The sequence below is a fragment of the Bombina bombina genome, chromosome 3, assembly GCF_027579735.1.
Source record: "Bombina bombina isolate aBomBom1 chromosome 3, aBomBom1.pri, whole genome shotgun sequence".
NCBI lineage: Eukaryota > Metazoa > Chordata > Amphibia > Anura > Bombinatoridae > Bombina > Bombina bombina.
The window spans coordinates 870,856,961-871,001,139 of NC_069501.1; positions in this window are offsets into that span (position 1 = coordinate 870,856,961).

Sequence of the window (144,179 nt, forward strand, 5' to 3'; positions counted from 1 at the left end):
GGTGGGTTGTAATGTTGGGGGGGTGGGTATTGTATGTTTTTTTTTACAGGCAAAAGAGCTAAACTTCTTGGGGCATGCCCCGCAAAGGGCCCTGTTCAGGGCTGGTAAGGTAAAAGAGCTTTGAACTTTAGTAATTTAGTTTAGGGTAGGGCATTTTTTTATTTTGGGGGGCTTTGTTATTTTATTAGGGGGCTTAGAGTAGGTGTAATTAGTTTAAAATTGTTGTAATATTTTTCTAATGTTTGTAAATATTTTTTTTATTTTTTGTAACTTAGTTCTTTTTTATTTTTTGTACTTTAGTTAGTTTATTTCATTGTATTTATTTGTAGGAATTGTATTTAATTTGTTTACTGATAGTGTAGTGTTAGGTTTAATGGTAGATAATTATAGGTATTTTATTTAATTTAGTTATTGATAGTGTAGTGTTAGGTTTAATTGTAACTTAGGTTAGGATTTATTTTACAGGTAAATTTGTAATTATTTTTACTATTTTAGCTATTAAATAGTTCTTAACTATGTAATAGCTATTGTACCTGGTTAAAATAAATACAAAGTTACCTGTAAAATAAATATTAATCCTAAAATAGCTATAATATAATTATAATTTATATTGTAGCTATATTAGGATTTATTTTACAGGTAAGTACTTAGCTTTAAATAGGAATAATTTATTTAAGAAGAGTTAATTAATTTCGTTAGATTAAAATTATATTTAATTTAGGGGGGTGTTAGTGTTAGGGTTAGACTTAGCTTTAGGGGTTAATACATTTATTAGAATAGCGGTGAGCTCCAGTCGGCAGATTAGGGGTTAATAATTGAAGTTAGGTGTCGGTGATGTTAGGGAGGGCAGATTAGGGGTTAATACTATTTATTATAGGGTTAGTGAGGCGGATTAGGGGTTAATAACTTTATAATAATAGCGGTGCGGTCCGCTCGGCAGATTAGGGGTTAATAAGTGTAGGCAGGTGGAGGCGACGTTGTGGGGGGCAGATTAGGGGTTAATAAATATAATATAGGGGTCGGCGGTGTTAGGGGCAGCAGATTAGGGGTACATAGGGATAATGTAAGTAGCGGCGGTTTACGGAGCGGCAGATTAGGGGTTAAAAATAATATACAGGGGTCAGCGATAGCGGGGGCGGCAGATTAGGGGTTAATAAGTGTAAGGTTAGGGGTGTTTAGACTCGGGGTACATGTTAGAGTGTTAGGTGCAGACGTAGGAAGTGTTTCCCCATAGCAAACAATGGGGCTGTGTTAGGAGCTGAACGCGGCTTTTTTGCAGGTGTTAAGCTTTTTTTTCAGCTCAAACAGCCCCATTGTTTCCTATGGGGGAATCATGCACGAGCACGTTTTTGAAGCTGGCCGCTTCCGTAAGCAACTCTGGTATCGAGAGTTGCAGTGGCGTTAAATATGCTGTACGCTCCTTTTTTGGAGCCTAACGCAACCATTCTGTGGACTCTCAATACCAGAGTTATTTTAAAGGTGCGGCCAGAAAAAAGCCAGCGTTAGCTACGCGGGTCATTACCGACAAAACTCTAAATCTAGCCGTTAAATAGCTACAATATAAATAATAATTATATTGTAGCTATTTTAGGATTTAGATTTATTTTACAGGTAAATTTCTCTTTATTTTAGCTATGTAGCTATTAAATAGTTAATAACTATGTAATAGCTATTGTACCTAGTTAAAATAAATTGAAAGATGCCTGTAAAATAAAAATAAATCCTAAAATAGCTACAATATAATTATTATTTATATTGTAGCTATATTAGGGTTTATTTTAAAGGTAAGTTTTTAGTTTTAAATAGGATTAATTTATTTAATAAGAGAAATATTATTTAGATTTATTTAATTAATATATAAGTTAGGGGGGTGTTAGGGTTCATGTTAGACTTAGGTTAAGGGGTTAATAATTTTATTACAGTGGCGGCGTGGAAGGGGGGGCAGGATAGGGGTTAATAAATTTATATGTTGCGGCAGTGTAGGTGGGGCAGATTAGGGGTTAATAACTTTATTGTAGGTGGCGACGGTATAGGGGGGCAGGATAGGGGTTACTAGGTGTAATGTAGGTGGCGGCGGTGTCCGGGAGCGGCGGATTAGGGGTTAATATATTTATAAGAGTTGCGGCGTGGTCTAGGAGCGGCGGTTTAGGGGTTAATAACTTTATTGAGTTGTGGGGGGCTCCGGGGGCGCCGGTATAGGGGGTAGAACAGTGTAGTTAGTGTGGGTGCTTAGTGACAGGCTAGCAATAAAGCTGTCAAAAAGCCGAAGAGCAGCGAGATCGGATGAGTGATAACTATAACAGTCCGCTGCTCATCGCCCCGTACTTGGTGCGCGGCTTTTTGACAGCTTTATTGATAACTTACGCAAAATTTTGAAGGTCCACGGCGGCGATGGTAGGCGAGCTTAGGCGGGCGTATTGGGCCGGCGAAGGCAGGTAAAGTAGACGCGTTGATAACTACCCCCCACTGAGTCAAATCTACAGTATCAGCGATGTTACAAAACGACAAAGAAACCTTTCTTTATAAGGACATAGGTTAATTAGCTATTAGTGAGTATACAGGCTGCAGTGGACCTGCTACAGATTGATGCTTTAGGGGTGACAACAGGTTGCACTGGACATGCTACTAAGATTCAAGATGACAGCTTTCACTTACGTCAAAAAGAGAAACACCTGTGTGTAACAGTTTGCCCTAGGTATGCTATATGTATGAGAGTGTGTATAGTGTGTGTGTTGTATGAAAGTGTGTGTGTTGTATGAGAGAGTGTGTGTGGTGTTTGTGTGTGTGTTGTATGACAGTGTATGTGATGTGTGTGTTGTATGAGATTGATGTGTGCACGTGTTTTATGAGTGTGTGTTTGGTGTGGTTTTTTTTTCAGTGTGTGTGTTGTTTGAGAGTGTGGTGTGTGTGTGTTATTACCTTTTACAACACTTTCAATTTTGACTACAATTAGGAATTTATTTATGCACACATTTTAGTCAATTTTCCCAAAATTGCAGAGATCTTCAGTACCAACCATAAAAATAGGGTCGCCAAGGTATGTAGTATCAATGCACTGGGTCTTGGGAAAAAAGTTTGAAGAACCCTGCTCTATATCATTCAGCCATAAAAAATAGTATATGACTCTTTCGTAGAGTACTTTTCAAAGCCACATGGTGTTATTCCACCACTTGGTTGGGTTTTTTATCCATTGGTGTGTCAGTAGACTGTTACTAAACATGCCCCAATTACCTTAGCATCATTAAAGAATCAGTAATACACACATGTTAAGGCAGACTAACACAGAGTCATAAAGAACAGGGGCCAGAATGTCAATTTCATCCTGCCGTATGGATATAGAAGATTTTTAGAAGAAAGGTATTGACTAGAGGAAAAGGAGAGTATCTGGAAGCAAATCTGGAAAAGGGATTTAAATGCGGTAAAGAAGATCTTAGAGATTTGGATTTCCTATCCTGTCCCTTCTGTTTTTTTCTTATTACAATTTGCTTTTTTACTATTTAATAACAACCAGTTTTTAAAAAATACAGCAATAGAAGAATGTTACAAATGTTAATGGGATACTCAATCAAAATTAAACTTTCATTTTTCATATAGAGCATGCAATTTTAAACAACTTTCCAATTTACTTCCATTAACAAAATGTGCACAGTCTTTTTATATTTAAACTTTTTGAGTCACCAGCTCCTTCTGAGCATGTGCAAGAATAAGTGTGTATGCATTTGTAAATGGCTGATTGCTGTCACATTTTACGTGTATGCATTTCTGATTGGCTGATGGCTGTCACATGGTACAGGGGGAGTGGAAAAAGACATAACTTTTAAAATTGTCAGAAAAAAAATCTACTGCTCATTTGAAGTTCAGACTAAGTGCTATTGCATTGTCTTGTTATCTTGCATTTGTTGATTATGCAAATCTACAGTGTTGATTGGTCCTTTAAATGTTTTTTATAAACATTATTTGCCTTATTTCCAGGCTTTACTCTGTAGACAACAAGACTAGATATGGTCATTATTTTAGTATAAAGAACATTGTTTTGCAGTTTTTATATATTAAAGACAATTATATAAAAACATAATTTATGTAAGAACTTACCTGATAAATTAATTTCTTTCATGGTGGCGAGAGTCCATGAGCTAGTTACTGATGGGATATATATTCCTACAAGGAGGGGGCAAGGTTTCCCAAACCTCAAATGCCTATAAATACACCTGCCACCTCACTCATACCTCAGTTTAACATATAGCTAAGTTAGTGAGGTGCATAATAAGTAAAAGCATGAACAAGAGGAACAGGATGAATAATGTGCTTTAAACAAAAAAATCATAACCCCCCAAAAATGGGTGGGTCTCGTGGACTCTCACCACCATGAAAGAAATAAATGTATCAGGTAAGTTCTTACATGAATTATGTTTTCTTTCATATAGGTGGCGAGAGTCCAAAAGCTTTGGAAGTCCACGAGAAACTATAGAGGGAGGGATAAAATAATAACAGCTATTTCCGCTGAGAAATTAAATCCAAAAAAATATTATTTTTTAAAAAATTAAAAAAAGTTAAATCATAGGCACTAGAATCAAATTGAGACAGCTGCCTGAAGAACCTTTATACCAAAAGCTTAAAATTTAGTAAAGGTATGCAAAGAAGAACAAGATTTGATCAACTGAAGCTTTATTCTTGAAAGCCCAAGAAGTGGCAGCTGATCTTGTAGAATGAGTTGTTATTCTCTGAGGTGGAGACTGCCCTGCCTTCAAATAAGCTTTGTTAATCAAAAGTTTCAACCAAGACACCAAAGAAATGGCATAGGCTTTCTGACCTTTTCTGGAACCAGACAAAATAACGAATAGACGAGAAGTCTTTCTGAAATCTTTAGTAGCGTCAACATAATATTTCAAGGCTCTTATCACATCAAAAGAATGTAAAGATCTTTCAAGAGTATTCTTAGGATTTGGACACAAGGAAGAAACAATAATTTCCCTATTAATGCTGTTAGAATTCACAACCTTAGGCAAAAATGTAAACAAAGCCGGCAAAACAGCTTTATGTTGATGGAAAATCAGATAAGGAGACTCGCAAGAGAGAGCAGGCAATTCAGAGATAGTCAAGAGAAATAATACTTTGCAAGAAAGTAGTTTAATGTCCAAAGAATGCATAGGCTCAAAAGAAGGAGCCTGCAAAGTCTTTAATACCATATTAAGACTTCAAGGAGGAGAGATAGAATTAATAACAGATTTGATACAAGTCAAAGCCTGGACAAAACAGTGAATATCAGGAAGATTAGCAATCTTTCTGTGAAATAAAACAGAAAGAGCAGAGATCTGTCCTTTCAAATTATTGGCAGACAAACCTTTAGCCAAACCATCCTGAAGAAACTAAAGAATCCTAGGAATTCTAAAAAGAATGCCAAGAATAATCATGAGTGGAACACCATGAAATATAGTTTTTCCAAACCTTGTGATAATTTTTTCTTGAAACAGACTTACGAGCCTGTATCATAGTGTTAATCACAGAGTCAGAGAAACCTATATGACTAATGACTTAGCATTCAATTTCCATTCCTTCAAATTTTGAGATCCGGATGGAAAAACGGGCCTTGAGACAGAAGCTCTGGTCTTAGAGGAAGTGAACAAGGTTGGCAACTGGACATTCGGACAAGGTCCGCATACCAGAACCTGTGAGGACATGCTGGTGCTATCAGAAACACATAAGTTTGTTTCATTATGATCTTTGAGATCACTCTTGGAAGAAAAACCAGAGGTGGAAAAATTTAATCAGGTTGGTAAAACCATGGAACTACTAGAGCATTCATCATTTCCACCTGAGGATCCCTGGACCTGGAGAGTTATCTGGGTGTAAGAATGGCTATGAATTTAATTGGTTAGAAAGTAGTTTGTGACAGTTAGACTAACCCAGAAACATAATGTTGAAAAGGGTAGTCAGATTGTCTTAATATTACCAGAGATCTTGTCTGTGATACCATGCATTGGAGCACAAAAGTTTTTTTCTGGGAGGACTTATTGTAATACACAGCAGATTGTAATGACTGGATTACAAACAGGTATTGGCGACTGAGGGTATTAGTAAAAAGGATCAGGATAGAGAGCACTGAATATATCAGAATAACATTACAACGATAAAGTCAGGAATTTGATTTAAGTTCTCAGGTAAGTAAATAACAGAGACCGTTACCTTAGTAGGATGAGAGCAGGGCTTGAAGCATGTCCATGTCCTGAACTGAAGCAGGGAGCTCAGCAGCAGAGTTCTAAGAACAGGGTGAAGGCAGAGGTGTCTGGCTGTAGCTGATGATGTCACGGAGGTTCCGTGAATGGAGAGAATCAGAGTAGCTGCTATGCTGCAAGTTCTCTAACAGAGAGAAAAGACGAGAATGATAGTAAGCAGGTAACAATAAGTAAATCGCAAGAAGATAGCTAGGTTATGCATGCATGTCTGTAGATCAGCTTCAATAATCCAGCGAAGGTAGATGAAGGAAGGAGCCTTAAATTGGATTAAGTGAAGAAAATTTAAAGAGACAGGTGAGTTCCTGACATAGTCCCCCCTCAAACAAACCACTCCAAGGTTTCATGGACGAGGTCTGTCTGGGTGACGACTATGAAATTGTGAAACCAACTTGGGTGCTGATACATTTGTAGCAGGTTCCCATGAATAGTCCTCATGAGCATAACCTCGCCAGTTTACCAGATAATGCAAGGCTTTATTAAAGATGTATTGAATGTTGGATGAATTTTGTACGCTGCTGGCAAACTCAATGTAACGGTAGTTGGATTGGAAATAGATAGTATGGGGAATGGTCCAATGAATAGTTTACCAAGTTTTTTACTTGGTACATGTAATTTCAGATTTTTGGTGGATAACCAAACTAGTTGACCTATTTTGTATACTGGTTGAGTTCTGTGACATAAGTCATAGGCCTAAATTTGGAGTTTGGCAGTAGCCGTGAAAATCAGCGTTAGAGGCTCCTAACGCTGGTTTTAGGCTACCGCCGGTATTTGGAGTCATTCAAGAAAGGGTCTAACGCTCACTTTTCAGCCGCGACTTTTCCATACCGCAGATCCCCTTACGTCAATTGCGTATCCTATCTTTTCAATGGGATCTTTCTAACTCTGGTATTTAGAGTCGTGTCTGAAGTGAGCATTAGAAATCTAACGACAAAACTCCAGCCGCAGAAAAAAGTCAGTAGTTAAGAGCTTTCTGGGCTAACGCCGGTTCATAAAGCTATTAACTACTGTACTCTAAAGTACACTAACACCCATAAACTACCTATGTACCCCTAAACCGAGGCCCCCCCACATCGCCGACACTCGATTAAATTTTTTTAACCCCTAATCTGCCGACCGCTACCTACGTTATACTTATGTACCCCTAATCTGCTGCCCCTAACACCGCCGACCCCTATATTATATTTATTAACCTCTAACCTGCCACCCACAACGTCGCAGCCAGCTACCTACAATAATTAACCCCTAATCTGCCGACCGCAAAGAGCCGCCACCTACATTATAGCTATGTACCCCTAATCTGCTGCCCCTAACACCGCCGACCCCTATATTATATTTATTAACCCCTAATCTGCCCCCCTCAACGTCGCCTCCACCTGCCTACACTTATTAACCCCTAATCTGCCGCGCGGACCGCACCGCTACTATAATAAAGTTATTAACCCCTAATCCGCCTCACTAACCCTGTAATAAATAGTATTAACCCCTAATCTGCCTTCCCTAACATCGCCGACACCTAACTTCAATTATTAACCCCTAATCTGCCGACTGGAGCTCACCGCTATTCTAATAAATGTATTAACCCCTAAAGCTAAGTCTAACCCTAACACTAACACCCCCCTAAGTTAAATATAATTTTAATCTAACGAAATTAATTAACTCTTATTAAATTAATTATTCCTATTTAAAGCTAAATACTTACCTGTAAAATAAACCCTAATATAGCTACAATATAAATTATATTTATATTATAGCTATTTTAGGATTAATATTTATTTTACAGGTAACTTTGTATTTATTTTAACCAGGTACAATAGCTATTAAATAGTTAAGAACTATTTAATAGCTAAAATAGTTAAAATAATTACCAATTTACCTGTAAAATAAATCCTAACCTAAGTTACAATTAAACCTAACACTACACTATCAATAAATAAATTAAATAAAATACCTATAATTATCTACAATTAAACCTAACACTACACTATCAATAAATAAATTAAATACAATTCCTACAAATAAATACAATGAAATAAACTAACTAAAGTACAAAAAATAAAAAAGAACTAAGTTACAAAAAATAAAAAAATATTTACAAACAGTAGAAATATATTACAACAATTTTAAACTAATTACACCTACTCTAAGCCCCCTAATAAAATAACAAAGCCCCCCAAAATAAAAAATGCCCTACCCTATTCTAAATTACTAAAGTTCAAAGCTCTTTTACCTTACCAGCCCTGAACAGGGCCCTTTGCGGGGCATGCCCCAAGAAGTTCAGCTCTTTTGCCTGTAAAAAAAAACATACAATACCCCCCCCAACATTACAACCCACCACCCACATACCCCTAATCTAACCCAAACCCCCCTTATATAAATCTAACACTAAGCCCCTGAAGATCTCCCTACCTTGAGTCGTCTTCACCCAGCCGAACCAAATTCTTCATCCAAGCGGAGCAAGAAGAGGTCCTCCATCCGGTAGAAGTCTTCATCCAAGCGGGGCAGAAGAGGTCTTCCATCCGATTGAAGTCTTCATCCAAGAGGCATCTTCTATAGTCATCCATCCAGAGCGGAGCGGCAGCATCCTGAAGACCTCCAACACGGAACATCCATCCTGGCCGACGACTGAACGATGAATGACGGTTCCTTTAAATGACGTCATCAAAGATGGCGTCCCTCGAATTCCGATTGGCTGATAGGATTCTATCAGCCAATCGGAATTAAGGTAGGAATATTCTGATTGGCTGATGGAATCAGCCAATCAGAATCAATTTCAATCCGATTGGCTGATCCAATCAGCCAATCAGATTTAGCTCGCATTCTATTGGCTGTTCTGATCAGCCAATAGAATGCGAGCTCAATCTGATTGGCTGATTGGATCAGCCAATCGGATTGAACTTGATTCTGATTGGCTGATTCCATCAGCCAATCAGAATATTCCTACCTTAATTCCGATTGGCTGATAGAATCCTATCAACCAATCGGAATTCAAGGGACGCCATCTTGGATGACGTCATTTACAGGAACCGTCATTCGTCGTTCAGTCGTCGGCCAGGATGGATGTTCCGCATCGGAGGTCTTCAGGATGCTGCCGCTCCGCTCCGGATGGATGACGATAGAAGATGCCTCTTGGATGAAGACTTCAATCGGATGGAAGACCTCTTCTGCCCCGCTTGGATGAAGACTTCTACCGGATGGAGGACCTCTTCTTGCTCCGCTTGGATGAAGAATTTGGCTCGGCTGGGTGAAGACGACTCAAGGTAGGGAGATCTTCAGGGGCTTAGTGTTAGGTTTATTTAAGGGGGGTTTGGGTTAGATTAGGGGTATGTGGGTGGTGGGTTGTAATGTTGGGGTGGTATTGTATGTTTTTTTTTACAGGCAAAAGAGCTGAACTTCTTGGGGCATGCCCCGCAAAGGGCCCTGTTCAGGGCTGGTAAGGTAAAAGAGCTTTGAACTTTAGTAATTTAGAATAGGGTAGGGCATTTTTTTATTTTGGGGGGCTTTGTTATTTTATTAGGGGGCTTAGAGTAGGTGTAATTAGTTTAAAATTGCTGTAATATATTTCTAATGTTTGTAAATATTTTTTTATTTTTTGTAACTTAGTTCTTTTTTAGTTTATTTCATTGTATTTATTTGTAGGAATTGTATTTAATTTATTTATTGATAGTGTAGTGTTAGGTTTAATTGTAGATAATTATAGGTATTTTATTTAATTTATTTATTGATAGTGTAGTGTTAGGTTTAATTGTAACTTAGGTTAGGATTTATTTTACAGGTAAATTTGTATAGCTATTGTACCTGGTTAAAATAAATACAAAGTTACCTGTAAAATAAATATTAATCCAAAAATAGCTATAATATCATTATAATTTATATTGTAGCTATTTTAGGATTTATTTTACAGGTAAGTATTTAGCTTTAAATAGGAATAATTTATGTAATAAGAGTTAATTAATTTCGTTAGATTAAAATTATATTTAATTTAGGGGGGTGTTAGTGTTAGGGTTAGACTTAGCTTTAGGGGTTAATATATTTATTAGAATAGCGGTGAGCTCCAGTCGGCAGATTAGGGGTTAATAATTGAAGTTAGGTGTCGGCGATGTTAGGGAGGGCAGATTAGGGGTTAATACTATTTATTATAGGGTTAGTGAGGCGGATTAGGGGTTAATAACTTTATAATAATAGCGGTGCGGTCCGCTCGGCAGATTAGGGGTTAATAAGTGTAGGCAGGTGGAGGCGACATTGTGGGGGGCAGATTAGGGGTTAATAAATATAATATAGGGGTCGGCGGTGTTAGGGGCAGCAGATTAGTGGTACATAGGGATAATGTAAGTAGCGGCGGTTTACGGAGCGGCAGATTAGGGGTTAAAAATTATATACAGGGGTCAGCGATAGCGGGGGCGGCAGATTAGGGGTTAATAAGTGTAAGGTTAGGGGTGTTTAGACTCGGGGTACATGTTAGAGTGTTAGGTGCAGACGTAGGAAGTGTTTCCCCAAAGCAAACAATGGGGCTGCGTTAGGAGCTGAACGCAGCTTTTTTGCAGGTGTTAGTTTTTTTTCAGCTCAAACAGCCCCATTGTTTCCTATGGGGATATCATGCACAAGCACGTTTTTGAGGCTGGCCGCGTCCGTAAGCAACTCTGGTATCGAGAGTTGAAGTTGCGTTAAATATGCTCTACGCTCCTTTTTTGGAGCCTAACGCAGCCATTCTGTGGACTCTCAATACCAGAGTTATTTTAAAGGTGCGGCCAGAAAAAAGCCAGCGTTAGATTCGCGGGTCGTTACCGACAAAACTCTAAATCTAGCCAATAGTATCTCTATTGAAATGCTTGAGCTTGCATGATGTTTTCTACTATGATGGTGAAGGCTTTGTTGATGTTGTCAACTTGTTCCAGGACCTGTTGACATGGTAGATCTTTTTTATGTAAAAAGTGAAAATTTGGATGATGACCAATATTGATGAAGAAGGGACTACATCCAGTACTAGAGTTTTTTGTATTATTATATGTAAATTTTGCTAAAGGTAGATAGGAAGCCCATGGCCTCAAGTTATCAAGATGTCAACTTCCCTGCATTCGCCGGCCCAATACGCTCGCCTAAGCTTGCCTTACATCGCCGCCGCGGATCGGAATACGTTCGCCAAAGTTATCAAGAAAACTGTCAAGAAGCCGCACACTAAGTACGGTGCGAAGAGCAGCGTACTGTTGTTAACTGACTGTCATCGATCTCGCTGCTCATCGGCTTCTTCGCAGCTTTCTTGCTAGCCTGTCACTAAGCACCCACACTATACTATACTGTTTTACCTCCTAAACCGCCGCTCACGGAGCCCCCCGCAACTGAATAAATTTATTAACCCTAAACCGCCGCTCCCGGACCCCGCCGCAACTATAATAAATATATGAACCCCTAAACCGCCGCACCCAGACCCCTCTGCAACAATAATAAATATATGAACCGCTAAAGCGCCGCTCCCAGACCCCGCCGCCACCTACATTACATTGATTAACCCCTAATCTACCCCCCCCTACACTGCCGCCACTATATTAAATGAGTTAACCCCTAAACCTAAGTCTAACCCTAACACCCCCCTAACTTAAATATTATTTAAATTAATCTAAATAAATATTCCTATACTTAAATAAAATAGCTGGAGGACCACTTGTGCCAGCATCGGATGAAGAGTTCGGCCCGGTTGGGTGAAGACGGCTCAAGGTAGGGTGATCTTCAATGGGGTAGTGTTAGCTTAATTTAAGGGGGGATCGGGTGGGTTTTAGAGTAGGGGTGTGTGGATGGTGTGTTGTAATGTTGGGGGGGGGTATTGTATTGCTTTTTTTACAGGTAAAAGAGCTGATTACTTTGGGGCAATGCCCTGCAAAAGCCCTTTTAAGGGCTGGTAAAAGAGCTGATTACTTTTGTAATTTAGTTTAGGGTAGGGAATTTTATTATTTTGGGGGGCTTTTTTATTTTATTAGGGGGCTTAGATTAGGTGTAATTAGTTTAAACTTCTTGTAATTTATTTTTTTTGTAATTTAGTGTTTGTTTGTTTTTGTAATATAGTTTATTTTATTTTATTTTATTTTATTTTAGATCATTGTAGTTAATTTATTTAATTAATTTATTGCTAGTGTAGTGTTAGGTGTATTTGTAACTTAGGTTAGGATTTATTTTACAGGTAATTTTGTAATTATTTTATCTAGGTAGTTATTAAATAGTTAATAACTATTTAATAGCTATTGTACCTAGTTAAAATAAATACAAAGTTGCCTGTAAAATAAAAATAAACCCTAAAATAGCTACAATGTAATTATTAATTATATTGTAGCAATCTAACGGCTAGATTTAGAGTTCTGCGGCCAAAGAGGTGCGTTAGCTACACATGCTTTTTTTCCCCCCACCTTTTAAAAACCTCTGGTATTTAGAGTTCACAGAATGGCTGCGTTAGGCTCCAAAAAAAGGGAGCGTAGAGCATATTTAGCACCACTGCAACTCTAAATACCAGCGTTGCTTACGGACGCGACCAGCTTAAAAAATGTGCTTGTGCACGATTCCCCCATAGAAAACAATGGGGCAGTTTGAGATGAAAAAAAAACTAACACCTGCAAAAAAGCAGCGTTCAGCTCCTAACGCAGCCCCATTGTTTACTATGGGGAAACACTTCCTAAGTCTGCACCTAACACTCTAACATGTACCCCGAGTCTAAACACCCCTAACCTTACACTTATTAACCCCTAATCTGCCGCCCCCGCTATCGCTGACACCTGCATATTTTTTTAACCCCTAATCTGCCGCTCCGTATACCGCCGCAACCTACATTATACCTATGTACCCCTAATCTGCTGCCCCTAACACCGCCGACCCCTATATTATATTTATTAAACCCTAATCTGCCCCCCACAACGTCGCAGCCAGCTACCTACAATAATTAACCCCTAATCTGCCGATTGGATCTCGCCGCTAGTCTAATAAATGGATTAACCCCTAAAGCTAAGTTTAACCCTAACACTAACAACCCCCTAAATTAAATATAATTTAAATCTAACGAAATAAATTAACTCTTATTATATAAATTATTCCTATTTAAAGCTAAATACTTACCTGTAAAATAAACCCTAATATAGCTACAATATAAATTATAATTATATTGTAGCTATTTTAGGATTAATATTTATTTTACAGGCAACTTTGTAATTATTTTAAATAGGTACAATAGCTATTAAATAGTTAATAACTATTTAATAGCTAAAATAGTTAAAATAATTAAAAAAAATACCTGTAAAATAAATCCTAACCTAAGTTACAATTAAACCTAACACTACACTATCAATAAATTAATTAAATAAACTACCTACAATTACCTACAATTAAACCTAACACTACACTATCAATAAATTAATTAAATAAAATACCTACAAATAACTACAATTACACCTACTCTAAAGCCCTCTAATAAAATAACAAAGACCCCCAAAATAAAAAAATGCCCTACCCTATTCTAAATTAAAAAAGTTCAAAGCTCTTTTACCTTACCAGCCCTGAAAAGGGCCCTTTGCGGGGCATGCCTCAAAGAATTCAGCTCTTTTGCCTGTAAAAAAAAAACATACAATACCCCCCCTCCAACATTACAACCCACCACCCACATATCCCTAATCTAACCCAAACCCCCCTTAAATAAACCTAACACTAAGCCCCTGAAGATCTCCCTACCTTGTCTTCACCTCACCGGGTTCAGCGATTGGTCCAGAAGAGGGTCCGAAGTCTTGATCCAAGCGGCGGCTGAAGAACTCCATCATCGGGCTGAAGTCGGAAGTCCATCATCGGGATGAAGTCTTCTATCAAGCCGCATCTTCAATCTTCTTTCTTCCGGAGCGGAGCGGAGCCATCTTCTTCCCAGCCGACGCGGATCCAACCTCTTCAAGCGATGCCTACTCGCCGAATGACGGTTCCTTTAAATGACGTCATCCAAGATGGCATCTGTCGAATTCCGATTGGCTGATAGGATTCTATCAGCCAATCGAAATTAAGGTAGGAAAATTCTGATTGGCTGATGGAATCAGCCAATCAGATTCAAGTTCAATCCGATTGGCTGATCCGATCAGCCAATCAGATTGAGCTCGCATTCTATTGGCTGTTCCGATCAGCGGCGATGTGGGGGGACCTTGGTTTAGGGGTACATAGTTAGTTTATGGGTGTTAGTGTACTTTAGAGCACAGTAGTTAAGAGCTTTATAAACCGGCGTTAGCCCAGAAAGCTCTTAACTACTGACTTTTTTCTGCGGCTGGAGTTTTGTCGTTAGATTTCTAACGCTCACTTCAGCCACAACTCTAAATACCGGTGTTAGGAAGATCCCATTGAAAAGATAGGATACGCAAATGGCGTAGGGGGATCTGCGGTATGGAAAAGTCGCGGCTGCAAAGTGAGCATTAGACCTTTTCCTGACTGACTCCAAATACCAGAGGGCGGTAAAACCAGCGTTAGGAGCCTCTAACGCTGGTTTTGACGGCTACCGCCCAACTCTAAATCTAGCCGTTAGGGTTTATTTTATAGGTAAGTATTTAGTTTTAAATAGTAATAATTTAGTTAATGATAGGAATATTTATTTAGATTAATTTAAATAATATTTAAGTTAGGGGGGTGTTAGGGTTAGACTTAGACTTAAGTTTTGGGGTTAATTCATTTAATATAGTGGCGGCGGTGTAGGGGGGTGGATTAGGGGTTAATCAATGTACTGTATGTGGCGACGGTGTAGGGGGGCAGGATAGGGGTTAATAAATGTAATGTAGGTCGTGGAGGGCTCAGGGTGCAGCGGTTTAGGAGTTAAACAATTAATTTATTTGCGGCGGGGTCCAGGATCGGCAGGATAGGGGTTAATAACTTTATGTAGGTGGCGACGGTATAGGGGGCGGCGGATTAGAGGTTAATAGGTATAATGTAGGTGGTAAATAGCATAAAACAATGCACAAACAGCACCTTTAGTTCCCTAATTCCCTTTTCAACTCAGGGTTTATGGTGACCGGTGGGATAGAGGAGACTGCCTTCCTCTCAGTATTCCAACAAACAGAGTATCCACAGCACCAAATAAATGAAAGATGTTTATTCAGGTACAAACATTAAAACATGCAACGTTTCGGGATCCATTCCCTTAATCATGCATAAATTCAACAGGTGTGTGCACATGCTTTATAGGGAAGCACATTAACCCTTTATTGGCATTTAAGCATTACTTGTATTATAGCATCACCTAGTGGAGAATAGGAATCAATACATTTTATTAATCATTTATTTTGATGCTTTTAACTTTTGTAAGGACAAAACTAAGTGCACTTAACCCATTGATTATATTAAAAACAATACTTACATAGAACAGATGCCATAATTTACAGAAACACAGAAAAATCTAGTTCCCTATTCAGACCTAAAGGGACCATTGAATTTAATTTATGAATCCAAAAGGATTCCTTTTGTTTTAGCACCTGCTCCCTATTACCTCCTCTGCGGAGTCTTCCTACACCATCAATCACTTGCCATCTGAGCTGGCTGATACTATGGCCTGCTTCTATGAAGTGACAAGAAACAGGGGCATTTAAATGCTTGCAGCGTATAATGGATCTGTGCTGACTCATCCTATCTCTCACTTTTCTGGTTGTCTCCCCTAAATAGATTTTTGAACATGGACACTTAATGAGAGAGATAACGAAGGATGAGTCACATGTATAATGTTCCATAATTTTAAACTTTTTCCCTGTTGATGGGTGAAGGAATTCTTTACCCTTAATGACAGCATTACAACTGGCACATCCTAAACATGGGAATGTGCCTGTATTCTTAGAAGTGATGTATGTTTGCTTCTGGGCTTTACTGGATCCTACATCACTCCTCACTAACCTATCCTTCAGGTTAGACACTCTTTTGTAAGCCTTCATAGGGAGTTCTTTAAAAGCTGCAATTTCAGGATTACAATTTTTAAGAACATTCCAGTGCTTGTTAACAATTTTAGAAATCTCTTTACTGTAAGGGTTAAATTGTGTAACACATACCATACGCTGGTTTTTATCCTTTCTATTCTTATTAAAGGTTACTTCTTCTTTTAAGATTCTCTCTTTTTCTATGTTGACTAGAGGGGCTGGGTAACCCCTTTCCTTGAATCTTGTAGCCATTTCATTTAACCTTTGCTCTGCCAGTGTTTTGTCAGTTACTATCCTTTTAACCCTTAACATCTGGCTACGAGGTAGCAAATTTTTTAATCTGTCTGGATGATAACTATCAAATGACAATAAGGTGTTTCTGTCGGTGGGTTTCTTGTGTAAATCTACATTTAATAGACCATCGATGTTCCTATATACAACAGTATCAAGAAAAACAATTTTTTTCCTCACTGTGAGATAGGGTATATTTAACCCCATTAACTGAGTTATTGAGTTGTTCAACAAAGGATATGAGGGATCCAATGTCACCCCACCACACGCCAAACACGTCATCTATGAAGCGCCACCAGGCTGCTCCATAGAGTTTGAACAAGGTATTCTCATATACAAACTTTTCTTCTATTTGTCCCATAAATAGGTTGGCGTATGATGGGGCGACATTGGACCTCATTGCAGTTCCCCTGACCTGCTCATACCAATCATCAGCAAAGAGAAAATAATTGTGATACAAGACTAATCTCAAAAGCTCTTCCACAAAGTGTAATTGCGGGGTAGTATAGGTACCAGCATTTTTTAAAGTACACATACTGGATTCAATACCACTCTCATGGTTAATGACCGTGTATAAACTGCATACATCAAGGGTAAATAGTATGTACTTAGTGTTCTGTACAGATAGATTCTTTAATTTATCTAAAAAATCACTAGTATCCCTGATGTATGAAGTTAATTTTAACACTTCTGGTTGAAGTAGTTTGTCCAGATATGTGGCAATGTTGATAAAAACTGAGTTTACTCCTGCCACAATGGGATGACCCGGGGGTTTCTCAAGACTCTTATGTACCTTAGGTACCGTATAAAAAATAGGGGTTTTTGGTCACTCTAAAAAAAAGATAAGTGAACAGGTTTTTATCAATAATGTTTCTACATAAGGCTCTATCTAAAATAGACCTAACCTCCTTTTGAATATTGAATACCGGGTTACCACTTAACCTTTTGTATGTAGTGTTGTCTTGTAACTGTTCCCTTATTTCCTGTACATAATACTCATTTTGCAATAACACAGTAGCACCTCCCTTGTCAGCTCTGCGTAAAGTAACCCCTTTTGTTTTCAAATCCTTAATGGCAGAAAATTGATCCTTAGTCAAATTAGGTTTACATAACTTAGGCTGGTATTTAACCTTCTCCTTTAGTTTTTCAAGATCAAAATTCACTAACTTGATAAAAGCATCAACACTGCCATTAATATCAGGGGGAATAAATGTACTCTTTTTATACAGACCAGTACCTTTAAGTTGTAGCCTGTCACTGATTAAACTTGTGGAGGAGTCACTAGTAATGCATACTTTATCTTTATTAGCAAAAAATGCCTTTAAGCTAACAGACCTGAAAAACTTAAACATGTCTTTATCCAATTCAAAAAGATCAATATTTTTTACTGGGCAAAAAGTCAATCCCTTATTGAGCACTAACAGTTCGTTTTCAGTCAGTGGGACATCAGACACATTTATTACATTTGTTACTTGCTGTGTGTGGTTTTCTTCCGGTTGCTCTCTCTCACCGGCTGTCTGCGGCGTGTTGTGTCCCTTGCGGTGCCTACGACCCCCTCTGTGGCCTCGCCTGACGACCTCACCGCTTCGTCGCCTGAAGATAAAAAACTTGAGCCACTTGAGGAATCAGACCCCTGCGTGCCTTCTCTGGTCGCTTGTGCATGACGTCCGCATCTGCGACCGCCTCTCCGGCCTCTGTAGCCAGCTGATCTCTGTGGCCAATCGGAACCCTCTGACCGCCATCTATACACTCTCCCTTGTAGGTAGTCTGACTCATCTCTAAGGAACTTTGATCTTTTTCAATCCTGAATCTCCTTCTTTTGGGCTGCAATTTTTTCATCGATGGCTTTGATTTTCTTATCAAACTCCTCTTGCGGTAAGGCTTGCTTGAGCTCCTCTTTACCCAGGTTGATGAGAGTCAGCTGTTTCTCTATTTCTTGCTGCAAAGTATCCACTGTGAGTACCATAAGGTCATAAGAACATTTGTTTAATATGGCCTCAAATTTGTTGCAGTAATCTTCATGGTCTCTTAGTAATGTTGGTCTTGTGTTCATTCGAAGACCCCTTGGAATTCGTTTAACACGAAAATACTCCGCTAATGTTATTGCATGTAATTCCCATGCCATATTTCTTCTACTTAGCTTTTCATATTCATTCGTGCTTTTTTTCCACAGGAGCCTCTTTAAGAAAATCCCTTGATCCTCTTACCAGAGTGGTAATTCTTGTAGCATCCATGTCTGTTTAAGTAAAAGTTCTTGTACCATCTGTTTTAGTATGTTTATCCATATTGAACAACCTTTACTAGGGATAGATGCAAGTGTGAGCTGCAGTCCAAAAAGTGCAAATAGCATAAAACAATGCACAAACAGCACCTTTAGTTCCCTAATTCCCTTTTCAACTCAGGGTTTATGGTGACCGTGGGATAGAGGAGACTGCCTTCCTCTCAGTATTCCAACAAACAGAGTATCCACAGCACCAAATAAATGAAAGATGTTTATTCAGGTACAAACATTAAAACATGCAACGTTTCGGGATCCATTCCCTTAATCATGCATAAATTCAACAGGTGTGTGCACATGCTTTATAGGGAAGCACATTAACCCTTTATTGGCATTTAAGCATTACTTGTATTATAGCATCACCTAGTGGAGAATAGGAATCAATACATTTTATTAATTATTTATTTTGATGCTTTTAACTTTTGTAAGGACAAAACTAAGTGCACTTAACCCATTGATTATATTAAAAACAATACTTACATAGAACAGATGCCATAATTTACAGAAACACAGAAAAATCTAGTTCCCTATTCAGACCTAAAGGGACCATTGAATTTAATTTATGAATCCAAAAGGATTCCTTTTGTTTTAGCACCTGCTCCCTATTACCTCCTCTGCGGAGTCTTCCTACACCATCAATCACTTGCCATCTGAGCTGGCTGATACTATGGCCTGCTTCTATGAAGTGACAAGAAACAGGGGCATTTAAATGCTTGCAGCGTATAATGGATCTGTGCTGACTCATCCTATCTCTCACTTTTCTGGTCGTCTCCCCTAAATAGATTTTTGAACATGGGCACTTAATGCGATAGATAACGAAGGAGGAGTCACATGTATAATGTTCCATAATTTTAAACTTTTTCCCTGTTGATGGGTGAAGGAATTCTTTACCCTTAATGACAGCATTACAACTGGCACATCCTAAACATGGGAATGTGCCTGTATTCTTAGAAGTGATGTATGTTTGCTTCTGGGCTTTACTGGATCCTACATCACTCCTCACTAACCTATCCTTCAGGTTAGAAACTCTTTTGTAAGCCATCATAGGGAGTTCTTTAAAAGCTGCAATTTCAGGATTACAATTTTTAAGAACATTCCAGTGCTTGTTAACAATTTTAGAAATCTCTTTGCTGTAAGGGTTAAATTGTGTAACACATACCATACGCTGGTTTTTATCCTTTCTATTCTTATTAAAGGTTACTTCTTCTTTTAAGATTCTCTCTTTTTCTATGTTGACTAGAGGGGCTGGGTAACCCCTTTCCTTGAATCTTGTAGCCATTTCATTTAACCTTTGCTCTGCCAGTGTTTTGTCAGTTACTATCCTTTTAACCCTTAACATCAGGCTACGAGGTATTGAATTTTGGTGTTATAATGTAGGTGGCGGCGGGGTCCGGGAGCAGTGGTTTAGGGGTTCATATATTTATTATAGTTGCGGAGGGGTCCGGGAGTTGGAGTACATTCAGTTTGACCATTTGTTTGCGGATGATATGAAGTGCTGAGTTTTTGTTGAATATCCAATGATGTACACATTTGTCTCCAGAATGTGGAGGTGAATTGCGTGTCTCTATCACTGACAATAGTTTTTGGCAATCCATGAAGCAGAAATATTTCTTTTATGAATATCTCTGAAGTCTGTTTAGCTGTTGGAAGTTTGAACAAAGGAATAAAATGGGCCATCTTTGAGAACATGTCCAATACAACAAATATAGTAGTGTAATTGGGGAGACTGGAAGATCCACTATAAAGTCCATTGATACTTGACTCCATGGTTTGTTAGGAACTGGCATAGGTTGTAGCAATCCTACTGGTCTTTGATGAGAGTGCTTAGAGGTTGCACAAATGGAACACTCGTTAACCTACTTTTTTACAGTAAGATACATATTGGGCCACCAAAATGATTGTGTAAGAAGTTCAAATGTCTTGTTAGTGCCTAAGTGACCTGCTAAGGTGCTAAGGGGGAATCATGAGTGGTGTAAAGTATTGATGATCTGAGATCAGGAGGAATATACAGAAGATCGTTGTATTAGAAAATCCTATCCTTATCTTTGTTTAGTAAAAGTTTCGTCTGATCTGTGCTTTGTGAATGCTTGGTGTCACGTAGTATATTTGGGATCATTCCTAAGAAATTTTCTTGTGGTATGATAGTTGATTGTGTGTTTTCATGATGAGGTTTTTCTTGTATTCTGGATAGTGCATCAGCTTTTCCATTTTTTGAGCCTGGACGGTAGGTAATGACATAATTGAATTGAGAGAAGTACAAACTCCACCTTAACTGTCTGGAGGATAAAGTTCTATTCATCTGTAGGTATTAAAGATTTTTGTGGTCTGAAAATATGACTATGAGATGAGTAGCCCCCTCTAGCAGATGATGTCAATGATCAAATGAAGTTTTGATAGTCAATATTTTATTCTTTCCAACTGGGTAGTTGATCTCAGCTGAGGTTATGATACGTGAGTAATAAGCAATTGGGTGCAATGGATCTTTGAAGGATTTCCTTTGCGAGAGAATGGAACCTATTGCGTAGTCCGAGGCATCTATTTCAAGAGTGAATTGCAGAGTAGTATCTGGGAATTGTAAAATTGGTGATGATGTAAACATTCTTTTTAGTTGGTCAAAAGCTATTTGGTTATGGGTGGTCCATTTAAAGGTAGTTTGAATTTTAGTTAATTCTGTTAGAGGTTTGGTTAGGGCAGCAAAATTATGGATGCATTTTCGGAAAACATTTGAGAAGCCCAGGAAATGTTGAATTTGTTTGTTTGAGTTTGGTGTTGGCCAATTTTTAATAGCTAGTATTTTTGTGTCCTCCATATTAATACCATAACAAGTTATATGGTAATCTAAAAATGAGATTTGGGTGGAGTCAAATATGCATTTTTCTATTTTGGCATATGAATTATGTGTTCTTAATTTAGAAAGCACTGTCCTCACATGGGTTATGTGATCTGTCACATTGGATGAATTAATCAGAATATCACCTAAATAGACTACCAGAAAGTATATCCCTAAAGATGTCATTAATGAAATTCTGAAATGTTGCAGGAGCGTTACACAGACCGAAAGGCATGACTGTATACTCAAACAGACCATGGGGCCTAGTTATCAAAATGTCTACTTGAAATCCGCCGGAAATCCGCGTCGTACACATCGCGAACTCGCTTCGCCTCCGTTATCAAAGTGTCTAAATTGGACGAAGTTGATTTTTGTGACGTAACATACGATTCGGCGCTCTCAATTTGACACAGATCGTTTCGAGTCGAAAACCTCTGGAAAACTTGCGGATTCCAATGCTTTCGCCCTACTCTTCGACACAATTAGAAGCTTTCTGATAGTTATCAAAAAATGACCACTTACGCTCGCGTCTTATCCGACGCAGCGTACCTCATTTTCAATCCGCCGCCTCAGAGGTCGCAGATCTTATAGTAGTCAATGGAAGTCTGGTAGCTGCTCAAGTCGATCATGTCACCTAATGAAACTCTGGAAAACAAATATGTATTTTTTTTTTCACTTGTTACAGTTTAGGGAACTGAAAAACACATGCACACAAAGGATAGTAAAAGAATGAAAAACAATGCACAGCAAATGTTATAATTTTGAAAATGAAAAACACATGCACACAAAGGATAGGAAAAGAATGAAAACATTTTTTTTTTATTTTTGTTTATTTTCAGATTTATAACATTTCCTGTGCATTGTTTTCATTCTTTTCCTATCCTTTGTGTGCATGTGTTTTTCATTTTCAAAATTATAACATTTGTTGTGCATTGTTTTTCATTCTTTTCCTATCCTTTGTGTGCATGTGTTTTTCATTTTCAAAATTATAACATTTCCTGTGCATTGTTTTCATTCTTTTCCTATCCTTTGTGTGCATGTGTTTTTCATTTTCAAAATTATAACATTTGTTGTGCATTGTTTTTCATTCTTTTCCTATCCTTTGTGTGCATGTGTTTTTCATTTTCAAAATTATAACAATTGCTGTGCAGTGTTTTCATTCTTTTCCTATCCTTTGCACAGCAAATATTATGTTGAAAATGAAAAACACATGCACACAAAGGATAGGAAAAGAATGAAAACACTGCACAACAATTGTTACAGTTTAGGGAACTGAAAAAAACATGAACACAAAGGATAGGAAAAGAATGAAAACACTGCACAGCCATTGTTACAGTTTGGACAATGAAAAACACATGCACACAAAGGATAGGAAAAGAATGAAAAACAATGCACAGCAAATGTTATAATTTTGAAAATGAAAAACACATGCACACAAAGGATAGGAAAAGAATGAAAACACTGCACCGCAATTGTTACAGTTTAGGGAACTGAAAAAAACATGAACACAAAGGAAAGGAAAAAAATAAAAACACTGCACAGCAATTGTTACAGTTTGGAAAATGAAAAACACATGCACACAAAGGATAGCAAAATATTCAAAACAATGCACAACAATATTGCTATCAATTAATTATACACAATACAAAATAGGCTATTATTTAATTACACACAATACAAATTAGGCTATCAATCAATTATCCAAAACACATGCAAATTTACATCAGCATTATATGAATTCTGATTTGGTTTGGATGGCAGCATCGTTGAGGCTTATAAGGTAAATCACTAGGATAATGTTTGATAGTCATGTTTTTAAGTCAGTTGCTAGTATCCCTTTTTGGAGATAAAATGCCCTTATAAATTTCATGGCTTTATGTCACTGTGTAACTTTGTACTTTCAAAATACATTGAAATGATTTCAGTCATTTGCTAGGATCCCTTTTTGCAGCTACAATGCAATTATAAATGTCACAGCTTTATGTCAATGTTTAACCCTTTAAGGACACAGCTTTCAGTTTGCTCAATTGTTTTATGACGGAAAAATCCCATCATATGTCCTTCAGAGGTTAACTTTGCACTTTCAAAATACATTTGATTTGTAAATGTTATTAGGAATCACATCAAGAATAACCAAATATTTCACATAATGTTCAACACTGCATTCTTTTTGTTACTTAGGATTGCAAATTCTTAATTCACTAATATTTAATAGTAAAAACACAGTAATCACTGACCTTTTTCCCCTTCATAATGCTACCATCCAAACAGAAAAATATGAAATAACATTGAAACTAGAGCAACATACTCATGTGTTTTGAATAAATAATTTTGATAATTAAACAGACACCTGCATTTCTTACAGGTGGTACACACCTTAATGGCTTAATAAGATATGTTTATGAACATCGTATTGTGCTCGTCAAATGACGCGATAAAAAAGACATATACGTCACTAGTATTTAGTAGTTGATCAATTAGTCACTTTAATTGAGCGTTATAGGACGCAATACTTAACGAAATGTGCAAGCCATGTCTTAGGTAATGATTTGCTGCACCAATTTAGTCAATTACTGAAAACGTTCACATCTGTGAAACTAGGCATTATAAAAGGGGCTGTTCAATCACTGCTTTTCATTATTATTGTTTGGTTCTTTGTTTGAGGATGGACATCCTCAATGTTGTCAATTTTGTTCTTTTATTAAGGAGACGCAGGGCAAGACGGGTGTTGATGGCTGCAATACAACATGGAAGACGCCGGCGAGTGCCAAGGGTTTTCTACACAAGGATTGGGCTCCATGCCCTCAGTGACCGAGAGGTGATCCGTCGATTTCGACTGGATAGGGCCTCTATTGAGAGGCTCTATGTCGAGATCGCGGACTCTCTCGAGCCACTCAATAGAAGAATGAGGGCAATCCCTGGGATGGTAAAGCTTCTTGCGGTCCTCTATTTCTTGGCAACTGGGTCATTCCAGGCTGTGACAGGTCTAGGCGTTGGTATGAGCCAGACAACCTTCTCACGTCATCTGAAGGTTGTCCTGGATGCTTTGCACCGACGCCTAGTCCATCATGTCCACTTCCCAAACACACCGGAGGAGTGGCATGCTGTCAAGCTCCAGTTCTACCATCAAGCTGGATTGCCAAGGGTATTGGGGGCCATCGACTGCACTCACATCTTAGTGCAGCCTACCAGGGATGAAGAAGAGCCCTACCGGGATAGGAAATTCAATCACTCGCTGAATATCCAGGTCATCTGTGACGCCAGGTTGAGGGTGATGAGTGTTCGATCTGGACTCCCTGGCTGCAATCACGATTCCTTCGTCCTCCGGAATTCTACCATCTACCATCGGTTCCAGGAGGGCCAAATGCCAGAGGGAATCCTGATAGGTAAATATCTATTACATACTCTAACCCAGTGATTTGAAACCTTTTATTGGCCGTGGCACACTTTATTACATTTAAAAATGTTACAAAATCATACATTGTAGCCTTATACAGGATATATATATATATGTGGTATTTATATTTATGTGTATATATATATATATATATGTGTTTATATATATATATATATATATATATATATATATATATATATATATATATATATATATATATATATATATTCACATACACACACACACACACTGTAGTGTGCTGTCATGCCATGCCTCCTACAAAATATACATGACATATTGACACTCATTCACAAGAAATCATAATGATTGTCTGTGAATAAATGTCAATGTCATGGTTGTAAATGATGCCGGATGATCCCGTCAAATACCTCCCAATATTTAGAGTTTTGAAAGCGGTACACCACCGCACCATTGTCAGCCACGGCACACCTGAGGATCTCTGACATGGCACACTAGTGTGCCACGGCCCATTGGTTGAAAAACAATGCTTTAACCATATGTATATGAAATATTTTAATCATTCTTATTGCTAATGTCAATTCTCTATTTTGTTTTTGCAGGTGATTCTGGGTATCCGTGTCTTCCGTGGCTGTTCACACCCGTCCAAAACCCCAACGGAGTGGAAGAGGTGCGCTACAACCGTGCACACAAGGCAACAAGATCTGTCATTGAGCGCAGCTTTGGCGTGCTGAAGAGCCGTTTCCGCTGCTTGGACATCTCTGGTGGTGTCCTTCAGTACGCCCCCTCCAAAGTCTCCTTAATTTTTTATGGTTTGCTGTATGTTGCACAATATTGCCCTAAAAATCCCGGATATAGATATGGAGAGCTTGGACAATGAATATGGTGAATTCATCGACCCAGACCTGGAGCACGATGCTCTGGGTGTCCAAGCTCGATCAGTCTATATCCAGGGTTTTTTTGGGCAAGAAGGTTGATTGTGCAACATACAGTTTTTATTTGTGTTTTTCTTTACTTTACATTATTATTTGTAATCCAAAAGCTGCTATATTTTGGATTACCTTTGAGCAAATATTGTCGTTTCTACGAATGAAATTGTATATCATTGTAAAGCGATTGATTGAAAATGGTTTATTTTTGCAAATGTTGCTATTGTTTAATGTAAAGTTGATGAGACACATGTTTAATAAAATCTCATTAAAAATTTTTTTAAAGATCTACACTTGACTCTTTTGTTATTTGTAAGGCTATAACAAGAAATATTTATTAATATGTGTTAATATTCTGTATTGCATTTTTTAAAAATGACAATTTTATTTCATTTATTTAGGCATACTTGTATTTTAGAATAAACAGGTTTATCACCATAAATGTTCCAGAATCAATAATTACATTCTTGCATTTACAATTAATCTAACAAGATAATGAAGAACATCAGTGAATAGTAGTAAATTAAAAGGTTGCTTAAAATGTCATGCTCTATCTGCATAAAAAATACAACAAATTAATTGGTTCATTGTCCCTTTAATGTGCATGAGCTCAATGTTATGTATATTAATTTTAACGGTCACATTATAATAATATAAAATCTAAGATACAATTATTTTTTTCATTAATGGACCTAGCAGCAATGCACTACAGTTCTATACATGTATACATGTTTTTTTTGTACTGTCTGTCTTTATCTACATCACAGTTTTTCTATCTATCTCTCTCTTTCTCTCTCTCTCTTTCTCACAATCCCCCCCTCACAATCCCTCTCTCTTACTCACATTCCCCCCTCACAATCCCTCTTTCTCTCTCTCTCTCTCTCTCTCTCTCTCTCTCATAACCCTCTTTCTCTCTCTCACAATCCCCCCTCTTTCTCTCTCTCACACAATATCCCCCCTCTTTCTCTCTCTCACACAATATCCCCCCTCTTTCTCTCTCTCACACAATATCCCCCCTCTTTCTCTCTCTCTCACACAATATCCCCCCTCTTTCTCTCTCTCACACAATCGCCCCTCTCTATCTCTCTCCCTCTCCCTCACACAATCCCTCTCTCTTTATCACAATCCATCTCTCTCTCTCTCACAATCCATCTCTCTCACAATCCCTCCCTCTTTCTCTAACACAAACCCTCTCTCTTTCAATATCTCTATTTATTAAGATTTTTCTCTCTCTAAATATATTTATTTTAATGTTTTAACTAATAAAGAGACACTGAACTTAATGATTTTTTATGTGTTATTTATATAGAGCATACAAATGTAATCAAATTATTAATTATTCCATAATTTTGTAAAACTAATCTTTATATATTTATAAAAATAATCATTTTTGTAACTTTAGATGCCAACCCATTTTGTTGAACTACCTTGGTTGTTCTTGTTGATTGGTGTATACATTCATCCACCAATAAATAAGTTCTGTCCAAGGGTATGGACTTTAATTTTAAAATAAAGATATCAAAACAATTAGCAAAAGTGTTTTAAAATGTGAATATCACATGTTAACAATTAATATTTAAAATATAAATATTGATTCAAGTTAACTTTATTATAATAACTTTTTTTATCCAAAAGCTCAATATTATAAATCTTCAAAGAAAAGAAAATGTAATATGTTTATTAAATGTAACATTTAATAATAAGAGTAGTTAAAGGGCTATGATACCCACATTTTTTATTTCATGATTTAGAAAGATAATGCATTTTTAAACATCTTTCTAATTTTCTTCTATTATCTAATTTGTTTTATTCTCTTGATATTCTTTGATGAAAAGCATATCTAGATATGCTCAGTAGCTGCTGATTGGTTGCAGCACATAGAAGCCTCATGTGATTGGCTCACCCATGCGCATTGCTTTTTCTTCAAATAAGGATATCTAAAATATTAAGCAAAATAAATAATAGAAGTAAATTGTAATGTTGTTTAAATTTGTATGTTCTATATGAATCATGAAAGATTTTGAGTTTAGTGTCCCTTTAATATATTACTTATGCATTCAATTAGAACATCAGTCATTTGTAACGTGTGAATCAAGTAATAACAAACACATTTGTTAATGTTTAAAAATATATTTTTATTTTCAAACAAAAAAAAAAAAATAATATTTTATTCATATTTTTAAATTAATACTCATAAAAAGAGAAAAAACATAATTTATGTAAGAACTTACCTGATAAATTCATTTTTTTCATATTAGCAAGAGTCCATGAGCTAGTGACGTATTGGATATACATTCCTACCAGGAGGGGCAAAGTTTCCCAAACCTCAAAATGCCTATAAATACACCCCTCACCACACCCACAAATCAGTTTAACGCATAGCCAAGAAGTGGGGTGACAAGACAAAAGTGCGAAAGCATAAAAAATAAGGAATTAGAATAATTGTGCTTTATACAAAAAAATCATAACCACCACAAAAAAGGGTGGGCCTCATGGACTCTTGCTAATATGAAAGAAATTAATTTATCAGGTAAGTTCTTACATAAATTATGTTTTCTTTCATGTAATTAGCAAGAGTCCATGAGCTAGTGACGTATGGGATAATGAATACCCAAGATGTGGATCTTCCACGCAAGAGTCACTAGAGAGGGAGGGATAAAATAAAGACAGCCAATTCCGCTGAAAATAATCCACACCCAAAATAAAGTTTAAATCTTATAATGAAAAAAACTGAAATTATAAGCAGAAGAATCAAACTGAAACAGCTGCCTGAAGTACTATTCTACCAAAAACTGCTTCAGAAGAAGAAAATACATAAAAATGGTAGAATTTAGTAAAAGTATGCAAAGAAGACCAAGTTGCTGCTTTGCAAATCTGATCAACCGAAGCTTCATTCCTAAACGCCCAGGAAGTAGAAACTGACCTAGTAGAATGAGCTGTAATCCTTTGAGGCGGAGTTGTACCCGACTCAACATAAGCATGATGAATTAAAGATTTCAACCAAGATGCCAAAGAAATGGCAGAGGCCTTCTGACCTTTCCTAGAACCGGAAAAGATAACAAATAGACTAGAAGTCTTTCGGAAATTCTTAGTAGCTTCAACATAATATTTCAAAGCTCTAACTACATCCAAAGAATGCAAAGATCTCTCCTTAGAATTTTTAGGATTAGGACACAATGAAGGAACCACAATTTCTCTACTAATGTTGTTAGAATTCACAACCTTAGGTAAAAATTTAAAAGAAGTTCACAACACTGCCTTATACTGATGAAAAATCAGAAAAGGAGACTCACAAGAAAGAGCAGATAATTCAGAAACTCTTCTAGCAGAAGAGATGGCCAAAAGAAACAAAACTTTCCAAGAAAGTAGTTTAATGTCCAGTGAATGCATAGGTTCAAAAGGAGGAGCTTGAAGAGCCCCCAGAACCAAATTCAAACTCCAAGGAGGAGAAATTGACTTAATAAAAGGCTTTATATGAACCAAAGCTTGTACAAAACAATGAATATCAGGAAGATTAGCAATCTTTCTGTGAAAAAGAACAGAAAGAGCAGAGATTTGTCCTTTCAAGGAACTTGCAGACAAACCTTTATCCAAACCATCCTGAAGAAACTGTAAAATTCTCGGAATTCTAAAAGAATGCCAGGAAAAATGATGAGAAAGACACCAAGAAATGTAAGTCTTCCAGACTCGATAATATATCTTCTTAGATACAGATTTACGAGCCTGTAACATAGTATTAATCACAGAGTCAGAGAAACCTCTTTGACTAAGAATCAAGCGTTCAATATCCATACCTTCAAATTTAAGGATTTGAGATCCTGATGGAAAAAAGGACCTTGCGACAGAAGGTCTGGTCTTAACAGAAGAGTCCACAGTTGGCAAGAGGCCATCCGGACAAGATCCGCATACCAAAACCTGTGAGGCCATGCTGGAGCCACCAGCATAACAAACAAGCATTCCTTCAGAATCTGGGAAATTACTCTCGGAAGAAGAACTAGAGGCGGAAAGATATAGGCAGGATGATACTTCCAAGGAAGTGACAATGCATCCACTGCTTCCGCCTGAGGATCCCTGGATCTGGACAGATACCTGGGAAGTTTCTTGTTTAGATGAGAAGCCATCAGATCTATTTCTGGAAGTCCCCACATTTGAACAATCTAAAGAAAAACCTCTGGCTGAAGAGACCATTCGCCCGGATGTAACGTTTGGCGACTGAGATAATCCGCTTCCCAATTGTCTATACCTGGGATATGAACCGCAGAAATTAGACAGGAGCTGGATTCCGCCCATACCAGTATTCGAGATACTTCTTTCATAGCCAGAGGACTGTGAGTCCCTCCTTGATGATTGATATATGCCACAGTTGTGACATTGTCTGTCTGAAAACAAATGAACAATTCTCTCTTTAGAAGAGGCCATGACTGAAGAGCTCTGAAAATTGCACGGAGTTCCAAAATATTGATTGGTAATCTCACCTCCTGAGATTCCCAAACCCCTTGTGCTGTCAGAGACCCCCAAACAGCTCCCCAACCTGTCAGATTTGCATCTGTTGAAATCACAGTCCAGGTCGGAAGAACAAAAGAAGCCCCCTGAACTAAACGATGGTGATCTGTCCACCACGTCAGAGAGTGTCGTATAATCGGTTTTAAAGATATCAATTGAGATATCTTTGTGTAATCCCTGCACCACTGGTTCAGCATACAAAGCTGAAGAGGTCGCATGTGAAAACGAGCAAAGTGGATCGCGTCCGATGCAGCAGTCATAAGACCTAGAATTTCCATGCATAAGGCTACCGAAGGGAATGATTGAGACTGAAGGTTTCGACAAGCTGAAACCAATTTCAGACGTCTTTTTTCTGTCAGCAACAGAGTCATGGACACTGAATCTATCTGGAAACCTAAAAATGTTACCCTTGTCTGAGGAATCAACAAACTCTTTGGTAAATTGATCCTCCAACCATGTTCTCGAAGAAACGATACAAGTTGATTTGTATGAGATTCTGCTAAAAGTGAAGACTGAGCAAGTACCAAGATATCGTCCAAATAAGGAAATACCACAATACCCTGTTCTCTGATTACAGACAGAAGGGCACCGAGAACCTTTGTAAAAATCCTTGGAGCTGTTGCTAGGCCAAACGGCAGAGCCACAAACTGGTAATGCTTGTCTAGGAAACAGAATCTCAGAAACTGATAGTGATCTGGATGAATCGGAATATGCAGATATGCATCCTGTAAATCTATTGTGGACATATAATGCCCTTGCTGAACAAAAGGCAGGATAGTCCTTATAGTTACCATTTTGAATGTTGGTATCCTTACATAACGATTCAATATTTTTAAATCCAGAACTGGTCTGAAGGAATTCTCCTTCTTTGGTACAATGAAGAGATTTGAGTAAAACCCCAGCCCCTGTTCCAGAACTGGAACTGGTAAAATTACTCCAGCCAACTCTAGATCTGAAACACATTTCAGAAATGCTTGAGCCTTCGCTGGATTTACTGGGACACGGGAAAGAAAAAATCTTCTTGCAGGAGGCCTTATCTTGAAGCCAATTCTGTACCCTTCTGAAACAATGTTCTGAATCCAAAGATTGTGAATTGAATTGATGCAAATTTCTTTGAAAAATCGTAATCTGCCCCCTACTAGCTGGGCTGGAACAAGGGCCACACCTTCATGTGGACTTGGGAACTGGCTTTGGTTTTCTAAAAGGCTTGGATTTATTCCAGACTGGAGATGGTTTCCAAACTGATACCGCTCCTGAGGATGAAGGATCAGGCTTTTGTTCCTTATTGTGACGAAAGGAACGAAAACGATTATTAGACCTAAATTTACCTTTAGATTTTTTATCCTGTGGTAAAAAAGTTCCTTTTCATCCAGTAACAGTTGAGATAATAGAATCCAACTGTGAACCAAATAATTTATTACCCTGGAAAGAAAGGGAAAGCAAAGTTGACTTAGAAGCCATATCAGCATTCCAAGTTTTAAGCCATAAAGCTCTTCTAGCTAAAATAGCTAGAGACATATACCTGACATCAACCCTAATGATATCAAAGATGGCATCACAAATAAAATTATTAGCATGTTGAAGAAGATTAACAATGCTATGAGAATTATGATCTGTTACTTGTTGCGCTAAAGCTTCTAACCAAAAAGTTGAAGCTGCAGCAACATCCGCTAAAGATATAGCAGGTCTAAGAAGGTTACCTGAACATAAGTAAGCTTTTCTTAGAAAGGATTCAATTTTCCTATCTAAAGGATCTTTAAAGGAAGTACTATCTGCCGTAGGAATAGTAGTACGTTTAGCAAGAATAGAGATAGCCCCATCAACTTTAGGGATTTTGTCCCAAAACTCTAATCTGTCAGATGGCACAGGATATAGTTGCTTAAAACGTTTAGAAGGAGTAAATTAATTACCCAAATTATTCCATTCCCTGGAGATTACTTCAGAAATAGCATCAGGGACAGAAAAAACTTCTGGAATAACTACCGGAGATTTAAAAACCTTATATAAACGTTTAGATTTAGTATCAAGAGGACCAGAATCCTCTATTTCCAATGCAATTAAGACCTCTTTAAGTAAAGAATGAATAAATTCCATTTTGAACAAATATGAAGATTTATCAGCATCAACCTCTGAAACAGAATCCTCTGAACCAGAGGAATCATTATCAGAATCAGAATGATGATGTTCATTTAAAAATTCATCTGAAAAATGAGAAGTTTTAAAGGACCTTTTACGTTTACTAGAAGGAGGAATAACAGACATAGCCTTCTTAATGGATTTAGAAACAAAATCTCTTATGTTAACAGGAACACTCTGAGCATTAGATGTTGATGGAACAACAACAAGTAATGTAACATTACTAAAGGAAATATTATCTGCACTAACAAGTTTGTCATGACATTCATTACAAACAACAGCTGGAGGAACAGATACCACAAGTTTACAGCAAATACACTTAACTTTGGTAGATCCAGAACCAGGCAGCGATTTTCCAGAAGTATCTTCTGACTCAGGGTCAATCTGGGACATCTTGCAATATGTAATAGAAAAAACAACATATAAAGCAAAATTGATCAAATTCCTTAAATGACAGTTTCAGGAATGGGAAAAAATGCCAGTGAACAAGCTTCTAGCAACCAGAAGCAATAAACAATGAGACTTAAATAATGTGGAGACAATAGTGACACCCATAATTTTTAGCGCCAAAAAAGACGCCCACATTATTTGGCGCCTAAATGCTTTTGGCGCCAAAAATGACGCCACATCCGGTAACGCCGACACTTTTGGCGCAAAAAAACGTCAAAAAATGACGCAACTTCCGGTGACACGTATGACGCCGGAAACAAAGAAAAAAAATTTTTGCGCCAAAAAAGTCAGCGCCAAGAATGACACAATAAAATGAAGCATTTTCAGCCCCCGCGAGCCTAACAGCCCACAGGGAAAAAAGTCAAATTTTAAGGTAAGAAAAAAATTGATTTATTCATATGCATTATCCCAAATATGAAACTGACTGTCTGAAATAAGGAACGTTGAACATCCTGAATCAAGGCAAATAAATGTTTAAACACATATATTTAGAACTTTATATAAAAGTGCCCAACCATAGCTTAGAGTGTCACAAAAATAAGACTTATTTACCCCAGGACACTCATCTACATGAAGTAGAAAGCCAAACCAGTACTGAAACGAGAATCAGCAGAGGTAATGGTATATATAAGAGTATATCGTCGATCTGAAAAGGGAGGTAAGAGATGAATCTCTACGACCGATAACAGAGAACCCATGAAATAGACCCAGTAGAAGGAGATCATTGAATTCAAATAGGCAATACTCTCTTCACATCCCTCTGACATTCACTGCACGCTGAGAGGAAAACCAGGCTCCAACCTGCTGCGGAGCGCATATCAACGTAGAATCTAGCACAAACTTACTTCACCACCTCCATAGGAGGCAAAGTTTGTAAAACTGATTTGTGGGTGTGGTGAGGGGTGTATTTATAGGCATTTTGAGGTTTTGGAAACTTTGCCCCTCCTGGTAGGAATGTATATCCCATACGTCACTAGCTCATGGACTCTTGCTAATTACATGAAAGAAACATATAATAATTTAAAAATATTGTAGACATATTTTTAAATTAAAAATAATAAAAACATAAAAAGATTTAATAATTTAAAAATATTTTATTCATATTATTAAATTTGTAGTGGGGAAACAGGAAGGCGCCAATAGGGTGATAACGTATAGACCCAGACAGGTGAGTATAAGGAGAGAAAAGGTACTCACAAGCAGGGCGGCACTTGAACGTGCCTAACCAAGCGGGCCGGGACCACAGCGTCGCCCGGGAGACTCACAACGGCAACAACACCAATCCTCGAGCCGGACCAAGTTCCGTGTGGCCAATCAGGAACGCTGGATGATGACACACCTCCCTCTTCGTATGCCGATACTGAACACAGGCATAGAGGGTAGGAGACAGGAACAAACTGTGTAAGGCTCTCCCGAATACCGAGAGCTTGATTCACACAAGCCAACAAGCTTAGCGTGAATCAAGCTCTCGGTATTCGGGAGAGCCTTACACAGTTTGTTCCTGTCTCCTACCCTCTATGCCTGTGTTCAGTATCGGCATACGAAGAGGGAGGTGTGTCATCATCCAGCGTTCCTGATTGGCCACACGGAACTTGGTCCGGCTCGAGGATTGGTGTTGTTGCCGTTGTGAGTCTCCCGGGCGACGCTGTGGTCCCGGCCCGCTTGGTTAGGCACGTTCAAGTGCCGCCCTGCTTGTGAGTACCTTTTCTCTCCTTATACTCACCTGTCTGGGTCTATACGTTATCACCCTATTGGCGCCTTCCTGTTTCCCCACTACAGATTTCCTAACCGTCTACGCACGCTACAGAAGAGCAGCCTTATATCGGATTGTTTGCTACATTCGTCACCATAGGCGCACCTCCATCAAGGACTTATTTTGTTTTTGATATCTGTTTCACGAAATATTATTAAATTAAAAATCATAAAAACTGCAAAAGATTTAATAATTTAAAAATATTTTATTCATATTTTTAAATTAAAAATCATAAAAACATTGACATTTATTTAATTTTAAAATATTCATTACATATTAAAAAATTAAAAATAGTAAAAACATCGACATTTTTGAAATAATTTAAAATTATTATAGACATATTTTTAAATTAAAAATCATAAAAACATCAAGACATTTATTTAAAAACTTAAAAATATTTTATTCATATTTTAAAAATTTTAAAAAATTGAAACCTAAAATTATATTAAAAATAATAAAATGAGCACATTAAAACACCCTAATCTTTTTTTTCTTTTGGGTGAGGGAGAGAGGGGGGGGTGATCTCTCCCTTGTTCCCCTTCTCCCAAAGTTTAAAATCATCTGACGATTTAAAACCCTGTTGTCTTGGTCCACCCTCTCCCGACGCTGCCGTTCTAGCTGGTCTTCAGCTGCTCTGGCCCTATCAAAAGCTAATCTTTCCCTATCAAAATTTAATCTATCACTATCCCTCTGCATTTCATAATTTAACCTATCCCTCTCTAATTCAAATCTACAACTATCCCTACGTTGATTGGATTCTAATTTTTCCCTCTCTAACTCTATTCTGATACTGTCCCTGCATCGCTCATATTCAAATCTTTCCCTCTCTAAATCTAATCTAGCTGTTTCTACTCTAAACCTTTCCCTTTCTATATCTAATCTTTCCCTATCTACTGAGATGACCCGATCTAATATCTGCCCCTGTTGGTCAATAGATAAGCTTAATGCCCCACGCAACTCACGGTGTTCTGCCCGGTACTGCCTGGCCAGATCTAACATTTCCCAGACTGCCTCCTCATCAGTGATGCGAGGCAGTCGGTGGCCAGGATCAGCATGGTCATGAGCTGATGGGGCATGACCAACAGGGGCATGAGGGTCACCAGGGTCCAAAGCAGCTGGTTGTTCGGGGTCAGGAGGGGCAGAACGGCTGAGAGAACCTATTTCTGATGTTCCCTGGGAGAGTCCCTGATCCTGTGATTCTGGAAATAGGTTCTCTCCCAGGGACGACTCCTCTGTGAAATCTCTCAGCTCACGAAGACAACAGTCGATCTCCTCCGAAGTCAGTAATGCGCGCTCTGCATCTAAAGAAATCAAAAAGGAAATATATATTGTTAGTTAACTTAATGTATTTGGAAGTATTAAATGCATATGATATTAAACATATATCTTAAATCAATCATAACACAATCAAATTGGTAAGACACAGTATTTTAACATTACTGATTTGTATATTGTATGTTATCTGAAATGTATAAAATAAATAAGAATGTGTACATTAATTTATACTTTTAAAGTGGCTTAGTATCAAAAATATAGCATATTCAACATTTTTTAGAATTAATGACCGTACCACATCATTTTTAACACATCAATTTTATAAATTCAACAATATCAAAATCGGTTCAAGGGTATGGAGCAGCTTTCTTTATACGTCTGATTATAAATGCATGTAGTGTAAAACCTGGATGCTCACAATAAACTTTGTACCTACAACTCCATTTGTCGGTTAAAACATGAGAGAGAGAGAGAGAGAGAGAGAGAGAGAGAGAGACAGAGAGAGAGAGAGAGAGAGCTCCATTTATCAAGCTCCGTATGTAGCTTTAAGGGCCGTGTTTATTGGGAGTATACTGACTCTTTGAAAACAACTCTTATGAAGCAACAGTCTAAAGACTCCTGCTCCATAACCCTGTCCACCTGCTCTGATTTCTGAGAACGTATTGCTCTACACATTCAGCTATGTCTGTCATACCTGATCCGCACTGTTGGATCATGTTTGACATACATTTTGTAAATAGGCCTCAAAGAATGGTCATGCAATACACAGGTGATTATCCAAACCTTAAATTCATTTTAATTTGTAAAGAGTTGTAAATTAAAATATATGTAATGATCATCAAAGTTATAGTCTAGAAAGAACTAAACTTACATGATTCAGATAGATCATGACATATTAAGAAACATTTTTAGTTAATCCTATTATCAATAATGATTATTTTTCTTTTTATCTTTCCTTGAAAATCTATACAAAGTAATAATACAAGCAGGCACACTATTTTTCAATAAAATGTAGACCGTTTTTTGATTGGATGGTTACATATAGACAACAATGAAAAAGCGGTACCCAGGTGCTAAATCCAAAATGGCCTTTCTTTTAAGCTTACATTCAGGATTTTCAAAGAAAGATAATAAGATAACATTCTATTTTTATTTTTTATTTTACCTGAGGAGGAGATCGTAGATCTTGGAGGTGGTCCTAAAGCCCTTCGGACATCAACTAGATAAATAAAAATGAATATACATATTTAGAAATTAGAACAATCAGACAAGTGAAAACAATTAAATTCAAAGCAAGCTAATAATAGTAAACATACCTGTAGATCGGCCAATGCTTGCTACATCAGGGGTGCTGCACATAATGTCCGGGTGCGTGGCGGCCGAGGAGAAACTGTGGCTGGATTCAGTGTGGATACTGACGGGCAATAGTAGTGTTTCATCGGCATTGGCAGCATCTTCACTATCAGCTGCAGCAGCAGCAGCAACAGCAGCTGCTGCACTGGTAGATGCTTCAACAAAATACATGAAATAAAATATGAGTAATATTGCACATAATGATCTTAAAATGGGCACTAAACCGAAAATCTTTCTTTCATGATTCCGATTGAGAATATAAATGTAAAACACATTTCTATTGACTTTCATATCTTCTTTTTCTCTATTTGTAAAATGTCCTTATTTGAAGATAAAGCAATGCACAATGTTTTTCCAATCACATGATGCTTCTATGTGCAGCATCCATTCAGCAGCTATTGAGCATATATAGATATGCTTTTCATCAAATAATCTGAATAGAATCAAACAAATTAGATAATATAAGTAACTTAAAATTATGTTTTACATTAAATTATATTTCTAAATCATAAAATACAAAATGTTGGTGCTATGTCCCTTTAATAAACAATCACAAAAATGTGCAACATGAAGATTTCAAGTAATATCATCTTACCTGCCAACTCGTCAGTATCATGCCCCACTAAATCCAGACCGAGCGTTAGGTTTGCTCCCAGCTTCTCCCGCAGCTGAACCTCATATTCACTAAGTTCAGCCACATATGGCTCGCCACCACCAGTCCGACGTGCAGACTGTAACTCCCTGGACAGCTTGGCCTTTAAGTTTCTTTTGATGTCCGAAAATCTTTTCTTACAGTGGTCCACCAATTTGGGATGATTCCCTTCGGCGGACACACTGTCAGCGATTGCACTCCAGATTTCTGATTTCCTGGAGAGCGAGGTCTTCTGGGCTTTAGAACCAATAATAAAATCATAATGTTCTAAAACAAGGGTCACTTAAACTTTGTTTTGCTCATAATTAAATTGTATGCTGCGCCCTGACTTTGTTTTACCAGGCGCAGACATGACAAGATAAAAATAGCAGCAAGAGAATAAATAAATAAGCAATGTCAATAAATATATCAACTGTCTTGTACCTACAGCTCTTGTAAAGCATAGGTCATTAGACTCCATTTTACATTCCCTTTTATAGACTGGAAAAGATTTCTTAATTAGCAGTTAACAATTGTCATTTTTTATTGTAATTATAAAACAATTAATATTAATATAATGTCGTCATTTATGACGCCCGTTTAATGTAACGATCGATCTCGATGTGTTAGAGAATTATATCTATGTTGCAGTATAAATTATTTCATGACGGATAATCCGTCATACTTGTCTACAGTGTGTCATCTGTGTCTACAGTGTGTCATCCGTGTCTAGAGTGTGTCATACGTGTCCACAGTGTGTCATAGTTGTCTATAAAAGGGGTCAGCTTATTTTTTACTTTGAGGTCTATTGTCCGACAGGAGGGATCTCTTTAAATTTTTGCATATACTTTGCATATACTTTGTAGCCGCATGAATACAAGGCAATCACAATTTATTTCAATAAACCGTAAGTAAATTAATTTGTTTTACGTTGCTTTAATACTATCGCATGATTTGTTTATGTTAAGGAATTAAACAGCAAGTTATGAACCCGTGAAACATATAAACTGCCAAACGAATAATTTTTGTTATAGTGAACACGTGAGACATGCAATCAGCCAACCGAATATCATATGTATTTACACCCAATAACCAATCAAATTTGGCTTTATTTTGTATATCGCCGTTGCAATAATAAATAAGATTTATTTTTGTATGTAATAATGCTGTCTACATCCACTCAGGCAGAATTATAAATGTTTGTGTTTGGGATGAATACTAGTAGACATGTATGACATTCTATAGACTGGCATGATGGATTATTAGCACTTATTTATATGGTGCCATTGATGTTTTTTCACTATTTTTGGAAATATATATTCTTTGCAAACATAATTAACAGTTAGGCCTGAGTGAATGTTGATGAAATTTTTAAATACACCTTTTTATTTTTTAAGGCGACAGCATTATACCTGACAGTAAATAAAGGAACATATTTTAATATTTGAAATTTAAAGGACGTATGATTCAAGACAATCATTTATATTTTAAATTGTTTGTTATTGACATGCAAGTAATTAGTGGCGCATGTGTTAGATAATGTGAAAATGGAACATGTGCTACATATAATCCGCCAACCAAATATTGATATTTTTATGTACACTTGCAACAACCAATGATATTTCTCTATGATTGCTATATGTATGTCGCACTTTTAAAAAAAATTCAGAATTTTTTTTGGATTTAGAGTGCAAATATGTCTACCCCATTCACCCAGGGAGAGTTATTAATACTAGTTTACGGAATGAACAGGTACTTTCCCCGTCACATAGGCGGTGTACGGGGGATCCAGCACGAGGATAGAGACCGCATCATCTCATAGATAGAGGATGAGGAGGGTGTCCGGGATCACCCGGACACGTCGAAGCTGCTTAAGAAGGTTTTCGGACCTTAGGCGGCGGGAGACAGAGCGCTATGCAGCGTTAAGAGCGCAGGTCCGAATTTGTAAGTGATTGTCTTGGAAGTTAATAGATAGATGAATACTTAAATGATGCAATTCAATGAACAATTACATTAATGGATCATTACTTTTAAAAAAAAAATATTTTACTGTGTTACATGAATAAATTTGATTTCTTCAAGAATCTAATTGCCTTTTTATCAGGCCTTTTATTTTTGATATTTCTTTGTATTTTATTTACTTCAATACCAAAAATTAGCATAACACAAAAAATTATTTATTACTGTAGAGCAGTGATTTTTAACCTTTTTTTTTGCCGTGGCAAACTTTTTTACATTTAAAAATCCTGTGGCACACCACCATCCCAAAATTAAAAAACAATCACACATTGAAGCCTATTACAGCATATATATATATATACACATACACACAAACACACACATACTGTATGTATTGTGCTGTTATGCCATGCCTCCTACAAACTACCCCTGCACTGGGTGTAAAAAACAAGCAAAGTTTAAAAAATATGTCACACTGTTGTAAGTCTGCCGTGGCACACCTGAGGATCTCTCACGGCACATTAGTGTGCCACGGCACACTGGTTGAAAAACACTGCTGTAGAGGATCAATGCAATACAATTTAGTTCAACATTAGATTATCAACATAATTGAATCTATAGAGAAAAAAATCATGCTCCATCATGTTTATTAACAATGAAACAAAGTTTAATAATATATTTAAGATATATTTTTATATATCTATATATATATATATATCTATATAAAAAATATATATATATATATATATATATATATATATATAAATATATATATATATATAGCGAGAGAGAGAGAGAGATATTCATATGGATATGTATGTATATAGACCTATATATCTATATAAAGCTATCTCTCTCTCTCTCTCTCTATATATATATATATATATATATATATATATATAGATAGATAGATAGATAGATAGATAGATAGATAGATAGATAGATAGATAGATAGATAGATAGATAGATATATATATCTATATCTATAGAGACAGTGAGGGAGACAGAGACAGCCGGAGAAAGAGAGAATGCGAAAGAGAAAGAGATAGAGACAGAGAAAGAGAAAGAGACAGATATTGCTCGCTCTCTCTCTCTCAATTTTTCTTATTTTTTTGGAGGATTACATGCATTGATGCTGAAGATACATAACTCAACAATAATATTTAAGCTGTATCTAATGTGTACATACAAATTTATATTTTAACAGATCGCAGGCGTGCCCAGGTCCCGCGCTATATGAGGCCAGTCTCCATGGCTACGCCACGGAGCAACCGCTCCTCACCACCCTTGCCTTTGAGGTTCCTAACAGCTCCTCATGGTAATTTGAAAATTATCATACTGTGTTTGAATTATTTAACTTTACAATTTGTGATATTTTACATGTTATTAAAGGCAGCATGTTGAAAGGACAATAAAACCAAAGATTTACTTTCACAATCTAGATAAAGATTTGATTATTTTTTAAAGTTGACAGTATAGTGGTAATCCATTTACTTCATTATATATATATCATTTGATGAAGTAATCAGATTGCATATGGATGTGTCATGTAATCAAGGCATCTCTGATGATTAACAAATCTTCAACTACAGAGAAAATCTAGATATGCTTTTCTTAGAAATATAATAGAACAATTCATTAAATTATCATGATTGAAAACATTTAAAATCTCTTTATAAAAGATGAAAGGATTGTTTTTTAATTTCTCATTTACACTTGATGTATTTATTTATAACCAAAAAAAGGCATTTTGCAGACATAGAAAATTGTTTTTAATGGAAGAATTTTTAAATTTTGAAGATGACATTGATCTTACTAATACTTATTCATTATTATGCTTCATCTATTACAGACGACCAAATACCGGCAATAGAAGAGGCACAAGCTATTTCGCCAGCAGTAGAGGTGGCTAGGGCGGAAGAGGAGGAGGTGGATTTCGGTGAAGAGGTGCCTAGGGAGGAAGAGGAGGAGGTGCCTATGGTGGAATGTAAGTTGAAAGAATATAATGTTTGACAAATTCAATATTGATAAATAATTTATCTAACATACATTATTTTGTTCTTTTTCTAGATCGAGATCAGGGGACCCAAACTGGTCCATTTTTACAGCCAGTTTTTGATGAACTGGCTGAGGCCCTAAGATCTGTTGCCAGGGCAGTTCGCAACATGCAGCAGGCCCTCAATGATATTTAACCATTTATATTTTTTGGGATTTACAAAAAAAATATATATATATAATAAAATTGTTTATTTTATAGTTATTAATGTCTCACTGTATTCATTTAATGATTAATTTATAGTGACATGATAAAAAACAAGAAAAAACAGTATAAATATGCTACAATATTTATAAATCAATAGCTGCTGATTAATGAAAGCACATAGATGCATTGACACACATTTATTAAGGAGATGTGATTCTGGCAATTAGGAATCAACAGAAACCCAAGTTAGGGAGCAGCAGTATAAAGACTGATGATCAATAACCCTGTCCAACTGATCTTATGAGGAGGACAGTAATCTCAAACGTTAGAAATTAAACAGTACCATCGGGTTGATTGACACTCCCTGCTGGTAGTCAATTATCCTCAAGTCTGCAGGGTGCAGCGTTGCAGCAGGAGCACAGAAGAGCTACTGGTGCAATGCTGAATAGAGAAAGGATAATCAGCAAGGTCTTGCGGACCTTATCCGCACTGTCGTATAAGGTCCGCCAGATATTTGTAAAATTAGAAGCGTTATATGATTGACTTTCACATATGCATTGCTATTTCAAGTAAAATAGGTTATCTGAGGAGTAAAGTGAAAATACACATCAAATGTTATTGTTCATGCTTCGAATAGTAACTTTTGAGTATGGAGCTACACCCTTATTGACCGTTTCCAAATACTTACATACATTTACTTAACTACCACGGGTCAAAGATATTTTTTAATTAAATTTTAGATATGGTGGGCAAACTTGTGAGGATAAGGCAAGCACTATCAATTTAATTGAACAGCTTTATAAGGCTTAGTAAATGTATTACTCTCATCATCCTAGAGACATAAAAGATAACGGTTAAATTACTGTATGGGAAATATTTCCATTATTAGCCATTGGCAATCATTCATGAGTTGACCCTGCTGATTGAACATCAACAATGAAATAGTGTTTTTTAAAGGGTGGTTCAAATGAATTTCTCTTGATCCTCAGCCTAGAATCATTATTTTAAAAATAAAGATAAACAAAGCACTAATTACAATGGTTTATATTAATTTTATAAAAAAAGGGAACTGGAATGTAAAATGTTAATGAAAGTACATAAATGTGCTTTGTCTTCCATTAGTAAGAGTTTAATGTTGGTATTGTCGCTTGTAATTATATTCTATGATATTGGTCTGCCATTTTAGTTACAAATATATTTTATTTTTTAATTATTAAAATATCTATATTTATATTTATAATTAATATTTATATCTATTTTTATCTATTACATAATATCTCTCACTATGTATGTATGTACATATATAGATATAGATATATACATATATATATATATATATATATATATATATATATCCTCCAAAAAGAGATAAGCACAGTCTTACATTACCACAACTGCCAGGGTGCACTTCACATAAATTGTATCCATTCCTCGTTTGCAAGAAGGCACTCACTGGTCTTAGTAAAAAACAACTTTTAATTCATATATTTAAAAAGCAAATACATCCATAACATTTCGATGTCATTATGACATCTTTGTCAAATGTTCTGCTAACATCACCAATATAGGACAATCATGTTCCCAAAGTAGAAAATCGCTAACAACATACATCTATATACAAACTTATATACCCATTCATATTCACATCTTCCCGCTCCTGCAGTTCCTCCATCTCCCCCCTGACGTCATCACGCTCAGACGTGGGCGTGAGCGTGAGACGTCATTCGCTTCCAATTGGCTGCGTGTCTCCATGGCAACCGCTTGTAAACACACTACGGTATGTCTTTCTTAGCCGCTCCTACTGTTGTCATCACGCAACAGCGTGACTATAGCCCTATCATATAGGCTAATCAGCAGGCGGTTGTCATGGAAACCTACAGCCAGGAAAAAACATAAACACCAACAGACTGTGTTAATCCCAGTATAAGGCGTATGAGTTCAGATGGGCATCGAACGATATGACAGCTTGAGGATGAAGATAAACTTCATATGAAGCACAACAGTGCCTTTCAATTAAAAATCCACAAGTGGTTTAACCGTGATCGATACCATCCCCACACATAACAGCCTAGAAATAAAGGGACACATTGAATGTAGACAAAATTAAAAACAGTGTAACAGTTTAGCAAATATCCCCTATGCTAACAGTTTGCAATCCCTGCCTGACATAGTTAACATTATATTTCTTAATGAATCATTATCTTTAATGTGTATATTTGACTCTATTCTTGTACATATTTTTGATACATAAAAAACCATCTCCTTCATGCCTGATTGGAATTGATAGAAACCAGTGTGTACCCACTAGAATGAAGATTCATGTGGATTCCTGGAATATATTCCTACACATTGGGGTGGTAGATCAAAGTATATGTCCATGTTCAGTTTATGGGTTATTTAGTGTAGAATGGTCCAAAGTCCAGATTAGTGTTCAATCCCTTTGGTATGACCGTGTCCAGCATGTGGATCCATTTGGTTTCTCTCTGGAGCAATCGATTTGCTCTGTTGCCACCTCTTGGTAATGGTGGAATGTGGTCTATGACCATCGTTTTCATACTCGAGACACTATGTCTGTGTTGTGCGAAATGGCGAGCTACAGGTTGATCTGAATCACCCGATTTTAATGCTTCGCGGATGGCACATCGATGGTTTGCCATCCTATCTCTGAAGCTCGTGACAGTTTTCCCAATGTACACCAGGGAACATGGGCAAATCAGCATGTAAATGACATGTGTGCTGGTGCAGGTCAGTCGATGACGAATAGTGTAACGTTTGTTCGTATGTGGATGTTGAAAAGTCTTCCCTCTTATCATGCCATTGCACGTAGTACAGCCACCACAAGTGTAACAGCCTTTACTTGAGGGCTTCAGCCATGTGTCTTTCTGGTAACAGCTGACTGGATCAGTCTTCACTAACAGATCACGTAACTTATCAGCCCGTCTATGCACCATACGTGGTGGCCTGGTGCCATAGAAAGGGAGCGTCGTATCCGTTTCCAGGATTGACCAGTGTTGACGTACAGATCTGGTCAATTTCATACTCATAGGAGTATAAGTGCTGATAAAGTTCTGTTGGGTTGTGGTAATGTGTTTTGGTTTATTCGCATTGATGGCCGTGCCTTCCAATAGCTCCACTCTTATGTTATGGACCATAACCCCTCTTTATTAGCTTATCTTCCATCTCATCCAGTTGTTTTAGCATCGTGGGTACATCACTGTTGTTGCGGATGACCCTAGTGAGTTGTGATTTAATAAGCCCTGTTTTTTGGTGCCTAGGGTGAAAGCTGTTAGCTTCCAACAAAGAGTTACGGTCAGTTTCCTTAGTATATAAAGATGTGCCAAATACACACTGTTCATCATCTAATACCTTAATTATATTAAGGTCCAAAAAATGTACCTCCGTATCACTGTACTCAAGTTTAAATCTGATGGGACAGTCCATGGAGTTCAAACCTGACACCCATTGCTCCAACTCAATCGCATCCCCTCTACACACCAGGAACACGTCATCAATGTAACGTACATAGTATCTGATGTGGGGATGGGCATGGGGTTTCATGGCTTGCTGTTCGTACCATGCCATGTACAGATTTGCATATGAGGGTGCCATGTTTGAACCCATGGCTGTCCCAGAGATTTGTAAGTAGTAGTCACGTTCGAACCTGAAATAATTCTTTTCTAAACATAACTTGACTAGTTCACACAAAAATTCCACAGGTGGCCCTTCATACAGAGGATTGCCAGTCACCATGGATCTGACAGCCCCCACTCCCCCCTCGTGAGGGATGGAAGTGTATAGACTGTCAACATCCATGGTGACCAACAAATCATCTGCATTTAAGTCAGTGTAACTCCTAAGAGTTTGTATCAAACTTGCTGAATCCTGTAGATATGCAGGGATGCCTTTAACTACAGGTTGTAGATGGAAATCAATGAACATAGATAGACTGGATAATAAAGAATCCCTGGCAGACACAATCGGTCTGCCAGGGGGATTTTCTAGAGTCTTGTGCACTTTTGGCAATAAGTATAGCACTGGAATCTTTGGATGGTCAGTAATTAAAAAATCAGTTTCCTGTTCAGAGAGTATCCCTGATTCCAGACCCATACGTATCTGTTGGTCTATAACTCTTTTATAAGTGGCTGTAGGATTACCTTTAAGTTTCAAGTATACCGCTGTGTCTGAAAGTTGACGTAGGGCTTCTGCACTATAGTTAGTATAATCCTGTATGACTATAGAGCCACCTTTATCCGCTGGGCGGATGATAATTGAATTATCATCTCTCAGCGATTTAATTGCTAATCTTTCCTCAGCATTTAAATTAGGATACACAGTATCTGTTTTAGAGTTATTGATGTCATGGCATATCATTCTTGTGAATCCCCTGATAGAATGATGTGTTCCAGGGGGTTCAAAAGAAGATGGTTTCCTGAATGTGGGCATTGGTCCCATAGTCTCATTCTTAAAAAATTCTTTTAGTTTTAGTTGTCTCTGAAACTTGTGAATATCTACCATAGTGTTGAAAGTGTCACACTTAGGGGTAGGTATAAAAGAGAGACCTCGATTAAGGACAGATATTTCACTTTTACTCAATTCTCTTGAGCTAAGGTTAAAGATGATATTTACTTTTTCTTTATTACTTTTTTGCATGTGTATCCCTTGCCTATTGTGTGGTCTTCTCTTTCTGTTATATCTCTCTGGCCGGGTAACGGCGGCTTTGCCGTGGATCTCGTAGCCACCCCAGAAAAAGACTGCTGTTGTGAAGTCCCTTTTGCATTGGCCCCTGAACTCTCATTGCCAGATGAATCCCCCCCACTACTATCAACAATACTAAGTGTGTTCCTACCACGTATGTTTCTACGTTTGTGTCTGGGCAATTCATCTTTACCATATAACCAACGATAAACATGTCTATCTCTATAATCATTTTCCACCGTGTTTAGTTTCTTATTTTTAAACATTATTAACTCATTTCTGTATTTAGTTACCATGTTGTCTAGTTTGTTAACCCAATCTTGTGAGTTATCCTCCACCATAATCTGGTAGTTCTGCAGCTTGGTGGTTTCAATTTCCACTTTGATTTTTGCTTCCAGTCTGCTGACCTCCTCTATGACTAAAAGTAATAAGTCATAGGAGCACTTATTCAATATTGCACACCACTTTCTGCAGAACTCCATATTCTGGCGGCCTAGTGTAGGTACATTTTTTATTCTGAAGCCCCTTGGTATATATTTTTTACGGTGATACCCCGAGAGGTACACCGCATGTAAGTGGTAGTCTATCTCTTTCTTTCTCAAATTTAACAATTTATGGTATATATTTATAGGGGTATCTCCCCTTAACTCACTCAGGTCATCCACAACTCTTATTCTTTCGGCGTCTTCATCTGTGAATCCTAGAGCCTCTGTATTAAAGTCCTCATCCATATAAAGATTCTCCATATCCGGTATACTGGTTGCCATGTTGAAATGAATGTCTGTCAGGGTTTGCAAACAAGCACAGGTAAAATGAGCCAAACAGTGTTAGTGATTTCTTCTCTCTGATAACACTTTCAATTATATCATAGACATCTTATTCAAAAAGTGGTGTACCTCATCTCAAAAATCAAAATACAAATATCCTCCAAAAAGAGATAAGCACAGTCTTACATTACCACAACTGCCAGGGTGCACTTCACATAAATTGTATCCATTCCTCGTTTGCAAGAAGGCACTCACTGGTCTTAGTAAAAAACAACTTTTAATTCATATATTTAAAAAGCAAATACATCCATAACGTTTCAATGTCGTTATGACATCTTTGTCAAATGTTCTGCTAACATCACCAATATAGGACAATCATGTTCCCAAAGTAGAAAATCGCTAACAACATACATCTATATATAACCTTATATACCCATTCATATTCACATCTTCCCGCTCCTGCAGTTCCTCCATCTCCCCCCAACGTCATCACGCTCAGACTTGGGCGTGACCGTGAGACGTCATTCGCTTCCAATTGGCTGCGTGTCTCCATGGCAACCGCTTGTAAACACACTACGGTATGTCTTTCTTAGCCGCTCCTACTGTTGTCATCACGCAACAGCGTGACTATAGCCCTATCGTATAGGCTGTGTCCCTTTATTTCTAGGCTGTTATGTGTGGGGATGGTATCGATCGCGGTTAAACCACTTGTGGATTTTTAATTGAAAGGCACTGTTGTGCTTCATATGAAGTTTATCTTCATCCTCAAGCTGTCATATCGTTCGATGCCCATCTGAACTCATACGCCTTATACTGGGATTAACATAGTCTGTTGGTGTTTATGTTTTTTCCTGGCTGTAGGTTCCCATGACAACCGCCTGCTGATTAGCCTATACGATAGGGCTATAGTCACGCTGTTGCGTGATGACAACAGTAGGAGCGGCTAAGAAAGACATACCGTAGTGTGTTTACAAGCGGTTGCCATGGAGACACGCAGCCAATTGGAAGCGAATGACGTCTCACGCTCACGCCCACGTCTGAGCGTGATGACGTCAGGGGGGAGATGGAGGAACTGCAGGAGCGGGAAGATGTGAATATGAATGGGTATATAAGTTTGTATATAGATATATGTTGTTAGCGATTTTCTACTTTGGGAACATGATTGTCCTATATTGGTGATGTTAGCAGAACATTTGACAAAGATGTCATAACGACATCGAAACGTTATGGATGTATTTGCTTTTTAAATATATGAATTAAAAGTTGTTTTTTACTAAGACCAGTGAGTGCCTTCTTGCAAACGAGGAATATATATATATATATATATATATATATATAGATATATATAGAGAGAGAGAGAGATATTTACATACATAAACACATCTATTAGTATATTCGAAAATGACATTGAAAAATATGTACATACATACAGAGAGAGATATTAAATTATATATATATATATATATATATATATATATATATATATATATATATATATATATATATATATATATATATATATATATATATATATATATATGAGAGAGACAAATATATATATATATATATATATATATATATATATATATTAATATATATATATCTAAAGAGAGAGAGAGACATCTCTCTCTTATATCTATATATCTATATCTACAAATATAGAGATATAGATATATATATATAAAAATATATGTGATGCAAAAGAAAAATAAGTATTAGAAAATATGTAGACACGAGGGGGGGGGAGGTGACATGTAATGCTTGACATATAATTTTAAATAAAAATAAAATGCCTGTAATGAATTAGGCTACAAGTGTGTCTCTCTCTAAATATTACTGATTACATATTTTGTGCACAGTGTGGGAACTAACCTGACAAAATTAATTGATATTGAAAGACTAAAAAAAACATAATAGGCTCACTGATAAGCTAGCTGTCACAGATGTAGATATATGATGTTTGCTATCCCCTTCAGATATATAAATATAGATATATAGATATATATATCGATATCTATCTATATCTATCTATATCCATCTATATCTACCTATATGATGCTGCAAAAGAAACATGTCAATTAGAAAATATGTTGACCCGGGGAGGGGGGGGGGGGCGTTGGACATTTCATGCATTAGAATTGAAATATAAAATACAAAATGAATGTTTTTAAATCATTAGGCTCCAAGTATGTCTCTCTTTAGTGCACAGTGTTGGACCTTACTTGGCGCAATGAATTAATATATAGAGAAAAGAAAAAGATAAGTCTCAACGATCAGCTAGCTCCCACTGGTGTAAATATTTGTGTCATATCCCCTTTAGATATTGATAGTTATTAAATACATATACTCTGTATGTATACATACACATGTTACACTTGAAACTATAAGGATAAATATGTCCAATATATGAAATTTTGAAGAAAAAAAATATACATTTTGATCTGAATATGTCGCTACTTGCTATATTTAAAATATTGCTTGCAAAACAAATTGCAGTGTGTATATATCTATATATCTATATATATATATATATATCTATATATATATTGATATATCTATATATATATATATATATAGATATATATATATATATATATCAATCATCTGCTGACAAGGTATGTTATGTGCTCTGTTCATTGAATGTACTGGAGATATAAATAAAGTTGGGAAAAGCTTGAATCGCTGAGACATCGATGACTGTTAGTTAACAACAGTACGCGGCTCTTCGCACAAAACTTGACGCGCATATTTTGGACGGGTTTTTTGATAACTGAGGCGAACGTATTACGGTTCGCGACGGCAATGTATTTTGAAGTGTGGCGAGCATACTTGACGTCGCGAATGCTTCATACTAGACGCTTTGATAACTAGAAGTCCATATCTGGTCTTAAATGCAGTAAGCCATTCATCACCTGCTCTTATTCTGATGGGGTTATAAGCACCTCTAAGGTCCAATTTAGTGTAGACCTTAGCTTCATGTAACCATTTAATAATTTCGGGGATCAACGGAAGAGGGTATCTATTCTTTCTGGTACACTTATTAAGTTCTCTGTAGTCTATTAGGGGGCATAAACTTTGGTCTTTATCCCTTACAAAAAAAATTCCAGCACCAGCTGGAGATGAAGAAGGTCTGATGAAGCCCTTTTTAAGGTTTTCATCAATATAAGATTTTAAATAATCTAGTTTGGGTTTGGATAATGGATATATGCGATCAACTGATATAGTTACACCTGGGAGTAAGTTAATCGGACAGTCATAAGTCCTATGGGGAGGGAGAGTTTCCGCTCTATTTTGTCAAATACATCTAAGAAATCTGAGTAATGAGCTGTTATGTTAGGGTTAGATGTAAAACAGTGTTACTGGGTATACAAGTTGTGTTACAATATTCAGATGAGAGTGTTTATAGTGAGAGAAGACCAGTCAATAGTAGGTTTATGTAACCTAAGTCAGTTAATCCCTAAAACAACTGTGTACATAGGAAAAGGAATTATGTAAAAAGTGAGTACCTCAGTGTGACTATTCACAGTGGAAACTAGGGCCTAGATTTAGAGTTCGGCGGTAAAAGGGCTGTTAACGCTCCGCGGGCTTTTTTCTGGCCGCACCATAAATTTAACTCTGGTATCGAGAGTTCAAACAAATGCTGCGTTAGGCTCCAAAAAAGGAGCGTAGAGCATTTTTACCGCAAATGCAACTCTCGATACCAGAGTTGCTTACGGACGCGGCCGGCCTCAAAAACGTGCTCGTGCACGATTCTCCCATAGGAAACAATGGGGCTGTTTGAGCTGAAAAAAAACCTAACACCTGCAAAAAAGCAGCGTTCAGCTCCTAACGCAGCCCCATTGTTTCCTATGGGGAAACACTTCCTACGTCTGCACCTAACACTCTAACATGTACCCCGAGTCTAAACACCCCTAACCTTACACTTATTAACCCCTAATCTGCCGCCCCCGCTATCGCTGACCCCTGCATTACACTTTTAACCCCTAATCTGCCGCTCCGTAAACCGCCGCCACCTACGTTATCCCTATGTACCCCTAATCTGCTGCCCTAACATCGCCGACCCCTATGTTATATTTATTAACCCCTAATCTGCCCCCCACAACGTCGCCGACACCTACCTACACTTATTAACCCCTAATCTGCCGAGCGGACCTGAGCGCTACTATAATAAATGTATTAACCCCTAATCCGCCTCACTAACCCTATCATAAATAGTATTAACCCCTAATCTGCCCTCCCTAACATCGCCGACACCTACCTTCAATTATTAACCCCTAATCTGCCGACCGGAGCTCACCGCTATTCTAATAAATGTATTAACCCCTAAAGCTAAGTCTAACCCTAACACTAACACCCCCCTAAGTTAAATATAATTTTTATCTAACGAAATAAATTAACTCTTATTAAATAAATGATTCCTATTTAAAGCTAAATACTTACCTGTAAAATAAATCCTAATATAGCTACAATATAAATTACATTTATATTATAGCTATTTTAGGATTAATATTTATTTTACAGGCAACTTTGTAATTATTTTAACCAGGTACAATAGCTATTAAATAGTTAAGAACTATTTAATAGTTACCTAGTTAAAATAATTACAAATTTACCTGTAAAATAAATCCTAACCTAAGATATAATTAAACCTAACACTACCCTATCAATAAAATAATTAAATAAACTACCTACAATTACCTACAATTAACCTAACACTACACTATCAATAAATAAATTAAACACAATTGCTACAAATAAATACAATTAAATAAACTATCTAAAGTACAAAAAATAAAAAAGAACTAAGTTACAGAAAATAAAAAAATATTTACAAACATAAGAAAAATATTACAACAATTTTAAACTAATTACACCTACTCTAAGCCCCCTAATAAAATAACAAAGACCCCCAAAATAAAAAATTCCCTACCCTATTCTAAAATACAAAAATTACAAGCTCTTTTACCTTACCAGCCCTGAACAGGGCCCTTTGCGGGGCATGCCCCAAGAATTTCAGCTCTTTTGCCTGTAAAAAAAAAACATACAATACCCCCCCCCCAACATTACAACCCACCACCCACATACCCCTAATCTAACCCAAACCCCCTTAAATAAACCTAACACTAATCCCCTGAAGATCTTCCTACCTTGTCTTCACCATCCAGGTATCACCGATCCGTCCTGGCTCCAAGATCTTCATCCAACCCAAGCGGGGGTTGGCGATCCATAATCCGGTGCTCCAAAGTCTTCCTCCTATCCGGCAAGAAGAGGACATCCGGACCGGCAAACATCTTCTCCAAGCGGCATCTTCTATGTTCTTCCATCCGATGACGACCGGCTCCATCTTGAAGACCTCCAGCGCGGATCCATCCTCTTCTTCCGACGACTAGACGACGAATGACGGTTCCTTTAAGGGACGTCATCCAAGATGGCGTCCCTCGAATTCCGATTGGCTGATAGGATTCTATCAGCCAATCGGAATTAAGGTAGGAATTTTCTGATTGGCTGATGGAATCAGCCAATCAGAATCAAGTTCAATCCGATTGGCTGATCCAATCAGCCAATCAGATTGAGCTCGCATTCTATTGGCTGTTCCGATCAGCCAATAGAATGCGAGCTCAATCTGATTGGCTGATTGGATCAGCCAATCGGATTGAACTTGATTCTGATTGGCTGATTCCATCAGCCAATCAGAAAATTCCTACCTTAATTCCGATTGGCTGATAGAATCCTATCAGCCAATCGGAATTCGAGGGACGCCATCTTGGATGACGTCCCTTAAAGGAACCGTCATTCGTCGTCTAGTCGTCGGAAGAAGAGGATGGATCCGCGCTGGAGGTCTTCAAGATGGAGCCGGTCGTCATCGGATGGAAGAACATAGAAGATGCCGCTTGGAGAAGATGTTTGCCGGTCCGGATGTCCTCTTCTTGCCGGATAGGAGGAAGACTTTGGAGCACCGGATTATGGATCGCCAACCCCCGCTTGGGTTGGATGAAGATCTTGGAGCCAGGACGGATCGGTGATACCTGGATGGTGAAGACAAGGTAGGAAGATCTTCAGGGGATTAGTGTTAGGTTTATTTAAGGGGGTTTGGGTTAGATTAGGGGTATGTGGGTGGTGGGTTGTAATGTTGGGGGGGGGTATTGTATGTTTTTTTTTACAGGCAAAAGAGCTGAAATTCTTGGGGCATGCCCCGCAAAGGGCCCTGTTCAGGGCTGGTAAGGTAAAAGAGCTTGTAATTTTTGTATTTTAGAATAGGGTAGGGAATTTTTTATTTTGGGGGTCTTTGTTATTTTATTAGGGGGCTTAGAGTAGGTGTAATTAGTTTAAAATTGTTGTAATATTTTTCTTATGTTTGTAAATATTTTTTTATTTTCTGTAACTTAGTTCTTTTTTATTTTTTGTACTTTAGATAGTTTATTTAATTGTATTTATTTGTAGCAATTGTGTTTAATTAATTTATTGATAGTGTAGTGTTAGGTTAATTGTAGGTAATTGTAGGTAGTTTATTTAATTATTTTATTGATAGGGTAGTGTTAGGTTTAATTATATCTTAGGTTAGGATTTATTTTACAGGTAAATTTGTAATTATTTTAACTAGGTAACTATTAAATAGTTCTTAACTATTTAATAGCTATTGTACCTGGTTAAAATAATTACAAAGTTGCCTGTAAAATAAATATTAATCCTAAAATAGCTATAATATAAATGTAATTTATATTGTAGCTATATTAGGGTTTATTTTACAGGTAAGTATTTAGATTTAAATAGGAATAATTTATTTAATAAGAGTTAATTTATTTCGTTAGATAAAAATTATATTTAACTTAGGGGGGTGTTAGTGTTAGGGTTAGACTTAGCTTTAGGGGTTAATACATTTATTAGAATAGCGGTGAGCTCCGGTCGGCAGATTAGGGGTTAATAATTGAAGGTAGGTGTCGGCGATGTTAGGGAGGGCAGATTAGGGGTTAATACTATTTATGATAGGGTTAGTGAGGCGGATTAGGGGTTAATAACTTTATTATAGTAGCGCTCAGGTCCGCTCGGCAGATTAGGGGTTAATAAGTGTAGGTAGGTGTCGGCGACGTTGTGGGGGGCAGATTAGGGGTTAATAAACATAACATAGGGGTCGGCGATGTTAGGGGCAGCAGATTAGGGGTACATAGGGATAACGTAGGTGGCGGCGATTTGCGGTCGGAAGATTAGGGGTTAATTATTTTAAGTAGCTTGCGGCGACGTTGTGGGGGGCAAGTTAGGGGTTAATAAATATAATATAGGGGTCGGCGGGGTTAGGGGCAGCAGATTAGGGGTACATAAGTATAACGTAGGTGGCGGTCGGCAGATTAGGGGTTAAAATTTTTAATCGAGTGGCGGCGATGTGGGGGGACCTCGGTTTAGGGGTATATAGGTAGTTTATGGGTGTTAGTGTACTTTAGGGTACAGTAGTTAAGAGCTTTATAAACCGGCGTTAGCCAGAAAGCTCTTAACTCCTGCTATTTTCAGGCGGCTGGAATCTTGTCGTTAGAGCTCTAACGCTCACTGCAGAAACGACTCTAAATACCAGCGTTAGAAAGATCCCATTGAAAAGATAGGCTACGCAAATGGCGTAGGGGGATCTGCGGTATGGAAAAGTCGCGGCTGTAAAGTGAGCGTTAGACCCTTTAATCACTGACTCCAAATACCAGCGGGCGCCCAAAACCAGCGTTAGGAGCCTCTAACGCTGGTTTTGACGGCTACCGCCGAACTCTAAATCTAGGCCTAAGAGAGGTGATGTGTGTTGTGCTACAGGACCAGATGATAATTGAGAACTATCAATAAGTTTAATCGATACTGGATTATGCTTTGTATGATATGGAATTTAATTTTTAATTACATAGTTGTGGTCCACAAGCTCCTGTATCGATGATGGCATCACACTTGAGAACATGTTGGGCCCACTGTATAGATAAAGGGATAGTTATGTAAGGGGATGTTGAAATACATGTAGACAAACAGGGTATGGTAATTGCTGTCTTACTGGATTTTTGTTTTGCTAGAATAGGACATTCCTTAACGATGTGTTCGTGTGATGCACAATACATGCAGAGATTCTGCAGTCGTCTCCAATTTTTTTCAGTTGTTGTTAACGGTCCCCTAAGGAATCCTATCTCCATAGGTTGATCAGCATCATTGGTCATATTGCATTGAGCAGGTGACATTTTCTTTGATGAGCCCCTCTCCGATCTTCTTTCTCTGAGTCTTCTATCAATACTTATGGAGAGTTTATATAATTCTTCCAATGTGTCTGGAATCCCTACTCTTGAGAGCTCATCTTTGATGTCCTCTGACAGTCCCAGACGGAACTGATTTTTTAATGATATCTCATTCCACAGAGAATCCTTTGCGGCGATTTTAAATTGAGCAATAAAATCTTCCACTGGTTGTTTGGATTGTCTTAGGCTTCTTAAAGTGTTTTCTGCTGTAATCTGCTTAAAAGGATCATCATATAATGCAGTCATGGCAGTTAGAAATGATTCTAATGAATTAGTTATAGGGTCATTGGCCTCATAAAATGAGTCAGCCCATGCTATTGGTTCAACTCTCAAATAAGAAATAATAGTCAAAACTTTAACTCTGTCTGTATTGTATGTTTCAGGTTTTAATTCGATTAATAACTCCCTAAAAGCTGTATGATTCCTAGAAAATTTGTCAGGAGGTGAAACAAGAGGTTCTGATACATGTTCAGTTGTTTTTACATTTACTGACAATACCTCACTTAAACAACCTTTTACTGCTTGATTCTCCACCTGTAAATCCCTAAAGGCTTGGGAGATCTCATCCATTCTTTGAGTCAGGTGAACTAGCTGATTAGCGAAATCCGTTGGATCCAATTATAACTATATTTAAGGCTGGATTATTATGTATGAATGGCTAGGAATTTATTTGGTTAGAAAGTAGTTTGTGACAGTTAGACTAACCCAGAAACATAATGTTGAAAAGGGTAGTCAGACTGTCTTAATATTAACAGAGATCTCGTCTGTGATACCATGAATTGGAACACAAAAGTTTGTTTCTGGGAGGACTTATTGTAATACAGAGCGGATCGTAATGACTGGATTGCGAACAGGTATTGGCGACTGAGGGTATTAGTAAAAAGGATCAGGATAGAGAGCGCTGAACACAGAATAACATTACAACGATAAAGTCAGGAATTTGATTTAAATTCTCAGGTAAGTAAATAACAGAGACCGTTACCTTAGTAGGATGAGAGCAGGGCTTGAAGCTTGTCCATGTCCTGAACTGAAGCAGGGAGCTCAGCAGCAGAGTTCTGAGTACAGTGTGAAGGCAGAGGTGTCTGGCATTAGCTGATGACGTCACAGAGCTTCCGTGAATGGAGGGGATCAGTGTAGCTGCTATGCTGAAAGTTCTCTAACAGAGAGAGAAGACGAGAATGATATTAAGCAGGTAACATAAAGTAAATCACAGGAGGATAGCTAGGTTATGCATGCATGTCCGTAGATCAGCTTCAATAATCCAGTGAAGGTAGATGAAGGGAGGAGCCTTAAATAGGATTAAGGGAAGGAAATTTAAAGATGAAAGAAATGTATCTCCCAGCGCTTTAACATAATGTCTTCCTGTGGCTCTTAAAGACAAAGGGTCCCTAGCTAACCCTAAAAAATGAGATAAAATTAAGTGTAAAAGCTGAAGGAGCGCCTAATGGGTAATAAGGCAAGGAATAGGTGACCTATTTAAAACATTGGTAACATTTAATAAGTAACAAATTGGACATTTCATAAAAAATAAGAGATAGTTCATCAAATAGTGATTGCAAAGTAGTTAATCAAATGGTGAATACCTATAACGATCCTCTATCACACCTTGAGGGTGAAAAATGTATGAAAAATATGAAAAAATAAAAAAAAATATGCAAAAAACAAGAAACCGAATGGTGTAAAAAATATATGTGAGTGTGAATAAAAAAATGCAAAAATGTGTGAAAATAATGTAAAAATGTGTGAAAATAAGTGGAAAAAATATGTTAAGAGACGTAAAAAAAAGTAAAAAGTAAAAAAGAGGGGAGTGGTGGTAGAGACTTTAGTCCAAATATAAACTGTAATCCAAATAAAGTGTAAGTTGTGATCCTGGATGTAATGATAGTGACTAAGTTATTTCCTCAGTGATAAAAAAATGTCAAATAATAGTAAAGAAAACACAAAATAGTTTAGTGGAAATCCGGAGTTATCCAAGATCACTCTTATTCATGATTTCTAAATTCCTGTAAATAAAATGTAATATATTAAAATGTAATATATTTGTTACTTATTAAATGTTACCAATGTTTTCAATAGGTCACCTATTCCTTGCCTTATTAAACATTAGGCGCTCCTTCAGCTTTTACACTTAAGGAAATTTAAAGAGACAGGTGAGTTCCTGACACTGGGAAGTTTCTTGTTTAGATTAGAGACCATCAGATCTATGTCTGGAAGCCCCCAGATCTGGACAATCTGATAGAAGAGTTTGACAGCTGAGATAATCCGCTTCCCAATTGTCTACACCTGGTATATGAATCGCAGTGATTAGACAAGAGTTGGATTCCGCCCAAGAAAGTATCCTTTCATTGCTAGGGGACTGTGAGTCCCCCCTTGATGATTGACATATGCCACTGTTGTGACGTTGTCTGTTTGAAACAGAATATACAGTTCTCTCTTTAATAAAGGCCAAGCCTGAAGAGCTCTGGAAATAGCACAGAGTTCTAAGATATTAATTTTTAACCTTGCCTTTCGAGGATTCAAAACTCATTGTGATGTCACAGACCCCCAGAAACTTCCCCAACCTATGAGACTTGCATCTGTTGTGATCAAAGTTCAGGTAGGATGAACAAAGGAGGCCCCTTGAATAATAAGGTGATGGTTTAACCACCAAGTCAAATGAGTTGAGTGTTGGGATTTAAGTATATCAGTTTTGATATCTGAGTATAATCCCTGCACCATTGGTGCAACATGCAAAGCTGTAGAGGTCTCATAAGAAAATGAGAAAAAGGGATTGCGTCCGATGCTGCAATCATGAGACCTAAAACTTCCATGCACATAGCCACTGAAGGGAATGATAGAGAATGAAGGTTTAGACAAGCTGACACATGGACACTGAATCTATCTGGAAACTTAAAAAGGTGACCTTTATCTGAGGAATCATGAAACTCTTTGGTAAATTGATCCTTCGACTATGTTTTTGAAGAAACAACAGAAGTTTTTTGTGTGAGATTCTGCTAAATGAAAAGATTGAGCTAGTACCAAGATATCATCGAAATAAGGAAACACCTCAATACCCTGCTCTCTGATTACAGAAAGAAGGGCACCTAGAACTTTTGATAATTTTCTTGGTGCTGTTGCAAGGCCAAGCGGAAGACAACTTGGTCATGAGAGAATCTCAGAAATTGATAGTGATCTGGATGAATCAGATTGTGAAGGTAAGCATCCTGTAAGTCTATTGTGGACATGAAGTGACCTTGATGAACAAAAGGCAGGATAGTCCTTATAGTCGCCATCTTGAAAGTTGGAACTCTTACAAAATGATTTAAAGTTTTCAGATTCAAAATTGGTCTGAAAGAATTTTCCTTCTTTGGTACGATGAATAGATTTGAATAAAAACCCAATCCTTGTTCCTGCTGTAAAGCTGGGACAATTAACCCTAACAAGTCTACATATGAAACACATTCAGAAAGGCTTGAGCTTTTACTGGTTTATTTTTGGTACATGGGTAAGAAAGAATCTTCTCAAAGGAGGTCTTAATCTGATTCCTATTTGATACCCTTGAGAAATTATATTCTGAATCCACTGATTTTGGACAGAGTCTGTCCAAACTCTTTGAATAGCTTTAGTCTGCCCCCTACCAGAAGAACTAGCTTGAGGGTTGCACCTTCATGTAGGTTCAGGGGCAGGATTTGGTTTCTTATAAGGCTTGGATTTATTTCTTTTCTGAGATAGTCTCTAATTAGAAACAGAGGCATTAGGGAAAGGAGTGGTTTTCTGTTCTCTATTCTGATGAAAGGATAGAAAATGATTGGGAGCTTTAAATTTACTCTTAGATTTCTTGTCTTGGGCAGAAAAACTTCCTTACCCCCAGTAACAGTGGAGATAATATAATCCAATTGTGAACCAAAAAGATTTTTACCTTGAAAAGAGAGATATAATCTAGTTTTAGACACCATGTCAGCATTCCAAGATTTAAGCCATAAAGCTCTTCTAGTTAGAATGGCTAATGACAAATATTTGGCATTGATCTTCATAACATCAAATATAGCATCACAAATAAAATGATTTGCATGTTGAAGTAAAAAAATAATGTTAGATAATTCAGGATCTGAAGACAACTGTTGTACTAAAATGTCCAACCAAAAAGTAGATGCAGCAGCAACATCAGCCATAGATATAACTGGTCTAAGAATATAACAAGTATGTAAATATTCCCTTCTGAGATAAAATTAAAGCTTCCTATCTAAAGGATCCTTAAAAGAAGTACTGTCTTCCATAGAAATAGTAGTACGTTTGGCAAGAATGGAAATAGCCCCATCAACCTTAGGGACTGTTTCCCAAAGCTCTTAATTAGCCACAGGTAAAGAATACAATTTTTTTAAAACCTAGAAAAAGGGTTAAAAGAGTTAGCAGGTTTAGACCATTCTTTAGCAATCACATTATAGATGGAGTCTGGAAAAGGAAATACTTCAGGAGTAATAACAGTAGTCTTAAATACAGAATTAAGACAATTACTAGCTTTATCATCAGGAGGTTTAGACTCCTCAATATCCAAAGTAAACAGAATTTCCTTTAGGAGAGAATGAATATATTATATCTTAAATAAAAAAAGATGATTTGTCTATATCTGTCTCTGACGTGATGTCCTCTGAATCAGAGAAAACCCCATCAGTAGAGGATACATCAGTATGATGAAGATCAGAACTTAATTCACTAGGTTTAGGAAAATGTTGCAAAAACCCTTTTACGTTTATTTGAAGGCTGAATAGCAGTCATTGCCTTCTCTATACCTGCAGCAATAAAATATTTCATTTCTGCAGGAATGCTTTGTACATTACAGGGAGTGCAGAATTATTAGGCAAATGAGTATTTTGGGCACATCATCCTCTTTATGCATGTTGTCTTACTCCAAGCTGTACAGGCTTGAAAGCCTACTACCAATTAAGCATATTAGGTGATGTGCATCTCTGTAATGAGAAGGGGTGTGGTCTAATGACATCAACACCCTATATCAGGTGTGCATAATTATTAGGCAACTTCCTTTCCTTTGGCAAAATGGGTCAAAAGAAGGACTTGACAGGCTCAGAAAAGTCAAAAATAGTGAGATATCTTGCAGAGGGATGCAGCACTCTTAAAATTGCAAAGCTTCTGAAGCATGATCATCGAACAATCAAGTGTTTCATTCAAAATAGTCAACAGGGTCGCAAGAAGCGTGTGGAAAAACCAAGGTGCAAAATAACAGCCCATGAACTGAGAAAAGTCAAGCGTGCAGCTGCCAAGATGCCACTTGCCACCAGTTTGGCCATATTTCAGAGCTGCAACATCACTGGAGTGCCCAAAAGCACAAGGTGTGCAATACTCAGAGACATGGCCAAGGTAAGAAAGGCTGAAAGACGACCACCACTGAACAAGACACACAAGCTGAAACGTCAAGACTAGGCCAAGAAATATCTCAAGACTGATTTTTCTAAGGTTTTATGGACTGATGAAATGAGAGTGAGTCTTGATGGGCCAGATGGATGGGCCCGTGGCTGGATTGGTAAAGGGCAGAGAGCTCCAGTCCGACTCAGACGCCAACAAGGTGGAGGTGGAGTACTGGTTTGGGCTGATATCATCAAAGATGAGCTTGTGGGGCCTTTTCGGGTTGAGGATGGAGTCAAGCTCAACTCCCAGTCCTACTGCCAGTTTCTGGAAGACACCTTCTTCAAGCAGTGGTACAGGAAGAAGTCTGCATCCTTCAAGAAAAACATGATTTTCATGCAGGACAATGCTCCATCACACGCGTCCAAGTACTCCACAGCGTGGCTGGCAAGAAAGGGTATAAAAGAAGAAAATCTAATGACATGGCCTCCTTGTTCACCTGATCTGAACCCCATTGAGAACCTGTGGTCCATCATCAAATGTGAGATTTACAAGGAGGGAAAACAGTACACCTCTCTGAACAGTGTCTGGGAGGCTGTGGTTGCTGCTGCATGCAATGTTGATGGTGAACAGATCAAAACACTGACAGAATCCATGGATGGCAGGCTTTTGAGTGTCCTTGCAAAGAACGGTGGCTATATTGGTCACTGATTTGTTTTTGTTTTGTTTTTGAATGTCAGAAATGTATATTTGTGAATGTTGAGATGTTATATTGGTTTCACTGGTAAAAATAAATAATTGAAATGGGTATATATTTGTTTTTTGTTAAGTTGCCTAATAATTATGCACAGTAATAGTCACCTGCACACACAGATATCCCCCTAAAATAGCTATAACTAAAAACAAACTAAAAACTACTTCCAAAACTATTCAGCTTTGATATTAATGAGTTTTTTGGGTTAATTGAGAACATGGTTGTTGTTCAATAATACAATTAATCCCCAAAAATACAACTTGCCTAATAATTCTGCACTCCCTGTAGTGTCCGGGTATTGCTGAGTGGCATTGAATAAACTACATATGTTTTACATAATTTAATATTTAATAGGAGGCATTTGTGTGCCTCCCAGATGGCACAATTGTTATCGGTGGTAGGATTATTAATTTAGAAATATTCAGTGATGCTATTGTTTAACTTCTGTATTGTTTGTGTATTAGATAAAAGGGTGTCGTCTAATTTCCATAGGTAAGGTCTTAGAGGTTCAGTTGACTAATTAAATTGCAGTATAACCCCACTGTGATCAGACATCTGGTTATGTTGGTAAGGCCTATTTGGTCTGTAAATATATAGTCAATCCTGCTGTAAGTCTTATTTGGATGTAAGAAAAAAGTAAAATCTTTCTTGTTTGGGTGGATAAAGCTCCAAGTGTCATACAATTTATATGTCTTTAGGTTTCTCCATAGTAGGGTTGCTGTTTTACTGGGGTGTCTAATGTTAGGATTTGTGCTGTCCATCGTGGCCTGAATGGTGATATTAAAGTCACCTCCAAGGTATATAGGTCTGCGGAATCTGTTGGCGCTCTACAAATACCTGATAATAATAATAATATTGGAAAGATCCAATAGGCGATTAAACATTGTGGTGAAAAAGAGTTTTTTGATTAGTGTTTGGGGCATAAACATTGATCAGCGTAATGGGTCTCCCAAAAAGAAGGCTAACCAGCCCTATAAATCTGCCTTCTGTATCTGTAGTTTTTTGTATTAGTGTAAAAGGGATCGATTTTTCAGTTAGTATGCCGACTCCCCCTTTCTTGGTGGGGCCAGAACTTTGGTAATATTGGTTATATGTTGAGCCAAAATACTTAGGTTCTTTGTTGTGTCTAAAATGTGTTTCCTGGAGGAATAATATATCTATATGACATGTTGCTATGTCAGAGAGAGCTTTGGAGCATTTACAGATGGAATTAAGTCCCTTGGTGTTTTTTATTAGCAACGATAGGGGGTGTTTGGGTCTATTTTGGGTATGTGTCATGAGGGTATATTTACTTTGGGAGTGAGATATTGAGTGATATGGATATGTTGTTCCACGTCAGAGTTTAGGGGCTTTGCTACCTCAAATACAATCACAAAGTTCAGAACTACAGTATATCAATAAACAAGTAAAAGCAATAACATAATAGTGAACTGTGTATGTAAACTTTCAACAACAGAAACAAAATAAATAACAAAAAGAATAACAAAATCAAAAACATTTCTCTCAGCCTAAAATAAGGCATAAAAATGCTAGGTCAGTAAAACTGACTGATACTCTTCCCTTTGTTTTATTAAAGGGCTTGGGTGATGTTACAGGCCCATGTGTGGGGTTGAAAAGTCAGGATAGCCTAAACAAAAATGGTATCATATTCTTAAGTTAATACCTGATTGCTCCTGAAGAGCTCATGTTGTCCGCAATTATCTTATGGTAAGGAATGCTGCAGTTCTTGGAGTTTTTTGCATCCTGGATCGGACCCTGACGTGGGAGGTAGGCATTGAGTGGTCGGAAGGCTAGGTTTGGTGACAGTCCTTGCTGAGGCTCTCCCTTTCTTGGGTGTATTGGTATGCCATTTCTCCTGCCGAGCGGGTGGTCTCATTGGGTTCCCTTGTAGATTAGTTGTGGCAAGTTCATTGTCTGGAGGGGGGTCAAGTCCCAATTCTTCACAAAATGAGGTGATGTCTTCCGATGATCTGCAGATTAATCTTTTATTGTCAATTGTGACCATGAGTTGTGTTGGGAAACCCCAGTGGTAAGGGATTCTTTTGTATCGTAGCAAGGTGGTTAGAGGGGCAAAGTCTTTTCTGCACTATAGGGTTCTGGTAGAGAGATCTTGGTAAAATTGTATAACTTATCCCCTGAATTTTATGGACTGTTTTTTCCTTGATTGGTTAGGATCATATCTTTTTCTTGGAACACATTAAATCATATAATTATGTCCCTGAGGGGCGTGGTGTCTGGTGGCTTTGGTCGCAGCACCCTATGCACTGTTAACCAAAGAATGTTTTCTGTGTAGGATGATTTTTTCATGTTTGTGAATAAAGCTTGGAGATACTCTAGGAGGTCTCAGGGTAGAATAGACTCAGGAATGCCCCTTATTCTCAGATTTTTTCTCTACTTCTATTTTCAATGTCATCTATTTTTTCCATGAATGAATCAATAGTTTACTGTTGACGTGATCATTTTTCGTCAATGATCTGTAAATCATCACAAACCTTTTCATTCTTTTCCTCCAACATCTCAACTCCAGACCCCATTGTGGATAGCTCTTGTTTTATATCTGCCAGTTTTTCTCTAAGACACGTTCTGAAGATTTCTGTAAAGTCCTGTTTAGAGGCTAGATTAGTAAGTACCGAAGATGAGATCTGCATACCGCTTTAATGGGGCTGTGTGTTTAGGGGGTCTTGTGAAGAGGGTGATTGGCTTGATTTGCCCTTGCTGGTAGTGGTTTGTGGTGAGGTATACAGGGAGTGCAGAATTATTAGGCAAATTAGTATTTTGCCACATCATCCTCTTTATGCATGTTGTCTTACTCCAAGCTGTATAGGCTCGAAAGCCTACTACCAATTAAGCATATTAGGTGATGTGCATCTTTGTAATGAGAAGGGGTGTGGTCTAATGACATCAACACCCTATATCAGGTGTGCATAATTATTAGGCAACTTCCTTTCCTTTGGCAAAATGGGTCAAAAGAAGGACTTGACAGGCTCAGAAAAGTCAAAAATAGTGAGATATCTTGCAGAGGGATGCAGCACTCTTAAAATTGCAAAGCTTCTGAAGCGTGATCATCGAACAATCAAGCGTTTCATTCAAAATAGTCAACAGGGTCGCAAGAAGCGTGTGGAAAAACCAAGGCGCAAAATAACTGCCCATGAACTGAGAAAAGTCAAGCGTGCAGCTGCCAAGATGCCACTTGTCACCAGTTTGGCCATATTTCAGAGCTGCAATATCACTGGAGTGCCCAAAAGCACAAGGTGTGCAATACTCAGAGACATGGCCAAGGTAAGAAAGGCTGAAAGACGGCCACCACTGAACAAGTCACACAAGCTGAAACGTCAAGACTGGGCCAAGAAATATTTCAAGACTGATTTTTCTAAGGTTTTATGGACTGATGAAATGAGAGTGAGTCTTGATGGGCCAGATGGATTGGGCCCGTGGCTGGATTGGTAAAGGGCAGAGAGCTCCAGTCCGACTCAGACGCCAGCAAGGTGGAGATGGAGTACTGGTTTGGGCTGGTATCATCAAAGATAAGCTTGTGGGGCCTTTAGAGGGTTGAGGATGGAGTCAAGCTCAACTCCCAGTCCTACTGCCAGTTTCTGGAAGACACCTTCTTCAAGCAGTGGTACAGGAAGATGTCTGCATCCTTCAAGAAAAACATGATTTTCATGCAGGACAATGCTCCATCACACGCGTCCAAGTTCTCCACAGCGTGGCTGGCAAGAAAGGGTATAAAAGAAGAAAATCTAATGACATTGCCTCCTTGTTCACCTGATCTGAACCCCATTGAGAACCTGTGGTCCATCATCAAATGTGAGATTTACAAGGAGGGAAAACAGTACACCTCTCTGAACAGTGTCTGGGAGGCTGAGGTTGCTGCTGCACGCAATGTTGATGGTGAACAGATCAAAACACTGACAGAATCCATGGATGGCAGGCTTTTGAGTGTCCTTGCAAAGAAAGGTGGCTATATTGGTCACTGATTTGTTTTTGTTTTGTTTTTGAATGTCAGAAATGTATATTTGTGAATGTTGAGATGTTATATTGTTTTCACTGGTAAAAATAAATAATTGAAATGGGTATATATTTGTTTTTTGTTAAGTTGCCTAATAATTATGCACAGTAATAGTCACCTGCACACACAGATATCCCCCTAAAATAGCTATAACTAAAAACAAACTAAAAACTACTTCCAAAACTATTCAGCTTTGATATTAATGAGTTTTTTGGGTTCATTGAGAACATGGTTGTTGTTCAATAATAAAATTAATCCTCAAAAATACAACTTGCCTAATAATTCTGCCCTCCCTGTAGTGCTCGCTTTGCCAGTTGTGGATTTGGCTGATTTATCCTGTCTAGGCGGTTTTCTACTCGCCATATTTTCTGTATGTGTACTATTATAGGCCTCTTCTGTTCAGCCGTTATAAGGTTTTATTACAGATGTCTGGGAGTGCTGGGCTAAATGTAGAACCAGGCAAAATGTGTCTTCTTTAATATAACACTGTTTAACCTGTTGGAGCAGTTTACCCTTTGGAATATATAATGTGGACTATATAAATCCTTGGCTCTTTATATTATAGGCATAGTCCTAACTATAATGTTGATGCTATCAGTGCATTTGCATTAAAATACTGTCATACATATTTTGTTACAAGATTATAGCCAGCTGTAACATATTTCTCTATATACAGATACTTGTCATATATGGACTTTTATTAATTTTGATGTTATATTAATATCTCTGATTAAACATCCTTATTCTGATGTCACTAATCAGTTATAGTTATATGTACATTGATTTATGGTTTCTGTACGTACTGTATAAATTATTTATTAGTTACAAAGCTCTCTGTAACTTATTGGTACAGTATGTTTACTTTTCTGCAACATAGGGTTAAGTAATCCTTAGCGTGTATAATACACACCTTTCAGTCTTAACCAGTAATATCAGGATAGGCGGACACTTTGCGTAAGCTCTCTTTCTCATTGGTTACATATTTATGTGTTAGAAATGTATCCATTCTCTACATCAGGTAATTCAGAGTCATCGGGATCGGTCTGGTTATGATATTCTAACACTACTGAGAGAGCATGATATTGTCATTATAGTAATCTGTAGTGAGTAGATCATGATATATGTCATCACCCAACACTTTCATGTCCAGTCGGATCGGGTAACATACGATGTAATCATAACCAGGTGTACGCGATCTGGATGCCATGGCTACTTTACTTTGTCTACACATTTGTTAAATATTGGGCCAATCATATATTACTCTATTTTATGATACCATATCGACACAATACTGCACGTCGTATGCCTTATGGGATAAACAAATCTGCAACTCAGACTAAACACACCTCCTTGCGTTAACCAATGGGATCTGGTTGTGCGTATACCTATTGTGTTTTCCTCTCCGTGCTGACTCCATATAATGTTCATGATAAGTTCAATCGTTGTCAGTCCTGGACACTATACAATCCTGGCTATGCTTTGAATTATGGTAAGACATCTTTCAAATCGCGTTGAACACTGCAGGTGATAAAATAATTGTGGGTCTAATACAATACACCGATCTGGGATTAATAAATGATAATGGAGATCGAATGTATGATACACATTATTAGCAACGTATCGTTGAGACTATTTCTGAGATACCATTATTTCATTATTTTACCATTGAATACGAGGGTTGTTTAAGTACTATTATTGACATCCCAGTGTTAACTTTGAAAATGAACAATGCCCACAACCTATGATTACTACACAATAGACGCCCCCAAACTGACGTCTCCTCTTCTGAATCACATGATGCGGTCACATGAACGGTAGGACCAATCAGGTCCCCACCTCATCAGAAAGGTGAAAATATTGGTGTATGAGCTATACACCATTTTGATTGGTTATTTGAAGCTATTTAAGGGTAGGAAATCCTACATTTTGTTCGCCTTTGAAAAAGCTACGGCAAAATGTGCATCAGGCAACTGCCGCCTACTATACACAATCTTTATGTGTGAGATTTGTTCCACATATACTTGCTAAACTTAGCCTAATATCTGTGCTCTCTAATACTAATCACATGTTATATTAAATTGTTTTTGGGTATATCCCCTATATACTATTTACTGTTATTTTAGTATTATTCATTAGTGTGAAAAATATCCCATACTCGGATTGGGCTATTTATTCTGGGTCTGACCCTGGGTACCTTATACTGGCCTCACTGTGTCTCCTATATATATTTGGGACCATGTCCCTTCTAATTTAGTGTATTTAACAAGTACATATAATTTAGTTTTTCCTTTTGTGTGAAAATTGTACCCCCCACCCCCACTGAGTATACACCCATCACATATGTATTTGGGATTGTATCCCCTCTGATATAGTTAATTATCTGTGTTTATACTATATTGTAGGTTCCCATATCTATCCCAGCACACTATTATACTTACTATAACCAGTTCTTTTGGGTTGTTATATGTAGGTGTCCATCTGTGTCGTTTTTAAAACTCTGTATGTTTTCTACATTATCTGTCACCTACGGATTGTTATTTTTTACTATTATTAAAAGTTATATTTTATTTTAGGGGTCCTTACCACTCCATACTCTCTATAAGTGAGTGCTGCTATAGGTGTTTCTTTTTAATTTATATTTACTCATTACATTTAGCATTCAGCACACTCCACAAACTTCTTTTGTGGATTTATATAGGATATTTGTATAACACACATTTTCCTCTTTTCTCACTAACTATAATGTTGCAGGATCTGTTGTGATCCTTTCTGATAATAGTCAGCTATATAGAATATGTTTGTAGCTGATTCAGGTTTATATATATATATAGATGGAAATCCTAGAGGCAATACTTTTATCTTCTCTCAGATATCATCTGGTGTGTGAATAACAACCCTGCAGATTGAATGTATAGTAGCTCTATATGTTGCAGCTACTTTGAATGCAGGGTGTAATCGGCCTGTCTGGATCCTTTCCTACCTCAGTGTGCAGTATATTCAGTGCGCTTCTGTATTGTAGCACTGAGGTGTTGAGGAGTGTGAGCTGCACATCTGGAGGTGTCTATGATCCATGGGCTGATCGTTGGTCCGGGAATTTTACCATAGGAGTCTGATGCTCTCCTGTTGTGTGCAAACCGGCGCAGGTAAGATGGCGCCTGTGAACTGTGAAGGGCCGGTCCGGGATTGACAGTGTGTGCTGCTTGTGATTGCAGCCTTTAAAGATTACTTGCGGGCTCCGGTCTTGAGGTTGGACATATTTTAATGCGGATATCCCTGATCTTTAGTGTATCTGTTCTCTGGGAAGAGCAGTTGTTTTTGATCCCTTCAGTAGAGTTCTGGATTTATGCCACCATCTTGGCCGTCACTGGCTTTGCCCCCCTGAATATATGTGTATTTTATGTAAGCAGATATGTAATTAGAAATATGTCTAATACTAAATAAATATACTCATGTTTGGTATTGAAATACATATGCTCAGCCAAACTAAATAATACCATATCAAATTGACCAAATAGTTTATTGAGCTATAAAATATGAGTGTATTAAATAGACATTTGATAAATATATATATCCCTGTAATTGAGAAACATAATATTTTAAATATGAAATCAAACTACACTCCTACTCCTGTTGCCCTCCGAAATTCAATATGGGAATTACAGCCAGAGAAGTTCAATTTAAGGAAATTGAATGGCATTACCAGTAACCTATGAGTGGTGAGCTCCAGCTCAAATGGCATAAACAGATCCTATTGGAATGATAAGAGAATGAAGGAGTGGCTTATGACTGATATAAGCTTTCACTCTATGCAAGAGGATAGTCTGACTTTGTAAGAGAGAGATACACACATTTTGGGCCTATACTTTCTCTGACTCCTGGATGGAACATTCTCTGTGGACAAGTGAAATACTCTGTGACCTGTACCCTTGCAAAATAAGTGGAATATTCCTTCACGTATGACCAATAGAATTTCTGGAAGCTGAAACTCCCAAATTGGTCATCTGATAATGTATGTGTGTTTAATTTTTCTTTTTAACAAAGAAATTTGTTATAGCATAGTATAACTGCAGCTGTGAATTAAAAGGTATCTTATTCTTATATTTATTATTAATTAGACCAGGGTAGTAAGTGTACTAGTGTTAAATATTATTATTAAGAAAGGATTTACGTATTTTAATGTCATAAGTTATTTGTAGTTATTGTGATATATTTTAGAATTTGTTTTATTGTGGTTAAATAAGAAGTTATCTCATGCTAGATTAATTGGTGTATGTTGAATTGGTAGTATTGTGTAAAAATCTCTTGTTTAAGTGAAGTATATTAGATTATATTGGGTTGAAAATAATGTAATTATATTTTTCTGGACGTTTTATTAGATTTATTGAGAGTTGGTTATATTGTTAACTAAGCATTGTTAAGTTAGTAGTCCATATTTTGGTATTGGAGTAAGTGTTGCTGGTTAAATACAAATGGTTCTAGTATAATTCCTGTATGATATTTAATAAGTAATTCATTTTGAAGTGAGGTTAATTTATAGAAATATTGTGTCCATAATACTAATACTAAGTTAGTAGTCCATATTTTGGTATTGGAGTAAGTGTTGCTGGTTAAATACAAATGGTTCTAGTATAATTCCTGTATGATATTTAATAAGCAATTCATTTTGAGTTAAAGTTAATTTATAGAAGTGTATTTGATAATAGACATATATTTTTGGTCATAATTAATACACTATTTTCTGCATAAATATAATCAATGTGTTTATAGAGATTAACTGGTCAGAACTCAGGAATTAATTTAATTTGAGATTAAATATTAATGTTCATAATAATTTTATTGTCATAATTTCTAGATATCTCAATAGCATTTTGGAATACACTGCAAATATTATATACCATTTCACTGGAGTGTATTGACAAATTCCACTATATTAATTGGAGTTATTGCTGACGATAATTTTATGATTGATTATTAATATTCATAATTCCATTAATCAAAAATATTGTTAAGTAAAAATATATAACACTTTGGAGGTTACTGCTGAGATATAATTAAATAATATTGTAACCTAGGATGTATAACATTAGACTGATATGGAATAACAGTGGCTGCATTTATACACATAGATATATTATCAGCATTTAACAAATTGTCAAAACAAGAGCTACATAATTAAGCTGAAGAATTTAGATCAGCTTTTTTAACAACAAACACACTAAGCTTTGGCAGAAACGTGTTCATGTAGCTCTAATCCTATGGTAACATCTAAGGCATGTTCAATTTGAGACATAATTGCAAAAAAACAAAACAAACAAAAAATTAATTTATTCTGCAAAATTATATCCATGCTCCTATATCTATCTATCAATCAATCTATCCAGTATATATATATATATATATATATATATATATATATATATATATATATATATATATATATATATAAACAGGCAAAAAGAATATATATATTATAAATGATAAAAAATGCAGGAAAATTTGGCGCCAAAAAAAAACCTGCATAAAATGATGGCGCGTCACGTAAATAGCATCATCACGTGCGCAAAAAAGTGGTGAATACACCAATTTAGGCCAAATTTTATATTATCAACATTTAAAAAGATAAATAACTCTTCTTTATAGCCCCAAAAATTCTTGTATGTTTCACAGACTCTACCGACCATAGACATATATGTCACTAAAAAAGGAGCACTGAAATACTTACTCAAGGCATGTATACAAACAATATATAACAACTTTACTTAAAAAGTGCCCAAACCATAGCTGAGAGTGCCTTTTATTGGAAAAATAAAAAATATATACTTACCGTGTAAGACACCCATCCACATATAGCAGAGAGCCAAACCAGTACTGAAACATATTAGCAGAGGTAATGGTACAAGAGTATAATGTTGATCTATAAAGGGAGGCAGCAGATGAAGCCCTGCAACCAATTTACAGAGAGCCTTATGAATAGATTTCCCATATGTTTTCACCTTGTAATATCAGGCAATAGTCCCTTCACATCCCTCTGACAAACACTGCACTTAGAGAGGAACTGGACTTCAGTATTCTTAGAAGCGTCTTTCGCAGAAGAATCAAGCACATCATGCTTCACCACCTTCTAAGGAGGCAAGGTTTTTAAAACTGAGGTATGAGTTAGGTGGGAGGTGTATTTATAGGCATTTGAGGTTTGGGAAACTTTGCCCTCTCCTGGTAGGAATGTATATCCCATCAGTAATTAGCTTTTGGACTCTTACCACCTATATGAAATAAATATGTACAAGGAATAGCCTTGAGATGTCTGCAGTGTGCATTTCCAGTTCTGAATATAACCTACCATACACACAATTTTCGTAGCTAAATTACATGAAAAGGGGGCAAAATAAGTAATGAAAGTATATTGTAAAGCTGTAAAAATCTCAAGGTGTTTACTATCCCTTTAAGTGATAATTATGTAGAGTTTTTGGGAGACACAAAAGAGAATTGTCATTTCTAATCAACCAGTACATTAGCTATGAAAGTCAATCTTATTTGCTTAAAATTCATATATATTTTTATATTCCTAGGTCCAGTAAGTCATGAATTAAAAAATAAATGTATTTTGTGGAGTAAATTATGTGATTTTGCTAGTCACAAAATGTGTATTGCTGAAACTATTTCTTGCCCACCGTATCTAGTTTCTAAATAATCATTTGCGTATTAGTTATTTTTCCTTTGGGGATAACAACACTACAAACAGAAAAATGTTTTAACAGAGTTTATTTTTTTTGTATTATTAGCTACAAATATGCAAACATTAGAATACATTCTGTTTTGCATCACTAAAGGGCAAATTATTTAAGAACAGAGCATGTAATCCCAGTTTTATAACCGCATTGTTAATTGGTGACAAAACAAGTGATTATCTATGGCGTTTTAAGCAACATTGTATTTTAGATGCCTTTTAATTCCTCCCCAAGGTATATTTCATTAATGCAAGAAAGAATAATATTTTGTATTAGTAATTTTTTAATTAGTGAAAAATTCCCCATGGTGCATTAGTCACATATGCTTAAGATTCTTAATTTGAACTTTTGATTTCCTACAGTTCTTTCACAGCAGCTATGCTCATTATGGAAATTAGATTGACGATTTTTTCATTTGCATCTAATCTATACATTTTCTGTTCATTTTTTTTTTGCTTTAAAAACACCTTTATTCTTTAACATTTTCCTTGATAAACTTTTCAGCATATAATGTAACATTTTATGAACTGGTAGATTGTCAAATCATAGGGGCTAGTCACATTTATTTACAAATGAAATTTTAATTTTTCATGTTTACTTCATTTATTCCATTAACCCTTTAACTGCTGAGCCATTTCCATTCATATGTTAAGCTGTTTCAGAGTTTTTAGATTCTGCTCATACTTATGCCCCAATATCATGACTTGTGAAAATTCCATTAAAAAAAGGGATAGATTACAAGTGATGCGCTAAGTAAAATGTTTTCTTGCTCGCTAACTGCACTTAAAAGTAAAATTATAATGCGGCGGGGGGGGGCGGAGCTAGCCTGTGAACAGAACAGACACGTTTTCTCGAAGCTCCCACTCATATTTATATTATACCTATTTTCACTGAGAATTCAGGTGAGACAAGATCAGCTAACTCTCTTGGATTCTGCCTACAAGCACCTGAAGCCTTAGGAACAACCAAGTCGAGTGTTTTTACTGAGTGGGAGCCGCGATACATAACTGTATGACGCTGCCCTGATCCTGGGAAGCATTGAACTATTACCACTGCCCTATGACTTCTTCCTAGAGGATCTAAACAATAAATCGGAGTTCTGGTACATAAGCCACAGACAAGAGCATAAGAAGAAACAGAAAGAGATTCAGGAGTCCCAAATTTAAAAATAATCCACAAACTTTATTGTGATAGAGTAAAAATCAATAGTGACACCAGCAGAGTAACAGAGAAACAGCTGGTCCTACTAGTTTCGGCTAGTTGCCGTAATCTAAGACCTGAGGTGATAGAGTAAAAATCAATAGTGACACCAGCAGAGTAACAGAGAAACAGCTGGTCCTACTAGTTTCGGCTAGTTGCCGTAATCTAAGACCTGAGGTCTTAGATTACGGCAACTAGCCGAAACTAGTAGGACCAGCTGTTTCTCTGTTACTCTGCTGGTGTCACTATTGATTTTTACTCTATCACAATAAAGTTTGTTGGATTATTTTTAAATTTGGGACTCCTGAATCTCTTTCTGTTTCTACATTTTACGGGCTACAAGGAGTCCGCTCCCTCATTAGGAGCCCTTACAGCCTCACCGTTCTCTATGGCAAGCTGCTGTTTTACCTTTTCCCCTTAGGAGAGCTGAAAAATCGGCACCAAGTTGATTGGAGACACACACGCTGCAAGCCCCTGTACAGGCACACCCCCGGTGTGAGGTCACACGCCGGACTTGCAAATCAAAGGCAACGCTGCAAAAGGAGGCTCGTCTAGTGAGTAATTCCGCACCAGAGCTGTGGTTCACCGTGACGACATAGCCTGTATCCTGCAGACGATGGGATCCTGTGATGCAAGCTAAAGGAAAAGAAAAAGAATAAAGGAAAAAAAAGCCTAGTAGCATTTGTGGGGTGAGTCTGAAAACTGTCTTCTTATTCATTTGTCCCCGCTGGGAATTTGGAACTGTTGCTGCATTCTGGCTGGATTCATAAGTTCAATTGGTGCACGTATAGTGTGCTCTCCTGGGGGTTACACAGCTATTTGGTCGTATGAATTTTTTTGCCACGAATGTGTATATATATCTTCATTTGATACAGAGCTAATATACCTATGGGAAGTTTGCTGTTTTCTAAGAGCATAAGAAATCTCACTTTAATCTGGCGCGAACAGCCATTTCTGACCCACATGTATATGTGCTTCTAATCTACAGTACCTGAACATAGGGAACTGTAACTTCCGATACCAGGATCAGGTCTGCAGAACCCCCACTATCTCCATTACATCTACTGATTGGGTCACAGCACTGTATTCTGATGGAACACATGGATGAACCCTCCTACATGCTTCATAAGGCCACGCACCAATATGGTAATGCTCAGGAGTCCATTGACAGATGGGAAAGTTTTATCCTGCTACGCATAGACAAATCCTTTCATGACATCAAGCAGAGCCTTATCAAAGTCTGGGAACACGCAACCCTGTTGCCACAAAACATCCCAGCTACGCCAAGCCAGGGAGATCATAAGGACCTGCCGGGAGCCGAAAATGCCTTCCCCGGGAGTGTAGGAGGGGAGGACAACTGCTGGGAACCATTGTGCACAGACCTGCCCTGCCCTAGAGTCTGGAGCCTTACATCTGAGTCGGTTCTCTCCAGGTCACCAGAGGCCAATCCACTTATAGACATAAGAGATTGCGAGAGTAAACCCGCAGCCCCCAAACTGGAGGTCAGTAGCAGAAGCCCTAAGAAGCGGTCACCAACATTTTTTACCCTACCCAGAGACACTGAGAGACTGCTTAGTTCCCAAGCAGAGGGCACAGTCCCCCCATTACTATCTTCACTGCTGGCAACTAGGCAGTCTTTTGGACCTATGACCATTATCACCTTATTTACTATAGAATCACATAGGTCCGGTATTGGTTAAAAACAGACTATTTACATCATTTACATTGTATGATTAAGAACTCATGCCCTCATTACTACGGAACTTTGTGTAATTGTTGTGTTTACTTTCTTCTTTTCAGCGGTTGGTAGAATTAGGTTCCTTTTTAAATGTTCTAGGTCTATATGACGCCTAGTGATTATAAGAACTAGAAGCTTATATGTATATTTGAATGTTTTTCAATCCTAGCCATTACTGTTTCCTATGTAATTTGTATTCTCACTGAAGGGATCTGTAAACCCCTAACATCGCATATGTGCTGACCGTAGAATTGTTTTACTCCCCTTATACTTCTCTTAAAGTTCCTCCTGTTTGCATGACCCCTAAAGACTATCCGCATGGGACATATAACTAGAGACCCCACAAATTTCCCTTTGCTTTGCAAGCAAAACAATCCCTATCTACACCAACACTTAATAGACATTTAGTTTTTCCACTTAACTAGAATCTACTGGGTATCTTTCCTTCATAACGACATAAGTAATTACAACGTGTGAGCTGCCGGCGGCCGGGGCAGCATCTCGCCTTTTGAAAGTTAAGGAAGTATCACCAGATAACTTGAAACATCAGAACACTCTAGGGATCGTATTATTGCTTAACAGCCCCTGTAGGATACAACATGTCTGTACATCAGAATACTATTACCTTACTGAACTGCTAGACCCATATCATTTATAACTACTTCTATTATTGAGCGGCTTTGGTCCGCTGTTCTACCTAAATATTTTTCTTTGGTTCACTTCCTATATGGCCCAAGAGTGGCCTTATAAGTTACTATCATCTGCAACCAGTTTAATATACCAGACGGTCCATAAGCGACCTGAACAGTAGTTACTCCAGAGCTATTTAATAGAAAAAGAGGTTTCAAGTTCATTAATACAACTTTATTGCTAACATTCTAGCTACTTATTGTTTTTCAAAATAGAATCCATTAGACTTCCAGTGTATAAGCAGATACCTTCATATTGTCATATTCAAAGTTTGTATTTGTTGGCATTTCAATGACAGTAGGAGCATATGATATATACCCTCTTAGTTCCCACATTAACTCGCACTTAAGGTATCTCAATTTGAACTTTTATTGTTCTTGGTCTGAAAATAATTTGTAATCCTGTTATTTATGCAAGACGTTGTATTCTATTTGTTGTATTTGTATAAAAACCTCCATAAAAAAGATTTATGCAAAAAAATTATAATGCTGCCAGGTTAGCGTGCTTGTTACAAGTTGAAAGAAAAAAGTTAGAATGCCATAAGTCTGATGCATGCGGGGGCATGTCTGACCACCGACCAAGATGGCTGCTTGTTAAACCTTGTCTGACTGTGGGAGCTGATAAAACTGCTGTTTGTCTCTCCAAAAGCTTTTAGGCCTTATCCTTTTCACTAGAACTGTGACAAGCATTACGCCTGGAACAGATACATGTGATATTTGTACATCATTAAGAATAAGCAGCCCAAAATAAAGAAGGTACACAGCAGAGGTCTTGGAGCGGCCTATACCTTTCTCTACCCCCCCACCTCTCTGATTAATCAGTATATCCAGCCAGTTGTGCTGAAGTAAGAATACCTGCTAGACTTCATTATGGATGACCAATTAAGCTACAGAATTATTGAGCTATTAAGTGCTCATTTCTCTCATATTGAGGAGGAAGTGACAAAAGTTTTGCACAAATTTGTAGCAGAGATCACTACCGAAAGAGCGACTGGCCCAATGAAAGCTTACTATTTGGGACCTAAAAAGGCTTCATTATATCAGACATCATCTATAACTGAGACAGTTTCAACTAGGGAATCAGAGAAAATATTCAATAGCCAGGAGTCTGATACCATAACCCGGCATGAGCCGCTACCACAACAGGGGACTTTTGAGCATGAGACAATCCGGAGAGTAGCACAGAATAAAGTACACTTAATACAGCAAGATGCCACCCCAGACGAATATAGTTGCCAAGAGTAAAAAATCTCCTGTAAAGCTTACCGGTTCACTGCGCACCATACCAAGGAAAAATCTTGGACCTTGTTCCCCCTGACAAAAGAAGTGGCTCTGGAACCCTGAAACAGAATCCTAGTCAGGGCATGGCATTACATTTACAGAATCCAGTGGCGCAGGAGAATCAGAGCTGGAAGTCAAGGGGAATCAAGGAGGCTGAATTGGATATGCTGCGGTGCAGTATCTTACCAATGGAGATTGCTTCTAGAGGGCTAGTCATTATTACATTCTTCCTCCGTCTTAGTTCAGATATATACTGCGGCCTCAGTGCTTACAACACTGTTGGAGTCTGTTAAAAAACTAAGCAGCAGATAATGCAGGGCTCCAATGTTAAACTGCATTAATCTGTTGGTACGGTCTTTGTTTGGGACCCTTTAAATACTTTGCAACAAGTCAATGAAAATATCCCTTAAGTCAATACAGTTGGTAATTTTAAGTCCCTTGTTATTCATAGAATGTTAAGACTGCTTTATTTTATTTAACTAATGTTCAGACTGTTTTCCTTATTTCTTATATACTTTGATCAGTCCCTTTTACATATATGCAATTTTACCTGTACACATGTTTGGTTCTAAGCTCATGCTTTCAACGTAGACATAGGGTAAGGGGAAGATAGGAGAAGTCAGAATCCTGTATTTTTACTCTGATACATTTAATATCAACTAAGGCCTCGCTTCCATTGAGTTGTAATTCAGTTTGCGTGCACTCGCAAACCGTTAAATATGCTGTCGAAAGCAATATCGTTTAACGACTGTTTCCAATGGCGCGTTATACCTCAATATGGGCAGCCGGACTTCGGCTGCCGAAAAGATCTTCGCGTCCCATAGAAAGTAATAGAAGCCGTTAATCGATAAATAATACCAGGTTTCCAATGAAAGCGCTAACCGTTAATACACTGTCGGAGGCTGTCGATACATTGAGAAATATTACCCCCAGCTCAACTAGGTGTAAAGGAGGAAAAAGAGCTTTTTTGAGGCCTGTTTCTCATTGAAATTGCAAATCACAAAAAAATTATGAGTGTTTCAATGTACAAATAACAGTATATATGCTACATTTATTGGTCCTATGTATAGGAATATTTGCACCCATGTTGTCATAGAAATATCAATATGTATGTACATATAAAAATATATGCAAGCACCACAATTATGGAGCGACCTCCCGCACACTTTCAAACCTTCCCCATGCCTAATATCCTTTAAGAGATCCCTCTCTACATATCTCAAAACAGAATGCACCTGTCATTGTTGATTATATATTTCCTACCTGTTCTATGTTAAATTTTTGGGCATATGTATTATTATTGTTTTTTATTTTATTGTACCCATTGTATCAATGCAATGTTTTGTGGACCCAGGACATACTTGAAAACTATAGAAATCTCAATGTATCTTTCCTGGTAAAATATTATAACAATAAATAAAATATCTACCTATTCAAAATGAAACCTTTGCCCAGGGATGCTATATATAATCTCAATACATATAGAAAAATAATAAGGGATGCAAATGAAGAAAGGGGTGGGCTATATAGTCAAATGAAACAAAAAATATGGGATGTAAAAAAAAAAAAAATAGGATGGGCAAAATGTATATAAAAAAAAAAGTTATATAGTGAGGAAGGGAAGGGTAGTCAAAGGGGGGATGGGAAGTGGAATAAGGGGATTAATGAAAGGAGTAATAAAGGAAGATGGGGATATGGGGGTTAATGAAATAAAAAAAAATGTGAATGTGTTTGTATCAAATAAAAGTGTGTGTGTGTGTGTTTGTGTGTATAAACTAATGTGTGTTAATTAACTAATGTATGGATGTGTGTGTGTGTTCCTAATATTATATGAGGCAAACAATAAGAATATATGAAAATAAAATATCAAACTCTCCACTAGCTCTCAAACAACTCTCAAAAACCCAAAACTCCTACCAACGCAACTAGCTCCCGTGTCTTTCTCTCTAGAGGCGATCACAGGTAAAGAGCGCAGGCGCAAACCGTTATTCTTATAGACAGAGGTCGGGTTACCATGGCAATGCACTTGTTATGGCGCGCTTTTCGACAAATCCGACATCGGTTGGCAACGCAAACTTACGTACGGCCGAAAAGAGCGACTGCGCGCAACACGCTAATCTTTTCAATGGAAACCTGGTACTAAAATGGAGCCGTAAATTACTTTTAGCTGTCGTCCGCTTCGGTAGCTTACGGCTCCATTTTTAACGACTCAATGGAAGCGAGGCCATAGTTTGCAATCTGTGCATGTTTGTACTGAGAGATTGGGTGAATTATTACCATAGCCCTATGGGATCTTAAACATATACCATTTTTTTATACTAGGTGGATGCAGGGATTCTCAGATTTCTATGCTAAGAAGATTGTACTTTTAGTTACACTAGCGAAGGATCAAGATCTCCGAAAGATTCCTTTATAAATATGTATATATATATAGAATGTAGCCTAAGAGAAAAGGTTATCATATATTTCCTGTTATCTATAAATGTTTTCCTATAGATGGTAATTTACAGGGAATAGCCATAGATAACATGAAACGTTAATCAAAAGGGCTTTCCATTAAACCATATACTTGCTTATTGTTTATTGGGACACTTTATAAAACGTAAAATATGTGTATTTCATATAAAAGCTATATCCTATTTAGGGTGGAGTCCAAAAAGTACTTAGTGTGAGTTTTTATTTTATTTAAGTAGGCTGGGTTCACATACCTCTATGTCTGATAGAACAGTTTAAGGGTTTTATACTAAGGGCTCATTTGATCAGTTACATAAGTGCATATATTTACAATACAATGGGAATTTAGGGCTTGTCAATTGTATGTCAGTTGGTACATCCACCATTAAATGTAATATGTATTTTGTAACATCATAGTTAGGGATGAAGTATAGTTTTGTATTTGCCCCCTAATCCTACAAGTCCCAGTAATTATGCTAATGCAGTTCACGTGGGACACTTACAAGTGTGCATAGAGCTCACTAGAACAGTTTTATAAGAGTATCTGTTATTTATGAAACCATTTCATTTTTAGTGAAATAAATCTCCAATCCTGTTACACTTACAGTCCCTTGCACATATATGTATGATATACTTTAATAAGCTCTCCCCTATATCTTGCTTAATATATATCAGCCCTCTATAGGTGATGACCAATATTATTATACAAGCTGAATGTATATGCTATGATTCAATAGTGCTTTAAAGGTCCAAAAGTGACCCAAATAGTAAATAACCTTCTATCATGCTTCAAGTAAATTATACTGGAGGTCCAAAAGTTGCCTGAAATGCTTTCAGGAGTTAAGAAAATGTGGATTGAAATCAATTTTGGTTTTGTATTATCCCATAGATCACTTAGACAGAGGGATGTATGTTTATATTTTCTCTCTTGGGCTCAGGTCATTTATTTGCTTATATGTGGATTTATTGACCGACAAGATACCTGGCTTACCTGATGAGCTAAGGGACACAGTTCCCATTATTTAATTCATGTACTTTATTTATCTGTGCTTAATTATAGTGATTATTGATAAACCCCTCCTAAACATATATGTGTATTTAAAGATACGAGGGTTCAATAATTGCCCTATATATTATCAATGTGAAGATATATCTGTGCAATTATAGATACAAAGGGTCAGAAAGGGACCTATATGTTAATGTAAAAACCTGAGGTCAGTTTTTTGTTTGTATTAACCACATAGGTAGCTTTAAAATACTTAAATTACCCTTAACGTTTTGCCCTTTGTTGCCACTAGTTATTGAACTGTATATTTTTTTTAATGCCTCAGAATAGTGTTGTATTACTATGTATATGAACAGCATTGTGTATTGTGATAATTTGCCCTTACAGGTTGAGGGCTTATGTAAGTGGTTACCCTGTACTGTATTTTCCTTAACCTCAATAAAAAAAAAAAGTCTGATGCATGCTAACTTCAGGACTTCGGATATTGTGACCACATTAACTTCTTCCCATATACTTCAGTGGGGTTCCCTGCTTAACAAAAAACTAACACTTATTGCTTGCGTGCCAACCCGACACCACATTAGACTAACAGCACTAAATATAAAGGTAGTTATGAATATAGGTAGTTGTGAAAGGCACATGTTGGGCAAAAAGAGGCTGCTTCTTGGGTGGTAACTAGCCAAAGAACAAGCTATTATGCTTTTGTTCGTTCCCAGGTTGAGCGCTTATTTCTTTTTATTTATGCAAATTATGACACTTGGGGAAGTCTCCCTAAGTGTGATGCGGGAATCCAGACGTGGACCCGTTGCTCAGTGTGCCTAGAGGGATATGGCTGCACCTCACTGACGAGGCCCACAATAGGCTGAAACGTATGTCTGGGGTTTTGCTGTTTCTCTCGTTCAGAGAGGAATTGCCTGGTATTTCGGGACTGTACTGTGAAGTCAGGATCAGACTGATATGCTTCAGGAAAGTTCTTCTCTGTGAAAGGCACATGTTGGGCAAAAAGAGGCTGCTTCTTGGGTGCCATAGAACAAGCTATTATGCTATTGTTCGTTCCCAGGTTGAGCGCTTCTCTCTTTTTATTTATGCAAGTTATGAATAACTGTTCTTCACATAGACAAAAATGCTCTTTTTTCTTTTTCTCTTTTGAGATATATATATATATATATATATATATCTATATACATACATACAGTATATATATAGGTGTGTGTGTGTGTGATGTGTTCTTATGTGTATGTATGCTGCAAAGCCTCAGTTTACCTGCAAACAGCTTGTACTTGTCATGCTGGGAATTTCAAGTTTGTATGAAACACCACCCACTTTGCACCCCATGTTATGCAATTTTAAAAACAAGTATACCATTTGTTTGTGCTGCGTTTGTGCTGGTTTGTGCCGCAAAAACGAACGTTTGTGCCGGTTTGGTTTCCGAGATATAGCACATTACATTTGCTGAAACTCCGCCCACTTTGCACCCCATGTTATGCAATTTTAAAAACAAATATACCATTTGTTTGTGCTGTGTTTGTGCTGGTTTGTGCCGCAAAAATGAACATTTGTGCCGGTTTGGTTTCTGAGATATAGCGCATTATATTTGCTGAAACTCCGCCCACTTTGCACCCCATGTTATGCAATTTTAAAAACAAATATACCATTTGTTTGTGCTGCATTTGTGCTGGTTTGTGCCGCTAAAATGAACGTTTGTGCCGGTTTGGTTTCGGAGATATAGCGCATTATATTTGCTGAAACTCCGCCCACTTTGCACCCCATGTTATGCAATTTTAAAAACAAATATACCATTTGTTTGTGCTGCGTTTGTGCTGGTTTGTGCGGCAAAAACGAACGTTTGTGCCGGTTTGGTTTCCGAGATATAGCACATTATATTTGCTGAAACTTCGCCCACTTTGCACCCCATGTTATGCAATTTTAAAAACAAATATACCATTTGTTTGTGCTGCGTTTGTGCTGGTTTGTGCCGCAAAAATGAACATTTGTGCTGTTTTGGTTTTGGAGATATAGCGCATTATATTTGGTGAAACTCCGCCCACTTTGCACCCCATGTTATGCAATTTTAAAAACAAATATACCATTTGTTTGTGCTGCGTTTGTGCTGCAAAAACGAACGTTTGTGCTGTTTTGGTTTCGGAGATATAGCGCATTATTTTTATGAAACCCCGCCCACTTTGCACCCCATGTTATTCTATTTTAAAAACAAATATACCATTCGTTTGTGCTGCGTTTGTGCTGATTTGTGCCGCAAAAACAAATGTTTGTGCCAGTTTGGTTTCGGAGATATTGCGCATTCTATTTGCTGAAACTCCGCCCACTTTGCACCCCATGTTATGCAATTTTAAAAACAAATATACCATTTGTTTGTGCTTCGTTTGTGCTGATTTGTGCTGCAAAAACAAACGTTTGTGCTGTTTTGGTTTCGGAGATATAGCGCATTATTTTTTATGAAACCCCGCCCACTTTGCACTCCATGGTATTCAATTTTAAAAACAAATATACCATTTGTTTGTGCTGCGTTTGTGCTGGTTTGTGCCACAAAAACGAATGTTTGTGCCGGTTTGGTTTTGGAGATATAGCGCATTATATTTGTGAAAACTCCGCCCACTTTGCACCCCATGTTATGCAATTTTAAAAACAAATATACTATTTGTTTGTGCTGTGTTTGTGCTGATTTGTGCAGCAAAAACGAACGTTTGTGCCATTTTGGTTTCGGAGATATAGTGCCTTTTTTTTATGAAACCCTGCTCACTTTGCACCCCATGTTATTCAATTTTAAAAACAAATATACTGATTGTTTGTGCTGTGTTTGTGCTGATTTGTGCCGCAAAAATGAATATGGAACACCAGTGATTAAAGGGACATTATACACTCATTTTTTCTTTGCATAAATGTTTTGTAGATGATCTATTTATATAGCCCATAAAGTTGTTGTTTTTTTTTGTTTTTTAAACTGATAGTTTTTGCTTATTCTTAAATAACATTGCTCTGATTTTGAGACTCCTAACCAAGCCCCAAAGTTTTAGGAGAATACCGAAGTATACCTACTCCACCTTGCTTCTGTTTGTGTAAAGGGTCTTTTCATATGCAAAGGAAGGGGGAGGGGAGTGTCGGATATTTCCCACTTGCAATGGGTGCTCCAGTAACCTTTTAAACAGAGCTAAACTGGAAGCTTCTAAGTAAGTTTTTAAATGGTTTTATACCAGATTTTTATATCAGTATCTGTGCATATTATTCTTTATAATAGTGTCTATTACATGCAGTTATATGAAAATTGGTGTATACTGTCCCTTTAACACTGCACCAGAAAGTAAAATGTAAGAGGGTTAATATTGTGGCATTTACAGGGCCAGATTTGTCATGAGGCAGAGTAGGCATGTGCCCACAGGCGCCCTCCATAGAGGGGAGCCGTGCCTAATTGCTGGTGTCCTGTCAAATAATTCAACAGAACAGAGGCAACAACAAGGAGGGTGTGCTCTATAAAGAACACTATTCAGAGCGCACTTCCTTCTTTTCCATGACCGGCGGCTTCCGTGGGGGCAGAGAGGGACCTCGGTGTAGGCTGCCTATTAAAAAGTCTGTCCAGCACAGGCAGGCGTTTCACTGGCACCACGGAAGCCGCCGGTAACAGAAAACAAGGGGGATGTGCTCTGTTTAGTGCACTCTGTGCCTATGGGCACCCGAAATGTAAATCCGGCCCTGTGCATTAAAGGATTAACATGGTAACATACCGGTTTATACGGCATACATGGGGTTATTGAAGAGTAATGGATTGGAAGAAGCCCAAACCATAGCTTAAAGGGACACTGAACCCAATTTTTTTCTTTCGTGATTCAGATAGCGCATGCAATTTTAAGCAACTTTCTATTTTACTCCTATTATCAATTTTTATTTATTCTCTTGCTATTTTTATTTGAAAAAGAAGATTTTTTTGGGTTCAGAACTCTGGATAGCACTTTTTTATTGGTGGATGAATTTATCCACCAATCAGCAAGGACAACCCAGGTTGTTTACCAAAAATGGGCCGGCATCTAAACTTACATTCTTGCATTTCAAATAAAGATTCCAAGAGAATGAAGAAAATTTGATATTAGGAGTAAAGTTGCTTACAATTTCATGCTCTATCTAAATCACAAAAGAAAAATTTGGGTTCAGTGTCCCTTTAAAGGGATATGAAACCCACATTTTTTCTTTCATGATTTAGAAAGAGCATGCAATTGTACACAACTTTCCAATTTACTTCTATCATCTAATTTGCTTAATTTTCTTGATATTCTTTGCTGATTGGTAGATGCACAGATGCCTCGTGTGATTGGCTCACCCATGTGCATTGCTAGTTCTTCAAAAAAGGATATCTAAAGAATGACGCAAATTAGATAGAAGTAAACTGGAATGTTATTTAAAATTGTATTCTCTTCTTAAATCATGAAAGAAAATGTTTGGGTTTAGTGTCCCTTTAAGTAATTTAACTGCAAAGTGAATAAGTAGAAACCCACTACTTAATTGAAAAATGAAATTTTCAATTAAATTGCAGTAAAGCCCACTTCAACCCCATTAGGCCTAATAAACCTCCTTTAGCCAATTTAACCTCTTTGTTGCCATATTAATCGCCTGTAATGTCATGTTAACCCCAGATAGCCCAATATTAACTTGCCCAGATTTAACAAGCGCTTAAAAGCACTCAAGCAAGTTTTCTTATATAAGTCAATTCTTTTTTAGTCGCTTTTTTTTTTTTTTTTTTTTTTTTTTAAATTAAGGGGGTATTACATTCCTGGCGATGGGGAAAAAATTGTCTCACTAGTTTTCTATGCAGCGTAACTAGACTGTTGCGCTGAGCAGCTACACTGCTGCGCTGCATAGAAAACTGAAACAGGTTTTTTTTCCAGTTGCCAGGGATGTAATCTCACCCATATGTTCTTAAATATTTTTTTGTGGTGTAGAAGTCACATCTGTTCTTTTGTATACCCCAAAGTTTTATAATTCTATTTGTACTTACAAACATTGTAGTTGTGATAATACTTTTGAATCAAACAGTATATGTACACATAATGCACAATATCTTCGAAATCAAGCCGGAACAAACGTTCATTTTTGCGTCACAAATCAGCACAAACGCAGCACAAACGAATGGTATATTTGTTTTTAAAATTGCATAACATGGGGTGCAAAGTGGGCGGAGTTTCAGCAAATATAATGCGCTATATCTCCGAAACCAAACCGGCACAAACATTCATTTTAGCGGCACAAATCAGCACAAACGCAGCACAAACAAATGGTATATTTGTTTTTAAAATTGCATAACATGGGGTGCAAAGTGGGCGAGGTTTCATTAAAATATAATGCACAATATCTCCTAAACCAAACCGGCACAAACGTTAGTTTTTGCGGCACAAATCAGCACAAACGCAACACAAACAAATGGTATATTTGTTTTTAAAATTGAATAACATGGGGTGCAAAGTGGGCGGAGTTTCACCAAATATAATGCGCTATATCTCCGAAACCAAACCGGCACAAACGTTCGTTTTTGCGGCACAAACCAGCACAAACGCAGCACAAACAAATGGTATATTTGTTTTTAAAATTGAATAACATGGGGTGCAAAGTGGGCGGAGTTTCACCAAATATAATGCGCTATATCTCCGAAACTAAACCGGCACAAATGTTCATTTTTGCGGCACAAACCAGCACAAACACAGCACAAACAAATGGTATATTTGTTTTTAAAATTGCCTAACATGGGGTGCAAAGTGGGCGGGGTTTCATTAAAATATAATGCACAATATCTCCTAAACCAAACCGGCACAAACGTTAGTTTTTGCTGCACAAATCAGCACAAACGCAGCACAAACGAATGGTATATTTGTTTTTAAAATTGAATAACATGGGGTGCAAAGTGGGCGGAGTTTCAGCAAATATAATGCGCTATATCTCCGAAACCAAACCGGCACAAACGTTCGTTTTTGCGGCACAAACCAGCACAAACGCAGCACAAACAAATGGTATATTTGTTTTTAAAATCGAATAACATGGGGTGCAAAGTGGGCGGGGTTCATAAAAAATAATGCGCTATATCTCCGAAACTAAAACAGCACAGACGTTAGTTTTTGTGGCACAAATCAGCACAAACGCAGCACAAACCAATGTTATATTTGTTTTTAAAATTGCATAACATGGGGTGCAAAGTAGGCGGGGTTTCAGCAAATATAATGCGCTATATCTCCGAAACCAAACCGGCACAAACGTTCATTTTTGCGGCACAAACCAGCACAAACGCAGCACAAACAAATGTTATATTTGTTTTTAAAATTGCATAACATGGGGTGCAAAGTGGGTGGAGTTTCAGCAAATATATTGCGCTATATCTCCGAAACCAAACCGGCACAAATGTTTATTTTTGCGGCACAAACCAGCACAAACGCAGCACAAATTTGTTTTTAAAATTGCATAACATGGGGTGCAAAGTGGGCGGAGTTTCAGCAAATATTATTTGCTATATCTCGGAAACCAAACCGGCACAAACGTTCGTTTTTGCGGCACAAACCAGCACAAACGCAGCACAAACAAATGGTATATTTGTTTTTAAAATTGCATAACATGGGGTGCAAAGTGGGCGGAGTTTCAGCAAATATAATGCTCTATATCTCGGAAACCAAACCGGCACAAACGTTCGTTTTTGCGGCACAAACCAGCACAAACGCAGCACAAACAAATGGTATATTTGTTTTTAAAATTGCATAACATGGGGTGCAAAGTGGGCGGAGTTTCAGCAAATATAATGTGCTATATCTCGGAAACCAAACCGGCACAAAAGTTCGTTTTTGCGGCACAAACCAGCACAAACACAGCACAAACAAATGGTATATTTGTTTTTAAAATTGCATAATATGGGGTGCAAAGTGGGCGGGGTTTCATAAAAAAATAATGTGCAATATCTCCTAAACCAAATCGGCACAAACGTTGGTTTTTGCGGCACAAATCAGCACAAACGTAGCACAAACGAATGGTATATTTTAATTCAGTTTTTACAAACATGGGCTGCCAACTTCACATAGGTCTATGTAACTCCACAAGAGAGAGCACAATGCTATCTATAAGGCACACATGAACTAGCGCTGTCTAGCTTTGAACATATGTCAAAATATACTGATATAAGAGGCAACCTTTAAGGTTTAGAAATTAGCATATGAGCCTACCTAGGTTTAGCTTTCAATAAAGAATAACAAGAGAAGAAAGCAAATTTTTGATAAAAGTAAATTGGAATTTTGTTTAAAGTTGCATGCCCTATCTGAATCCTGAAAGTTTAATTTTGACTAGACTGTCCCTTTAAGATTGTATGTATTTGAGCTATAATATGTTAACTGGTTATTGCTTGTTTTTGTTGACTGGTGTTACAAACATAATGGGGTCGGTCATAATTTATTGTCTTTGGCATTTTCAGTTTTTTTATTGGTCAAAAAGACCACAATTTTATACGATAATAATAGCTTGCTTTCGACTATTTCCCTGCAACCGAGACCGTGTTTTCGGCTTCTTGATAATAAAAAGCCCTATTATTACTATGAAGCTGAAAACCTCTTGGTAATCAATCCGTTTTCATGAAACTTTTCAACACCTTTTTTGATTTTCCAAATTTGACACCACAAGGCATTTGATTAAGCCCCAGAGTGGAATTTTGGACATCTTTGCAAGTATGCAAAGACTAGTTCTAAACAGACTATAATCTTACAAATGTGTAAGGCACACAAGACATATATAGGTATATTAACATACATACTCTATTCATCACTATGGTATAGGCTGACAGGGAACACATTCACATTTGTGTAGGTTCATATACATATGTATATGTGTTGGGTACATATATCCTGTACACTTTCTGAAGGGAATGTGATATCAGGACCCAAACATCTATAACAGGTGTTTATAAATCTCTTTCTGTTAATGTTTGATTCTAAGTTATACTGACACTTTCGTAAATGTCACTAACAGTACTGGCATTTTCATAACTGGGCTTTACAATGGGATTGATCAATTGAGTTCAAAAGGAACCTATTGGAATCTGATTCCATCCTCCCCACTTCTAAGCCATTTGAATGCCATTTGTATATTGGCATGATGGCATACTGAGCAGTATTGCTCAATGGCTACATTTTAACTTTTAATATTTAAAAAAGTATTGTTTTTTTACAATATTTATATTTATTTGTGAAAGCAACGTTTTTGCTTTGGAGTGATTTTTAAACTAGAACAAGACTACGGGTTTCTTTTAAAGAGACTTATGATCTATTTTAATACTGGATTTTAACACTACTGAAACTGTGAAGTGTGAAACCACTCCCTATAACATGGTATCTACATAGAAGATATTCAAATGAGATTGCGCCTTCATGACTGGGTTTTTATAGGGGACGTGTCTTCATGCACTTTGAATCCAAACACACTCACCACAGTGCAGAACACTCCTAGTCCTGAGTAGAAACTGCTGCAAATCCATTCAGCAGCGCAAGTTACACATCTGAGTTGTGCGAATAGTGCTACTCAATGAATCATCGGCTATTTTCGAACAGTACTTCTACTGTTTATTTACTTACTTTGTGGGGTTTAACACACAGTAGAGTATTGTCGATAGTCTTTAATTTACATACTATAATGAATTAGAGCATGTAGTGTTTTGACTTTTATGGCCCTTTAATGTTATCCACTGACCTGACCCCCAAATCTCATCTTATCCTAAGTATGACCCTGTCTAAACACAGTTAACTGGTGTGGCACAGTGTTGTAGTTAGTGTTAACACATTCAGCAACCTAACAGCAACAAATTTCAATGGCTGACATGGCCACCCAACAAACGTCTGCCACCAAAATTATACCCCCAGCACAAATTCTCCCATTGCACGATATCCATATACATTAAATAAACCTCCAATTTACAAACCTTAATGTGTGAACGAAGAATATGCTTTTTTATTTTATTTTATAGTAACTGTATACAACCTAGTCCAAAGATACTGCTTAGCAAAGGGAGTCTGGGTAAGGAATTAACATGTGCTCAGGATTTCTGTAAGAAAAGTCTCCTAACTTGTCCAGATATACGAATATTCAACAGTGAATTTTTTACTCACTTTGATTTAAAGCAATAATAACTGCCTTTTTGAATCTCTCTCTAAATTGTATTACATTTCATTTGAAGATTTAAATCTAGCTTGGTGTTACATAACGAAATAGTAATCATGAAACTATAGTAAATCTACATAATGTAGACTGATTAAATTGAACTTACACAAAAGATTGCATGATACCCAATTGGCTGGAAGACAGTAATACAAGAGGTTCTATACAGCAACATTACACACTAGAATATATAAAGAATATAGAGAGGCCCCCACTGGATGCAAATCAACACAGTCCTTTAACCCCTTAGTGACCAGACCACTTTTCAATTTGTTGACCACCTGGGACCAAGGCTATTTTTGCATTTCTGCGATGTTTGTTTTTAACTGTTATTTTCCTCTTACTCATTTACTGTACCCACACATATTATATACCGTTTTTCTCGCCATTAAATGGACTTTCTAAAGATACCATTATTTTCATCATATCTTATAATTTACTATAAAAAAATTATAAAATATTAGGAAAAAATGAAAAAAAACACACTTTTTCTAATTTTGAGCCCCAAAATCTCTAACACATCTACAACCACCATAAAATACCAATGCTAAACAGTTTCTAAATTTTGTCTTGAGTTTATAAATACCCAATGTTTACATGTTCTTTGCTTTTTTTGCAAGTTATAGGGCAATAAGTACAAGTAGCACTTTGCTATTTCAAAACCATGTTTTTTCAAAATTGGAGATAGTTACATTGTAACACCAATATCTGTCAGGAATCCCTGAATAACCCTTCAAATGTATATATTTTTTAAAAGAAGACAACCTAAGTTATTAAACTTGGGGTATTTTGACTTTTTTCATGCAACCATTTTACCACCAATCTATGCCAAAGTTTGGGGGGGAAAAAAAATAATTTGATTTTTTGACAAATAGCAATTTAAGAATACATTTACTGATAAAATGGTAAGGGTTACTGCCAAATAACACCCTAATATGTCTTCAGTAGCATCTCCTGGGTACAGTGATACCACCCATGTATAGGTGTGTCGGGTTCTCTGTGGGCTAAAAGCCCTTATTTTTAGAGAGCGCATTTCAGTTTTTCAACTTAGAATTTTCACATCGGTCATCATGCACCCATGTCCTATTTGGGACATTTCTGAAGCTGGCCAATGGAATTTACCCCCATCAAACCATATATTTTTGAAAAGTAGACACCCTAGGGTATTTAAAATGCTGGTATTTTAACACTTTCCATGCACTAATTCAACCACTAGTCTTTGTCAAACTTTAGGGTAGTTATTTTTTTGTGTTATTTTTCAAACACATTGTATTTTATGCATGGATTTTCAGTTCCTGTTATGTGTTACTGCCAAAAAACACCTCAATATGTGTTCAACAACATCTCCTGAGTACAGTGATACCACCCATGTATAGGTGTGTCGGGTTCTCTGGGGGCTAAATGGCCTTATTTTTAGGTAGCGCATTCCAGTTTTTCAACTTGGAATTTTCAAATCGGTCATCATGCACCCATGTCCTATTTGGGACATTTCTGAAGCTGGCCAATGGAATTTACCCCCATCAAACCATATATTTTTTAAAAAGTAGACACCCTAGGGTTTTTCAAATGCTGATATTTTAACACTTTCCATGCACTAATTCAACCACCAGTCTTTGTCAAACTTTTGGGTAGTCATTTTTTTGTGTTATTTTTCACACACATTGAACTTTAGGCATGGATTTTCAGTTCCTGTTATGTGTTACTGCCAAAAAACACCTCAATATGTGTTCAACAACATCTCCTGAGTACAGTGATACCACCCATGTATAGGTGTGTCGGGTTCTCTGGGGGCTAAAAGGCCTTATTTTTAGGTAGCGCATTCCAGTTTTTCAACTTGGAATTTTCACATCGGTCATCATGCACCCATGTCCTATTTGGGACATTTCTGAAGCTGGCCAATGGAATTTACCCCCATCAAACCATATATTTTTGAAAAGTAGACATCCTAGGGTATTTCAAATGCTGGTATTTTAACACTTTCCATGCACTAATTCAACCACTAGTCTTTGTCAAACTTTTGGGTAGTCATTTTTTTGTGTTATTTTTCACACACATTGTACTTTAGGCATGTATTTTCAGTTCCTGTTATGTGTTACTGCCAAAAACTACCTCAATATGTGTTCAGCAACATCTCCCGAGTACAGTGATACCACCTATGTATAGGTGTGTCGGGTTATCTGGGGGCTAAATGGCCTTATTTTTAGGTAGCTCATTCCAGTTTTTCAACTTGGAATTTTCACATCGGTCATCATGCACCCATGTCCTATTTGGGACATTTCTGAAGCTGGCCAATAAAATTTACCCCCATCAAACCATATATTTTTGAAAAGTAGACACCCTAGGGTATTTAAAATGCTGGTATTTTAACACTTTCCATGCACTAATTCAACCACTTGTCTTTGTCAAACTTTTGGGTAGTCATTTTATTGTGTTATTTTTCACACACATTGTACTTTAGGCATGTATTTTCAGTTCCTGTTATGTGTTACTGCCAAAAAACACCTCAATATGTGTTCAACAACATCTTCTGAGTACAGTGATACCACCCATGTATAGGTTTGTCGGGTTCTCTGGGGGCTAAAAGGCCTTATTTTTAGGTAGCGCATTCCAGTTTTTCAACTTGGAATTTTCACATCGGTCATCATGCACCCATGTCCTATTTGGGACATTTCTGAAGCTGGCCAATGGAATTTACCCCCATCAAACCATATATTTTTTAAAAAGTAGACAACCTAGGGTTTTTCAAATGCTGATATTTTAACACTTTCCATGCACTAATTCAACCACCAGTCTTTGTCAAACTTTTGGGTAGTCATTTTTTTGTGTTATTTTTCACACACATTGTACTTTAGGCATGGATTTTCAGTTCCTGTTATGTGTTACTGCCAAAAAACACATCAATATGTGTTCAAAAACATCTCCTGAGTACAGTGATACCACCCATGTATAGGTGTGTCGGGTTCTCTGGGGGCTAAAAGGCCTTATTTTTAGGTAGCGCATTCCAGTTTTTCAACTTGGAATTTTCACATCGGTCATCATGCACCAATGTCCTATTTGGGACATTTCTGAAGCTGGCCAATGGAATTTACCCCCATCAAACCATATATTTTTGAAAAGTAGACATCCTAGGGTATTTCAAATGCTGGTATTTTAACACTTTCCATGCACTAATTCAACCACTAGTCTTTGTCAAACTTTTGGGTAGTCATTTTTTTGTGTTATTTTTCACACACATTGTACTTTAGGCATGTATTTTCAGTTCCTGTTATGTGTTACTGCCAAAAACTACCTCAATATGTGTTCAGCAACATCTCCCGAGTACAGTGATACCACCTATGTATAGGTGTGTCGGGTTATCTGGGGGCTAAATGGCCTTATTTTTAGGTAGCTCATTCCAGTTTTTCAACTTGGAATTTTCACATCGGTCATCATGCACCCATGTCCTATTTGGGACATTTCTGAAGCTGGCCAATAAAATTTACCCCCATCAAACCATATATTTTTGAAAAGTAGACACCCTAGGGTATTTAAAATTCTGGTATTTTAACACTTTCCATGCACTAATTCAACCACTAGTCTTTGTCAAACTTTTGGGTAGTCATTTCATTGTGTTATTTTTCACACACATTGTACTTTAGGCATGTATTTTCAGTTCCTGTTATGTGTTACTGCCAAAAAACACCTCAATATGTGTTCAACAACATCTCCTGAGTACAGTGATACCACCCATGTATAGGTTTGTCGGGTTCTCTGGGGGCTAAAAGGCCTTATTTTTAGGTAGCGCATTCCAGTTTTTCAACTTGGAATTTTCACATCGGTCATCATGCACCCATGTCCTATTTGGGACATTTCTGAAGCTGGCCAATGGAATTTACCCCCATCAAACCATATATTTTTTAAAAAGTAGACAACCTAGGGTTTTTCAAATGCTGATATTTTAACACTTTCCATGCACTAATTCAACCACCAGTCTTTGTCAAACTTTTGGGTAGTCATTTTTTTGTGTTATTTTTCACACACATTGTACTTTAGGCATGGATTTTCAGTTCCTGTTATGTGTTACTGCCAAAAAACACATCAATATGTGTTCAAAAACATCTCCTGAGTACAGTGATACCACCCATGTATAGGTGTGTCGGGTTCTCTGGGGGCTAAAAGGCCTTATTTTTAGGTAGCTCATTCCAGTTTTTCAACTTGGAATTTTCACATCGGTCATCATGCACCCATGTCCTATTTGGGACATTTCTGAAGCTGGCCAATGGAATTTACCCCCATCAAACCATATATTTTTGAAAAGTAGACACCCTAGGGTTTTTCAAATGCTGATATTTTAACACTTTCCATGCACTAATTCAACCACTTGTCTTTGTCAAACTTTTGGGTAGTCATTTTTTTGTGTTATTTTTCACACACATTGTACTTTAGGCATGCATTTTCAGTTCCTGTTATGTGTTACTGCCAAAAACCACCTCAATATGTGTTCAGCAACATCTCCCGAGTACAGTGATACCACCTATGTATAGGTGTGTCGGGTTATCTGGGGGCTAAATGGCCTTATTTTTAGGTAGCGAATTCCAGTTTTTCAACTTGGAATTTTCACATCGGTCATCATGCACCCATGTCCTATTTGGGACATTTCTGAAGCTGGCCAATGGAATTTACCCCCATCAAACCATATATTTTTGAAAAGTAGACACCCTAGGGTTTTTCAAATGCTGATATTTTAACACTTTACATGCACTAATTCAACCACCAGTCTTTGTCAAACTTTTCGGTAGTCATTTTTTTGTGTTATTTTTCACACACATTGTACTTTAGGCATGTATTTTCAGTTCCTCTTATGTGTTACTGCCAAAAACCACCTCAATATGTGTTCAACAACATCTCCCGAGTACAGTGATACCACCTATGTATAGGTGTGTCGGGTTCTCTGGGGGCTAAATGGCCTTATTTTTAGGTAGCGCATTCCAGTTTTTCAACTTGGAATTTTCACATCGGTCATCATGCACCCATGTCCTATTTGGGACATTTCTGAAGCTGGCCAATAAAATTTACCCCCATCAAACCATATATTTTTGAAAAGTAGACACCCTAGGGTATTTAAAATGCTGGTATTTTAACACTTTCCATGCACTAATTCAACCACTAGTCTTTGTCAAACTTTTGGGTAGTCATTTTATTGTGTTATTTTTCACACACATTGTACTTTAGGCATGTATTTTCAGTTCCTGTTATGTGTTACTGCCAAAAAACACCTCAATATGTGTTCAACAACATCTCCTGAGTACAGTGATACCACCCATGTATAGGTTTGTCGGGTTCTCTGGGGGCTAAAAGGCCTTATTTTTAGGTAGCGCATTCCAGTTTTTCAACTTGGAATTTTCACATCGGTCATCATGCACCCATGTCCTATTTGGGACATTTCTGAAGCTGGCCAATGGAATTTACCCCCATCAAACCATATATTTTTGAAAAGTAGACACCCTAGGGTTTTTCAAATGCTGATATTTTAACACTTTCCATGCACTAATTCAACCACTTGTCTTTGTCAAACTTTTGGGTAGTCATTTTTTTGTGTTATTTTTCACACACATTGTACTTTAGGCATGGATTTTCAGTTCCTGTTATGTGTTACTGCCAAAAACCACCTCAATATGTGTTCAGCAACATCTCCCGAGTACAGTGATACCACCTATGTATAGGTGTGTCGGGTTATCTGGGGGCTAAATGGCCTTATTTTTAGGTAGCGAATTCCAGTTTTTCAACTTGGAATTTTCACATCGGTCATCATGCACCCATGTCCTATTTGGGACATTTCTGAAGCTGGCCAATGGAATTTACCCCCATCAAACCATATATTTTTGAAAAGTAGACACCCTAGGGTTTTTCAAATGCTGATATTTTAACACTTTACATGCACTAATTCAACCACCAGTCTTTGTCAAACTTTTCGGTAGTCATTTTTTTGTGTTATTTTTCACACACATTGTACTTTAGGCATGTATTTTCAGTTCCTCTTATGTGTTACTGCCAAAAACCACCTCAATATGTGTTCAACAACATCTCCCGAGTACAGTGATACCACCTATGTATAGGTGTGTCGGGTTCTCTGGGGGCTAAATGGCCTTATTTTTAGGTAGCGCATTCCAGTTTTTCAACTTGGAATTTTCACATCGGTCATCATGCACCCATGTCCTATTTGGGACATTTCTGAAGCTGGCCAATAAAATTTACCCCCATCAAACCATATATTTTTGAAAAGTAGACACCCTAGGGTATTTAAAATGCTGGTATTTTAACACTTTCCATGCACTAATTCAACCACTAGTCTTTGTCAAACTTTTGGGTAGTCATTTTATTGTGTTATTTTTCACACACATTGTACTTTAGGCATGTATTTTCAGTTCCTGTTATGTGTTACTGCCAAAAAACACCTCAATATGTGTTCAACAACATCTCCTGAGTACAGTTATACCACCCATGTATAGGTTTGTCGGGTTCTCTGGGGGCTAAAAGGCCTTATTTTTAGGTAGCGCATTCCAGTTTTTCAACTTGGAATTTTCACATCGGTCATCATGCACCCATGTCCTATTTGGGACATTTCTGAAGCTGGCCAATGGAATTTACCCCCATCAAACCATATATTTTTAAAAAAGTAGACAACCTAGGGTTTTTCAAATGCTGATATTTTAACACTTTCCATGCACTAATTCAACCACCAGTCTTTGTCAAACTTTTGGGTAGTCATTTTTTTGTGTTATTTTTCACACACATTGTACTTTAGGCATGGATTTTCAGTTCCTGTTATGTGTTACTGCCAAAAAACACATCAATATGTGTTCAAAAACATCTCCTGAGTACAGTGATACCACCCATGTATAGGTGTGTCGGGTTCTCTGGGGGCTAAAAGGCCTTATTTTAGGTAGCTCATTCCAGTTTTTCAACTTGGAATTTTCACATCGGTCATCATGCACCCATGTCCTATTTGGGACATTTCTGAAGCTGGCCAATGGAATTTACCCCCATCAAACCATATATTTTTGAAAAGTAGACACCCTAAGGTTTTTCAAATGCTGATATTTTAACACTTTCCATGCACTAATTCAACCACTTGTCTTTGTCAAACTTTTGGGTAGTCATTTTTTTGTGTTATTTTTCACACACATTGTACTTTAGGCATGCATTTTCAGTTCCTGTTATGTGTTACTGCCAAAAACCACCTCAATATGTGTTCAGCAACATCTCCCGAGTACAGTGATACCACCTATGTATAGGTGTGTCGGGTTATCTGGGGGCTAAATGGCCTTATTTTTAGGTAGCGAATTCCAGTTTTTCAACTTGGAATTTTCACATCGGTCATCATGCACCCATGTCCTATTTGGGACATTTCTGAAGCTGGCCAATGAAATTTACCCCCATCAAACCATATATTTTTGAAAAGTAGACACCCTAGGGTTTTTCAAATGCTGATATTTTAACACTTTCCATGCACTAATTCATCCACCAGTCTTTGTCAAACCTTTGGGTAGTCATTTTTTTGTGTTATTTTTCACACACATTGTACTTTAGGCATGGATTTTCAGTTCCTGTTATGTGTTACTGCCAAAAAACACCTCAATATGTGTTCAACAACCTCTCCTGAGTACAGTGATACCACCCATGTATAGGTGTGTTGGGTTCTCTGGGGGCTAAAAGGCCTTATTTTTAGGAAGCCCATTCCATTTTTTCCACTTTGAATTTTCACATCCCATGCACCCATGTCCTATTTAAGACATTTCTGAAGCCGGCCAATGTAATTTACCTCAATAAAACCATATATTTTTGAAAAGTAGACTCCCTAGGGTATTTCAAATGCAGGTATTTTAACACTTTCCATGCACTAATTTAACCACTAGTCTTTGTCAAACTATTGGGCATTCATATTTTTGTGTTATTGTTCACATACATTGTACTTTAGACATGGATTCACAGCTCCTGTTATGTGTTACTACCAAAGAAGACACCAATATGTGGTCACCAACATCTCCTGAGTTCAGTGATACCACCTATGCATAGGTTTGGTGGCTTGTTTGGGGGGTGCAATGCCAAATGTCTGACATGCGTTTGTGATTTTTTTTCAAATTGAACATATTTTCTTTGCCTATCGTCTTTTTGGGGGGTCTTTTAACATACCCCAATTTATTTGTTTTCCATGAATGTGCATATATTTGAAAATTTGACACCCCAAGGTATTGTATATGGTGTGCTTTGATGCCTTTGAAGCAACCGTTTTAGCCCAAAAAATTGGAGAAAATGTATGGTGGTTATTTTTCAATTTTAATTTTTACAGACACATTGCTTTTTGACTATGATTTAGGAGAGACTGTTGTAAGTTATTGCAAAAGAATACTTCAGGTTGTTTTCTGCAAGGCACCCTGAGTACACCTATGCCCCCCATGCATAGGTTTGCCAGGATTTTGGGAAGGTTATGTTACAATGTTATGACTTGTGATTTTAGTTATTAACAATGAGAGTATTTCTTCTGATAGGCCTATCTTTAGTTTGGGGCCTATCACATACCCCACTTTTATTTATTGCCATGAAAGTGTATATTTTTGAAATGTTGACACCCCAAGGTATTGTATATGGTGTGCTTTGATGCCTTTGAAGCAACCGTTTTAGCCCAAAAAATTGGAGAAAGTGTATGGTGGTTATTTTTCAATTTTAACTTTTAAAAACGCATTGCTTTTTGACTATGATTTAGGAGAGACTGTTGTAAGTTATTGCAAAAGAATACTTCAGGTTGTTTTCTGCAAGGCACCCTGAGTACACCTATGCCCCCCATGCATAGGTTTGCCAGGATTTTGGGAAGGTTATGTTACAATTTTATGACTTGTGATTTTAGTTATTAACAATGAGAGTATTTCTTCTGATAGGCCTATCTTTAGTTTGTGGCCTATCGCATACCCCACTTTTATTTATTGCCATGAAAGTGTATATTTTTTAAATGTTGATACCCCAAGGTATTGTATATGGTGTGCTTTGATGCCTTTGAAGCAACCGTTTTAGCCCAAAAAATTGGAGAAAGTGTATTGTGGTAATTTTTCAATTTTCATTTTTACAGACACATTGCTTTTTGACTATGATTTAGGAGAGACTGTTGTAAGTTATTACAAAAACATACTTCAGGTTGTTTTTTGCAAGGCACCCTGAGAACACCTATGTCCCCCATTCATAGGTTTGACAGGGGTTTTGGTTAAAAAAAAAAAAAAAAAACAGGCCCAATTTTAGAAAAAAATAGAGTAGTGAAATGTAAAAATCTAGCACAGTAAAAGTAAAAAAAAAAAAAAAAAACCATCTAACAGAAAACATAACCACAAAAAAAATATATATATATATATATATAACACCAAATGTATTTTTTTTTTTTTAAAATTGACCATTGTATGGTACCGCTTGAAGCAGTCCCCAATGCAGAGTGCAGGCTGTCCAGGGCAATCAGGACAGTGATATATGGTGTCCCTTCTCTTCCCCCTCTTGGTACAGACAAATAAAATGAGTAGCCCCAACTCTGCTCTCTCCCATCACCGCCCGGGGAGCAGGTGCATCATGGTACAAAATCCCAGTAATAATCTGGAGCTGAAACTGTAAAAAAGTTTTTTTTAACTCTGGGGTTTGCTTTTTTGAACAACAAAAAAGCATGTGGGTTGCAATCTGCATTAGGTAAATTGCAACCTTTTTGTACCAGGCCCTTGTCTTCCGCATAATTAGGTAGGGCTGCAGCAGCTGATCAGCCAGATCAACCCCACCCATATGCCGGTTATAAGATTTGATGGACACTGGCTTCTTTATGATCTCAGCTCTGCCACGTACAGAAACCGCCACCGTCCTCTCTGTGTGGATGGTGGTAAGAAGGTATACATCCTTCTTGTCTCTGTACTTAAAGGGACATGCCAGCCACATTTTTTCTTTTATGATTTAGAAAGATAATGCAATTTTAAACATCTTTCTAATTTACTTATATTATCTAATTTGTTTTATTCTCTTGATATTCTTTGATGAAAAGCATATCTAGATATGCTCACTAGCTGCTGATTGGTTGCTGCACATAGAAGCCTTGTGTGATTGGCTCACCATGTGCATTGCTTTTTCTTCAACTAAGGGTATTTAAAAAATGAAGCAAAATAAATAATGGAAGTAAATTGAAATGTTCTTTAAATTTCTATTCTCTATCTGAATCATGAAAGAAAGATTTTGGGTTTAGTGGCCCTTTAAGTGCCAACAGCTCCTCTTGGCGCAGAGCTGAGGTCTCCCCCCTTCGTAGCCGTGTGCGTACAAGTTGTCCTGGGAAACCTGCGCAGTTCTTTTTAATTGTACCGCAAGCTACTGTATCAAAGCAATACAGTAGCTTGAACAAAAGGACACTTGTATAAAAATTGTCTAAGTACAAGTGATACCCTTTGTTCATTAGGGGTAATATCAGGTCCCAGACAATCTTGCCAGTGGTTCCCATATGTTCTGGGCAACCTGGAGGGTCAAGGTGGCTATCCTTTCCCTCATACACCCGGAAGGCCTGAGTATACCCAGTCTCGCTGTCACAGAGCTTATACACCTTTACCCCATATCTGGAGCGTTTGGAAGGAATATACTGCTTGAATCCCAGCCTTCCCTTATACTTCATTAGGGATTCATCAACGCATATATTCCTTCCAGGTGTATAAGCCTCTGCAAACCTGGCAGAAAAGTGGGTTATCAGGGGACGGATTTTATACAGCCTGTCAAATTGGGGATGCTCCCTAGGGGGGCACAGGCTGTTGTTGCTGAAGTGCATGAAATGCAGAATCATTTCATACCTCTTCCTCGACATAGTCTGGGAGAAAATGGGGGTAGAGCAGATGGGGCTAGTACTCCAGTAGGAGCGAATGGAGGGTTTCTTTATGATGCCCATCAGCATAGTCAATGCCCAGAATTTTTTGAATTCTGGCACATTGATGGGGCCCCATTGCTGCTTTGCCAAATATGTTCCAGGCTTTGCAGCACGGAACTGATGGGCATATAAATTAGTTTGGGTGACAATGTTCCCCAATATATCATCGCCCAGAAACACTTCCAGAAACTGCTGGGGGCTAAAACCTGCCACATCTATATTTATGCCAGCATTTGCTGTGAAGGGTGGGATATCTGGCCTCTGGAGATGAGGCGTTACCCACTCTTCAGCAGCAATGGCAGCAACACGCCTCCTTCTGGCAGGGGGGCTAGCAGGGGGGCTGGCAGGGGGGTAGCAAGGGGGGTGGCAGGGGGGTTAGCAGCCACAGATACATCACTATCAGTTGAGACTGCATCTAGTGATGTATCTGAGCACATGGCAGGGTCAAAATTGGGGTCTGAGTCAGAAATAGAGGCATCTGACTCTGACGCAAGGATGGAATACGCCTCCACAGCACTATATCTTTTCTGTGACATTTTTGTATCTGTCACAGAAAACAATTACTAAAAAAAATTAAATTAACTAAATTAATTAACTAAATTAACTAGCAAAAAATTACAACAACAAAATTAACCCCTAAAAAAATGCACAGACAGCAAAAAAGTACAGCTATGCAACTGCCAGTGATTTATAGCGACCACTGGCAAGCTAGGGGTTAATGGCTCTGAAAATTAAATTAAATTAACTAAATGTTTCTGAAAAGAGCCTTTGGGTTTTTAAAAAATTACAACAACAAAATTAACCCCTAAAAAATGCACAGACAGCAAAAAAGTACAGCTATGCAACTGCCAGTGATTTATAGCTATCACTGGCAAGCTAGGGGTTAATGGCTCTGAAAATTAAATTAAATTAACTAAATGTTTCTGAAAAGAGCCTTTGGGTTTTTAAAAAATTACAACAACAAAATTAACCCCTAAAAAAATGCACAGACAGCAAAAAAGTACAGCTATGAAACTGCCAGTGATTTATAGCGATCACTGGCAAGCTAGGGGTTAATGGCTCTGAAAATTAAATTAAATTAACTAAATGTTTCTGAAAAGAGCCTTTGGGTTTTTAAAAAATTACAACAAAATTAACCCCTAAAAAAATGCACAGACAGCAAAAAAGTACAGCTATGCAACTGCCAGTGATTTATAGCGATCACTGGCAAGCTAGGGGTTAATGGCTCTGAAAATTAAATTAAATAAATTAATTAACTAAGGCCTAGATTTGGAGTTTTGTCGGTAACGACCCGCGTAGCTAACGCCGGCTTTTTTCTGGCCGCACCATAAAAATAAATTAAATTAACTAAATGTTTCTGAAAAGAGCCTTTGGGTTTTGAAAAAATTACAACAACAAAATTAACCCCTAAAAAAATGCACAGACAGCAAAAAAGTACAGCTATGCAACTGCCAGTGATTTATAGTGATCACTGGCAAGCTAGGGGTTAATGGCTCTGAAAATTAAATTAAATTAACTAAATGTTTCTGAAAAGAGCCTTTGGGTTTTTAAAAAATTACAACAACAAAATTAACCCCTAAAAAATGCACAGACAGCAAAAAAGTACAGCTATGCAACTGCCAGTGATTTATAGCGATCACTGGCAAGCTAGGGGTTAATGGCTCTGAAAATTAAATTAAATTAACTAAATGTTTCTGAAAAGAGCCTTTGGGTTTTTAAAAAATTACAACAAAATTAACCCCTAAAAAAATGCAAAGACAGCAAAAAAGTACAGCTATGCAACTGCCAGTGATTTATAGCGATCACTGGCAAGCTAGGGGTTAATGGCTCTGAAAATTAAATTAAATAAATGAATTAACTAAGGCCTAGATTTGGAGTTTTGTTGGTAACGACCCGCGTAGCTAACGCCGGCTTTTTTCTGGCCGCACCATAAAAATAACTCTGGTATTGAGAGTCCACATAAAGGCTGCGTTAGGCTCCAAAAAAGGAGCGTATAGCATATTTAACGCAGCTTCAACTCTCGATACCAGAGTTGCTTACGCAAGCGGCCAGCCACAAAAACGTGCTTGTGCACGATTCTCCCATAGAAAACAATGGGGCTGTTTGAGCTGAAAAAAAACCTAACACCTGCAAAAAAGCCGCGTTCAGCTCCTAACGCAGCCCCATTGTTTGCTATGGGGAAACACTTCCTACGTCTGCACCTAACACCCTAACATGTACCCCGAGTCTAAACACCCCTAACCTTACACTTATTAACCCCTAATCTGCCGCCCCCGCTATCGCTGACCCCTGCATATTATTATTAACCCCTAATCTGCCGCTCCGTAAACCGCCGCTACTTACATTATCCCTATGTACCCCTAATCTGCTGCCCTAACATCGCCGACCCCTATATTGAGAAAGGTCCCTGAGGACCGAAACGCGTTGGCTATATACTGGTACAGGAGGATATCCCAATACATTTGATAAACCTTCTAAGAAGAGGAACATCAACCCAGCACTTTACACATTCACATTTTGGATATACTTGGAATTATACACAATTTCTTTGGAGTTATTTATCCCACCAGTATTAGGATCTATTTTTTTAGGACACATTTTTTAGGACACATTTTTTATCACACCCTTTTTTATAACACATTTTTATACACACTTTTTAGGTGTACACCTCACTATACCAATTCACTATCACATTATTTTATACCTCCCATATGGGTTGCTGATCACAACTCATATATTTTTTCATTCTTTATACATTTTTAAGATTATTTTTATATTTTTATTTTTTCATAATCTATATTTTTATTTTATTTTCCACTTTTTTACACCTACTTTGGACATTTTACTATTTTTTGGACACCATTTTTTGGACACTATTTTGAACATTTGATTTGGACATTTTGGTATGGGACTTTATTATTTGTATGTGACATAGGACATCACTTCTTGGACAGTGTATGGGACAATCCATTAGATTGTTGAACCTATTTTGAACTGTTAGTTTATGTTAATAAAATGATTGTTTAATACATTTTAAATTTGCATTCTATATTTTAAGTATTTTTATATATTCTTAACTCTTTTACTGTTCAAGCACTTTTATCACCTGGTTTTATATATATTTTTTGTGTAATACAATATTATATATTAACCTTTATGTATATACATTCCTAGTCGTGGACACCATCTTTAGCAACTAAACCCTCATCTGGGGGTAGTGTAGCGCTGTATCTTGGCATTTCTTTTTACTGTTTATTTAAGGGGGGTTTGGGTTAGATTAGGGGTATGTGGGTGGTGGTTTGTAATGTTGGGGGGGGTATTGTATGTTTTTTTTTTACAGGCAAAAGAGCTGAACTTCTTGGGGCATGCCCCGCAAAGGGCCCTGTTCAGGGCTGGTAAGGTAAAAGAGCTTTTAACTTTAGTAATTTAGAATAGGGTAGGGCATTTTTTATTTTGGGGGGCTTTGTTGTTTTATTAGGGGGCTTAGAGTAGGTGTAATTAGTTTAAAATTGTTGTAATATTTTTCTTATGTTTGTAGATATTTTTTTATTTTTTGTAATTTAGTTCTTTTTTATTTTTTGTACTTTAGTTAGTTTATTTCATTGTAGTTATTTGTAGGTATTGTATTTAATTAATGTATTGATAGTGTAGTGTTAGGTTTAATTGTAGGTAATTGTAGGTATTTAATTTAATTAATTTAATGATAGTATAGTGTTAGGTTTAATTGTAACTTAGGTTAGGATTTATTTGACAGGTAATTTTGTAATTATTTTAACTAGGTAACTATTAAATAGTTCTTAACTATTTAATAGCTATTGTACCTGGTTAAAATAATTACAAAGTTGCCTGTAAAATAAATATTAATCCTAAAATAGCTACAATGTAATTATAATTTATATTGTAGCTATATTAGGATTTATTTTACAGGTAAGTATTTAGCTTTAAATAGGAATAATTTATTTAATAAGAGTTAATTAATTTCGTTAGATGTAAATTATATTTAACTTAGGGGGGTGTTAGTGTTAGGGTTAGACTTAGCTTTAGGGGTTAATACATTTATTAGAATAGCGGTGAGCTCCGGTCGGCAGATTAGGGGTTAATAATTGAAGTTAGGTGTCGGCGATGTTAGGGAGGGCAGATTAGGGGTTAATACTATTTATTATAGGGTTAGTGAGGTGGATTAGGGGTTAATAACTTTATTATAGTAGTGCTCAGGTCCGCTCGGCAGATTAGGGGTTAATAAGTGTAGGCAGGTGGAGGCGACGTTGTGGGGGGCAGATTAGAGGTTAATAAATATAATATAGGGGTCGGCGGTGTTAGGGGCAGCAGATTAGGGGTACATAAGGATAACGTAGGTGGCGGCGCTTTGCGGTCGGCAGATTAGGGGTTAATAAGTGTAGGTAGCTGGCGGCGACGTTCTGGGGGGCAGGTTAGGGGTTACTAAATATAATATAGGGGTCGGCGGTGTTAGGGGCAGCAGATTAGGGGTACATAAGGATAACGTAGGTGGCGGTCGGCAGATTAAGGGTTAAAAAAAAATAATCGAGTGGCGGCAATGTGGGGGGACCTCGGTTTAGGGGTACATAGGTAGTTTATGGGTGTTAGTGTACTTTAGAGTACAGTAGTTAAGAGCTTTATGAACCGGCGTTAGCCCAGAAAGCTCTTAACTACTGACTTTTTTCCTGCAGCTGGAGTTTTGTCGTTAGATGTCTAACGCTCACTTCAGACACGACTCTAAATACCGGAGTTAGAAAGATCCCATTGAAAAGATAGGATACGCAATTTACGTAAGGGGATCTGCGGTATGGAAAAGTCGCGGCTGAAAAGTGAGCGTTAGACCCTATTTTGAGTGACTCCAAATACCGGAGGTAGCCTAAAACCAGCGTTAGGAGCCTCTAACGCTGGTTTTCACGGCTAACGCCAAACTCCAAATCTAGGCCTAAATTAACTAGCAAAAAAGTACAGCTATGCTACTGCCAGTGATTTATAGCGATCACTGGCAAGCTAGGGGTTAATGGCTCTGAAAATTAAATTAAATTAACTAAATGTTTCTGAAAAGAGCCTTTGGGTTTTTAAAAAATTACAACAACAAAATTAACCCCTAAAAAAATGCACAGACAGCAAAAAAGTACAGCTATGCAACTGCCAGTGATTTATAGCGATCACTGGCAAGCTAGGGGTTAATGGCTCTGAAAATTAAATTAACTAAATGTTTCTGAAAAGAGCCTTTGGGTTTTTAAAAAATTACAACAACAAAATTAACCCCTAAAAAAATGCACAGACAGCAAAAAAGTACAGCTATGCAACTGCCAGTGATTTATAGCGATCACTGGCAAGCTAGGGGTTAATGGCTCTGAAAATTAAATTAAATTAAATTAACTAAATGTTTCTGAAAAGAGCCTTTGGGTTTTTAAAAAATTACAACAACAAAATTAACCCCTAAAAAAATGCACAGACAGCAAAATGCAGCAAAAAAAAGTGCACCTATGCTACTGCCAGTGATATATAGTGATCACTGGCAAGCTAGGGGTTAATGGCTCTGAAAAGAGCCTTTGGTTCTATATTTTTTAACAAATAAAAGAAATAAATCTCTCTCTCTGCTAAATACAGGTCTCTCTCTCCAACAAAATGGCAAGTGAGGAGAGGGAGGGAGATCCACACTGATCATAGTCAATATTTACAAATATTGACATGATCAGACAAATGGGGTATTTTATTATTATTATTTTTTTTAGGGTGGGAGGCTCAGATTGGGTGACCCTAGCTTGCCCCATGATGATGCAGGCTAGGGACACCCCCAGAGGCCCCATGATGCACTGGGCATCGCCATCTTGGATGCCTAGTGAAGGGGGGGGGCTATTTGGGCTTTTTTTTATTTTATCCATTTTTTTTTTATTTTTAATTTATTATTTAATAACCAACTAAGTGCCTCGGTTTCACAAGCAGAGCATCGGAAGCGTGTCCGATCGCTTCCGATGCTCTGAAACACTGCCGGGCTCCACGTGGAGCGAAACCGGAAGTGATCACTCGTGGGGGAGTGATCAATCCGGTCCCGGCACTCAGGAACAGTATTGCAGGATGCCTAGACATCAAGGCAAGCCTGCAATACTGTTAGAGCAGCTGGAAGCGATTTCGATCGCTTCCAGTGCTCTGTTAAACCGACGATGTATGCCATACGTCCTCGGTCGTTAAGTGCTTTTTTTTTGAGGACGTATGGCATACGTCGTCGGTCGTTAAGGGGTTAATATCATTTAGTATAACACATCAACTTATACAAGGGACTCTAGATGATGCTGACCCTAAACAATGACTATTTTTAGTGCACTACAATGTTCAATTTGATACTATTGTGTCTCAGACTCAGAGACACCGTCAATCCAATCCATTACAATAAAAATAAATATTGTATGCCTGCTCCTGTGAATTTTTCTTCCTTTCCTTATCTATTTCAAAACACCCCATTTCAATTCTAAACTTGTACATTTATGATATAACCAGGAAAATTTGGTTAAGTGTGCACAAAAGAATGGTATTTTGCTTTCAATTTTCATATAACTTCATGGTAATAGACACTGCTATAAAGAAGAATATGCACAGATACTGATCTAAAAAATCAGTATAAAGCCTTTTAAAAACTTACTCAGAAGCTCCCAGTTTAGCACTGTTTAAAAGGTTAGTCTGGGAAAACCAGTGAAAGGGGCTGGACAGTAAAAAGAGCAGACACCCCCCTCTGCTGCATATGAAAAGACCCTTTACATAAACAGGAGCAAGCTGGAGAAGGTAGACAACAGTATACTCCTAAAACTTTGGGGTTGGCATTTAAAAATAAGCAAAACTATACAGTTTTGCAAACAAAACAACCTGTACGGGCTATATAAATAGAGCATCTACAAAACATTTATGCAAAGAAAAATCTAGGCCTCGATCCGATATAAATTGTCGCATGCAAAAGCCGGCGACGCCAATTTTTGCGCTGGTTTGGTATCACATATACGGTGTAACACAGATGTTACGCTCGTATATTTCTGCCTTCGGCAGTAGTTTTTGGCCCATAGACAGGTATACCAAACCAGTGCAGTTTGGTATCCAATATACAGCGTAAGGACTTAAGTGGCGAAAATGAAGAAATTTTACTCCATTTTCACCTTGCCACAAATTGCAGGCATAGTAAGCCTTACACTGTGTATTGGAGCCCCGTAACTCCCTAAACTAGCTGCAAAATAAAACCTAACACCTAATACATGCGCAATGTCTATCTACCTGTCAACCGCGATCCCCCGCCGCAATACCTAATAAAGTGTTTAACCCCTAAACCGCCGCTCCCGGACCCAGCCTCCACCTACATTAAATGTCTAAACGTCTAATGTGAGCAGCCTACATCGTCGCCACCTACATTAAAATTATTAACCCCTAATGTAATCCCCCTACACTGCCGCCATCTATATTACAATTATTACCCCTAATGTGAGCCCCCTACCCCACCACCACCTATTTTAACTATTTTACCCCCCTAATCTAATCCCCCTAGCCGCCACCTATATTAAATATATTAACCCCTAATCTAATCACCCTACACTGCCACCACCTATATTAAATATATTAACCCCCAATCTAATCCCCCTACACTGCTGACACCTATATTAAATATATTAACCCCTAATCTAATCCCCCTACACCGCCGCCACCTATAATAAATGTATTACCCCTTAAAATGTCCCTACCCTAAACTAAATTAAAAGGGCTTTTTGCGTGGCATTGCCCCAAAGTAACCAGCTCTATTACCTATAATAAATGTATTACCCCCTAATCTAATACCCCTACACTTCCGCCACCTATATTAAATATATTACCCCCTAATCTAATCCCCCTACACCGCCGCCACCTATATTAAATTTATTAACCCCTAAAATACTAAAATTTCCCTACCACTAAACCTAAGTCTAACCCTACAAATAGCCCTGAAAAGGGCTTTTTGCGTGGCATTGCCCCAAAGTAACCAGCTCTATTACCAGCCCTTAAAAGGGCCTTTTGCGGGGCATTGCCCCAAAGTAACCAGCTCTTTTACCAGCCCTTAAAAGGGCTTTTTGCGGGGCATTGTCACAAAGTAATCAGCTCTTTTGCCTGTAATGTAATCTAATCCTCTTACACCGCCACCACCTATATTAAATATATTAACCCCTAATCTGACCCCCCTACACCGCCGCCACCTATATTAACTATATTAACCCTAATTATATTAGGGTTAATATAGTTAATATAGTTATTATATTATATATATTAACTATATTAACCCTATCTAACTCTAACACCCCTAACTTAATTATTATTAAAATAAATCTAAATAATATTAATAATATTAACTAAATTATTCCTATTTAAAACTAAATTCTTACCTATAAAATAAACCCTAAGATAGCTACAATATAATTAATAATTACATTGTAGCTATTTTAGGGTGCATATTTATTTTACAGGTAACTTGGTATTTATTTTAACTAGGTACAATAGCTATTAAATAGTTAATAACTATTTAATAGCTACCTAGTTAAAATAATTACCAATTTACCTGTAAAATAAATCCTAACCTGAGTTACAAATACACCTACACTATCAATAAATTAATTAAATAAACTACAAATATCTAAACTAAAATACAATTAAATACACTAAACTAAATTACAAAAAAAACCAATGCCTTTTGTGGGGCATTGCCCCAAAGTAATCACCTCTTTTGCCTGTAAAAAAAACAACAACCCCCCCATTACAACCCACCACCCACATACCCCTATTCTAACCCACCCAATCCCCCCTTAAAAAACCTAAGTCTAACCCCCAAGTGCTCGGCGTAGAAGGTCCTGTTCCAGGCGGAGAAGTCGACTTCCAGGCGGCGACCTTTTCTTCTTCCAGGATCCAGCTGGCGCGGCGCGGAGCGGAGGAGTTGAAGACCGATGACCGCGGAGCTGAAGACCGTCCATCTGGAACTGAAGACCGGCGACGCTGGAACTTAAGACCGCTGGAACTGAAGACTGGAGCCAGAGCATGGAGGATCCTCTTCATACGATCGCCGACATACACTGAATAGAAATTCAAGGTATGCAATTAAAAATGGCGTCCCTTGAATTCCTATTGGCTGATTTGAGCCTTCAAATTCAAATCAGCCAATCGGATGCGAGCTACTTTAATTCTATTGGCTGATTTGAATAGCCAATAGAATAAGAGCTACTGTAATTCTATTGGCTGATTAGAATAGCCAATAGAATTACAGTAGCTCTTATTCTATTGGCTATTCAAATCAACGAATAGAATTAAAGTAGCTTGCATCCGATTGGCTGATTCGAATTTGAAGGCTCAAATCAGCCAATAGGAATTCAAGGGACGCCATTTTTAATCGCGTACCTTCGAATTTGAAGGCTCAAATCAGCCAATAGGAATTCAAGGGACGCCATTTTTAATCGCGTAGGTGGCGGCGGTGTAGGGGAATTATATTAGTGGGTAATATATTTAATATTGGTGGCGGCGGTGTAGGGGGATTAGATTAGGGGGTAATATATTTATTATAGGTGGCGGCGGTGTAGGGGGATTTAGATTACAGGCAAAAGAGCTGATTACTTTGTGACAATGCCCCGCAAAAGCCCTTTTAAGGGCTGGTAAAAGAGCTGGTTACTTTGGGGCAATGCCCCGCAAAAGGCCCTTTTAAGGGCTGGTAATAGAGCTGGTTACTTTGGGGCAATGCCACGCAAAAAAAAACCCTTTTCAGGGCTATTTGTAGGGTTAGACTTAAGTTTAGTGGTAGGGAAATTATAGTATTTTAGGGGTTAATAAATTTAATATAGGTGGCGGCGGTATAGGGGGATTAGATTAGGGGTTAATAATTTTAATATAGGTGGCGGCGGTATAGTGAGATTAGATTGGGGTTAATAATTTTAATATAGGTGGCGGCGGTGTAAGGGGGATTAAATTAGGGGTTAATAATTTTAATATAGGTGGCGGCAGCATCACCGGTCTTCAGTTCCGCGGTCATAGGTCTTCAACTCCTCTGCTCCGCGCCGGCTGATTCCTGGAAGATGTCGCCGCCTGGAAGAAGACTTCTCTGCCTGGAACAGGACCTTCTCCGCCGGTCTTCAGGACAGGTAAGGAGTACTTGGGGGTTAGACTTAGGTTTTTTAAGGGGGGATTGGGTGGGTTAGAGTAGGGGTATGTGGGTGGGGGTTGTTGTTGTTTTTTACAGGCAAAAGAGCTGATTACTTTGGGGCAATGCCCCACAAAAGGACCTTTTAAGGGCTGGTAATAGAGCTGATTACTTTTGTAATTTAGATTAGGGTAGGGACATTTTTTTATTTTCGGGGGCTTTGTTATTTATTAGGGGGCTTAGAATAGGTGTAATTAGCTTAAAAATCTTGTAATCTTTTTTTATTTTTTGTAATTTAGTGTTTTTTTTGTAATTTAGTTTAGTCTACTTAATGATATTTTAGTTTAGATAATTGTAGTTTATTTAATTAATTTATTGATAGTGTAGGTGTATTTGTAACTTAGGTTAGGATTTATTTTACAGGTAAATTGGTAATTATTTTAACTAGGTAGCTATTAAATAGTTATTAACTATTTAATAGCTATTATACCTAGTTAAAATAAATACCAAGTTACCTGTAAAATAAATATAAACCCTAAAATAGCTACAATGTAATTATTAATCTTAGGGTTTATTTTATAGGTAAGTATTTAGTTTTAAATAGGAATAATTTAGTTAATATTATTAATATTATTTAGATTTAATTTAATAATAATTAATTTAGGGGTGTTAGAGTTAGATAGGGTTAATATAGTTAATATATATAATATAATAACTATATTAACTATATTAACCCTAATATAATTAAGGTTAATATAGTTAATATAGGTGGCGGCGGTGTAGGGGGATTAGATTAGGGGTTAATATATTTAATATAGGTTGCGGCGGTGTAGGGGGATTTAGATTACAGGCAAAAGAGCTGATTACTTTGTGACAATGCCCCGCAAAAAGCGCTTTTAAGGGCTGGTAAATGAGCTGGTTACTTTGGGGCAATGCCCCGCAAAAGGCCCTTTTCAGGGCTATTTGTAGGGTTAGACTTAGGTTTAGTGGTAGGGAAATTTTAGTATTTTAGGGGTTAATAAATTTAATATAGGTGGCGGCGGTATAGTGGGATTAGATTGGGGTTAATCATTTTAATATAGGTGGCGGCGGTGTAAGGGGGATTAGATTAGGGGTTAATAATTTTAATATAGGTGGTGGCGGTGTATGGGGGTCAGATTAGGGGGTAGTACATATAATATAGGTGGCGGTGGAGTAGGGGGCTCACATTAGGGATTAATATAGTTTAAATAGGTGGCGGCAGTGTAGGGGGATCATATTAGGGGTTAATATAGTTTAAATAGGTGGCGGCGGTGTAGGGGGATCATATTAGGGGGTAACATAGTTAATGTAGGTGGCGGCGGGGTAGGGGGCTCACATTAGGGGGTAAAACATTTAATGTAGCTAGCTGCGGTGTAGGGGGTCAGATTATGGGGTAATATAGATAATGTAGCTGGCGGCGGGGTCCGGGAGCGGCGGTTTAGGGTTAATACATTTATTGTTAGGAGTGAGAGGGGGGATTGCGGATAGTGGGGTATACGTGTCGGGCTATGTTTGGGAGGCGTGTTAGACAGTTACGGGTTATTTTATAACTTAGTCAGTTTTTTTATGCGGCGGCAGTTTCTAAAGTGCCGTAAGTCACTGGCGACTCCTGATATTTGTACTTACGCAGATTTCTGGACATCGCTGGTTTGTCAGACTTACGGCACTTTAGCATCTGACGGCGCCGTATATAAGATAGCTCGAGTTGCGAGCTGAAACTACGGGCGGCACAGGTTTCCATGCTTGCACCGAAACCTGCGCCGTATATCGGATCGCGCCCCTAATGTATAATGTCCCTTTAACATTTTTTTTTTTAAATCTAAACACAATTGCAATCATATATTTACAATCTGATAATATACTTTAGTTTCACAGAATTATTGTAGCTTTGTTTTTAGCTTTCAGTTAAACCAGTGAATTGCAGTTAATTAATTAATTAATGTACACATACTTTAAAAAAAAAAAAAAAAAGGCTGCCTGAGAGAGGCCACAATAATGAAGGCAAAACTCACATTTAGACACACCCAGAGGAAATAATGAATTGCATGCTTAAAGATAAATTGACAAATATTTTGTGTATTTTTATTTGTTTGGTTAACTTTTAATAGATTATGCTACTTGTTTTAAACCTATTACCCGTTTCGTACATACATTAGATTCAGCTCTAATTCACTGCTCTAAATAGAAATATTTTTAATACTGCAGTGACACCTAGTGGATAAAACAAATATTACGTTTTTCTGCAAATACAGAACAATAGTGAAAATAACATAGCACAAATAAGTCAACCGTGCTAATAAGAAAAAGAAAATAAATTGCTAAACTAAAATTAATTAGCATTTCTGACATACATTGCCCAACCTTAAAATCCACACAATGAAAACAAGCGGCTTTATGTTCCATTTTGCATCAAAAATAGGATATTTTATTTTAATAATATCATTTTTAAACAGCAGCTCTTGTGCTTATAATGCATATTTGTTTTCTGCCAGGTTTGTGTTGCCTTGTGCATGTGAACCGATGAGCTATCAATATATAGGTATCAGTTGCAAAATTTGAACAGCTTATCTTTTTTTTATTTTACATTTAAATATAACAACCAGGAGCAAATCTTATACTACTGTGACACTTCCACATATTTTTAACGTATCTGTTTAAAGCATGTTACTTGGTAAAAAAAAACAACTATATAAATACAAAATTCATTGTATGTATTTACTAGGTATGGCAGGAGTGTTCACCAATGAGAACTGACTTTGCCTCATGGCAATGAATAGGAACTTACTTGCTGATGGGTTTTGTGACAATAAAGAACGATCAGGTTATTGTATCTTAGTGTAAACTAAGTGTAGAGAGAGAAAACACAGCACATCCCACTCTAAGAATATCAACTTTAATAGCACCAAAAAGTGCAAATAAAATTAAACTTACAAGATGTAAGAACATAAACAGCAAAAGTGAAATGTCTCCAAATGTCCTTTGGTCCGTAGACGCTTCCAGACGAGATCGAATTCAAGAGCGGCAACTTCCACGGTGTGCGCAAAACCAGGGAGCCGGCAAAGCCTCCAGGTGCGCCAGAGGACGTCAAGGTTTGGAGCGTGATGATCTCAACGCATATCCTATGACAACGTTCAGACTTTTGTCAAGAGGAGTGTGTGTAGCACAAACGGGGAGGGCCTTAAATAGTCCCTGTAGCAATCTCATTAGTATGGGTTAGTGTTAATGGTGTATCATACATTGTGCTCAATATCAAGGTTATGGAACCCTCCTGTAGCCATATATACTTCAACAGGGGTAATTATAGATTGTACATGTAACACATAATTAGCGTAATGAGTATACCACTTAGGTAATATCTATAATATAAACAACTGGTGAAAAGGAACATTTAATTAAAAACCAATAAAAATGCAATGTTCAAAAATTCAATAAAAAACTGACATAAAAGTTCTACAAAACCAATGCCACACATTTCATAGTTATTAATAAGAGACGTATTTCATGATTATTAATAAAAGACCTGACTGAAAAGATAAAAAGAAATGAGAGATGACAGTTAAAATATGAAATTAAAAACAAAGGTGTTTTCAATTTATATATTCACATATCAAAATCAATATTTAATCCATTAGGTGTTAAGGACCCAAGTTCATGGATCCAAAACATTTCCCGTTGATGTAGGGTTCTAAGTCTGTTTGCATGCTTGTTAGGTGGGATACCTTCAATGATTTGTACTTTCAAACAGTCTGGATTAGACCAGTGTTTAATAATGAAATGTTGAGACAAACTATGGCCTAGATTTGGAGTTTGGCGTTAGCAGTGAAAACCAGCGTTAGAGGCTCCTAACGCTGGTTTTAGGCTAACTCCGGTATTTGGAGTCACTCAAAAAAGGGTCTAACGCTCACTTTTCAGCCGCGACTTTTCCATACCGCAGATCCCCTTACGTCAATTGCGTATCCTATCTTTTCAATGGGATCTTTCTAACTCCGGTATTTAGAGTCACGTCTGAAGTGAGCGTTAGAAATCTAACGACAAAACTCCAGCCGCAGAAAAAAGTCAGTAGTTAAGAGCTTTTTGGGCTAACGCCGGTTCATAAAGCTCTTAACTACTGTACTCTAAAGTACACTAACACCCATAAACTACCTATGTACCCCTAAACCGAGGCCCCCCCCCACATCGCCGCCACTCGATTAAATTTTTTTAACCCCTAATCTGCCGACCGCCACCTATGTTATACTTATGTACCCCTAATCTGCTGCCCCTAACACCGCCGACCCCTGTATTATATTTATTAACCCCTAATCTGCCCCCCACAACGTCGCCGCCAGCTACCTAAAATAATTAACCCCTAATCTGCCGACCGCAAAGCACCGCCACCTACATTATAGCTATGTACCCCTAATCTGCTGCCCCTACCACCGCCGACCCCTATATTATATTTATTAACCCGTAATCTGCCCCCTCAATGTCGCCTCCACCTGCCTACACTTATTAACCCCTAATCTGCCGAGCGGACCGCACCGCTACTTTAATAAAGTTATTAACCCCTAATCCGCCTCACTAACCCTATAATAAATAGTATTAACCCCTAATCTGCCCTCCCTAACATCGCCGACACCTAACTTCAATTATTAACCCCTAATCTGCCGACCGGAGCTCACCGCTATTCTAGTAAATGTATTAACCCCTAAAGCTAAGTCTAACCCTAACACTAACACCGATCCGATCAGCCAATTAGATTGAGCTCTCATTCTATTGGCTGATCGGAACAGCCAATAGAATGCGAGCTCAATCTGATTGGCTGAGTGGATCAGCCAATCGGATTGAACTTGATTCTGATTGGGTGATTCCATCAGCCAATCAGAATATTCCTACCTTAATTCCGATTGGCTGATAGAATCCTATCAGCCAATCGGAATTCGAGGGACGCCATCTTGGATGATGTCCCTTAAAGGAACCGTCACTCTTCAGTTGGACGTCGCCGTAAGAAGATGGGTCCGCGGTGGAGGTCTTCAGGATGGAGCCGGTCGTCATCGGATGAAGATAGAAGATGCCGCTTGGATCAAGATGGTTGCCGGTCTGGATCGCCTCTTCTTCCCGGATAGGATGAAGACTTTGGAGCCTCTTCTGGACCTCTTCAGCCACCGGATGATGGATCGCCAGCCCCCGCTTGGGTTGGATGAAGATTTTGGAGCCAGGACGGATCGGTGATACCTGGTGAGGTGAAGACAAGGTAGGATGACCTTCAGGGGCTTAGTGTTAGGTTTATTTAAGGGGGTTTGGGTTAGATTAGGGGTATGTGGGTGGTGGGTTGTAATGTTGGGGGGGGTATTGTATGTTTTTTTTTACAGGCAAAAGAGCTGAACTTCTTGGGGCATGCCCCGCAAAGGGCCCTGTTCAGGGCTGGTAAGGTAAAAGAGCTTTGAACTTTAGTAATTTAGAATAGGGTAGGGCATTTTTTATTTTGGGGTCTTTGTTATTTTATTAGGGGGCTTAGAGTAGGTGTAATTAGTTTAAAATTGTTGTAATATTTTTCTTATGTTTGTAAATATTTTTTTATTTTTTGTAACTTAGTTCTTTTTTATTTTTTGTACTTTAGTTAGTTTATTTCATTGTAGTTATTTGTAGGAATTGTATTTAATGTATTTATTGATAGTGTAGTGTTAGGTTTAATTGTAGGTAATTGTAGGTATTTTATTTAATTAATTTAATGATAGTATAGTGTTAGGTTTAATTCTAACTTAGGTTAGGATTTATTTTACAGGTAATTTTGTAATTATTTTAACTAGGTAACTATTAAATAGTTCTTAACTATTTAATAGCTATTGTACATGGTTAAAATAATTACAAAGTTGCCTGTAAAATAAATATTAATCCTAAAATAGCTACAATGTAATTATAATTTATATTGTAGCTATATTAGGATTTATTTTACAGGTAAGTATTTAGCTTTAAATAGGAATAATTTATTTAATAAGAGATAATTAATTTCGTTAGATGTAAATTATATTTAACTTAGGGGGGTGTTAGTGTTAGGGTTAGGCTTAACTTTAGGGGTTAATACATTAATAAGAATAGCGGTGAGCTCCAGTCGGCAGATTAGGGGTTAATAATTGAAGTTAGGTGTCTGCGATGTTAGGGAGGGCAGATTAGGGGTTAATACTATTTATTATAGGGTTAGTGAGGCGGATTAGGGGTTAATAACTTTATTATAGTAGCGCTCAGGTCCGCTCGGCAGATTAGGGGTTAATAAGTGTAGGCAGGTGTAGGCGACGTTGTGGGGGGCAGATTAGGGGTTAATAAATATAATATAGGGGTTGGCGATGTTAGGGCAGCAGATTAGGGGTACATAGGGATAATGTAAGTAGCGGCGGTTTACGGAGCGGCAGATTAGGGGTTAATAATAATATGCAGGGGTCAGCGATAGCGGGGGCGGCAGATTAGGGGTTAATAAGTGTAAGGTTAGGGGTGTTTAGACTCGGGTACATGTTAGAGTGTTAGGTGCAGACGTAGGAAGTGTTTCCGCATAGCAAACAATGGGGCTGCGTTAGGAGCTGAACGCGGCTTTTTTGCAGGTGTTAGGTTTTTTTTCAGCTCAAACAGCCCCATTGTTTCCTATGGGGGAATCGTGCACGAGCACGTTTTTGAGGCTGGCCGATTGCGTAAGCAACTCTGGTATCGAGAGTTGAAGCTGCCTTTTTTGGAGCCTAACGCAGCCTTTATGTGGACTCTCAATACCAGAGTTATTTTTATGGTGCGGCCAGAAAAAAGCCGGCGTTAGCTTTTCGGGTCGTTACCGACAAAACTCCAAATCTAGCCGTTAGTGTGTCAAGTTTATTTTTAATGTTGTTCTTGTGTTCATTAAAACTCTTCCTTGGTTCTCTGAGTGCGCCCTACATAGATCATGTTGCACTGGCAGCTTAGTAGGTATACTACATAGGTGGAGCTGAATGCAAATCTATTTTTAATTGTGTATTCCTTGGCACCTCTTGTGTCTTTGAATTTATCCTGGCAAATATGAGTGCACATTCCACAGCGTGTGTCATGCCATATTGCTACTTCCCCTTTAAATTTGGCTTGTCTTTACTTTGAACCCTATTTAAGGACACTCCCCCTGAATATCATTGCTTGGTAATGCTGAACCTGTCTTGGCAGAAGATTGTCTAGCATGTGTTCTCGCATTCAAGCCTCAGAATATTTACCCCGGATCTGTGTCTCAAGCTCTCTTTTGGTATTCTGAAGTTCCTGCCTGCCTTCTCTCTCCTTAAAGTGAAGGTAAACTTTGATAAATGAAAGCCCATTTTTTAAAATACTATTAAAAACAGGGGCACTTTTATTCATCAAAGTTTTGAAGGCAGCCGTTTTGATTAAAAACTTACCTTTGTTTTTTTCACAGCCAGAGCAGCTTCCCCCACCCGGAGATCCTCTCTTCACACATCATCAATGACTAATCCAGCTTCCTCTAATCACAGAATGGCCTCAGGCAATAACTTCCCTGGGGGGAAAGCCGTGATTGGAGGAAGGTGGATTAGTTGGATCAAAACAGAACCTTAGTGTAATAGCTTTTGGGTTCAATATATTTGTGAGATTGAGTGGTATAAACCAACAGTCACTGACTGCTCATTAGACAACCATTACATATTACAAAGCCAATACATACTATGGATCTCATAAAATTAAAAAAAAATATGGATGTATTGATACAGGGATTAAGAGATTTACAGGCTTAAAATCAGCAACTCAAAGCTTTTGTAAATCAGAATCTCCCTATAAGAACCCCAACCTATGATTTAACACCTGAATCCCATGTATCTCCTCCTGAACACTTCTATGGTAACAGTACTTTATTTAGGGAATTTAAGAAGAATTTAATTCCTGTAAATATTTGTTTTCATTAAAACCAAAGTCATACTCCAATGAACGCACAAAAGTTCTTACATTAATATCATATTTGAGAGGAAAGGCTAGAACTTGGGCTAATGCTTATTATGAATCCAACGATCCAACCCTAAATTCACTGGACTCTTTCTTTAAAGAAATGTCACTACTGTATGAGGATAATAATAAGCAAAATACTGCAGAAGTTGCTATCAGAAATCTCAAACAAAACAGATGCCCTGTAGAGGATTACAGCAAGGATTTTAAGAGATGGACACCATTTCTTTTTTAGGTTATCACATTTCTCCTGCTGGTATACGGGTGGATACACAAAAAGTAGAAGCCATACCTTCTTGACCTACCCCCAACTCTAGGGTAGAAGTACAGAGGTTTTTAGGGTCCACTAATTTTTACAGAAAATTCATCAAGGAATTCTCTGCAATTGTCAAGCCCCTAACTACTTTACAGGTAGTAAAACTAAATTCCATTGGTCTCCACAGGCAGACCAGTCTTTTAAAAGTCTTAAAGTCAAATTCTCCTCAGCTCCTATTCTTCAGCTACCAGACGCCAGCTTACAATTTACACTCGAGGTAGATGCATCCGATTACGCAATCGCTGCTGTACTTTCACAAAGGAAGTCATTAAAATTTCCTTTGCACCCGATCGCTTACTATTCTAGAGTCTTTAGTTCATCTGAATTTAATTATTGTATTGGTGAAAAAGAACTGCTTGCTATAAAAGCTTCTCTCGAGCATTGGCGACACCTCCTGGAGGGTACTACTCTGCCTATTTTGATGTACACGTATCACAGGAACCTAGAATATCTTATGATTAATAAAAAAACCTCTCTTCTTGTCAGGTTAGGTGGAATCTATTATTTTCTAGATTTAATTTTCACATCACATACAGACCTGGAACAAAGAATGGCAAAGCAGAATCCCTTTGTAGGAGATTACCCAGACCTGATTATCCCACAACACCCTCTACCATAATTTCACACGACTGTTTAATTGGTTTAACTACTGATCAAGTTTCACTCTTCCTGAAAAACCAACAACAAGACCCACAATTACCCGTAACACTTCTTTAAACACGATGTGATGGCTTACTTTGCAACAATGATCTGATATATGTTCCTGCATCCCTGCAGTCCATGATTCCCCTATATTAGGGCATTCAGGGTTACACAAGACCTTACATCTTCTACAGAGAGATTACTGGTGGCCTAAGATGTTGACAGATGTGAAAGAGTACATCAAATCCTGTCCAACTTGTACCAAGTGTAAAGTGATTTTATTGTTGAACTCCCAGCTTCATATAACTACAACACCATATAGGTAGTGGTAGACTTATTCACCAAGATGGCACATTTTATTCCTGTACATTCTTTGCCAACTGCTTCAGAAACTGCTACTCTTTTTCTAAATAACATCGTAAAACTTCATGGACTCCCTCACTCTATAACTACAGATAGGGGTACTCAGTTCATTTCCAGATTCTGGAACTAACTCCAATCTCTTCAGATACAGAGAAAACTCAGCACTGCATTCCATCCCCTAACTAATGGGCAAACTGAGCAAACGAACCAGAGTTTGGAGCAATATCTCAGATGCTATTACACTATCGAACAGGACAACTTGGCCTCATTACTCCCTACAGCTGAGTTTGCCTTCAATAACTCTGTAAACTCTTCTACTGTTGTCACCCCTTTTTACGCTAACTATGGATTTCATCCCAGCTTCAACCTCTTCCCAAGATCAAAGACTTCTTCACCTTTAGTCAATGACACAATCAACACCTTAGCTCTGACCTTCAAGATCCTCCAAGAAAACATTCACTTGGCTCAAGCTAGGCATAAGCATTATTATGATCTCAGATGGAGACCAACTCCTGAATACCAAGTTGGAGATCTGGTTTGGCTCTCCACTAAAAACCTCAAGGTTCAAGGTACTAGTAAGAACCAGCTCCTGAATACCAAGTTGGAGATCTGGTTTGGCTCTCCACTAAAAACCTCAAGGTTCGAGGTACTAGTAAGAAATGTGGTGCTTTGTTTGTCGGCCCTTTTGAGGTAATCAAATTAGTCAACCCTAATGCTGTAAGTCTCAGATTGCCGGATTCCTACCATATTCATTCCACTTTTCATCTTTTTTTACTGAAACCCTATACTCCAATTTGAGATCAAACTCCAACTCCTCATGGCCTTGTACCACTTTGTGATGACATTGAATATGAAGTGGAATCTGTTCTTGACTCTAGGTATTGCGGGAATGTTTTGCAATACTTGGTACACTGGAAGGGATATGGTCCTAAGGAGGACTCCTGGGAGCCTGCTTCTAACTTGTCAGCTCCTCGTCTGGTCTCCCTCCATAGGAGGAATCCTGACCGACCCAAACCTTGATCCACGGAGCAGCTCTTTGGGGGGGCGTTCTATCATGCCATGTTGCTACTTCCCCTTTAAAGCTGCCTTGTCTTTACTTCAAACCCTATTTAAGGACACTCCCCCTGAATACCATTGCTTGGTAATGCTGAACCTGTCTTGGCAGAAGTATGTCTAGCATGTGTTCTCACATTCAAGCCTCAGAATATTTACCCCAGATCTGTGTCTAAAGGTCTCTTTTGGTTTTCTGAAGTTCCTGCCTGCCTTCTCTCTCCTTAAAGTGGGTTCTATTTTGCAACCCTGTTGCGGTATCCAGTGCATCTCCCTGACGCTTCACCTACCTCATCATCCGGCTCCAAGGATCTCTGTGTCACTGACGAGTGACATGATCACTCTGTGTGCGACCCGGTCCATAAATCTCCTCGCTCCTGCAGGCTCCTCTGAGCAACATCCTCTGGATTTGACTATACACAACATAACTTGTTACTGCCTTATTACCTGGCACTCTCACCATCTTGTTTGCTTTCATTCAGGTACAAGGTTCAAAGTTAACTCTCACATCTTAGTTATAAGATTACTGAAATGTCAACTGTACTTGAAAATACAATTTATGTGTACTGCAGAATTAACATCCTAACCTATGGTAAATTTCTCTAACCTGAGAATCCATAGTGTTACCCTCAATCTAGGATCAAAAAAGAACCTTAGTGTAATAGCTTTTGGGTTCAATATATTTGTGAGATTGAGTGGTATGAAACAAGTCACTGACTACTCATTAGACAACCACTACAGCGTGGTACCCCACATCTCCGAGTACCCTTAGATGTACCAGGTTTTTTTAAATAGTAGGTTCTTTCATACTTGGTCTTAATTTGGAAGGGGCCAGGATAATCCTCAAATCCCTATTCTTTTTGTATGTGACAATGGGTCTATCAGGTAGTGACTTCACCAGTATTGGATCTGCTTTTAGTATATCCCAATGGGAAAGTATCCTCTCAATAGATTTGCTTCCCTGACTGTATGTGGTTATAAACCTAATATTTTCTTCTCTGCTGCCCTCCTTAGGGAGCCTAGGTTCTAACATCAGTTGTCTGTTCATATTACTTACTTTCTCTTTTAGTTTCTCTAGGAGGGTTTTATCGTAACCTTTATCTAGGAACCTATTATCTAGGATACTGGCTTCTTTATTGAAATCAGAATGTAATGTGCAGTTCTCTTGATATGCTGGTATTGACCCAGCGGTATATTCTTTTTCCACCTAGACAGGTGGCCACTATTAGCATTCAGGAACCCATTGCGATCTGTGGGTTTCCTGAAGTTCCTGACAGCTACTCTGTTATGGGGTCCAATAAATAATTTCAAATCCAAAAAATCAATGTGTTCTTTACTAAAATTATGGGTAAATTTAAGATTCATGTCAATATCATTAATATGTTTGATAAAGTGTGTAATTGCAGACTCATTTCCCTTCCAGGTGATAACTACATCATCAATAGAGAGGAAATACAGTATAAGGTTAATGTTAAACGGATTGTTGAGCTAAATATATCTGTTCTCAAAAAGGCCCAGATAGATGTTCGCATATGAGGGTGCAAAATTGGCACCCATTGCGGTCCCCTGGGTTTGTAAAAAGAAGGTTTTTTTCAAATTCAAAATAATTGTGATCTAATATAAATTATATGTCAGATAGCAAAAACTTGAGTTGTGCGGGTGCTATCTCCCTAGATTCAAAACTTTCTTTAGTGGTGGAAATGCTTAGATAGTGAGGGATACAGGTGTACAGGGCTGTCATATCACAAGTGAGCCAAATAAAGTCCTCACTCAATTCCATATCTTCAAACACATTAATGACATGAGTTGTGGCTTGGATGTGCGAAGGAATATTCTTGACTACAGGCTGAAGGAAGAAGTCAAAATAGGTGGACAAATTACTAGTTAGGGAATTGATACTCAAAATGACAGGTCTTCCTGGGGAATTCACTAAGTATTTGTGCACCTTAGGGAGGTGATAAGAGAAAATTAAATTCATCTTAAAGGGCCACTGTAAGTAAATATTTTCTATGCCTGTTACTAACTAACTACCCCAAATACGCTTTTTATCAATAGCATTTCATTAACATATCTCTACCGTATATCAGAAATCTTGCCTGCAAATTTAATTGTTTTCCAAACCCACTCCGTGGGTATCCTTTGCTCTGTACCAATCCGTTTACAATACCTAGGTTTCAAAATGGCGCTTTAAACACAAAGTTATTGGTTTAAGTATTTTGAACACTCAGTGCTGAAAATAGTGGGCAGGATAACGTGACATCATCGGCGAATAAAAGATATAACTTTTAGAACGTTATGAAACTTCGTTTTGGAGAAAATATAGGTCAGTAGGTTTTAATTAATGTTTATTAACTTTAATATGTTAGTTGTTTAGCTTAAAAATTATAACAGAAAGTAATCCTTTAAGTAATAATATCGGTTTTTCGCTATTTTCAAGATCAGCAAAAATGTCTTTGCAAATTTTTCTGTGGGGTTAAATGTCAATTTTTTATATGTAGTATTATCACTAAGAATATTAAATGCTTCTTTGATGTAATCAGACCTGTTCTGAATAACCCCCCACCCTTATCCGCTGCCCTTATGACAATGTTAGTATTAGCTTTTTGTTTGGATAGAGTTGATCTCTCTAGTGGAATATGGTTATTTATTGACCCATTTCCCTTTTATAGATTCCCAGAGTTTAGAAGGGTCATTATTAAAGGGGCAGTTTACTCAAAAATGTTCTCCCCTTTAATTTGTTCCCAATGATCCACTTTACCTGCTGGAGTGTATTAAATTGTTTACAAGTAGTTCCTTTACCCTTATATTGGCATTTGAAATTGTTGATTTAGCATGTGGTATCCCCACCTATTCTTAAAGTTTGTGGCCGCGCGTACCAGCTATAGATAAGCTTTGTAAACACAGCCAGCAGAAGAAATTACACTCCCAGTCGGATATAGCAGAGATAAGGTAATACATTGTTGATTTTCCATTGTTCTCTCAAAGTACTGGTGATTGTTTTAAGGACAGATATAAGATAAAGAAGCAGGTATAGGTGCACAATGTGATACAGTAATGAGATCTGATTATACCTACAAGCTCAACCCATTTTATTAGGTTGTGGCTTCAAAACACAAAATCAGAGCTTTAATATACACAAACAAGCCTTAAAAAGCTAATTTTCATAAATTTTTTACTCTGCAGTTTGTAAAAAAAAGCAATTGTAAACACATTAAGGGAAAAACTATTTTACAGTATACTGTCCCTTTAACCAATTATTACTTATATGTTCGCCCTGTGCAACTACTAGATAGAATGAAGATTTCCTATTAAAGTTAGTTGGTAATATAGGAATATCAGATTCATGGGTACTCCATTCCAAATCCAGGGAATGACATATAGCCGTTGGTAAACCCAGGTCATTTTGTGTTGATTGGTGTAGTGGGCCATTTTCTGATTCCAAATTGACATTTAGGGTGTTCCTATCTTCAATGTCTAAATTAGTCACAACGTATAAGCGAGTAACTGGTTGATTTTTGATAAAATAACGTTTAAATGTTAATTTACGGATATATTGTTGCAGGTCGATATATGCTTGGAATTTATTAGGGGCTGATTTCGGAGCAAATTTTATAAGTGCTTTCTAGTGCTATTAAAGTTGATACCCCTTTCCCCAGAAGATAGACAATTTATCAACACACAAACCCCCTTTTACTTTACATACCTAAGGGTAGTCATAAAACCATTTCAGAAACGATTACAACAAATTATTAAAGATTAAAACATCAGATAGATGTTGAACTCAACTCCTGGCACCAAAAAAATCACCTGTCCTGGCTTGGACAAGTTAATGCGATAAAGATGACCACCCTGCCCAAAATGTTATACCTCATGCAGACATTAACCCTTGTTCCATCAATCTCATACATAACTAGCTTTCAAAAAAGTCTGAACAAATGTATATGGTCCTTCTCAAAACCGAGAATTTCAGGTCATACATTATATCTACCCAAAGAACAGGGAGGAATGGCAGTCCGAATATTCTAAATTATTACACGGCAATACACCTTTCACGCATAGTTTCCTGGAACCAAATACTCAGTCCAAAAATTTGGGTTGCTATCGATAACCAAAGCCTTGTAAACACCTCAATACGTGACTTATGCTGGACCCCAAACAAACTTCGCCCACACATAAAACCTTCTAACCCACTTATAGAAGAAACACTACGAGTCTGGGATAAAACAGTCACCACAACAGATAAAATCTTCACACACTACTCGCCACTTACATCTATATTAAATAATAACATAATCCCCGGACTGAATCTTAGTAAACCAACCGGCACCCAAAATACACCTATCCGGGTACCTATACACTCCCTCTTAAGAGATGGACGCATTAAAACATTTTCAGAAATCAAAGAGGAAATAGGAGCTCCACTTAATACCTGGGTTTCCTACTTTCAAATTAGACACTTTTTATCCAATCACCCAGACAAAAAACTATTTGGCAGATCCTGCACTCCATTTGAGATGCTATGCCTATTGCCTATCACCCCAAGCATCTAATATCATCAATATATAAATTACTACTGCAAGTAGAATCACAAAAACCATCCTCCTTCAGATCACTCTGGGAAAGATAATTAAACACACAGATTAATGACTCCTCCTGGATACAGTGCTTTAAATTGATCAAAAAATCATCTGTATCAGCCAACATGGTTGAGACTAACTATATACTGCTAGCCAGATGGTACTTAACACCAACACGGCTACACAGAATATATCCAGCTGTCTCTCCACAATGCTGGAGGAAATGAGTACACCAGGGCACGTTATCTCACATTTGGTGGGATTGTCCATCAATCAGACCTTTTTGGGAGCAGGTCGAAGTTCACATTAATCATAAACTCAATCAAACGATAACACTAGATTCACAGACAATTCTACTTAACAAATTCCCACACCTTCACTGCCAATATAAGAATGGCCTACTACAAATAATGATCAACAGTGCCAAGAGGCTGATTCCATGCATGTGGAAGAAACCACAAGTTCCCATCACCCAACAATGGATAGATAAAATTAAACATTTGCTGACTTTAGAAGAATTGTACTATAGCTACTACAGCAAGTCAGACCACTTCCTTAACATTCTCTTTCTGTGGAATCAGAGCTTGACATCATATCCTACAATGTAAAAGTTGAAATTAATTATCAAGATAAGAAAATGAAGATGTCTTTGCCCTTCCCTATACCTGCACCTCCTCGTCCCTCAATATCTCCCACCACCTCTCTTTTCCCTTATCTTAGTGCTATGTGTTGTACACGACTTACAAACAAATACATTCCTATCATCAGTTGACTATCTAAAAGACTATACATATGGAATCCCATCCCACTTATGCTGGATACCTGAAAGGTTTACATATGAGTAACTTTGTTTGTTTGTTATTTTTTTCTGTTTAATCTGTTTAAACTGTTTAAACTGTCTGAATATTTGTATTTTGACATACGTCAAATTAATAAAAATGATTGAATTTAAAGTTGATACCCTTAAAGTGGGATGTGCTGTGTTTTCTCTCTCTACACTTTAGTTTCACAAGCCTGAGGATTTTTGGAATGGAAAATTTATATATATAAACCACCAGCAGCTCTCCCGGTTCCTGCAATACCATACTACAGAGATGGCATCAAGTAACACCTACCTCAATACCATTCTCTAAAGGTTGAAGGATACTATTTAACTTTCTGGTCATGTTTTTGGACTCCTGAGTGATACTTACCTTACCTTGAGAGACATCTTTACCTATTGAGGGTAACTTTGATATGTTCCATTTTACCAAGATTAAAGATCCATAGTGATTCATATATGAGTTTTTGATTTGTACTTTATTGATTGTGATTTTACCTGTGTTTTGATATATCTAACCATCTACCTAATTACATATTATTATTCACCAGGAAACACTATTCAGGGAGCACTTAGTACCCTGGTTAGTTGTTCACACTTTCTCATTTTATACTCATAGCGAACCCTTCTATAGTGTACCTGTGGGGTTCATCCTATATATGAACATTTGCCTTTATTATAAGATTCATTGCTCCTGTGTGATGCTCCTTTCTCTTAACATGTCTGATACACACAAATATTTCTTTGGGGACTGTAACACCAGATATAATAGGAATAGGTCTCACAACCTCATTAATACTGAAAATACGGTGGTACAGACTGAAGAAACAAACCCTACAGACCTTTTTAGGGATCTTGAAAAACTCCTAAACAATGACACTAGGAAATGGCAGAATTTGATTCTATTAGACTACTATGTACTACATAATATATTCCCACGGGGCCTTAGGATATTCAAATATCCTGCTTTGATCTTTAAGAAGTAGAATTTAGCACTGACTGGGATAAAGCCCTATCTGATTGCTCTATGCCTCTGATTAAGATTTTTATCAGATACAGAGAGTACAAATTGAATAAGCTAGGGATTGCTATTGACACTATTTTACCTAAGCTCCAGAAAAATAAAAGTGAAGAGAAGTGGAGAACACTTAATGATAACACACAGAAAATAAATGAGAAATTAAATAAAGAAATAGAACAAAACAATTGTGTAGAGACATAGAGGAATACAAAAATGACAAGGTTTATTCACATAAAAATGAAGGCTAATTCTAGTAAGCCTGATCAATTTAATGCCAAGTTAATGCCAGTTGTCATAGCAGGGAACACCATAGTGTGCACTTTAGACAGGACTGAGTACTAGAAAGAATATAACTTGAGTATTACACATAGAGGCCCATGAATAAAAGTACTAACACTTTACCCCTAGACAGTCTCACCAACAAAAGCAACATATTGGCCATTATCAAGATCATATCTTGTCAGTTAATAACCATGACAGTGGGCCACCAAACCAGAATTATAATACTAGATCACATGTATTGACACACAATAGATACAGCCCCCTGCAACACCATCGGGTCTCCAATTTAGATTCAGATTGGCATGGACAGGGAGCAAAACCCAGATATAATTCCCATTTCAACCACTACCATAAAGATCAAAGCAATACTCACCATAACAGTCATCATTTTTTAGGGAGAGAGAGGGAAGCACTATACAGTCCAGATCCGATCATCTACAACAGGACCAGATCAAAACCACACACACACACTTTTCCAGACATTCCAAACACTCCTTAAAAAAAGAAAAAGAACAAAAACAAGGAGTTAGAGGAGGAACAGCAATACAGATAAGCAAAAAGAAAAAAGAGAGAACATCTATAATTTGTCCACTAGAAAACTAGATAACAGGTTAACCTTTTGGCCAAAGGCCTCAGTTTTGCTCCGAAATAAGACCATAATAAATTCCAAAAATATATCAACCTGCAACAATATATCCGTAAATTAACACTTAAACGTTATTTTATAAAAAATCAACCGGCTACTCTAGATACTCGTTCATATGTTGTGACTAATTTAGACATTGAAGATAGGGACTTACATGATTTAGAATCAGAAAATGGCCCACTACAACAATCAACACAAAATTACCCGAGTCCAACGGCTATATGCCATTCCCTCAATTTGGAGAGGAGTACCCATGAGTCTGATATTCCTATATTACCAACTAACTTTAAGAGGAAATCTTAATTCTATCCAGTAGGTGCACAGGGCGAGCATTTAAGTATTTTCAATAAACTGGTTAATAATAACCTTTCTAAACTCTGGGAATCTAATAAAGGGAAATGGATCAATAAATAAAACGATAATCTCACTAGTAGAGAGATCAACTCTACCCAAGCTAAAAGCTGATCCTGACATTGTCATAAGGGCAGCAGATAAGGGTGGTAGGGGGTTATTTAGAATAGGTCTGATTACCTTAAAGAAGCATTTAATATTCTCAGTGATAATACTACATATAAAACATTGACATTTAACCACACAGACAAATTCACTAAGAAATTATTGCTGTTCTTGAAAATAGTGAAAACCGATATTACTAAAGATTAATTTAATTTTCTCTGAGAAACACACCCTAGTATTCCCATCTTTTATCACCTCCCAAAGGTGCACAAATCCTCATTGAATCCCCCAGGAAGACCCATCATTTTGGGTATCAATTCCCTAACTAGTAATTTGTCCACCTATATTGACTTCTTCCTTCAGCCTGTAGTCAAGAATATTCCTTTGTATATCCAAGAAACAACTCATGTCATTAATGTGTTTGAAGATATGGAATGGAGTGAGTACTTTATTTGGCTCACTTGCGATGTGGCAGCCCTGTATACCTGTATCCCTCACCATCTAGGCATTTCCGCTATTAAAGAAAGTTTTTTAACAGCTGTGAGTATATTCCCACTTCAGGCAGACATCGATCTGTTTGCTGCGCTCAGAGCCTCCACGCTCAATGAGCCTCTCCGTCTGTCGCCGCCTCAGTGACTCAACCGGCTCACAGGTCTGACGTCACCTACCGGTGCCGGCTTGCGGGGGTAAGTGTTACCCGGTTATTCTCTTCAACCAAAGGTCCTTGCTCCTCCACCTCGTAAAGTTATTCGTAGCTTGAACCTGGTCACTGCGAGCTATGACTACGGCATACAGCCGAAATGCGTAAGCTTGTAATTACCTGAAGGGCAGTACACTCTGTTATCCTGTTTTTATGGATGAATAAAAGCTATTATTTTTGACACATTTTCTGTGACTCCAGCTTTCTTTTTTTCTACTTACCACCTTTGCACCCTCATATGCAAACATCCGTATGGGCCTTTTCGATAACAGATATATTTGGCACAACAATCCATTTAACAGTAACCTTATACAGTATTTCCACTATATTGATGATGTAGTTATCATCTGGAAGGGAAATGAGGCTGCAATTACACTTTATCAAACATATTAATGATAATGACATGAATCTTAAATTTACCCATCATTTTAGTAAAGAGCACATTGATTTTTTTGGATTTTACATGATTTATTGGACCCCAAAACAGAGTAGCTGTCAGGAAATTCAGGAAACCCACAGATCACAATGGGTTCCTGAATACTTATAGTGGCCACCTGTCTAGATGGAAAAAGAATATACCGCTGGGTCAATATCGGCATATCAAGAGGAACTGCACATTACAATCTGATGCAGCGGAAAGGATAATATTGGGTTTATAACCACATACAGTCAGGGAAGCAAATCCATTGAGAGGATACTTCATTCTCATTGGGACATACTAAAATCAGATCCAATACTGGGAAGTCACTACCGGATAGAACCATTGTCACATACAAAAAGAATAGGAATTTGAAGAATATCCTGGCCCCTTCCAAATTAAGAGCAAGTATGAAAGAACCTTCTATTTCCAAAAACCTATGTGGCTACGTACATCTAAGGGTACTCGGAGATGTGGGGTACCACACTGTGAAATGTGCACTCATATTTCCTGCCAGGATAAATTCAAAGATACAAGCGGCGCCAAGGAATACACAGTTAAAAATAGATTTACATGCAGCTCCACCTATGTAGTATATCTACTAAGCTGTGAGTGCAACATGATCTACAGTATATAGAACACACTAAGAGAACCATAAGGAAGAGGTTCAATGAACACAGGAACAACATTAAAAATAAACTTGACACACATAGTTTGTCTCAACATTTCATTATTAAACACGGGTCTAATCCAGACTGTTTAAAAGTAAAAAATCATTGAAGGTTTCCCACCTAACAAGCATGCAAACAGACTTAGAACCCTTTGTCAACGGGAAACATTTTGGAACCATGAACTTAGGTACTTAACACCTAATGGATTAAATATTGATCTTGAACTGCAAGCTTTTATGTGAATATATGAATTGAGAACACCTTTGTTTCTAATTTCATATTTTAACTTTCATCTCTCATTTCTTTTCATCTTTTCAGTTAGGCCTGTTATTAATAATCATGAAATATGTCTCTTATTAATAACTATGAAATGTGTGGCCTTGGTTTTGTAGAACTTTATGTTACTTTTTTATAAAAAAAATTAACATTGTGTTTTTATTGGTTTTTAATGAAATGTTCCTTTTCACCAGTTGTATATATTATAGATATTACCTAAGTGGTACCCCTGTTGAAGTATATATGGCTACACCATTACCACTAACCCATACTAATGAGATTGCTACAGGGACTATTTAAGGCCCTCTCCATTTATGCTACACACACTCCTCTTGACAAAGTCTAAACATTGTCATATGAAACGCATTGAGGTTATCACGCTCCAAACCTCAACATCCTCTGATGCACCTGGAGGCTTTGCCGGCTTCCTGATCTTGCTCTCACAATGGAAGTTCCCGCTTCTGAGTTCCATCTTACCTGGATGTGTCTATGGACCAAAAGACATTTGGAGACATTTCACATTTGCTGTTTATGTTCTTACATCTTGTAAGTTTAATTTTATTTGCACTTTTTGGTGCTATTAAAGTTGATACCCTTAGAGTGGGATGCGCTGTGGTTTCTCTCTCTACACTTAGTTTCACAAGCCTAAGAATTTGCAGAATGGAAGTTTCCTATAAATCGCCAGCAGCTCCCCCCGGTTCCTGCAATACCATACTCCAGAGACAGCATCAAGTAACACTTACCTCAATACCATACTCTAAAGGTGGAAGGATACTATTTAACCCACTGGTTATGTTTTTAGACTCCTGAGTGACACTAACCTTACCTTGAGAGACATCTTTACCTATTGAGGATATCTTTGATATGTTCCATTTTACAAAGATTTCGGATCCATAGTGATTCATATTTGAGTTTTTGATTTGCACTTCCAAAACAGTCAGATTGAATATGCATTTTGTTTCATAGGCAGTGTTTTAAAAGTATAAATGTATCGTTATAATGATGTTAGATACATAAAACATACACAAGAGTTTTTTAGATTCACATGATTCAAGATGGCAAGCCACAGTTTTGACATCCATGGTATCTGCATCACCAACAGAGATATAAATAATGGTCCTACAATACTGAAAGATGAAAAGTGAAACCAAAATTAATCTTACCATTATCTCTTTATCTAGGCTTCTGTGACTAAGCAGCACTTAGATAACTTAAAATATCCTCTCTAAATAAAATCTTAGACCCTCCATAGCTAAATTATCAAGCAACAGGACAAGACAGGGAGGGAAACTTATTGAGTAATATTTAAAAATGGAATCCAAGGGGGGGCGTGTCCATGCAGCGTTCAGAACAGGACGCATTTTCTGTAGGCTCCAATAGATTTCTCAATAATCCGACGATTATTGGTGGCTAACAGCATGAATCAAACATATTACTAGACAACATCACGGATCAGACATCCAGGATCCGAATTCTTTTTATCTGGCTGTTTATATGACAGTGGAGACTCAGATCGGAGAGCAGGCCTTAGGCGGCTGCCTGCTGACAGGTATCCACCTCCCCCCCGGGAAGAGCCAGGTTATCGGTGCTGCTAGAGAAGTCTAGCTTACTGAGCCTCTTCAACACATACAGCACCAGAAATGAATTCAAGATAAACCCATCTCACCATACTGCAGCCTTTTCAACATCTCTTTGACTACCCCAGTAGAATCAGCTCGCTGTACACTCTAGGCAACAAGAAAGAGAAAACAGAAAGGAAAGGGGTAAAAATGGCGTCCACCACAGTAGACACAAGGACTGGCATAACCCTAACATCACTAGATCGCACACTGCTTAAATTAGAAATGCTATTTCAGCGATTACTGGATAAGGCTCCTTCGGAACAGGAACTGCTCCATCTGATGCAGAAATTACCACAGATATTACCGAAACATCCGATGCCACTACAAGTAAAGACCCCAGAGTGCGGCCTACCCGTAGGGCCCAGGGAGGCCACGCAACCAAAAACACAGTTGACATTGGACTGTCTTCAGGTGGATCCTCCCAACTTGCCCCTTTCCATGCCGGCAATGCAATATGGAGACTACGAAGTGGTGGAGACCGCTAAGGGAGAAGGAAACGCAAAGAAATAGCTTCACTTACCACCGGATATCCTACCGCACAACAAGCCTGTCCTCAACTCCAGCTTGGCACCCGTGCAACTCACTCCTGCAATCCATGCCATAAAGATAAAGCATGGTCACACCAACAATAAAGGTACGATGGTAAAAACATTTAAAACGCCTTCCCCAAGGGGACCCCTTGACACAGCAAGACCACTTACTTCAACCCTACTGAGGACCGGGACTGGATGGGAGCCCCGGGGTCTTAGGGGAATGCCCTGGAGAGCCGTGACCTCAATGTTCAGGGCAAACAGGACTGTTACCAGATCGCTGCTTTCCCTGCAAATTTCCATAGAGACTTGGAACATTTCTCCTACACCATTTGACACATCCTGGCATACAAGGGTGTCAAACACGCCATTAGATATAGTCTATTGTGCCTAATTATTGCTCAACTATTGAATCCTCTAACAGTGAATGTATTGCCTTAATTGGCCTTTAATTGTTATGTTCAGTTCCTTTATGTATTTTCACTGTGTTTGAAATGCTAAGTCAACAGGCAAGCTAATAGAACGACTTGCAGTATCCCCACACTGTTCACAACATGACAATCACACTTATCAAGGCACTGTTAGGGCTAGAGCCTTATAAGGTGTTTTGTTCTTCTGCGTACAATATCATTAGTCTTTGAATTGACCGAAACACTTTACTTACAAATATGTCAGTGGCAATCCCTTATCCATTTATAGTTATAAACTACATGTTACATATGGTGACTCATTCCCCTCTTGCACCGCCTGCGGCCGGGGCGGTGTGGAATTAGCATATGAATAAAGCCTATAGACATGGCTACTAACTCACTATGAGGAGCTACCATATCCATTCAGTAGAGCTCAGTTTCAGCAACCTTTGGGTTCAAGTCACCACTAACATAAGATGCAAAAGATGGGGGTGCAAGGTTTAGTATAGCTGAAGGTTGAAATAAGTAATTGCCTGTAATGTTATAGATGTGGTTATACCTCACGTTACTTAATCAAGTTCTGGATGCTTTTTTTTTTCCTCTTGGTATGTTTTTTCCTTTTTGATCTACTCCAATATATCAAGTTTGTCTTTATCTTTAAAATATTTATATAGATTGCAATGCACTAATAATCAGCTAGCTAACCCCTACAATATCAGCTTGGACTTCCTTATTTTGAGAGACCCAAAAGAGGTCTCTCCAACTGGGGTAGGGAAAGAGCACCCAGCAAAAACAGCCCATACGTCCTGCTTTTGGATATGAACTGTTGGATATGTGAAATCACAGAAAAAAAGGACTTGGTTTATTTATCCGATAAGCAACTCACAGTATATTTTTATGCATTTACATTTTGTTTGACTTGCTGACTTTACATTTGCTGTAAAATATCAATTTTTTTTCCAATAAAGCCTTTTGAAAATTAAAAAATGGAATCCAAGATATGAAAATGAAACTGAATTTAATTTCCACTTGGCTTTCCATATTAGTAGTAGCTACTTAATAAGTAAACTACACAAACAGATACAAAAAGTGACTTTGTTATTATTAATATAGATGAAAAAGACTTAAAAGGGATATGATAACCAAATGTTGAAGCATTTGAAAGGGATGCAGCACAGCTGTAAAATCTGACTAGAAAATATCACCTGAACGTCTCTATGTAAAAAAAAGCTATTTACCTCAAAATGTCCTAAGTATTCACACCCCACTGTAAAGAATGCTAGTCCCAGGACTTGCAAGGGAATGTGCATCTGGTATGTGCAGGCACTGTTATGATATTTTACTATTCAGTTTAAGAAAGTTTACTGTGAAATTTCATGCGATCTAAGTGAAATCTCATGAGATCACAGCAAAGCAATTCATGACCTCATTACTGCTGGTGCTGATTGTCTATTGTGTTTATTTTTTTTTTATATATATAACTTGCAGCTTTATAGCAGCTACAGTAAAACTGTTCACAAAACACTTACTCTGGTGAGCTGAATAAATTTTGAGGTAAAATATCTCCTTTTTTTACATAGACATGTTCAGGTGATATTTTCCTGTTAGTTCTTTATAGTTATGCTACATCCCTTTCAAGTTATTTAGCATATGAGTATTATGTCCCTCTATTGACTAAATTTAGCCTCAGCAGAAGCCCCAGTTCATCAGCTATTGCTTTTTTCAGCCAATAAGTAGAGACTGTCTGTCATGAATGCCGCCAGAATGAGACCGTCTGTCACGAATGCTGCCTCCTTATTCCTGCCCGTTATTTGGCATCATGTGGAGGGATTCCTTGAATGGGAGTGACAGTGACAAATAGTATATTTGGAAACAACAGAGGCTGGAGATGCAGGTGGCAGGCAAAGCAAGGTCATTAAACTACCTGATGTAAGGGCAGGCAGTGGGCAAGGCAAAATCATTAAACAAACCAAGAGACAAGAAGCATATCCATGTGGATAGTGAATATGAGAACACGAAAGAACACCTTCCACATTCTTGGAGCTGGAAACACATCTACACAGGAGCAGCACATGAACATGGACAAGTGAACTCTGCATAGCCGAGTGACCCTGACGATCAGAGATGGATACCCACCATCCCAGCAGAGAAAGCACCTGACACTGTCCTTGTGGAAGGAAAGCCTCTCTGACTGTCCATAATAGTCTGAAAACTAGATTACTGTGTTACAGACACCATTTTCTTTTTCAAGGTCTGAAAATATGGAAAAATTACTGAAGCTGTTATGTCACATTGGTAACTTGCTCCAAATGAGAAGAGAGGATATGAACCACCTTGGCAAACTCCATTATGTTGCCCTGACATTCTGTCATGTTTGCATTGTGGTCAGGTGAGTGGAGCATACTCTCTTGTCAAACAGTGCTAGGGAAACAGGGTTGCCTCTGAGTATGATGTCAACAACATTTCTAAGCAGGAAATTAGGTATTGGCAATGGTTGGAGCAAAAGGCAGATATCTGAAACACAAATGTATGATTTGGTACAGAATAAAACATTAGGCAGGGCTCTGACACTGACTGGAACACAAAGCAGGGTAGATGCATTGCATAAGCACAAGGCTGGAAATTGGTACCACAAATGCACAAGTCTTGAATCTGGAACCATAGGAGCACAAGGCTCTATACAGGTGCCACTGAATCACAGCACTGGGTTAAGGTGCCACTAGAGAATAAGGCAGGGTACAGGAGCCACTGGAACACAAGGCTGGATACTGTTGCCACTGGAGTATAGGGCAGTCTATTAAGTGTAAAGCAAAATAAGCAGAGGAAGAATAGTAAGGTAAAGCCAGGGTCAGAACCAGACTGGAAGTAGCAGCACAAAAGCAGAAGTCAAAGGCAGAGTACAAATACTTACAAAAGAGGTTATGAACAAAAATCAGTACTTAGTGGCAACAAGATAAAGGTAAGATCCAAAAGGGAGATCAAATATTGAGACAAAATCAAGAATCCGAAATGACAAATGTCAGGCCTCCCCAACTACAAAAAAGAGGCACAAAGAGTAAACTCAATGTCAGGGCATGGAGTGTCTGGTCAAGAGTTTACATAGTCTAATAATTACAGATGATGTATTCAGCAATTAGAAACCTAACATGTCATAGGAATCTTACATGAAAATAACATTGTTTGAAGCCAGTATGTGAGAAAAAATAGTCTTCGATTTTACTCAATCTCAAACATGCTCAATGAAAATATGAAATGAGATAACTTTCCCAGAAAATGATTCTACTCTTTCACTGTTTGAAGTCTGCTCTTTTTGGAACTTTAAGCACAATGGCAAAATTGCTCAATCTTGTCTTTGCTTATGGACACCTGGGGCGCGATCCAATATCCGTCATAGTTTTCGGCGCAAGCAAGGGAACCCACGCTGCCCGTAATTTCAACTCGCAATTCGAGCTATCCAATATACTGCGCTGTCAGATGCTAAACTGGCGTAAGTAGGAAAAACCAGCGATCAACTAAAATGTGCGCAAATACAGATTTTAGTTGTCGCAAGTACTTACGTCAGTATTTTGTTCACGTAAAGTCTCAATAAAGTGTAGTTTTATGCAAAGTACAGTGAGTAGAGATTAGTGGTAAGAGCTGTGAGAGAGGAGCATTTCATTCAGTTAGGTCGGATTTTTGGATTGTTAAGCCTGTACATTTACTAACACTTTTTTAACATATTGCACATATTTTTCATACTCACATATACAAAATACACAACACTTTTTTTATCTAACACCTCACACATTTTATTTATCTTTTACAGTGTGATAGGCTGAGTGTTTGGTTGTTATTGTGTGTGATTGAAGTGGGAGTGAGTGTGTGAGTGTGTGTAGTTTGAGGATGACAGTGAGAGCTAGGGCGGGGGGGGTGGAGGGAAGGGCAGTTGCAGGGAGAGGATTATGGATAGGAGGAGCAGCAGGGTCCCCGTCAGGGAGTGAGTGGAGTGATGAGAGGGAGAGTTAGAAGGTAGGATGGGAGTGGGGTTGCCCCAAGGCCAGGCACACTCAGAAGAGGGATAGAGGGTGCACATGGGGATAGAAGGGGGGAGGAGGGAGAGGATAGGGAGGAACCCACACCAGTGACATCCCAGAGAGGGTGCCAGGTGGCCCAGGATGAGGAGCACATGAGGTGCCCCAACTTCTCTTTTCCCGAAAACCTAGCGCAGGTCCAGGCCATCATGTAGAACCACACTTCCCTCTTTGGCCAAGAGAAGGGCAAAGGAGTTGCCCGAAGGCGTAAAGATACATGGCTGAGTGTCGAGGAGGCAGTCAACAGCGTGGCCCAGCAGAGGAGGAATGTGGATGGGCTCAAGAAAAGGTGGAATGACTGCAAGAGGCGGGTGAAGGAGAAAATGGCCCAAGAAGCCATGCACCAGAGGGGAACAGGCGGTGGTCCTCCCCAGGAGGTGGAATATAATAAGTGGCAGGAGATCATTCGCAGGTCCCTGAGCATCACAGCAGTTCGTGGACTTCCAGGGGCTCGTGGCTCAGGGAATGCAACATCAGCACAGCATGCTGGTGAGTAACATCCCACACACCAGTATTATATGTATTTGAGATATAACATCCTTTAATGTCACACATTCATGTACACAATGAGGAGCATGGTATTTGGCCTACTAACAAAAACATCTACAATTATATTTCACATTAAAGGGACATTAAACCAAAGCTTTTTATGTCATTATTCAGATAGAGAATACAGTTTTAAACAACATCCCAATTTACTTCTATTATCTAATTTGCTTCATTATTTTGTTATTCTTTGTTTATTAACGACCAACGACGTATGGGGTACGTCCTGCAAAAAAATGCAGTTAATGACAAAGGACGTACCCCGTACGTCCTTGGTCATTAACTGATCAAGGTGCGCGCGCGGGAGTGGGAACCCTACACTATGGAACAACAAGTAAGGTGGTACTTGGTGGGAGAGAGGGTGGGAACATTATACATTTTAATGATCTGGGAGGGTGGGAAGTTGGGGGTTGAGGGGGGGCAGCTACACTACAGAAAATAGTAGTTTTAAAATAATAAAATAAAAAATTTGATAAAAAACATTTGATTTCAAACTGGGTACTGGCAGACAGCTGCCAGTACCCAATATGGCGCATAATAAGGCAGAGAGGGGGGTTAGAGAGCTGTTTGGGGGGGATCAGGGAGGTTGGGGGCTAAGGGGGGATCCTACAGAGCAGAATTATTATTATTATTTTTTTTTTAAATCCCCAAAAAACTCTTATTTTAGTACTGGCAGACTTACTGCCAGTACTTAAGATGGCGGGGACAATTGTGGGGTGGGGGAGGGAAGAGAGCTGTTTGGGAGGGATCAGGGGGTGTGATGTGTCATGTGGGAGGTTGATACCTACACTAAAGCTAAAATTAACCCTACAAGCTCCCTACAAGCTCCCGAATTAACCCCTTCAATGCTGGGCTTTATACACGTGTGGTGCGCAGTGGCATTTAGCGGCCTTCTAATTACCAAAAAGCAAAGCCAAAGCCATATATGTCTGCTATTTCTGAACAAAGGGGATCCCAGAGAAGCTTTTACAACAATTTATGCCATAATTGCACAAGCTGTTTGTAAATAATTTCAGTAAGAAACCTAAAATTGTGAAAAATGTAGCGCTTTTTTTTATTTGTTCGCATTTGGCGGTGAAATGGTGGCATGAAATATACTAAAATGGACCTAGATCAATACTTTGGGTTGTCTACTACATTATACTAAAGCTAAAATTAGCCCTACAAGCTCCCTACAAGCTCCCTAATTAACCCCTTCAATGCTGGGCATAATACACGTGTGGTGCGCAGTGGCATTTAGCGGCCTTCTAAATACCAAAAAGCAATGCCAAAGCCATATATGTCTGCTATTTCTGACAAAGGGGATCCCAGAGAAGCATTTACAACCATTTATGCCATAATTGCACAAGTTGTTTGTAAATAATTTCAGTGAGAAACCTAAAGTTTGTGAAACAATTTGTGAAAAAGTGAACAATTTTTTTTATTTGATTGCATTTGGTAGTGATTGCATGAAATATACTAAAATGGGCCTAGATCAATACTTTGGGATGTCTTCTAAAAAAAAATATATACATGTCAAGGGATATTCAGGTATTCCTGAAAGATAAAAAAAAAGCAATGCCAAAGCCATATATGTCTGCTATTTCTGACAAAGGGGATCCCAGAGAAGCATTTACAACCATTTATGCCATAATTGCACAAGTTGTTTGTAAATAATTTCAGTGAGAAACCTAAAGTTTGTGAAACAATTTGTGAAAAAGTGAACAATTTTTTTTATTTGATTGCATTTGGTAGTGATTGCATGAAATATACTAAAATGGGCCTAGATCAATACTTTGGGATGTCTTCTAAAAAAAAATATATACATGTCAAGGGATATTCAGGTATTCCTGAAAGATATCAGTGTCCCAATGTAACTAGCGCTAATTTTGAAAAAAAGTGGTTTGGAAATAGCAAAGTGCTACTTGTATTTATTTCCCTATAACTTGCAAAAAAAAAAAAAAACAAAGAACATGTAAACATTGGGTATTTCTAAACTCAGGACAAAATTTAGAAACTATTTAGCATGGGTGTTTTTTGGTGGTTGTAGATGTGTAACAGATTTTGGGGTTCAAAGTTAGAAAAAGTGTGTTTTTTTCAATTTTTTCCTAATATTTTATAATTTTTTATAGTAAATTATAAGATATGATGAAAATAATGGTATCTTTAGAAAGTCCATTTAATGGCGAGAAAAACAGTATATAATATGTGTGGGTACAGTAAATGAGTAAGAGGAAAATTACAGCTAAACACAAACACTGCAGAAATGTAAAAATAGCCTTGGTCCCAAACGGACAGAAAATGGAAAAGTGCTGTGGTCCTTAAGGGGTTAAATATCAATGCACATGGGTGAGCCAATCACATGAGGCATTGATGTGCAGCCACCAATCAGCAGCTTCTGAGCCTATCTAGATATGCTTTTCAGCTAATAATATCAAGATAATTAAGCAAATTAGGTAATGGAAGTAAATTAGAAAATTTTTAAAATTGCATGCTCTAGCTGAATCATGAAAGAATAAAAATGGATTTAATGTCCATTTAATGCTACTTAACACATTGAAATTCATGATATGAGGTGGAATAGTTAAATACTAACATTTCTCGGAGTAACACAGGCCACAAGCCACATGTAGAGTTTTCAGTAAATGGACACTATAGCCATCACAATACTTTTAGCTCAAGAATGCACGTTATGTGCCTATATCAGGCTAAAGTAAATTGTGTGACCATAGTGTCACTTAAAGAACACATTTTATCCATCACTGACATGTACACAGAACTTGAATTGTATGAAACACATATATGTATACTTTGCATATTAAAATCCCTCATATCACAAATCACAATGTGCACATGCATGTTATAGAGTTTGACATGAGAATGAGTATAGGCCCTAGCATGTATCAATGTACATTGTATGCCCATATGGATATATATATATGATTGTACTAATACCTCTCATCATTTGACTCCTCCACAGAACCTCCTGTCACCAGGGTGCAAACGGGCATGTCTTGATAAAGGCCTAGGAAGGGCCGAAACGCGTAGACTGAGTATTGGTAAGCCTAATTTCATTTATGCAAGAATTTTAAAAGGATATCTGCACTATATACTCTTATATTTCTAGGTGGATATCGTTCCTTATCACACTGTTCACCTATCTGTGGGTCTAACACTCCTTTACTTCACACATTCACTGATCCAACTACACTTTGGGATCAAGTACACTTTGTGGATGACTACAAGCAACATTTGATACAATTAGATCTCTGGGTGGCCTTTTATTCATTATTTTTGCATTTCTATTTTTACTTTTAATTTTTTCACAGAAGAATCACATCATATATACTTTTCCACAAAAGTGTGTGTTTTTTTATTTTCTGACTTTTGATCCAACTATATAATTTTTTCTTGTGATGAATAGCGATGTTGCGAACCTAAAAATTTGGGTTCGCGAACAGCTAACTCGTACGTCCCCAAAAGTTTACGAACCGGGCGAACCCCCATTGACTTCAATGGGCAGGCGAATTTTAAAACCCACAGGGACTCTTTTTGGCCACAATAGTGATGGAAAAGTTGTTTCAAGGGGACTAACACCTGGACTGTGGCATGCCGGAGGGGGATCCATGGCAAAACTCCCACAGAAAATTACATAGTTGATGCAGAGTCTGGTTTTAATCCATAAATCACCTAACATTCCTAAATTGTTTGGAATAACGTGCTTTAAAACATCAGGTATGATGTTGTATCAATCAGGTAGTATAAGGGTTATGCCCGCTTCACAGTGACAGACCAAACTCCCCATTTGGCAGGCGGGCGAGTGGTAACTTGAGAGGTGCTGCCCGAAGATAAGCTGGAGGAGGATGGTGCGTTAAGGTTCGGAGCGGAAGCTATAGAAGATTGTGTGTCCTGTGTTAAAAAGTCAACTATGTCCTCAGAACTTTTCGAGTTCATGGTACATGGCCTCTGAACACTTACACTACTATTAAACAAGATATGAGTGGTGCCACTGGGCAAGTAGGCACAGTATACGCTGTGAGCCTGACACAAAAAAGCAGACTGATGTTTCACAGTCCAAAAAGTTTAAATTTTTTTAAAATGTACACTTACACTACTATTAAACAAGATATGAGTGGTAGCACTGGGCAAGTGGGCACAGTATACTCTGTGAGCCTGACACAAAAAAGCAGACTGATGTTTCACAGTCCAAAAATATTTTTTTTTTTTAAATGTACACTTACACTACTATTAAACAAGATATGAGTGGTGCCACCGAGGAAGTGGGCACAGTATACTCTGTGAGCCTGACACAAAAAAAGCAGATTGATGTTTCACAGTCCAAAAAGTTTTTTTTTTTTTTAAATGTACACTTACACTACTATTAAACAAGATATGAGTGGTGACACTGGGCACAGTATACGCTGTGAGCCTGACACAAAAAAGCAGACTGATGTTTCACAGTCCAAAAAGTTTTTGTTTTTTTTAAATGTACACTTACACTACTAATAAACAAGATATGAGTGGTGCTACTGAGCAAGTGGGCACAGTATACTCTGTGAGCCTGACACAAAAAAGCAGACTGATGTTTCACAGTCCAAAATTTTTGTTTTGTTTAATGTACACTTACACTACTATTAAACAAGATATGAGTGGTGGCACTGGGCAAGTGGGCACAGTATACACTGTGTGTCTGACACAAAAAAACAGACTGATGTTTCACAGTACAAAAAGTTTTTATTTTTTTAAATGTAAACTTACTTTACTATTAAACAAGATATGAGTGTGGCACTGGGCAAGTGGGCACAGTATACACTGTGTGCCTGACACAAAAAAAAACAGACTGATGTTTCACAGTACAAAAAGTTTTTATTTTTTTATATGTACACTTACACTACTATTAAACAAGATATGAGTGGTGACACTGGGCAAGTGGGCCCAGTATACTCTGTGAGCCTGACACAAAAAAGCAGACTAATGCTTCACAGTCCAAAAAGTTTTTTTTTTTTAAATGTACACTTAGAAGATAAGCTGGAGGAGGATGGTGCGTTAAGGTTCGGAGCGGAAGCTATAGAAGATTGTGTGTCCTGTGTTAAAAAGTCAACTATGTCCTCAGAACTTTTCGAGTTCATGGTACATGGCCTCTGAACACTGGGCATTATTCTAGGGCCAAAGGGAATCACAGCACCACGACCACGACGACACCTGCGGGGTGGCCTGCCTCTGCCTCTCATTTTTTTTTTAAATGTACGCTTACACTACTATTAAACAAGATATGATTGGTGTCACCGAGCAAGTGGGCACAGTATACGCTGTGAGCCTGACACAAAAAAGCAGACTGATGTTTCACAGTCCAAAAAGTTTTTTTTTTTTTTAAATGTACACTTACACTACTAATAAACAAGATATGAGTGGTGCTACTGAGCAAGTGGGCACAGTATACTCTGTGAGCCTGACACAAAAAAGCAGACGAATGTTTCACAGTCCAAAATTTTTTTTTTTTAAATGTACACTTACATTACTATTAAACAAGATATGAGTGGTGGCACTGGGCAAGTGGGCACAGTATACTCTGTGAGCCTGACACAAAAAAGCAGACTGATG